Below are 123,403 nucleotides of genomic sequence, written 5' to 3' on the forward strand. Positions count from 1 at the left end.
TTGCTGATGTGTTTACAATTGTTCCCTCTACCGTTGTTAGTTGTTCTTGTTTTGAGCCAATGGTCAGTGTTATTATCATTATACCCATGAGGGCAACTGTTATTATTATCTGGAGCCATATTGGAATAACTAGAGGAAATGCTGGTTCGTTATAGTTTCCGTACTTTCACCTGTCCCACCCCCTTTTTCCGTACCAAGCAAGCCATTATTAAACCATAAATGTGTTTTCCCTCTAAGTTTCCCAGTATTTAATAAACTTGTTATCTTACAGCCTTATATGTGTAAGTGTTAAAGTTACAGAGTGTATATATATATTTTTTTTTTACAATTTCTTTTTTGCAAGAGTCCAAAGCAACCTGCAAAGAAAAGCAATGTTCAGGACAACCTGTAAGGGAAAAATAATGTGTTCCCCCCCCTAATTTAGCAAATCACAGTTTATACCCCTATATGTGTAAATGTTAAAGTTGCAATGCGTGTAGTTCTTTTCTTCTTTCTTCTTGCTTCAGGATTCTGAAGGTACACTACCTCAGCCCCACGCACGAAGAGCTTTATTCTGGCTCTTGATGTCTGCAATATCAGTGAATGAAAAGTATGAGCTGGTGTGTGATAAGACTATGTGTGTTTTTTAATGAGATGTGTTTAAGAGTTTCTGTATGTAGTGTACTTTGACGCAATCGAAACGTTGCTGAATGAGTCACTCCCTCACTTCCGCTCCTCAGTCACAGCCATGCTGTGTGCTGTCTGCTGCTGTGCTCTGAGAAATCTTTTCTCTGCTGTGGCCAGGCCAGGCCCGTGCTGCGGGGGTTCTGCTACCCCTCCTTCCTGCTGCGGCCGCTGCTGCAGGGTCAGACTTCTCAGACTTCTCAGCTGTCTCGTCTCCTCCTGCTGCTCTGTGAGCGATCTCTGTTGCTGCACAGCTGTAGAACCCTCGCCTATCAGTTGATCTGCGTACGTTGTTCTCTCAGTCACCTGGAAAGGCTCAATCCAGCCATGCTCGTTCCCCTTTCGTGCGTAGTGGTGGAGGAGCCCTGACTTTGTGTCTGGACTGGTCCACCTTTGCACCACGTTCTCCTTCTCCCCCTGTGTAAACAGATCTGAAACGAAACTTTTGTATTCGTTATAATCATGTTTAAGGTTCACTATTCATTTTGGAAGTCTTTTAAGACGTCCTCCGTGTCTCCTTCCTGTAAGTTAAAGTACATGGTTAAAATACATTTATCACACTTAACTTGAGCTCTAATTTCCCCTTGGAAGTTAATTATTTCATATTTAAATTTTGTCTGTGCACAGATTTAAGCCCAATTTTGTTTTCTTACCTTCTTCAGTTGTCTTTCAGTTATATTCAATCATGATCTTTACTGTCAAATGTGCGTTCAATCCCTAATATTTAGTCATTTTCAATTGTAAATTGCAACATTTAATTATCATCACCATTAATTACTTGCTTTTACCTTCATTTTGTTCACATCCCTCTCCCTTTTAGTGTAACTGCTTCCCTGTCACACCAACCAATCTCTTATATCCAAATTAGATCTTACAAACACTTCCAATTTGCACGCCCAAGTTTATCACCAGACACACACTATGTCTCATGCATGCACACACACAAACTCAAACACGTCCACTCTCACAAACACTAACCAAGCTAAAGATCACACACCTCAACTCTGCAGCATCATTGTACAGACCATATTTTACTGCTTCACAGCACAAAACTGCTGCTTTAAACGCACCTGCTGTTAAGCCTCCCACTTAAAGCTTCCTGTAGATCTTCTCATATTGTATTGGTAATACCTTATAGATAATAAATAAGAAACAAACACCTGGAAATACATCTAAATCATGTTTTTTATATAGATCGTAATGATCAGCTGCTCTATTTTCCCCTCCATATCCACACTGATTAATAGAATATCAGGGCCCAAAGTTTTAAATTCTGCACAAACTACACATAATGTGGCTTCTGTCTCAGGAATGGTTCCATATTGATGTATTGGGCTTTCTTGGGTTACTTTTGCTTGGACTTTAGAATCACCGCTTGTGGCTATATTATTTTACCTGCCACTTTAATTTTCTGCGGTGTGCTATTTTACTAAGAAATTATGTTTCTGACTTTTTCAATTCCCAAGATTTTATAAAGACTTGATTTCTATATTTAGTTGATTTTATTTAGTGCTTTAAGAATTGGGAGAAGTGGAACGTGATTATTTTTCTCTGTATCAATCGTTCCATTACAGACAATAATATTAGCAATATCAATAAACAATTTTATGCTTTGCTTCGTTCTTGTTATTATAGCAAATAAAATCCGAACAATGCTTTTCATTTCCTGATAAATATTTTCAATATGTATTTATGCATATACAATTCCAAGCAGATTGCTTTTCACAATTATCAACAATACATCTATTTCCTTAAACAATTTATCAAGCCTCACACATTGTTTTTCTTGTTAAAAAAAAAATGGCTTACATGTTGAATAGTGAAAGTTCAATTTTGTGATTTCTAAGTTTCTTATTTCTTCTTTTTAAATTAGGATTGAGTGTGTCTTAGAGTTAAGACTGTTACAATATTGCTGAAAGTAATTGCTCATCCGCATAGTGGTTGTTTTAAAACCATACTTTAAAAAGATAAACAAGCTAAAAGTTTTAAAAAAAAAATGATCTATATCTATAAAATAATGATTGGTCAAAAAAATTTTAGTAATAGTGGTGAGGGATGAAAAAGGTAATAGGTTTAAAAAAAAGATAAAAAGTATGAAATAATTATTGGGCAAATAATGGTGGTAATAATGATTATCTATTTACATCTCCCCCTTTTTCTGAAACAGAATTTCTGTTTCAGAGAACTTAACGCAAAATTGCTTCACCCTTTTACTGTCCATTGGGCTGGTCTGTCCCGCCCAGGCCTCCACTGTCCCACACCCCATCACTTCATTCATCCACTCACTCTCCCCCTGGGCTGCGCTTCCCTTCCACGATGTTTTCTCCGATTTCTGTTAAAATGCATGTGGTGGTCAGATCGAGACTGTGCCTGCCTTAGGTTGTCCCTTTGTAGTATGTTGGGATCTTACCCGTCTTTGGCTAACCAGCCTATCACACTGAACCACACACAGCGTAGCAGCACTATTTTATCAAGATTCAGTGCTGTAGAGTTCCTGACAGTTAGGGAACGCAACCCCAGGTCTGTCGTACTTTCATAAACTCACACTCTGGTGTTCACCGTGAAAGCCTGTGCAAGGCACCAATTACCCATAGTTTATTATAGATTATTACTGTATACATATTTCATTTATTACCATCATTATCACCTTTTCTCTCCCACTTAATTTAGCTTAAATTATTTGCTTTGATGACACTGCTCCGGAATAGACCCAAAAGAGTGCATGTCAATGAATAATTATTCAGATTTTGCATCTGTACCTTAAAGGTGTACCACAAGGTTAAGTTTTGGTCCAGTTTTATTTAATATATACATAAATTATAGTGCTGGCTCTGCTTCTCAGATTGCAAACTTTACCATTATGCAGATGAAACAATTTTATAGTGCTTAGCCGATTTTGTTCATGCTACAGCCAGAAAATTATGCATTTGTTTCATAGGTGGCATTGTATAAGCATGAAAACTAAATTTATGCTGTTTTCCAGATCTCTTTCCAGTCCAATTTAATACTATACAGAAAGGAAGCAAAGCAAGTTCTTCATTGCAGAAAGTAAGCATATCGAAAACAAAATAGAAAGCTCAATTTTTTTTATTTTTTTTACATTTGATTATGTCCCCTTATCAGAAAGATACCCAATTCCCTGTAGCTTGAAATAGATGCAACACTGCGTTTCCTTTAAAAATAATAATAAAAAAAATAAAAATAAGGTCTTTCCTCACTGGTTTCTGAAATCTACTATCGCTCTTAAGATAATCAAAATATTAGCATAGACGGATATCCATGAGATCATAGAGAAATTAGATATTACATCTATCTTATATAGATCTCATTCAGCCAGGACTGAACTGAGATCAGTCTGAATAAGAAACGAATAGTAAGATAATTGACTAAATCACCTGATAGAAAAAGCTGTGTTTGGAATGGCTCACTTATTAACTCATTCACTATTCACTATGTAGCATTTTCTATTTATTGAACTGATTATTTAAGAATCAAACAAGAAACCATGTTTATTTGTCCTGCTCTGAGGACATCTTATACAGCAGTACTGCATGGCATAGTATATTTTGGAATTTCTAGCATACATCTTCTGTACAATATTATTATAATATAATGTAATTAATAGTGAACTATATGGGGGAAAAAATGTACTGCTAAGTTTCGACAGAGCATTGTAAAAATGGCCAATCCAAATTGCTTAGTATTTCTGCAATAGGAAACGATTCCGACACAGCCACACACCTTCATTATTTTCATTATTAGCTTCGCTTATAGAATATAGAGTTAGACATATGTCCCTGTTAGGTTAGGGCCCCCAAGATATAGTCCAATACTCAAAATTAAGCTAATTATTTTCCTCAATTCTGACTCCCCCTTTTCTGTGTTTTATTTTTTATTTGTTTTGCTAACCAACCCCATAATCCCTTTATTAAGTTCTCTAAATTCTCTAATTATCTATCCAGTCACACACCATTATTCAACAACTTAATTATTAATATTAACCTTCCCCAACCTTGCTTACATTAAAGTACACTGTACTCATGATTGGGTATTCACAGTTTCATATTTTCATTTTAGAACTGTCCTATAACGTATGCATATATTATATTATATTATAGTTATATGTAACATCAGTCACTTTCGTAATCGATGTCATCACACTTTACTCTTTTATTTATTGAATTATTTATGACCATTAGTAATATCTACTGCAGTGCTCCGTTTACAGATAGATCTTTACCTTGTATAGTTAGGTCTTTTATATCCTTATATTGTCTTATATATATATATCTATCCATCTACCCATACAAAAGCCTTTTCCCCCTGTTCACCTCTGTCCCCCATTTTCACTGTGTATTACTCTATTTCCCTACTTCATCTTGGACTCCTCCCCTGCAGTGGGACTCATCCATTCCAGATTTCGTTGACACACAAGAGTTCGTACACTCAACCAATCACATCGCTCGCAGGAGCCCCGCTCTGTCTCACACACACTCTTTAATTCGCTGCCACACAAGATACACATTTTCTGTTTCTCTCACAGGAAAACTGGACACGCACACTTTTAATCCCTGTAACAGACACTCGTAGACCCTTTTCTTTTTCTCTCTGTCAGTCGCACATACACAATCACAAAGTCAGACACACTCAGTCCCTGGAATAAGCACACATACACACGCATACTCTCTCACACTTATTGGCCACAGACTCACTTCCCTCAAACTTATAGTTTATACTGCTATGTATACCCCTTTTTATTTGTTTTCTTTTACCCCAGACAAGACACGAATAAGCCATGCACACAAGCAGTGGGTCGCTGCCCACCCGCGAGATACCGCTCCCGGTCCGCCTTCGACTATACCTAAGGACCCCCGTTCACACTGTTAAGCTACTCATTTATTTTAAACTAACACTCACGCGCTAATGAAGGTTTGCCATATGGTCCCAGTCACGCTTCTTAAAGCCCGCAACTTTCAACATGAGACGCCCAATATATTAACCCGATCTTTTGTCAATTATTTCTATCTGTATTAATAACAAATCATTAATCTATGGGAATACAGCCCCCTGCCTGGCAAGGCACACCTGTTATCCAATGCTAGAATTGTCATCATTTACATCTGCATTAAGAACAAATCCTTACAACCACCGTATCATACCAGAACTATTATTTATACAACTAGTAGAAGTTCATAATAGTTACAGCGCCTACTAATAATACCAAATGTCTAGAGCAGCAACAGTATCTGCTTATATTATTATTATTATTATATATTTTTATTTATTAATTTATTGACTTTGTATTATATTTTATTTTATATGTTTTTTATTCGTTTTTGTTATTTTCTGAACCAATTCACGAGCGGATCAATCTCGAGGTAGGCTTACACCTAGCAGTTATCCGAACATCTCGTCAGAAGCCGGGGGGACACGCCAGCGTCCAATCCTTAAAACCTGAGGAGGCCCAGCCTCGACTCTAAAACCCGAGGAGGCCCAGCCTCTACCCGAGGAGGCCCAGCCTCTACTCTAAAACCCAAGGAGGCCCAGCCTCTACCTGAGGAGGCCCAGCCTCTACTCTAAACCCAAGGAGGCCCAGCCTCTACCCTAAAACCCGAGGAGGCCCAGCCTCTACTCTTTTTTAAAATACCTTGGTATGCTTCCTGCTCTCCTCCAGACAGCAGCCCCGCCGCCGATCCACTCAAATTTGAAATAGCCAATATGCAGAATTTGATTAAACCGGCTCTGCTTACCTGTGTTTTTTTGTTCGGCCGTGAGTGGATCAGTGCCGGATGCCGTCCTCTGCCAGACTCGTTCAGAGGTCGGGGTCACCAATTGTTGTAGAAATGAAAAATGAAAGGTGGGCTAGCCCCCACCTCTCGTCCGGGGTACAACTCCCCTACGTGTTCGTCTGATTGAGAGTCGAAGGCAAGTAGAGTGAAGTTGAAAGCAAACCAAGTATTTATTACTGAATTCAGGAGAACGTTACAAACAGACAGTTAACAACAGCCGTCTCAGTAAAAGTTCTGACCCCCCTTCTGATCTGACTCCACGTTTATACCCCAAAATGACGTAAAGCCTGTTGATGAGGCGTTGTTAAAATCATCTCATGTTAGCATGCACGTGTTAGCACTGAAGTTTCCCAGGTTTGATCACACCACCAGTGTTTGACCTTGACTGTCTCCAATCGGACAGTGTGGCATTGTCTTCAGGACTGGACCGAGTCCGGTAAAAACAGTGTGGTATTGTTTTAATAATTACAAAGTGTCGTCCTCCCCATGTGCGTGCTCCCATCCCGCTTTGGGAGATGAAAAACAACGCACACACAGAGTGTAAGGCTGCACTGTTCGTACCCAAGTCTCTTTTGTATCAATTCAGTTCGTACAAAGTGCACTTGGCTGATGATTGATTGTCAGTCAGAAACATGCAGTAAACTAAATGCTTCAGGCATAAGCTGTATGTGCCCAACAATTGGTTCTATATGTTATTTGTTACTGTGTTAGCAGCGTGTGGTTAGTCCGCCATATAATAGATCCTATGTGTTAATATACGCCTTATATATCATGTTGGTTAATTTGTCATAATAAGGTCTGTGTTAGTCACATGCCTGATCAAACAATGTTTTACTATATGTGTAAAGGATATATTGTGATTATTGATTAATCTTTTATATAAATGCGTGTAAAATATACTGTGAGTGATAAAATGATCAAATATGGTGTAAGTATTGGTTAATGCATATAAAATACAAGGTTTCACACGATGATTATGTAATTTTAGATACCAAGATAAGTAATCATGATTGTGAGATGTTTGTCAATACATTCAAGGTAAAACAGGGTTTCTTCATAAGATTTCCCACAATGCCATGTTGCCAATTCATTATACAGTATAAAATCAGCTCGGGCCAGGCTAATTCCAAGTTTTCCTTAAGTAGAAAACTAGCACTCTTCAGCTCATGTGTATTTGGTCTGGCACAAGAAGAAAAAGTCCTTCAAAATCACACTAGAACATCAGCTTTATATTCCTTTTTTTTGTGCAAAATGGCCCTTATGCCATGTTGCCAATTAATTTTACAGGATAAAATCAGCTCGGGCCAGGCTTATTCTAGGTTTTCCTTAAAGTAGGAGACTAGAGCTTTTCATCTAATGTGTATTTGTTGTGGCCCAAGATGAAAAAATCCTTTACAATCATACTGGAACATCTGCCTCATGTTTTTTTTTGTGTGCAATGGCTTTTAAAATACGTTTTTAACTAAAAAATTATTAATTATATATTAAATTATTAATTATATATTAAATTATTTAAATAAATATTATGAAGTATAAAATTAGCTCTGGCCAGGCTAATGCCAGGTTTTCCTTAGAGTAGGAGGCTAGTTCTCTATTTAAGATATTTCCTACTTAGGAAATGAAGGAATTACAATAAAACAACAATTTATGTTGTAAGTAAAACTGGAGAAAATAAGTGATGCAACATTGTGTCTAAATAACATTACATTTAATGAAATATTGTATACTTACATTGTTATTAAACAGCTGTACTGCGTTCCTTTATTTTACCTCATAGACTAATATTTATAGTATTAGTCTATGAGGTGTTTAATATAATCTAAGCAGCTGCGGGTGTTTGTGAACGCTCCATTTAGTTCACATTGGTTCAGTGAAGCGGAAGCTGCCAATATCAAACCAACTTCAGCCTCGTCTGAAACTCTCCATCAGTCCACACACAGTCCTGTGCTGTGTATCCTCACCCTCACACTTCTCACAGAGGCTGATAAGGCCTGCCTGCTTTTCACTATAGTTTTTCACTATGACACCTCCTGTGGGGTAGTGAAGGAAGAGACAATGTGCTAACCCAAAACAATGCTTTTTATTGAGTAAAGGTGCACGGATCACAGCTTGGTGTATTATTTCACTGTTGGACAATAATATACGATACAGTAACTCGCTGTAATGTTTATTGCGCATAAATGTCCGTTGATAAATGTCCACCGCTTGCAAATATCAGCCAGTTACTTTATTAAACATGGCATGCCACTGTTTCCGTAGCTCGGCTACACCAGTCTGGTGCAGGTTCTTCTCTATAGGTGTTGTACTCAGGATTTGTTTCAGCACAATATTGATACACAGTCATGATTGATTGGTAGACACTGAAAAATGTGCCACGGCAGGATTGTCCTACTTAAGTGCATCTGTTGGAGGTGCATCGTTTAAAAAAAAAAAAACACACCCAGGTGACCAGAATATCAGTCCATTAAAATGTACACATTTATTCCTGTTGGACTGGTTCAGTACATAAGAGAAGAGCCAGTGTAATAAACAGGTATTTCACATCCATACCACTCACTACTTCTTTAATACTTTTATACATTTATAAGTTGTCAGTTCTTTATTTACTGATGTAAAATGAAAACTCTGGTACTCTAGTTCTCTCCAGTTTAGAAATGGTACAGTAGCTAATCTCAGTTTGGGACAAATGGCTTAACTAGTTAACTATGCGGCTTTTTGAAATGTCATCTCGTCTCTTATTAAGCAATGTTCACATTAGGGCTGCATGGTCCTGGAAAATTATATATATCGCGATATTAAATAATTCAGGGCCCATGACCTCACCAGCCCCACCCCCACTCATGCGCTGTCTCACATCCGGACTGATCAACAGCGCCCGGCACTCAAAACCCGAGGAAAAAAACAGTAATTGGCCCTTTAATCAGGCATTTAAATGGCTTTTAAAATGTAAATACAAGCGTTTTTATGGGATTAAAAGTGTGAATTCAGCTGTAACTGGAAATATTTGTGCAAAAATGTGCTGGACTGAGGTGCACAGCTATCGACACGTGCGTTTACAAGCACATGACATGAGGTAACCGCATGGTAACCGAGGTAACCTCTGTTTAAAAGCACTTGCCCAACCATGCTTCTGGAGCAGGCAGCAGGAGCCTGTCACTTGCACAGACACAGAGACAGAGCTGTGCATCTACTTCGTGTGTCAAGAATCAAAACACTGCAACATGACGTGTTTGGTTCAATTGCCTTAAGTGACATCGCACCTCCTGCAATGTGACTATTGCGCATGCGAACATCGCGATGACGATGCTTAAACGATATATCGTGCAGTCCTAGTTCACATGGTGTCCGGACAGGTATGTGAGTCTATGGTGGTCCTGGGAAGCTTATGTTCATCACAGTTGGGTGATTAGTACGATCAAGTTAATTTAATTATGAGAATCACCAACTGGTGTTCATCACTCATTACAGATCAATAGAAAAAACTAATAAAGCAGTTTAGTGCACACTCTTAGAAATAAAGATGAAGTCAACTTTCAGTACCTAAATGAATATAAAATAAATCATAAAACCTTGATATCATCTAATACAAAAAAAGGAATCAAGAGAATAATTATTAATGTTTATATTATTTAGGTAACCAATAGTGGTCTTGCTCCAAAGAACCCTTTATTTTATTATTATTATTATACTGCATTACTTTTAGGATTGATTTGAAAAGAGGAAGTTAACTAAGTACTATTTTGTGGCGATTTCACGATCTCTGTTATCTCATAAAAAATCATCAAAATTCTATTTTCCTCACCTTATTACTTTCATGGATATTATCTTCAAGAGTAACAAGCTTTAGCAGCAACTTAAAGTCTACAGTCTGTGGGTAAAGGGACTAAATAGAACATTTTGAACAAGGAAACTACAAATGACAAAATCAAAAACTTTATATCTCCAAAACAACGACTTTACAGGAGAAAAAAAGAGGACAGTTTAAAAACGCTTTATCCTAAGACGTTTTGGTTTATTTATCATGATTTGTGTCACAATGGTAACAACAAAGACAGCAAAAATGGAGATATTAAGTTTTGCGTAATATTGGTGAAATATGTATTGCACCAGGTATTGTTTGGTTTTGCAGAGTGCAGTGGAAATCTGTATGCAAAAGTTTGGTGCTTAACTTCGTTATTAGAACATCAGTACTTTGTATTTTATTTTTAGCAGATATCAAAGCTTACAGACATTTTCTTGTTTTTCTGTTAAATTCAGATTTTTTTTTAGCGGCTCTTACACTAGTTCTGCAGTAGTTATAAGACGTGTTGCACAAAATGATTAATATCCAGCCACAAATTTTCAGGAATGATGTAGTCAGTGGACTGTGGAGCAGAGGGCCAACCCAAGCTTTTTTAACAAGTTCTGCTCAATTGTCAGGTATATTTTGAATCATTGTGCTATTGTAGAATTATGTTTTGAAATATGCATTGTCTGATTGATTTGCTTTCAGTTTTTCTGATATTTGTTTGAATTTATTTCTAACTGTGTAACATTTCCTGTGCCACTGCCTGACAGTATAATATACATATAGATTAATAAGCGTGTTAATAAGCAGCGTTGCTCAGTAGAAAGGAGCAGCTCTACTGCATATTAGCCAAAACCTCCTGCTGATTCAAACTTTCCTTTTCCTGATAAAAGGTGGAGACTGGAATTTTCCCATTGCTTTGTTTCCATTAGTTAATTTTAATCTTAGCAAAAGCTTCACAGATTTGAACAGTTATATTGTTGTAATGATGTAATACTTCCTAATGATAGTTCTTGTCTAATCAGTGCTAAAGTCAGGCCTAATGAGTTAAATTAGATTTTAATGAAACAGGTGCCAAAATGTTTCCACACACCACAAATGTTTTAGTATTACTCAGTTAACCGAATACTATTTACTGTGCTCTGCAATTTCCAATTTAAACAGCAGAGGTTGTCTTTTCTCCTGTTCACAACAAAAGTTTGTTTGGCATATATTTTTATTTTAAAGGAATGAGCAATTTTGCCTGGTGAAATGATAAAAAAAAACCACTTCAAAAATGATCAGTTTTTCTGATTTTACTATTTATAGTTCTAAGTTTGAGTAAATTAAATTTTGTTTTATATTATAAACTACTGTCAACATGTATCTAAAATTCCTTATGTAAATAAATGCTTTAAATGACTATTTTCATAAGGGATTTTAGATACCTCCTGGAGCAGAAGCCAATCCTGGAGCTTTGTTTGTTGGCTTGTGACAATCTATTTTCCTCTTAAATACATTTGAGGGGTTTTCAATGAAGTTCAGGTCTGGAAATTGTTCTGGCCATGACTTTTATCTCATTAATTAAAGGATTTTTTCTAGCTTTACATGACTGTTTTTTCTGTGCGCTTCACCCCAGCTGCCATTTATTACTCTTTTTGTAGGTCACCCAAAAGCAGTGGGAAAGAGTGGTGGAGAGCATGCCAAGATGAATCAAAGCTGTGATTAAAAATCAGGGTTATTCCTCCAAATACTGATACATATATATATATATATATATATATATATATATATATATATATATATATATATATATATATATATATATATATATATATTTTGCATTATTTGAGGCCTGAATGCTCTGCATCTTTTTCGTTATTTGGATTATTTCTCATTTTCTGCAAATAAATGCTCTAAATGACAATAATTCTATTTGGAATTTGGAGTGAAATGTTTATAGTAGTTTATAGAATAAAACAACAATATTCATCTTACTCAACCATATACCTGCAAATAGTCAAATAAGAGAAACTGATCGTTTTGAATTGGTATTTTACCTGTACATGGCTTGTGAGTTGCTTCAGTTTTTAATAGAATATTAATAACAATATTAGTTGTTTTTTTTTACTAAAAATTTAAATGTTTATGTGAAAAATAATTATTTGAAATTCATGCAAACAGTTTTTTTTTTACATTAATCAACAATGAAAATAAAATATAAAAAATAAAACATGGTCACTTTAACTTCAGTACTGATAGCAGCTAAGAAATCTACTGATTAGATCTTCTTTACAGAACCAACAAAGATGAGAGTTAAGAGCCAGTAGCCTTAATCAAAAATCTTATTAATAAGCTGAATGTCCAGCTTTCAAAGGAAGACACATGATAATAAATCAGTCCAATAAACAAACAAAAACAAGCAAAAAAACAAGCAAGCAAGAACTACACAAATTGTGTAAATGTTTAACATTAAAATGGAATTTCAGCTCATGCTTTTCTAAAGTGCTGCCCTCTTGCTACTTCTTCACATCTGTTATATGTATTATACAAAAATAAAATACAAACCAATATTCACATTGTGACTTTAAACTGAACTGAACTCATCCACAGAGGGATCCAAAAGTATAAGACTACATAAAAATGTTAATTCAAATAAACAGAACATAACAGAAAGTCAGTACTAGTGTAAAAACGCAATGTTAATGCAAAATGCAGAAATACCAAAAAATAAAGTAAAAAAAAAAAAGTAAATGTAAATATTTAGCACACTCCACTTCTCATTTTATTTATGCTGACTACCCTCGGTTATTAAACAAAATGTATTAAATTATAAAAAATAATGTACAAAAAAAACCCCAACATTTTTAGTAGCAATCTCAGACTTTTGGGTCGCACTGTATATACAGATGTATGTCATTTCTGCAAAAGTAATTATGTAGAAAAAATAAACACAGTAAACATAGATTTTCAAAAATTCAAGTAAAAGTAAACAATTAGTTAAAATTCACTTTAACCTTTACAAACTCCAAACGCCAACTCAACCGTTAAAAACACTCTGTGGTTTGTAATGTGATCGGGGATAAAGGACAAACAGCCTAGAGTTTCTCTCTCCCTGTCCATCTAACTCTCCCTCTCTCTCATTCTCTCTCTCCCCTCTCTCTCTCTCCTTCTCTCTCACATCTCATATATATTTGTCTTCTTCTTTCAGCACTTAAAGAAGGCAGAGCTGTTCTCCTGTACTAAGATGATTATTATTAATGTTTGTTATTTTACAAAGAAAAAGTATTACAAAATATGTATATATGTTCACCGTTCAATAAATAGTTTTATTCACATGATCTTAATCAGCAGTGCCAATCAGTCTCTGCTCTAACTGATTAGAAGTGGGAGAAAATATCGATATTGCGATATATTTTTAGATTTCAGTCTGCGATACATTATTATCGATACGTGGCGTCAAATAGGGATATTGTTATTAAAACATAGCCCCTCCCCAAATCTGACAACACACTTATATTGCGAGATCATGGTCATCGTGCCCGACGTATCGTGATGGTATTGTATCGTGAGATGGCTTGTGACTTCCACCCCTTATATTTACACACTTACTCTCCATATGAACTCTAACCTGCATCTGTGTGAACGGTGAACTAGTGGAAAGTCGGGAACTAAACTGACATTTTAGTGGCGTGTAATGAAGTTTTTTTTTTAATTATTATTGCCTAAAAAAATTATTTGCAATGTAATAATAATAATTATAATTATTGCAAAACAACAAAGCTAGCACAGGTTTGAGAGACAATATTATTATGATGTCTATTAGCTAGTATCTATGGCTTCAGTCTGGACTATGAAGGAGTCCATCTCCTGATTTGCATTTCTTCAGGAGACTACATTGTCCAAAATCCTTGGCTACGCTATTTGATCATGCAGAACCTTTATTCTACAGCAATGAAGGAAAAGATGATTCTGTTCCACAAATCAGTCACATGGTACAGCTGAGGACTGGACCGGATTAGAGGGAGAATCTACAGCTTGTGTTTCAATATCATCACTTTCATCTAATGAGCACAACAATACTCTAATTCCCAAACTGCTCAGGACACTCAGCACTGTAATACCTTTACTCATCCCGAAGCACATGCTAGTGTCCACGTTTGCACAGTTAGTGTGTGCTCAAGAGTGAGAAGTGCTGTGTTTATCATCCAGTTCACACTACAAAAATAACATAGTTCTTTACCAGAGAAATCAGCGGCACTTTCTTTCGGTTCCAGTCCTCCGAGGTCAGCCGTTAGTTCTGTAATATTTACTGAATACAGCCTGAGCTTAACTTCCATAAGGTGCCAAAGGTTTGTTCATAGCAGTGTGTGTGTGTGTGTGTGTGTGTGTGTGACAAAGAGAGACATGTGTCAGGGATGTTTAGAGGATTACTGCAAAAATTAAAAGGCAATATCTGAACATACACTAAAAAAAATAAGTTCTATATGACAAATGATGTCACTAATTCAATCAATTCAATCAAAAGACCTTTCATGAACTGTTACCTGTTACCTCGGCATAATATTAAACTGGTGATGGAACAAAACAGAAATATTTCAATGCATTTTTTTGCTTTCATTAAAATGGAATATTCTTTGGATCTAACAGATTTAATAATTTTAATGCTGAGATATTTTGCTCCGTATATCAACACCACGGTATATTTTTTTGAGTGTGCATTACTGTGCAGTACAAAGAGACCACCATTTTATTTATTTCATTTCCATCCAAAATGGCCTAGTTGTTTATATTTCAGGATCAGAAAAAAGACACTTTACTGAGTACCACAGAGAAGCCTCAACATTTTTACGCATATCAAACGTTTCAATATTTAGTATGAGTTTACTCTTTACTACATCCTTATATATTTTTTCTTCCGTTCCTTTCTTTTATTCACAGACAGTTTTGCTAATAATTCTAAAACATAATTAATTTTCATGACTTTTTCATGACTTTTCCATGTCTTTGTGGACAATTTTACTGACCATATATTTTTTAGTACAGACATGGCAAGAAACAAAAAACTAAAAATCCAAGTAGGCATAAAATGAATTGAAAGCTGTTTGAAATGTCACGTTTTACTAGCTGAATAACATTTCTGCATATTTTGCATAGCATTAAAACAGCATTTTCTCTTACTGAGTGAATTTACAGCTATAGTCAAGGCTGAAGAGGACCCATATAGACAGATAGCTAAAGCGAAGGGATGTGACAGATTTACCCAAACAATTCATTATTTTTAAAAACCAAAACGGCCAATAAACTGAAACAATTTCCATGACTTTTTCAAAACTTTCTGGGTATTTTTCTTTTTTCCAAAACATATCCAGGCCTGGCAATTGTTATTTTTAAACTCCATGACTTTTCCATGTTTTTCATGACCGTACGACCCCTGTTAAAGGACATTTCCCTCACTTCCACAATTTAGATACACTGATCGATGCTGAGATCTGGACTCTCGCCTGTGAGAACAGCAGCAGCTCCACATCCTGTCAGACTCACATAGTTATCTTTAAAGAAAGCAAATGTTAAATACTGTTTAAATACTGTTTACAGTTCTAGCAGGAGCCTTATTTCTCTCTGTCTCTATCTAACCTTCTCACAAATCGCTCATAAAAACATCAAATTATAAGCGTTTTCACTAAAAAGGATATAAATAATAGGTGGTCTCTGACTTCTGCCCAGTAATCTAATACAAATATACAGACAATACACTCCCACACACACACACAGACACATTCCTGCACACACACACACACACACACACACACACACACCAGGACAGTCACAGGGGGAGGAATGTTGGAGGTCTGGGCAGGAATGAGGTATACTGTATGTATACTGAGGCTGGCGTGTGCAGGTAAGGGGCGTGGCTTGTGAAATAACACAAAATATGAAAAGCAGCTTAGCCTCTCATCTCATAAAAACAAAGGCAAATAAAAGAAAAGGATGCCCTCCCTGTAGAGTCTTCCAAGATGCCGCCTGGTTGACCGTGTTTGAGTGTCCTCTTCCTCTACAGAAGAACAGCAGCAGAACCTTGTATCTCCCAGCTGCAGATACCCCTCTTCTACCATCAGGAGGTCGTGTTGTGATATTCCTCTCAACTGAAGTTTCTAATTCGGATTGTAGATTGTGTGGAGTAGTGTAGAATTGTCTCAGCAGACGAACTCCTTCCCATCCGTCTATCGGTGCAAAGATTCAGCTTCTTCTTCCTCCGTCGTTTTTCCTAGACTCTTTAGCTTCTTTAGATGGGGTGAAGTATTCTGTTTGTGCATTACGTGCGTTATCATCAGCCTTCTTCTTAAAACAAAACACTCTGTCTGCGGGACTTCCCCTGGGCTGAGAGAGAGAGAGAGAGAGAGAGAGAGAGAGAGAGAGAGAGAGAGAGAGAGAGAGAGAGAGAGAGAGAGAGAGAGAGAGAGAGAGAGAGAGAGAGAGAGAGAGAGAGAGAGAGAGAGAGAAGCATATAAATAAATATTATTAATAGAGTTCAATTTACTTTTGTTTAATGAAATGTTTTTCATGCTTTAAATTTCAGTTCTCAAAGCTTTTTTCTTTCATTTTTAAGTAGCAAAAATGCATCCAGACATTCACTCTGGAACACCTCAATCTGAATATTTAATAATTTACAGTAATATCAAACAAGAATGCATTCCAGGACCCCAGGTACCACCACTATACCTGCTAACTATCTTGAAGGGATGTGAATTAGTGTAAAATTACAGTGGTGCAAAATTAGTATTTGATAGACTGTCAATTTTGCAAGTTTTCCCACCTACAAAAAAGGAGAGGTCTGTAATTTATATTGTACGTACACTTCAACAGTGAGACAGAATCCAGAAAAATCACACTGTATGATTTTTAAATAATTAATTAGCATTTTACTGATAAAGTAAGTATTTGATCACCTACCAATCAGCAAGATTTCTGGCTCTCACTGACTTGTTAGTTTTTTTCTTTAAGAAGCATTTCTGTTCTGCACTCATTACCTGTATTAACTGCACCAGTTTGTACTTGTTAACAGTATAAAAGACACATGTCCCCACACACTTAATTACATCACACTCCAGCCTGCTGTCTAAGAACACCAGGGACAAAACCGTGCATCTGCAAAAGGCTGGAATGAGCTACATGACAAAAGGCAAGCAGCTTGATGAGAAAGCAACAACTGTTGGTGCAATTATTAAAAAATGAAGAAAACACAAGATGACTTTCAATCTTCCTTGGTCTGGAGCTTCCATGCAAGACCTGGCCTTGTTAGGTAAGGATGATTCTAAGAAAGGTCAGGAATCAGCCCAGAACTACACGGGAGCACCTGGTCAATGACTTGAAGAGAGCTGGGACCACAATCTCAAAGACTGCTGTTATTAACACACTACATCGTCATTAATTAAAATACTACAGCGCATACAAGGTCCCCCGGCTTACGCCAACACACGTCCAGGCCTGTTTGAAGATCGCCATTTGCCATCTGAATGATCCAGAGGAGGTATGGGAGAAGATCATGTGATCAGATGAGACCACATGTTTACAGTGTAACCCTAAGAACACAGTTCCAACCGTGAAGCATAAGGGTGTAAACATCATACTTCGGGGGTGTTTTTCTGCAAAGGGGACAGGATGACTGCAGCGTATTAAAAAGGAGGATCGATGGGGTCATGTATCGCAAGATTTTGGCCAACAACCTCCTTTCCTCAGTAAGAGCATTAGAAATGGGTCATGGTTGGGTCTTCCTGCATGACAATGACCTGAAACAGCCAGGGCAAATAAGAAGTGGCCTAGCATGGCCTAGCCAGTCTCCAGACCTAAACCCAATTGAAAATCTTTGGAGGGAGCTAAAACTCAACGTTGACCAGCGACAGTTGAAGTGTACCAACAATAAAAATGAAAGACCTTTCTTCATTCTTTAAAGGTGGGAATCAAAGGATCATATACCTATTTTCCACACATTTTTTGCGTGTTACATAGAACTGCTGTTCAGCCATTAGGACAGCCCATTAAAATATTTAGTCCTTTTCATTTGCATTCATAATGAATGTATGTACAAATGTATCTTCATTTTTTTATTGGTGTTGATTTTGATATTTGGACAGGCAGAATGGTTGACAGCTTCATTGGTAAACAAATGTCTTTAAGGTATTGTTGTATTCTGAATTTTGCATGTTTGATGCTCATGGCGGACCTGAGGCTAGTCTCTTCAGTGTTATTCTTACAAGATACACCCAGCACATGTGCACAAAGACAGAAGCACGTCAGCATATGTCCGTAAACTGAATGTACAACAGAATTCATTTTATTAGTTAGAGTGTCTTTTTTTTAAACAAAATTCAGGGACTTTTGTTTTGTGTTTTCTGACCCAAGGTAAGAAGCCTCTGACTCGAGAAACGAAACTGAAGGCTGTACCAAACTATATTTTCTAAAAAAACAAAAAATTTAGCTAAGGTTTGGAGCCATTTCAAGAATGCAACTGATGTATCGTTCATGGCCGCCAGTTATCCGCAATTCACTACACATCACAACACAAAGGGCAGTTTTAGCCCCTTTCCTGGAAACATCTGTGTGTGGAGGACATGGCTTCTGACCTCATGAAGCGTGTTTGTTTTCTGAACAAGTGTGAAAGAATAATTCAGCAGAATAATTTACTGCTGATTTCACAACCTATGATTGTGTTTTTTATGTTAAATGTTTTATTGGGTGCCTTAATGCTTTCACTTGACTAAAGCTGCAAAAGACTCCAGGTAATCTAAAACAGATTTAAAAATGAGAAAATACTAAAGATCACAATACATTTAATACAAAACAGCACATTTTACTGTATATATCTTAATAACATATTTAAAGAGATGACTTATGTGAATGAAGTGTCACCAGCTTTTACCAGTTTTATAAATTTAAAATGATAATCTGATGCCACCTAGTGGCTTAGCCAGGTTTGATTTTAGTCATAGACTGCCTAAATTTTAAGCATATGTACATGTTTGATCAGGTCATCTGTTATATTATGTCTTAAGACAAAGTATTTAAAAAAAGTGTTTAATATTCTTTTGAGCATGTCCTCACTCAGTATCACTGTCTGTTAATTATTATTACCATCAAAATTCTATTATTTAATCTTTAAAAAAAAACTCACCCTTTACTATGTACAGGGTTCATACACTTTTTAACCAATACATTTCCATGTTCTTTTCATGACTTTTCCATCTAAAACATTAGACATGGACAATAAAACCAAAAATTATAATTTCTATAATTATAAAAACTATAATTAAAATTGATTATAGCAGGTCTAAAATGAATCAGTTAAAATGACACACAATCTTTATTAATAACGTGCGTCAGATTCTGAAAGCTCCATTGTGTCGGGATAAATTACTGATTTAACTCTTAGCTGACGTATTTGTAGCTCAAAATAGATTTTCTCCGTTGATAAACAGAAACACAAATATTTATAGAGCAAATTTCCATGGCTTTTCCAAAACTTTCTGGGTATTTTTATTTTTCCCACACTTATCCAGGGGTGGAAATTGCTATTTTCAAATTTCATTACTTTTCCAGGTTTTTCCAAGACATTTTTAGTCAACTGTTCAAACTCACTGTTTATTCGTTAGTTGTAATAAATGTGCTCACTTTGCTCTCTGAAACAGACTGGAGAGTAATGCATAGAGAAGAGGCACAGTCAAAGAAAACTGAAGGCGAAGACATTATAAAAAGCTAACATTAAAAAGACACTAAACAAAGAAGACAGAGACAAAAAGCTGGACAGGAAAAAGGGACAGAAGAAAAGTGTATTTATTTACCAGAGCGCTATAATGAGTCAGCCAGTAGAGGGGGAGGAGGGGGCAGGAGGCAGCGTGGGCTTTGCTCCTTCTCTCTGGGAATATTCCATATGTGTGGGACCCGTCTTATGGGGCATCACTTTAAAGGACACGTTGGGCAGGGCGGTAGGAAAGGGCAGACAGAAGATGGAAAGGATTGTGCAGAAAAGTATAAGAAACATGTTTATGAAAGATAGAGAGAAAGAGAAAGAGACTGACAGAAAGGCAGGAAAACATTGAGACACTTTTCTACAGAGGATGACAGATGCATGAGCAGCACGCACTGTAAGATGAAGCATGGCGTTCTGAAAGCGCTCAGTGTAAGCATGATGTAGACACAGATGACTAAAGCAGAGCAGAGATAAAGCACGGCGCAACATTAAGGCCGACACACAGTAGGCCTACTGTTTTTTTTTTAACTCTTTTTTTTTCTGCCCTGTTTTTCTCTTATTTCTGTGTGCTCTCTCCACTGTGGCATGTCAGCACCACTAATCTGGGACACATATCTCCAGATTCCATCCCAAGCTCTACCAGCCAGTCAGCATTGTAAAAAGCATGAACACGCTCAGAATTCAGCGGGAGCTGGACTTACCCGACTCTGAGTACGCTACAGAACGCTTTCCTGGATCCTTCTGAAGTTGGATCTCCTTCACCGAGAAGATAGATGCAGCTAGAAAAGAGTTAAGGGCAGAATATAGTAAGGACAAAATATCAGAAACACCAGAAAAATAAAATCTTCAACAAAACTAATGAACACTTCACAATGAAAAACAATGAAAAACTACATATCAGCCCTTTCTCACTTTTCCTTACGATTGTAAGCAATTCTATTTTAAGTGCCTTTTATGAATGAAGATAAAAGTCTACATTAAACATATTATATATATTTTTTAAGTCCAAATGAAAAAAAAGGAACAGTAAGGATTATATTTTTTGTATTAAATCATAAAATTATCAGGGTGTAGCATCAGATTTTGAGGAAACATGTTGCATTGTTAAGCACAGTTAGCTCTTCTGTCAGTATGTGTAGTATAGAACGGTTATCTTTGTGAATTTTAGTTTCTGAAACCTGGTTTCTTTGTTACAGAGATCAGGCAATGCCCCTTTACGGGGCAAGAAGGAGGAAAAGGTTTCTAAAACATTTAGCCAGGGTTAAACTAACTGTGATCTGTGAACTGTGCTCAGAACTCCCAGTCCTGCCTGTAAGTATCTTGGACCAATCAGTGTCGAGTTACATTCCCCACAGTACCGCCTCTTTTGGGGGCGATTCCTGACGATCTCATCTCATTTGCTCTCATTGACTAGTCATTCTTTCGTGAAAACAAATATGCAAATGAGGGACAATGAATGAATATGAATAATTGTATTTTTTTTTTTTCATTTTGCCACATTTTATGTGTCTAAAATCTTACTCTCAATTTTCCCCAAACTGGTTGGTTCTATTGATTATATGAATAATTTTAGACATAAATAATGCACATATGGTGTCAGTAAAGATAATGTATTACAAGGATAATGTGTTTAATAATATTCATGCTAAAAGGGAATGCACCTGAAGGGTGTGATTGGAGATAACCACACCTTCACACTCTTATTCTTAAATGTTTTATACATTTATATATACAGTTATTATTTTTACTGTTCACTTTATAATTCACTTAATAACCTTATGATCTCTGCTCTCTTTTTAACTGTCACTATGACAAGGCTTTGGAGGTTGTTTTTACTTTTTCAGGAATCAGGAAGGTCAGAGTGTTTTCATCAACAATGAGAGCTGTGAGGAGAATGTGACCCTGAGTGGCAGAGAAGCTTCACTGCTGTTCTGGGACCAGTGCATATGAACTAGGAGACAACAAGCTATCTGAGTGAAGTGCTGGGAACCTCTCCTCAGATAGCCAGCGCTTGCCTGTTCTACACGCCGTAAAGTCACACACAGGCCAGAAGATCTTTGCATCCACTCTTTTCCTCTGTTTCATCTTCTCACAGACTTTAGGACACTTAAGGACTGTCTGCTGTGTTCATGAAGGACACAGTGCTGAACAACATCATGATAAGAACTTGTTGCTCAGACAGGCTGGAGCGGATCACGTCATTAAAACTGGACAACATGCTGTTAACTGGACTCTGCTGACACAATCATAGTGATAAGTTCTGTCCAATCACATGTCATTTGCAAAATGTTTAACTGCTTGGATGAAGTCTGAGGAGTTCTCTCTGTCCCTCGACTGGCTTTAGTTTCTTTCTCTTTCTTTCTCTCTCTCTCTCTCTTTCTCTCTCTCTCTCTTTCTTTCTCTCTCTCTTTCTTTCTCTCTCTCTCTTTCTCTCTCTGGGTTGCGAATGTGTTGATCTATTGAGATTGTATTCGTTGATGTACTTTTACTCTTTTCTAATATATATCGTTTAATTTTTGTTCCTTTTATATATCTGTAATGCTGAAACTATTTTTCAAGTAAACTTTAATATATTTTAAATTCTAAGCTCTGACTCATTGGTCATCATTTCATGTTCTGAGATTTCTCACATCCGAGTTTTATCTAAGTCATGCTGTGGTAAATTACCCTACACACCTCTGCTGGAAAACACTGAGATAAAGAAGGGATTAGTGAGGTGAAATTGTAAAGCAGGAATTACTGAAATATTTTGTATTTATCCCTCATTTTTTTCGGATATTTTTTTTGTTGCATTAACAATTAATTTATTAATCAAACTTTATGTTTTGTAATATTGAACAAGCTCGATTTATATGTACTATTTTATATATAGCTTATATTTGAGTAAATTATGATTCATTTTAAATATTGTTCAAAGTCAATGCTTATTAAATACGCCTGGTTGAGCTTTTATTTATTAAATAAGAGCTGATGAGGGAGGGTATATTAATGAAATTAGTTTGGGTAAAAGCTCTGTAAATGTTGGAGCTAGTAATAAGAGGTCAGAGGTGACAGAGAGAGTCAGGGGATGATGGGGGATATAGTCCGAGGCTGCTCGGACTTTAAATACTTACTGTCAGCCAGTCCCTGCACCTGCTCTCCCAGACTCCTGAAGTACGGGTGTCTGAGGGCTTCTTCTGCAGAGACACGCCGCTTCGCCTCAAACTACACACACACACACACACACACACACACACACACACACGCACACACACGCACACACACGCACACACACGCACACACACGCACACACACGCACACACACGCACATTGAGAACTCCTTTGCTGCTCTATAGGCACCCTTAAACCCAAGATTGTTATAGAAAATTCTACACAAATTAATGGGATTAATACAGTTGTACAGAAAACAGAAACACACTGACCTGTAATAACTGATTAATTAAATCATGGCCATCACTGTCTATCCTGTGAACAAAGGAACAAATTTAGTCAAACATTTAATGAGCATATCTGCCTTCACATCCGCTTATATAAAACCATTTTTATTATTTTATTAATATTATTACTAGTAGTATAATTATCATATAACATTCTTAACTTTTAACAAAAGATGCAAGAATTTATATGCCATTAATCCAGTTTATATGCCATTAATCCATATATTCTAATAATCCAGTTTTCAAATAACAGCTGGTATTAATAGCAATATAAAATATAGTAAAACTAAAAACACAGGCAGCAACACAGACCTGGGTGCGTGATTGACGAGAGGTTCGGTCCGATATCGCGGAAAGTTATAGGTTCTAAACTCTTCACTGGTGCTGACGCCTGGCCAGGACTCTTCAGTCGGAGTGCCTGGAGACATACACACAAGTACACACACGCAAAAACAGTAAATCGTTATTATTATTATCTGATGTCCAGTATCATTGTTGGTCTTCGTTTTTGCTTGTACTTCAAAAGAACTTTAAGCAAAATAAAAGAACAAAATGTAACATTATAGCAGTAAATACATTTAGCCTTATAAAACCATACAAACAAAATACTGTGCATTCACCAAAATCGTCCTAAATATCTCAGATACCAGATAAGAGAACATTGACGAATGCCTGAATTTTCATGAAAACTTCAGAAGTGCTAAACTGCTGTGTTTTTAAAGAGTACCGTTTTAGTGCTAATGTTTGAGATGGCACATTTTATTTTACTTGCCTCATACACAGTCTCCTATTTTTTTTTTTACATTTCATTCGTTTATTTTTTGTGTTATACTAGAAAACATTGCTATTTGCATACCAGGACGGGAAAAAGTTGAATTTCACGTCAGTGACGTGTAGTGAATTATTTTAGCCTAACATTCCTCAGCTGATAGAGGCGGCACAATCAGGCTAAAATCAGTTTAGAGTTTAGATTCTCAACATGAGCCGATGCTCAACCTGAACTCTGTCCGGGTCGCGATAAAATCAAAGAGCCGCATCACAGTCAATCGCCATGCACCTTAGGGTGCATGGATGTGGGCATATGTGGGGTGTGGTGCGGGGGAACAGATGACAGACTCTAATCATTCAAACCACCCAGAACTGTAGTTAAAAAGTTTTGTTTTAAAGCTCCACTAGGTAGGATTGAGATTTTGTGCTCGTGGGCTCCCCCCTACACTCCCCCTACAGTTGTAGAGTGTAATAAATGTTTCAGGCGGATTAGTTTCTCTTTCTCGTTTTCTGGCTTTTACATACATATTCAGTCTCTTTCCAGCTTCTGCCAGAGTGTCTGTATGTTAGTTTGTAAAGAATGAACCAGTAGTCCTTGTAGAACTGTTAGAACTAAAGGTCGGAAAGCAGGTCGCAATTCTCGCGAGCGTTGGTCGCAGCCACCTCGGAAAACTTACAGAGTCTGGTTTGAGCTCAGAGGAGCTCCGGCACAGACAGGAGAGCCCCTCTATTCCTCCTATTACACCTCAATGGAGTGCTGCAGTGAAAAAGTTCAAAAATCAAGGAAATCCTACCTAGTGCTGCTTTAACGATCTACTTATTTATAATGTTGGGTTTAAATCAGGCTTAGGCTCATAATGACAGTTTATGGGGCAGATTGGAGTGGACTCGGGTAGGATTGGGTTGGAGTTGAACGTCTTTTTACTTAGATACTGTGATATAAAATGTGTTCTACCAAAAACATTTAGCAGAACAATAAAGGCTTTAGAATGTTTGGGGAATAAGGCCTATATGTTCAGTAATAAGTATTAATTAACTTTTATCAGCTATAATGGAAGGCTATTCCTCTATCTGTAGAAAAACAGACCATGTGTTATCTCTACTGCACACAATGAACTCATTAACATACAAGTTCTCACCCAAAATACGAAATATAAGATGAAGTTCATCCTCCACTGTAGATCCAGGAAAAAGAGGTCTTCCTGTAATCATCTCATAGAATATACAACCGACCCCCCTACAAACACACAGAGAGAAATTTGAAAGAAAGTCAAACTACATAGAATGTACTTTTATTTATAGAAGGTTTTATAAAATTCTGAATACAACTGAAAAGTCTATTATAAAAGATTTAGTTTAGTTTTCATTGAAAAAAGAGAAAACCCCTATATATTGTGGTACAGGTTGATTTAATTCAATCTATGACAAATTAATTAATTAATTTATTATTTTATTTAAATTAAAGTCTGGTGAACAGTATATAAAAGCTGAAAGAACCATATTGAATCTGACATGCACTGCAGAGAAACTGTCAAAATTACTGCCCTTTTAAATCTAAACGCTCGTCAATATAATTTATGCATTATCCTTTTGGTTGATGACTATATGGAAAATTGCATTTGTTGAATTTATATTGAGAATATTTTTTAACTTGGGACATGAAACTTAAATGCTACATTTATTTGTGTAAACGATTTCATAACAGTGCTACAAAAAGTCAGAATGTTTGTTCGAGACTCACCACATGTCGATAGGTGTGGAGTATTCTGTTGATCCTAGAAGCACATCGGGTGGTCTGTACCAGAGTGTGACCACCTCATTAGAGTAAGTCTTAGTGGGCACAGACTTTGCTCGAGCCAGACCTACAAAATTGCAGGATATGTAAATATATGACAGATATGTAGACAGATGACACAGGTATAAGTAATGTTTGTGTTGGAAACTGATCCTAGGAAAACGGATGAAAGGGCTGCGACTCTACCGGAGTGCATAATTATACTCCTCTTCAGACTATATAATCATCTGGCCTTGTACAGAGTGGGTGTGTATGTTTTCATACAGCTCTGTCAGAACAATGTTGTGTATAATCACCGAAGTCCGCCAGCTTGAGCTCTCCCTTGTCGTTAATGAGGAGGTTCTGTGGTTTCAAGTCTCTGTGAAGAACTTTGCGGCGATGGCAATATGCTAGTCCTCGCAACAGCTGGAAGAGGAAGATCTACAGAGCAGAAACATTACAAAATAAACTCGTAACACGAACATACCGGCACAGAAAGTGAGATAATGTAAAGGCAGTTTAGGTCAGAAGTACAATAAACTCTAGTCAACACTTAGTGAGAAACCAGAAGAAGAAAGGACTAATGAAAACTGGTTATTAATATAGAGAAATATGTGAACTCATCATTAGATAGAGGTATTTAAACAAGACGTTCAGTAAGCTGTGATGTGTCTCATTTACCAGTATTAGCAAGATATCCTATCAAGGCTAGGAAGTTACACATGCACTTTAATGGACTTTAAATGGCTTTTTGCACACTTCACGTGCTTCATCACGTGTGTAACATTCAAAAAATAAATTAAAAACAAATACAAATTCAAAAATGTAACAACAGGTTTAAGGCTAATTGGAATTGGAATTGGAACCATTGGAATTTAACCAATTATCATACAAAATCCACATTTTCTAAACTATAAACATCTGGTCAATGATCAAAACTGGCCAACTGAAAATCAATTTTTATTTTCAGTTACAGAAAAGAAAAATATGCCCAGACTTACTTTCACATTGTGAACACTCATGATGTTCCCGCAGTCATCCATGTACTGCTTCAGGTCCTTCTCCTGAATGTTCATCATAAAACGACATGTGAGAAAAGCACTCATATTTATCATATTTTAGACACAGAGCTTGTATTTCCACTCTCATATACGGACCAGGTATTCGAAGACCAGGGTGAGGCACTTGTCCGTGTGGATGATGTCGTGAAGAGTGACGATGTTAGCGTGTTTTAAATCCTTCAGGAGGGACACTAAATTAAACAGAAAAGGAAACACAGAAAAATACAGGGATTGACACACAGAACAACATTTATAAAATACATGACAGCACAGATCCCAAAAATTGTATATATTTATTAATCCATTAAGCGTTGTTATTATTATTGTTGGTGCATGAAGAGTTACTGCACAGTTACCTTCCCGTATCGCAGTACAGGGTGCTCCTTCTTCGTGTTCCAGCCTGATCTCCTTCAGAGCCACCAGGCTATCAGTCAGTTTACTGCGTCCCTTAAACACAGTCGCGTACGTGCCCTACAGAGGAAACAGGGGGAAATCCTGAGCGACTGAAGTCAGGTTACCAGCTGATACTTACCATTATGTGGGAATAAGCAGAGATGATAAAACGCTTGCAGCTAGGCTGAAAAAAAAATTGCTATGGTGTGACTTAAATTGTCTGCTACAGTTATTAACTGTTAACTCCTACCCATGAAGACTAAGTGGAGTTTTTTCCAGGTTGTCTTTTTAGCTATTAGTTTGCTATTAGTTTGTATTTATTTACAGAGCTAAAGCCGGGCTGCAGCAGAGCAGACACTGTCGTCAAAGCTCTGTTTACACAGCTAGTTAACGTTAGCGCTCTTGTGTAAGTAACTGTACACTTAAATCGGATCTCCGACTGATTCCGCTGCAGGCAGGTAGCGTTCTCTGCTACAGTGCTGTTAGCCAATCAGAGGTGATATATTTGCATGTATGAATATTCATGAGCAAGAGCCAAATTCTGTATTTTTTCAGAGACCTCTAATTCAGTGATCTAAAGCAGAGCTATACAGAAACACTGGAACGAATGAATAAAAAAACAATATAATGAGACTTTTAAGATACATAATAAGCACTATGAAATTTTGCATTGGAACATACATTACTCCCACTTAAAATGTGTGCTCGCGTACAAAAATGGATTGTGAGGATTTTCAGCACTGCAATAATGTGTACCAAATGTGATAACAAGTAAACCAGTCAGTTACTATAGTTTATTTGGCTTGTTACTTACCTCTCCAAGTTTGTCCAGTTTGATGTATGTCTCCAGTTTTCCAAAGCCAATTTCAGACTGTGAGAGATACAAAGCAGGTCATTTTCAGCATATGTGTGCATGTACTATAAGCACAGATACATCAAACAGTAACAAAACACAATAAAAGAACCATGACAGTGAAGTATACATTACACCAAAGACATTGCCTGTTTTCATGCTTAATGAAAGCAGTATTATAGACTTTAACTATAACTATGTTTAGATACTGCACTGTGCAAAAGTCTTAGGAAGTCATGAACACTTTAAAACTATGGGTGTGGTGATTATGTTATTTCACCTCTGAATTGCAGGGTGAGCTCATGTCTATGTTACCTTCTGGCTCTTTCACTTTTAGGGAGGTTGTTTTAGTCAGATCTGACTCAGATGTTTGCCACACAAGAATTTCCAGAATTCCATTTCTTTACTTTAACTGAGTAAAAGATTGCCCACCTGTCTGTACTACCACCGAACGAAAGATTCATAATTGGGCTCTATAGCTACAGGCCTCAGACCAGCTGCTCACCCACTAGTTACTGCTACCTGCCTCGGACTAGTGCCCCACCCTTTATTATCGACTGGGTTAAAGTTACCTTGGACTTTAACTATTAATACCTAAATGTTGCTACAATTAGTACTATAATTAACCATCATCAATACTATTAACTGATGAGTCTCAGTAATTCTAAAGTTTTTTTTTTCCTACAGATTTGAGGGGTTTCCTTGGCACGGTTGCTTTTGGCTCACTCATTGGCGGTTTTATGTTTTATGTGCTGTTGGTCTTTTTAAACAAAATGTAATCAAATTTATTTATATTGACAAACAGAGAATTGTCTGAAATGGTTATCCACCTAAAACACAAACATATGTACATATGTTTATGTGTATATATGTCTAAGGATCTACAGTATCTACAGATATATTGCAAAATAAAAACAAAATGAAAGTAGTATATTGCAAAATGCTACATCACTGATTTATAAATTGTATATTGTGATTCTGAGTGAGACTTGAATCTTAAATATACACTGACCATTCAGGACTTAAACACATGGAAAAAGGTCAGGAATAAAAACAAGCAAGAGAAACTGAACAGTGCTTCGAGTGAAAACCAAAGTCCTGAAATAGCTCCTCTGATTCATCCAACACAAGTAGTGAAGTCAGACTACAGCATTTAAACATTGCTGCTTTTCGAGGCCCTTTCTCCAGCATTTCTCTCTCTCTTTTTCATTAGGCCTGTGGCACAGAAATGCTTTGGTCACTGAAGTGACAAAAACTGGGCTAAGAGAGACCCAGAAGCACAATGCGTGTGTACTGTACAGCACTGAGCATTCATTTCTACAGCTGAGCTTTGACTAGAGGCCAAATGTCCTCTCTCTATCCCTCTATTCCATGTGTCCTCTATCATCAGCATCTCCGCTGACCAACTTAACAAATGAAGCATGTGATCTACTTCACTTTCCCTTTCTGTTTCTCTCTCATCCTTATTCCCTCTGCCTCTCGCTCACAAACACAAACAGTGCACTGTGAGAGTTCTGAGACCATGCCAATGCAGAGGACAGGACAATATCAAATCACACTGAGACTATGGAGCTTTTGTTTATCCCCAAATGTATAGTCTAATTTAGTGTTCATAAAAGCTGCACTACATTTTGTTTTGTTACAATTTAATAGCAATAATGTTGTCAGATCCAGAGCCAACCTGCATAGTTAACTTATTCTTATAGTAAAAGCTTTTAAATTCAGAAGGAGAATTAATCATATTACACTTGAAATTTAATGTTAAATGGAGATAGATAGATATACTAGATAGATATACTCATCTCTAGATTCTGGGAGAGGGGCACACCATTCCCCTTACCGCCCAGTATAACAGCTTACCATCACTAAAGGGTGTAAGAGCTAGTGCTGGGGTTAGCGGGTAATTCTACAGACTCCCCTATAAAACTGTACTCGTACATGAGTTTCACTGGACTATAAGGTGCACTGTTGATTCTAGGGGAAATTAATGGGTTTTAGGTGCGCCTTATAGTCAGACAAATACAGTACATAAACCTCACTATAACTTATTATACCCCACTGTACCTCACTGTTCACTTAAACAATAATAATAACATTTAAAGTAAAAATTACTCCTGTCCTTTATTTTACTTTTTTACTTTACATTACTGTTGTCATTGTGTTTTTATCACTGTCATGATAATAAGGCTTCTGTGAATGTTTAATCTTTAGAGAGCTACAGATAGAGAGAGAGATAGAGAGAGAGAGGAGGAGATAATGTTACCAGCGAAGCGCGCCGTAACCTCCGACTCAGGGGTTTGTCAAAGGGTGGACTGTTCATAGCAAACTTCTCCAGGTATCCCTCTGGCAATCGAATATCCACTGGCAGTGATAGGCGTTTATTAATGTCCTTCAGAGATAAAACAGAATAAGGAAAACTGAGACAGAGGAGCGACAGAAGCAATAACTCACGATTATCCACAGTATCCACTTCTACAGACCTGAATGTGTTTTACTGTGCCTACTGTGTGAGTTTGTATGATGGTAGAATGACAGGCAGCAGTACGACTACAGAGTTGTTTGAGGGGTGGTTCTGCATTACCTCGTTGGAGATACGGCGAGAATGGTTGTTGCGCATGCGGACCCGGACAGGGCTCTGCACCTCATCAGATGAAGTGCCTGAAGCCTGATCACTCTCTCCATCCGATCCCATCTTCACATTCTCATGCACTATACCTGCACACACAAACACACCTGCATTAGCATGAGGCTGAACGGAGACAGCCCTCTAAAGCTTGTCTATACACCTCAGATCAATAACAAATAATCTGCAAAACGTTCCGGGCTGGTTAAAAGTTCATTTCAAGGTGTCAAACTATGATTTCTGTGTAGTCTCAAGTATAAATATGATGAATATGTAAAAGAATTCAAAATCTTTATTATTTAAATGCACATTATTCTGATACTAAACCTATTTGAACAACATCACTAGCCTTTTCTCCCAAACTCTGGAGGCTTTATACCCCTCTCGCCTACGTCTGGCATGGTTTAAGGGGAGTCCACAAACATTTGGACATATAATAAAATGTAAGAACTGTTCTATTATGCTATATTTATATAGTCTATATTAATTTATTTTCTTGTAAAAAGAAATCTATAAAATATTTCTGTTTTTAGTTTTTATCTTCACATTTCAGATTTTTAAGTTTTTAATAGTGCTGTCAGGCTAATTACATACACTGTGATTAATTAATCCAAATGAATAACATTCATCATCAAAGCATTTTAAACTGTACAATTCATACATTTTAGCTGAGGAGTAAATGAATGAACAGAATTAAAAAGTCCACAAAGTATTTTCCCAAAAGTCTTCTGGAACAAAAAGATGCTTTCTGGCATCTGGCAAGCCTTAATGTTTTTTTTTTTGCTCAGCAGTGGGTTTTTGTCTTGGCACTCTGCCATGCAGGCCATCTCTGAACTTAACTGAGGCAAGTTATGCCTGCAGTTCTTTAGATGTTGTTGTGGGTTTTTTTTGGACCTCTTGGATAAATCATGCTGCGCTCTTGGGGTAATATTGACCGGCCGGCCACTCTTGAGGATAATGGCTCTCACTGTGGTTCGTTGTTGACCTTTTCCAGACTGATAGATCTCAATAAATTTCTTTCTCAATTGTTCCTGAACTTCTTTGGATATTGGGATGATGTCTAGATTTTTAGTATATTTTGGTCTACTTTGCTTTGTCAGGCAGGTCAGATTTAAGTGATTTATTGATTGAGACCAAGTGTGGCGGTAATTAGGCCTGCGTATGGCTAGAGAAATTAAACTCAGGTTATGTTTTATTGGGAGGACAATCGCTTTTTTTTTACAGTGCAATATAGGTTTGGATTTTTTTCTCCTTTAATAATAAAAAAACTGGCATTTTGTGTTTATATGTGTTGTCTTGCACTTATACATTTAAGAGTGACAAACATGCAAAGAAAAAGAAATCATGAAGGGGGCAAACACTGTGTACACCACTATAAGTAGTCAGTGTACAGTTGGTAAACATGTCCAAATTGTCAATATTTATTATCTTGCACTGCATTAACTCTCCTGGTCATGGAATTGACCTGCACAGTTTGATACTGGAATCCCCTCCAACCTTACATCACGGAGCTGGTGGATGTTAGACACCTTGCAGTCGGGGCTCAGCTTTTTTTAAGAGCAACAATTCTGTTTCTTACATCCTAAGAGAGTTCTTTGCCAAGAGGTGCTATGTTGAATATCCAGTGGCCAGTATGAGAGATTTGAACCCAAAACACCAAATTTACCAGCCCTGCTTCCCATTCACATCTGAGACTTGTAACACTAGCAAGTCACATTGCACCGGGGAGGGAAAACGTTATAATTTGGGCATGTTCACTGTGAGGTGTACTCACTTGCGTTGCAGATACTTAGACATTAATAGCTGTGTGCAAGTTTAATTTCTATAGTGTTGTCCTGTAAAAAATGTGAGGGATGTACTCAATTTTGTTGGATATTATATAACAGGGTGAATACTTTTTAGGCGCAATATTTGTGAGCTAAAATGCAATATTTAATTTGGGCAATTCAGAAACTCAGAAAGAGTCCGAAAGACGAGCAAAAAGAAATAAGGAGTTAGAGAAAATAACTGGGGTAGAGAATCACCGAGAGAGCCAGTCCGGTGAAGGGAGAGGTACGGTCGGTCCAGGCCGTCTCTACGGATCGCGCCCCGACCCAAACCCCCTGCATACTGTCTCAAGAAGGAAGGGGCACTGTGGGATGCAGGAGGGGGCACGGGGCAAACCATGGGCTCTGAGAGAGAGAGAGAGAGAGAGAGAGAGAGAGAAGGAGAGACGGGGAGGGAGGAGAAGGAGAGGGAGGACAGAGAAAAAGAGCAAAAGAGAGAATTAGAGGGGGAAACAGTGAGAGTGAGAGAGAGAAGGGGAGAGAAAGAGAGAGTGGGGGAGAGAGGGAGAGAGAAAGAGAGGGAGAGAGAAATAAAAAAGTAGGAGCTGTAAGTCACACTGGGAGGCATGCAAAGGAAAGTCAGACAGAAAAAATCTTAAGGTAAAGGAAGCAGTTTGTCAGAGAGATTCGGGAAAATATTCACACAACCCCTATTATGAGCAATCGACTAAAGGAATTATTCAATTAAAACCCACAAAATTCAGATACTCACTAAATCAGTTTATTGACAAGTTAATACGTGTAAGGTTGGGAATCTATTTTGATGTGGTTAAGTAAACCAATTCAGTGATTGAGATATACATAAATTAATAGTGCATTTTGTATGATTATCTAGATTTTGTAATAGTCTACATTATGTCTCGTACTGTTTTGTATAATCTTAATCTTAATCTTAATGCAAAGTGTAATAAGTCTGAGGAACATTTTGGTAGTATTGGGTTCAGGTTGCATTTTGATTTTTAGTGTAAGACAAAAACAATCATTCTTAAATTAAACATACGTCAGCTCTGTGCACAAAAATACATTAAAACTGCAAATGTTATTTCAGCTATTAGCCAGCAAATTGTAGCATGGGAGTATTTACAGTGATTAATTAGTCATGAATCAGCAGGACCATGTGTCGCTGATCCACAGATTAATTTCCGCCAGTCATGTTCTGCACTTGATGCTGTCTGTCCAGAGAAAATACCGATATTGTGATATATTGTATAATTTACCATTTATTATCGATATAATGAATCAAATATTGTTATTGAAACATTGCCACTCTATAGGCACTCTTGCTTTATTATAGCGCTATAATTATGATGCTGTGATGTATCACAGATAATTTTCTTGTGATATATTAAGTATAGCATATTCACAGTATTGTGATATCACTGTTAGGCTAAATCAGTTAACAACTACAGTAGCATATTTTGTTATCTTTTTCTGGTACAAAATCAACTCAAACAGAGGAACTTTACAGGACTTTTGATTAATATAACTGGTGTTACACAGAATTATACAGTTCTCGTGCACTTGTCCTGTCTGCTTTGCCACAGACACATGACGCAGTTAGCCAGAGCCGAGCTCGGAACAGGAACGATGAAGACAGTTCATTAGGTCAGTGGATCATCACCATGATTATAAAGCTTTCATTACAAGGCCAAAGTACTACATAATGCTGCTTTACCCACTGACTGAATGAAATACAGATTTTAAATACTGGATAATTATACACTCTATGGACATGAAGCTAAAAAAATATCTGCTATGTTTTCAAATTTGCAACCAGGTTCTGCACAATAGTGACCAGAGCCGGAGCCACACTCAGCTTATTTGGTAGGTCCCGCCCCTTCTCCCAGAACTCAGCATCTCAGACCACCTTCCCTGAGTATTTTAGCCTGACTAAAATTTACTGCAACATTTTTCAAAAATGTGCTATATTACACCAACCAGAGAATACAGTTATGAAATCTGTAACTTATACACACATAATAAAACTATTTTGTGTAATATAATCTGGTTTAAATGTACACTCTTCTAAAGGAGTCTTAATAAATATATTTTAATCAATGTTAAAATTAATAGATGATGTAGCTATAAAAAAATGCAAAAAGATGACCAAGAAATGCTGTATTTTGTGAATTTTGTAAAAAAAATCAGCTTTTAAGATGCCAGCCATGGTCTAGAAATATCCTAATAGACCACCTTACCAATGACCTGCTGGGGAATTTAAATAAGTCATTTTCCCTTTCGCTTCGTTTTTTAAGGGGTTTGAAAGGGTTTCCTGTTACTTTTGACTCATCCTGTAAATTTCAAGACACAATATGACAGAACAGGGTGTTTCCTGCTCTATTCCGTGGCTGAATAAACTGAATATACTGCAAACGTTTTTAGTGAATACTAAGCTATTTACATGAAAACTGTGAGCTTTCTCACCATTTTCCCGTGACGTCGGTGGCTCATCTGTGGCTGTGTGTTCTGTGAGCTCTGATAGATTTTCGTCCACCGGTCGAGCACTGCGGAGGCTCATCGACAAACGCCTCTTAATAATTTTCATTCGGTCCATCAGAGCTCACTTCATTGAGGTCCTGCAAGTACAATCATAGTGAAGTCAGTTCCTACTAGTACAATCTCCATTTTCATTATAAAATACACATAAAATATAGCTGCACCCAAAATGAAGTGTGGGATGGTAATGCAATTCAGAAGGAATATAAAAGTTACCAGGATCAATAAAATCACTATAAATTTAGATTGATCTACACATACAGAAGTAGTGAGCAATGCTACGAAGACAAAATCTATAGTAACGAGTCCTGCTTTAGTCTTGGTGGAGACCACAATCCGTGTATAGAGTCACGTGTTCAGCACCAAGATCAACGGTTTATCATATATCACACGTCCACAAGACCTGGTGTCATGGTCTGGGGTGTAATTTGGTACGACGCTTTTGGCCTTTATTCCAGATTATCAAGGGACTCAATTAGGAACCTCTACAATGTCATGCTGAGGCGTCTGGTATATTGCAGCATTACATATGCGTTACATTTCTTATATGTTTTTTTTGTCCTGGTAACTATTATCCTTCTTTGGAATTGCAGCCTGACACTTTTGTTGATAAGCTCATATACAAAACAGAATCTGTCAATTTGAAGGTAACATCATTGTATGCAAAGGTCGGAAATATGCCAAAAGGTTTACTCCACAATATTTTAAGTACCTTTTGTACAATTACAAATGCAAATATAGCCGCAAGCGGCAATCATCGGGTTCAAGCACCAACTTGCACAATGGTGCCTACTGGAGCATTGAATGGTGATGTGTAAGAAGGTCTAATATGATTGGAGATGCCCTGTCACATTTAGAAATTATCAAGTTTTTCACCTGTTATTAATGTTGAGCAGAGGCCTTTCAACCTGATCAGTGCTTAAATTCACATGTAAATCTAGTGAACTTTGTAGGATATTCATTAAGTGAGTTAGAACTAGTCAAAAGGTGTCTACATGTTATTGGTATTGATCAGGTGGCTTCAACCAGAATGTTCACAAAGTGGTATTCAGATTGACCTTTGAACCTTTGCAGAACAAGCTGAAATGTTTGACCAAACAAGTTTGAATTAACACAAAGGAGTGAATGTTCTGATATGACATGTCATTACGAAGTTATTATAAATCTAGTTCTGAATTAAATGGCGCTTCATCAAGCACCAACTAGCACAATGGTGCCTACTAGAGCATAGGATGGTGATGTGTAAGAAGGTCTAACACAATTGGAGACAATCTGTCACATTTAAAATGATCAAAAGTCTTTCACCTGTTATTAATGTTGAGAAGAGGCACAAAGGAGTGAATGGTCTGATATGACATGTAATGTCAAGTTATTCTTAATCTAGTTCTGTATTAAATGGCGCTTCATACAGAGGTCTTTAACATTGTGAGATTACAGCAAATACTGCAGAGTTACAGCAATTTAGGTTAGAAATTCCAAGGACGCACAGATTGCTTGATGCCTGGAGAGTATTGTATGTGAAATTTTCACAAATGTTTTTAATGAACATTTACCTAGAGACTCTACAGTGTGCAGCAAGACTGAAATGGAGGTGATAGGCCAAATATCCAGAGAGTAGTTTCAATATAGCTATTTTCAAACAATTAGCAATTATGAATGAACAAAGCACTTTTTAAACATAGTTGTATTGAGAAATTTGTCAGAGCCACTGTACTAAATATGGCAAAAACAATTAGATGTCAAAATAGTACAGCATGATTGACATATACTCGTTTTTTTGGAACAGCGCCCCCCAGTGGGCGGATTGTTTCAGCACTTTGCAGGTCACTACAGTGTCTCCACCTGAACATAACTGCCAAATATCATCCAGATTGGGCAACATTCAGCCTGCCAAAATGTCTGCTGAATGCTGATTGGCTGATGGTGTTCAGCCATGTTGATTGATTAAGTTGCCCTTTGAACATCCTTTAGAGGCTGTATGATAGATTCTGCATGCAAAGTTTCAACTTGCTAGGTTGCACGGTTGCTGAGAAACAGTGCTCCAAATTTACCTCTTGAAGTGAATGGGGCATATATCCGGAAGGACTAATTTGCATATGGCGGCCATATTGTTTACATATTTCAACTTTTTCTTAATGCATATTGAAGCGCATGCTCTCACAAGTGTTTTGATACCAAACATGCCAGGATTGGTCAAAATTCCTAGGACTAGTTTGCAAAAGTAGGTTTTGCATATTATGCAAATTAGCACAAAATCTATATAGACGGAAGTGCATGGTCCAAATTGGAATTGGAATTGGTTGTTGGTATTGACCCAAGGAATCCATCAAAAAAAGAATTTTGAATGTAGGTCTTATGGTTTTTGAGTTATTGAGAAAATTGTGAAAAATGAATTTCCTTGTTTATAGCGCCACCACTTGACCAATCGGTGCCATTTTTGTTGTCCACCGAGATGCACTGATCCTACATCTACCTACCAAGTTTTATTTCTCTATGACTTACGGTTTAGGCTGCACAACTGTTTTTACAGGAGAAAAAGAATAATAATAATAATAACGAGTTGTCCCCCTGTCACAGGGGGACGTAGGGCCCTCGCACAACAGCGCAAATCGTACCGGGCCAAACCGAGAAACCGGTAAAAGTAATTTTGAGGTCTTATTGAGTGTGCCAATTTTCAAGAGTTTTCTATCCTGTTAAACATGTGAAATATCCATTTAAAATACAGGTAGCGCTATAGCGCTGTTAAAATACATGTATTTGAAATTCTAATTCTACATCAAACAACAGCCTCAGATAAGCAGGCCGGTCAAATTTTGTGAGTTTTTCTCCGTTATAACCTCCTCAAAACACCTGGCATTACCTAGGTTTTGACCTCCTGTTTTGATGTGGCATCTCACAAATTCAACCATCTGCCATTTCGTCCTCGTTTGAGATATCGACTATTCCTTCACAATTTATCATCAGATATGTTTATTGTTTATTTTTACCAAATACCAAGAGAATTCAAGAAAATTTCTAGGAGTAGTTTGACAATATACACAACAAATGTATGTAAAATTCAGATATTTCAAAATGGCTGACTTCCTGTTGGGCGGAGTCAGTCCTACCAATACTGAAAACGTGTCTAATGATGTCTCTTGTGTTTTTGCCAAGTTTCATGAATTTTTAATCATCTGTGTTCTGACTGTGTCATGGTTTCACTTTGGTTTAGTGTTGCGTCTCTAGTCAATCAATTGCCCGCCATTACGTCACCGTTTTAGCGATCAATTATTCCTTTGGCAATTTTCATCAACTGTGTCTGATGTTCATTCTCAGCTAATTTAGAGGTAATCTGACAAAGACTTTAGGAGCAGTTTAAATGAGTTTGTTAAAAATTTGTAAAAATTACACAAATTTCAAAATGGCCGACTTCCTGTTGGGCGGAGCTAATACAAACCAATTGCAAATATGTGCAAAGTCATAGTATCTACGCTCCTACCAAAATTTGAGAAGATTAGACAAATTTTGACACATCCAAAGCTAATTTATTAACCGTACGAATTAGGGGGCGCTGTAGAGTCCGCTAGCTACACATGAAAAAATTATCACAATATTTGTAAAGTGTTTTTTAGATCTTATGGAATCTGACAATTTTCAAGAGTTTTTGAGCATTTACGTAATGTCAAATATGCATTGAAACCTAGGTGGCGCTATAGAGCCAATGAAATATGTATATATGAAATTTCAATTTTTAATCAAAGTACTGCTTAAATCAAGCAGGCCTGAAAAGTTTTGTGAGTGCTCAACCTGTTTAACCTCCTCAAACACCTACCAACACCAGAATGTATTTACTTCCTATTTTAATGGGGTATCTCAAGCAATTCAACTGTCCGCCATTTCGTCCTCGTTTAAGATATCGACTATTCCTTCACAATTTATCATCACGGATGGTAGTAGTTTATTGTTGACAAATATCAAGAGTATTCAACAAATTCCCTAGGAGGAGTTCGACAAAGTATGCAAAAAATGTGTGTAAAATGCACGTTTTTCAAAATGGCCGACTTCCTGTTGGGCGGAGTCAATCATATCAACACTGAAAACGTGTGTAATGATGTCTTTTATATTTTTGCCAAGTTTCATGAATTTCCAAGCAGCTGTATTCTGACCATGCTAATGTTTCTATTTGGTTTAGTGTTGTGTCTCCATTAAATCAATTGCCCGCCATTACGTCATCGTTTCAGCTATCGACTATTCCTTCGCAATTTAGCACCACGTATGTCTGGAAACTATCCACAGACAATTTAGTTGTAATCTGACAAAGACTCTAGGAGGAGTTCGAATGAGTTCGTGAAAAATGTGTAAAAATTTAACATTTTTCTAAATGGCCGACTTCCTGTTGGGCGGAGCTAATACATGCCAATGGGTATTATGTGTGGCATCGTAATATCTATTTTTCTACCAAAAATCTTGAACATTGGGGAAAATTTGAGACAGCTACCGCTAATTTATTAGCCTAAACCAAATAGGGGGCGCTGTAGAGTCATTTAGCTCCACATTAGAAAAACGATTACATTTCTCGAAATCATTTAAAGGCATTATTGGGTCTGCTTATTTAGAAGAGGCTAAGAGCTTTCTATAAATGTCATATAAAATAGGTGGCGCTAGAGAGCTGATAAATTATGAATATGAAAAATTCCAATTTTACATCAAAGTACAGCCTATGCCCAATATGCCTGTGAAATTTTATGAGTTTTCGAACATCGTCACCAACCCAAAACACCACGGGAAACTTTTTATTTTGCGACTTCCTGCCAAAATGGCAGACTTCCTGTTAGGCAGAGTCAAATAAATCCAAGTGATTCTTGATCGGTATAATGAGGTCAATGAGCGTACCAAAGTTGGTGCACATTGGACAAACTTTATCCCGGCCACTAGCAACGTTTGGGGGCGCTATAGAGCTCCTGATCAACGACCAAGCCCAGGAACTGTGAAATTTCAAATTTTTCACCGGCTTTGATGTCTGTGCCAAAATTCAAGAGTTTTCGAGTATCAGAAAGGCCTCAAAAATGGGCGCGAAGTTTAAAAATAAAAATAATAATAATAATAATAAACGGACCAAAAACAATAGGGCTTTGCACCTCCGGTGCAGGCTTCGCCTGCGCCTTCGGTGCTCGGGCCCTAATAATAATAATAATAATAATAATAATAACGAGTTGTCCCCCTGTCACAGGGGGACGTAGGGCCCTCGCACACCAGCGCAAATCGTACCGGGCCAAACCGAGAAACCGGTGAAAGTTATTTTGAGGTCTCATTGAGTGTGCCAATTTTCAAGAGTTTTCTATTCTGCCAAAAATGTCAAATATTCATTTAAAATATAGGTGGCGCTATAGAGCTGTGAAAACAGATGTATTTGAATTTTTAATTCTAGATCAAAGAACCGCCTCAGATAAGCAGGCCGGTCAAATTTTGTGAGTTTTCCTCAGTTATAACCTTCTCAAAACACCTTGCATTACCTAGGTGTCAACTTCCTGTTTTGAGGTGGCATCTCAAAAATTCAACCGTCCGTCATTTCGTCCTCGTTTAAGATATCGACTATTCCTTCACAATTTGTCATCAGATATGTTCAGTGTTTATTTTTACCAAATACCAAGAGAATTCAACAAAATTTCTAGGAGTAGTTTGACAACATACGCAAAAAATTTATGTAAAAGGCAGATATTTCAAAATGGCAGACTTCCTGTTGGGCGGAGTCAGTCCTACCAATACTGAAAACGTGTGTAATGATGTCTCTTGTGTTTTTGCCAAGTTTCATGAATTTTCAATCATCTGTGTTCTGACCGTGTCATGGTTTCACTTTGGTTTAGTGTTGCGTCTCTAGTCAATCAATTGCCCGCCATTACGTCACTGTTTTAGCGATCAACTAATCCTTTGGCAGTTTTCATCAAATATGTCTGTTGTTCATTTACAGTGAAATAAGAGGTAATCTGACAAAGACTTTAGGAGCAGTTTAAATGAGTTTGTGAAAAAAGTGTAAAAATCTTACAAATTCCAATATGGCTGACTTCCTGTTGGGCGGAGCTAATACAAGCCAATTGCAAATATGTGCAGGGTCACAGTATCTACATTCCTACCAAAATTGGAGAACATTAGACCAATTTTGACACATCCAGAGCTAATTTATTAACTGAACAAATTAGGGGGCGCTGTAGAGTCAGCTAGCTACACATGAAAAAATGATCACAATATTTGTAATGTGTTTTTAGGTCCTATGCAATCTGACAATTTTCAAGAGTTTTTGATTATTCCCGTAATGTCAAATATTCATTTGAAACCTAGGTGGCGCTATAGAGCCAATGAAATGCGTATATATGAAATTTCAATTTCAGACCAAAGGACCACGTAAAACAAGCAGGCCTGTAAAGTTTTGTGAGTTTTCATCCATTTTAACCTCCTCAAACACCTACCAACACAAGAATGTATTCACTTCCTGTTTAAATGGGGTATCTGAAGCAATTCAACTGTCTGCCATTTCGTCCCCGTTTAAGATATCGACTATTCCTTCGCAATTTATCATCAGGTGTGTTAGTAGTTTATTGTTGACAAATATCAAGAGTATTCAACAAATTCCCTAGGAGGAGTTCGACAAAGTATGCAAAAAATGTGTGTAAAATGCACATATTTCAAAATGGCCGACTTCCTGTTGGGTGGAGTCAGTCCTACCAATACGGCAAACGTGTCTAATGATGTCTCTTGTGTTTTCGCCAAATTTCAGGAATTTCCAATCATCTGTGTTCTGACCGTGTCATGGTTTCACTTTGGTTTAGTGTTGCGTCTCTAGTTAATCAATTGCCCGCCATTACGACACCGTTTCAGCTATTGACTATTCCTTCGCAATTTATCTCCACTTATGTCTGGAGCCTATCCACGCCCAATTTTGAGGTAATCTGACAAAGACTCTAGGAGGAGTTCGAATGAGTATGTGAAAAATGTGTAAAAATGTCACAAATTCCAATATGGCCGACTTCCTGTTGGGCGGAGCAAATGCATGCCTATTGTTAATATGTGCGGGATCATGTTGTCTATGTTTCTACCAAATATCATGAATATTGGAGAATTTTTGAGAAGGCCACAGTTAATTAATTAGCTAAAATAAATAGGGGGCGCTGTAGAGTCATTTAGCTACACACAAAAAAAATGACAAAACGTTTCTAAATAATTTTGAGGCCTTATTGAATCTGCCAATTATCAAGAGGCTGAGTGCTTTCCATAAATGTGATGTAAAAAAGGTGGCGCTAGAGAGCTGGTTAAAGATGAATTTACAAAATTCGAATTAATTCTCAAAGTACGGCCTAAGCCAGATAGGCCTGTCAAGTTTTATGAGTTTTCGAACATCATAACCCCTCCAAACCAGCACGGGAAACTTTTTATTTTGCGACTTCCTGTCAAAATGGCAGACTTCCTGTTGAGCGGAGTCTGATAAAACCGAGTGATTATTGTTCTGCATGAGGAGGTCAATGAGTGTACCAAAGTTGGTGCATATTGGACAAACTTCATCCCGGCCACTGGCAACGTTTGGTGGCGCTATAGAGTTCCTGAACCACGCCCAAACCCATGAACCATGGAATTTCAAATTTTTCACGGGTTTTGATGTCTGTGCCAAAATGCATGAGTTTTCGAGTATCGGAAAGGCCTCAAAAATGGGCGCGAAGTTTGTAAATAAAAATAATAATAATAATAATAATAATAATAAACATTCCAAAAACAATAGGGCTTTGCACCTCCGGTGCAGGCTTCGCCTGCGCCTTCGGTGCTCGGGCCCTAATAATAATAATAAGAAGAAAAATCTTAGCAAAAACAATAGGGTTCTACGCACCTTCGGTGCTTGAACCCTAATAAAATAAAAATTGTACTCTAGCTCCTCACACATCTTAGCTTCCCCACTGCTACATTAGCTCAGAAGTCTTCTCACTCAGCAGCTCCATCTTTTAGCTAGCTTTAGCTCAGTAGTCTTCTCACACAGCAGCTACATGTTTAAGCTAGCTTTGGCTCAGTAGTCTTCTCACACAGCAGCTCCATCTTTTAGCTAGCTTTAGCTCAGTAGTCTTCTCACACAGCAGCTACATGTTTAAGCTAGCTTTGGCTCAGTAGTCTTCTCACACAGCAGCTACATGTTTTAGCTAGCTTTAGCTCAGAAGTCTTCTCACACAGCAGCTACATGTTTTAGCTAGCTTTAGCTCAGTAGCCTTCTCACACAGCAGCTCCATGTTTTAGCTAGCTTTAGCTCAGAAGCCTTCTCAAACAGCAGCTACATGTTTTAGCTAGCTTTAGCTCAGTAGTCTTCTCACACAGCAGCTCTATGTTTTAGCTAGCTTTAGCTCAGTAGTCTTCTCACACAGCAGCTATATGTATTAGTTAGCTTTAGCTCAGTAGCCTTTTCACACAGCAGCTACATGTTTTAGCTAGCTTTAGCTCAGTACTCTTCTCACACAGCAGCTACATGTTTTAGCTAGCTTTAGCTCAGTAGTCTTCTCACACAGCAGCTACATGTTTTAATTAGCTTTAGCTCAGTAGTCTTCTCACACAGCAGCTACATGTTTTAGCTAGCTTTAGCTCAGTAGTCTTCTCACACAGCAGCTACATGTTTTAGCTAGCTTTAGCTCAGTAGTCTTTTCACACAGAAGCTACATGTTTTAGCTAGCTTTAGCTCAGTAGTCTTCTCACACAGCAGCTCCATGATTTAGCTAGCTTTAGCTCAGTAGCCTTCTCACACAGCAGCTACATGTTTTAGCTAGCTTTAGCTCAGAAGTCTTCTCACACAGCAGCTACATGTTTTAGCTAGCTTTAGCTCAGTAGCCTTCTCACACAGCAGCTCCATGTTTTAGCTAGCTTTAGCTCAGAAGCCTTCTCAAACAGCAGCTACATGTTTTAGCTAGCTTTAGCTCAGTAGTCTTCTCACACAGCAGCTACATGTTTTAGTTAGCTTTAGCTCAGTAGTCTTCTCACACAGCAGCTACATTTTAGCTAGCTTTAGCTCAGTAGTCTTTTCACACAGAAGCTACATGTTTTAGCTAGCTTTAGCTCAGTAGTCTTCTCACACAGCAGCTCCATGTTTTAGCTAGCTTTAGCTCAGTAGCCTTCTCACACAGCAGCTCCATGTTTTAGCTAGCTTTAGCTCAGAAGTCTTCTCATACAGCAGCTACATGTTTTAGCTAGCTTTAGCTCAGTAGCCTTCTCACACAGCAGCTCCATGTTTTAGCTAGCTTTAGCTCAGACGCCTTCTCAAACAGCAGCTACATGTTTTAGCTAGCTTTAGCTCAGTAGTCTTCTCACACAGCAGCTACATGTTTTAGTTAGCTTTAGCTCAGTAGTCTTCTCACACAGCAGCTACATGTTTAGCTAGCTTTAGCTCAGTAGCCTTCTCACACAGCAGCTACATGTTTTAGCTAGCTTTAGCTCAGTAGCCTTCTCACACAGCAGCTACATGTTTTAGCTAGCTTTAGCTCAGTAGCCTTCTCACACAGCAGCTACATGTTTTAGCTAACTTTAGCTCAGTAGCCTTCTCACACAGCAGCTCCATGTTTTAGCTAGCTTTAGCTCAGTGGTCTTCTCACACAGCAGCTACATTTTTTAGCTAGCTTAGCTTAGTAGCATTCTCACACAGCAGCTACATGTTTTAGCTAGCTTTATCTTAGTAGCCTTCTCACACAGCCAGCTCTGCACTAGCTAACTTAGCTCAGTAGCCTTCTGACACTAAGTGTGTCATGGTGTGAATAGTGTTTAAATAACCCATTTTAAGTCCATGCTGCATGGAAAGATCAGGATTCTGTGGAGTAATATTGTATAGTATTGTAAAATAAACAGTTTTTAGTTATTATTAATTACAACCAGCAAAATCATGTGCAGTGCTGTAATTAGTAAATGCTACATTCTGTACTTTAGGTTAAACATTATAAAGGAATAATTTCTCTCAGTTTGATTGTATTATTTATTATCAGAGATATCAGCCACACTCATCTAGAGTGTGGATGTACTTTTCAGAGGATGTGGGGCAAGCCCTCTTGAATAATAGGTAAACTAGACTGTTTAAAATGGAAATAATTACTTTCCCACAGTCCAGAGGATCCCTTATTACTCTGTAATCTCACTGACTGAGCTAAGATAATATTGTTGTACTTTCTATGTGTCAGTAACCCATATCCTGTGTTCATTTGAAATAAACGGTTAAAGAGATTCTGTTGCCTCTTCTTTTTTTACACTGCACTTTTTCCAAAAGTAAAGGTATCTCAAATATTCAGTGTTTGAGCCATTGGAATTTAAAGTAAGTTCAGAGTACTAAACTATTTTAATAATGTCATCCATAATATCCACAGTGCATGCTAGAAAAAAGTATTTGAATCCTCGACTTTAATAATCTTTACATTCCCCTTTAGCAGCTCCAAAACTATCAATGGTTTCCTGTAAATCCACTGCAAATGAGCAGGAGGAGGAACTTTGGATTAAATTAGTTTCAGCTAGTTGAACCATCTTTTAAAACAATTAATTAACTAACTTGTGTATTTTGAGTTATTGGCTAGCCTAATATATGTTTAGCTTTAGGTCTAGTACTCCTCACCCTGTGTAATGTTCTGTTACATCTTGGAATAAACTGTTGTTTTTGATGACACATTGTCCAAACCCTAACGCAGCAAAGCAACTTCAAACAATAATGTTACATTCACCATGCTTCATAGCTGGAATAAAGTTTTGGTGTTTAATGTTGTGTTATTTTTTTCTTACAAACAGCATTGTGCTTTTGAAATATGGTCTGATCTTTTTTGTCTTGTAAGAGAGGTTTGTGAGTGTAAAACTTTTTTAATGGTTTAAAGCGGGGTCGAAGACTGTGGTTAATGTGTTTTTATAAATCTGACAAATGTGTTTCAGTGGCAAAGAGAGGATGACACAGTATCTTAAGGTGAGTGACAGGTTGAAGAAGCTGATCTGATCAGGCACCAGTTTAAAGTCAGTGTAGTTAAATAAGCTTTAACAGTCCTGCACACAGCATTCCTTCACATCAGCACCTTTAATAATGAAGTCTTAGCCTCCATCCATGATATGACTTTCACTAAAACAGTTCCCAAATAATGTCACACACAATATAACATAATGCAATTCACAATTATACGTTCATATTTTGTTTTTTTTTTTTGTCAAATAATAACTTGTACATTTATTGAGTCACAATAATTCCGATATTGAGTTATGTTTTATTTATTTTGGTTATTTCAAATTCCGATGCAAATGTCTGTATACTCTTAACAATAAAAATTCATCATGCTATTAAAGAGTATAATTGCAATATTATGATATTATTTTATCATTATATATGTGGCATAACCGATAACATTTTTTATAGCAATGTCTGGAACAACTTGTTATCCAAATTTGTTTTTATTGTGACAGGCCGATATACACTGCCTGTATATTTAAATAATTTATCCATATAATAAAATTTAATACACGTTCAGTTAGGGGAAGCATATGGTAATAAAATGTTAGCTGATACTTCATTGATATTGTCAATAAAGTATTTCTTTCTGAGTCAGCCATTATAGAGTTCAAATGCACTAAACACCTTGCTCATGCATTTATTCAGCTACTATTAGTGAGAACCCACTGCTTACTCAGACACACACAGCTTGTCTAGTCCCTGTAGAGAAATACTGCCAATAGAATAGGACTCCCTGGATCATATAAATAAACATGAAGCTGTTGGCATCGTGTCTAATGCTAGTCATGGGCTAGAAGGGTATAAAGCCCCTGGTAATGAGCTGTGGAGCTATGAAACTATGTAACCTTGCTTTTAACCTAACTTTAAACCTAAATTTAAACCCTGCTTTAAACCTAGCTTTAAACACCTGCTTTAAACAGTGTATTAAACCCCGCTATAAACACCTGCTTTAAACCTAGCTTCAAACCCCTGATTTAAACATCTGCTTTACACCTAGCTTTAAACACCTGCTTTAAACCTAGCTATAAACCCCGCCGAATGCTGCAGTACAGTTTTAGCCGCTAACGCTAGCAGGCAGAGCGCTGTTAGCCCGGTTTTGTTGGTAAGCTAAAGGTAGGTAAATGCGGCCCGGTCCGGATCCGGGATTATAAACCCATTCCGCAGTTTTACTTCAGCGCACTGAGCCGAGCGGCACCGGCGCCATCCGGACAAATCCTGGGGTGGATATTTACTTCCCGAACCTGGATCTACCGGATCGGACTGTAGCTAAATAGCTAAGTAAGAGACTGGACACACCACATAACTATCAGAGAGCTATTTCTAATTAATTATTAACTAAACCAGACAATCCAGTGATCTAAACAGCAGCGGACTTTTATTAGTCTGTCGAATTATTCTACATATCGGTGTGCTCTCTTTTGCCGTCCTGCCCATGCGCAGACCACAAATTCTAAACGTTTTCATGACACTGATTTTCTCGGATACATTATAGAATCTTTGTTTGCAAATGTGTAAATAGCTATTATTTTTAAATAATTATCATTAATAATAATATCTATTACTTGTCATAGTTTAACCTTCCCTTTACCCTGATACAGTGTTTCAGGCTATCCAAATATTCTGCCTACATTTTATCTGGGAGCATTTTCTGATCTAGTGTGCTTTTTGCTTATCCTAACATTCTATCTTTTATTTAGGCAGCTTGATCTATGGATGTGCATTACAGTAACATTGTCTCTGATTGTAACTTGCTGAGTAAGACACAAGACACACATGTTAGCAAATTAACATTTCTAAACACTAAACCCACGTTGAACAAACCTAACTTCCTTAGCTAGTTAAGTTCTGCTGGTTCTGAGTTTTATTACTGGTCAGTTCAATAAAGGCAAGTCAGTTCAGTAAAGACTGATGAGTTGAGGCTGATCAATTGAGTAAAGGCTGATCAGTTTAATAGAGGATAATCAGTTCAGTAATGCAAAGGTTGACCAGTTCAGTAATGTCTGATCAGTTCAGTAATGTAAAGATTGATAAATTCAGTGCAGTCTGATCAGTTGAGAAAATGCTGATCAGTTTAATAAAGGCCAATCAGTTCAGTAAAGGCAGATCAGCTGAGTAAAGGCTGGTCATTTCAATAATGTAAAGACTAATCGGTTCAATAAAGGATAATCAGTTCAGTACTGTAAAGGCTGATCAGTTCAGTAATTTGAAGGCTAATCAGTTCAGTAGTTCGAAGGCTGATCAGTTCAGTACTGTAAAGGCTGATCAGTTCAGTGACTTGAAGGCTGATCAGTTCAGTAATGTTAAGGTTGTTCAGTTTAGTAAATGCAGTTCACTGTGAGCTGAGTAGTGTTAGCTAGCTGTTAGCATCTTTGTTGTTGTTAGCTAGTTAGCTCAACGGCTAAAGTTGGTTAGCCCAACAGTTCTGGAGCGCATTAGCCACTGGCGGCCGGGATGAGCGCAGAGAGTGGCAGGGCTGAGAGCGGTGAGCGGCCGGGCTAAGCGCAGAGAGCCGCCGTGCTGAGCTCCGAGCTGCGCTGCCGGCTTGCTTTCCCCGAGTTTGTTTTATAGATATACCTGAGCCTGAACTTAACCGGGGATAAATGCTGCGCTGCGTAATTTAACATTAACTTCTAACCAGGAGATAAAGGGCAGCGTTAGACCCTGCACAGGACATACCGCTACACCGCCACAAAGAAAGGTTACAGTAAGAACTGCCATCCAGGTCAGAGACAAATACAGCAGGACTACCGCTGATCACCCGACTCTTCACCTCCACACACAGATCTGCTAATAGAACAGCCCGAACCTACCTGTCCTGGGATCCGGATACGGGCCGATCTACAGACACTTCAGCTGCAGCGCCCCGAGACTCGGCTCCACTCACTGCGGCAACTTCGCCTTTTAACCGCGGAGAGACGAAGAATTAAAACACAGAGCGGAGCTAAATCTCCCGTAACGCTCCGCCGAACAGCACTCGCTCTGCTTCTGGGCCGATGTCGTCACTCAGACTCCAGCCGGCTCACCCCGCGCGCAGCAGCAGGAGGAGGCATCCCCGTCCGGGACCGGACCGAACAGCCGAGCATAAACGAATACAGCCGAACAAACCCGAATACATCCGAACACAGCAGGACACCGAACCGAACAAATCCGAACACAGCTGGACACCGAACCGAACAAATCCGAACACACCCGGACACAGCTGGACACCGAACCGAACACAGCCGAACAAATCCGAATACAGCCGAACACCGGCGCGAGCAGCGGGACTGAAGAGAAGCGGAGCCTGAAATTACTGTTCATTTACATAAGTGAACATGTAATACGTTCAATATATTGCAGACTCCATACAACACATCTAAAAATCTAAAAACTGAATTTTATTAATGTAATTTAAAAACTAGATGAAGAGAAACTCAATAACCCAATAAATAACTTTATTAGTACTGATTTTATATAAAAAAGACAAATCCCAGAACACTCAGATACACTGTTATAGGTATTCTGTCCCACTGATTTTATGTTAATGTTATGCGTAAGCACAAAAACACATACACACAGAGTGTTAGATTTTCTGTGGGCACTTCATTGAAAGACCAGAATGCCAGTGAATATAAACAACAAAAAAACACAACCCAAATGTAATTGATGCATCCAACATGTTCTGTTCTTGTTTATTTTTAGGGCTTTAGTCAGTGAATTTTTAGCTCTGAATTGGAGGATTTACATGTTTAATGCGTATCATTTTCCCCATCCCCCACCCTATTTAGGTCATTCTTATGATTAAAGCACTCACTTTATCTACAGTCGAATTAAAAAGGAGAGAGTAGGAGACAAACCCATCGGCTAATAATCAATCTGATATTTGAAAGTATTTGCATTTGTATTAAATAAACAGTAACAGACCATTTAGTGGAGTAAACAGTATGTTGTATAGAATTCCCAACGTCCGGGCTGATACTGATACACAAATATATGAATAACTAAAGTAATGGGATAGCTGCTCATTTGCTGTTTCCTCTGAAATTAAGGATATTAAAAATATATATCCTGATTTTGTTTAAGGAACGGCCCCTAACTAAAAATTTTTTTTAGCATTGCATTGTGTGCAATTAGCAACAAGAGGTATAGTGAGGTCAGGATACACCATTACTAATATATGCTGAGTGTATATAGATATAAATATATATATATATATTTCTGTGATTAAATTTAAACATGTTGCTGACAATTACAATAGATTAATAACTAACATTTAATAACTATGTTCCCAAACGCTGAGTGAGGTCTGAATGTTTATCACTGCATCTCATTCACAACTTTCCAGAATCCATCATTCCAGAGAACATTTGCACATCTGACTTAGCAATGAAGGCAAAATAAATCTAAATATATTCATTAGAATAGTTATCTGAAAACAGTTCAACATGACTTACAAAAAATAAAATGTATAAAATATAAAATGCAAAGCAAATGCTTTGTGGGGTGATTTTTGTTAATCTGTTTGTATGAAATATGGGAAAATAACCTGTAAAAATACTGTTCCTTAAAAGACATTTTTTATAAAAAAAAAATGGGAAAAATTATGTAAAAAAGGAAAAAAAAAAAATTAAAATCATACCAAAGACATTGAAATAATTTGTAATCTGACAAATATAGATTTAAGATGATGAAAATTGTAAATTGTGAAATTGTAACTGAATATAAATTAAATGTTGAATGATATTAAAGACATAAGTAAGGCATGTAAAGCACTGTAAGGTAGAAAGTAACCTCTCCAAAGTAACTGGCCCCCCCAGTTAAAATGTTTTAGAACTGCCAATGTGCCCCACAGGCCATTGATGTCAGAGGAAAAGACAACTTTGGCAAGTGGATCAATAAAGAAGCCACAGTTGATCAGTTACCCTTTAACATAAACACCTTCCATCACTAATGCAGTCTCTGCCACAATGTCTCCAAGGATAGTTATTTGTACAATTAATTCGGTGACCATAATATTTTCATGTGACTAAATGTATATAGGGCCTTTTTCACAGTCAAGGTCACTTTCCCTGTCCCACTCTGAGGGACCCCACACTAGACAGATATCTGTGTTGTCCCATCACGAAGCATCATCCACTCTGTTCCAATGCACTGAATAAATCGCAATTCTATAGAAACAAATAAATAAAGTGGCACAGCAACAGAAATGTCAGTCCAGTTTTTGGGAAATCACTGGTTTGTTCCCCGGTGATGCCACAGCCATAGACTGTAAAAAAGTATCTGCATTTTTATTTCATTTATTAAGGGAAAATATTTCCAAACCAAACTGACCCTATGTAAAACAGTAATTATTTTTAAGGCAAAAAAACACTGCTGACCAAAAAGAACACAAAAGCCAACAAACATCCTGATGATCCTCATGACTTTGGGAAAATACTCTGTGGACTGGTATTGCTTTGCTGCATCAGGGCCTGGACAACTTGCTGTAATATATGCAACCATGAATTCTGCTGTTAACCAGACAATCCTGAAGGACAATGTCTGGCCATCAGTTTGTGGCTTTACGCTCAAGTGGACTTGGGTTCTGCAGCAGGACAATGATACAAAGCACACAAACAAAACAAAACAAGACAAACAAGACCTCTGAATGGCTAAAAAACAAAATGAAGGTTTTGGAGTGGTTTTAGTAAAAGTCTGATTGAGAGGCTGTGGCATGACCTTAAACAGGCCATTCATCCTGGAAAACCCTCCAATGTGAATTAAACCAATTCTGCTAAAAATGTGAGATGTGAAAAAGCAATTATTAGGTTTAGGGGCAATTACTTTTTCACATGTTGTTTTGAATAGATTTCTAGAATAGCAATATACCCTTCAGGAATATTTTAAGAACTGATTTATCTTCACACGTTAGCACACACATGATGTTGCAAATCAATGAGGATATCAAAGTTTATTAGTTTGTGCAAACAGTAGTAAACCATAGGCATATGTTGAGATATGGCAAGTAGTAAGTAGAAAGTAGGAAACAACAAATCATTGTTTAGGAAATCTGTTCTGTGTAGAGCGTGTGTGTAGTACTGTAATCTTCTATCTTGCTGGTGATGTGTGGGAGTGGAGGGCTTCCACCAGTGTGTGGTCTCCCCACACTTACAAAATAGAACGGCACATGAGAAATCCGGCCATTGGACCAGCACTGCAAAGAAACACAAACACAATTAAACTTGAAGTCAACCATTTTTTAGGCAAACTTAACTGAATGTAATATTAATATAATTCTCAGTTTAGTTTTTTTGGATGTGAATTACACCTAGTTTAAGAATAAAAATGCACTTGCAATAGCATTTCTTCATTAAATTTATTTAAATTGAATCTATCTTCAACTTAATCTGGGTTTTCCTCATTGGATAAAATAAAAGGTCATGCCATCTTTCGTGCCAAAAATGGCATCAGATATTTTTAACTCTTTTTAATGCTGTGGTGGAATGTCTTATCACAGCTCATGTAAAAAAACAAACAAAAAAAAAAACAATGCTGTTTAACCAGAGTGCAGGCAAAAATAATGATAAATTAATATTGGAGTAGTTATAATACAGCAGCTCAGCGGAGTCACAGAGAGCCGTGCTCAAAGTTCACAGAGAACGTAAATAAATATTAAATTGACAGTCCCTACGTTTTTGGTGAAAATGTGTAACTGCAGTGAGAATGGTAAAAAGATCTTTTAAAACGTGCATAGTGGTGCAGTCTCTTTAAAGCGATTTTCACCAGCTCTCAGTACTAATTCTGTGTTTATCGGGCGTGATAATGAGTAAATGAGCAGATGAAGAGTTTGCTGTTCTGAGCAAACTGAGCAAGTCTAGAAAATACTTGAAAATATCATCTGCTACTTTTGGAATCTTTTACAGCAGCAGCACCTATTTTATTTAATTTCATTATTTTTTCTATGACACTGTTTAACCACAAGTAAGTACACCCTTACCACTGTGAGCAATGCACCATGCTGGAAATGAGGATGAAACTGAATCAGTCTAGGCTCTGCTCCAATCTCCCCACTCACAAAGCCACTAAAATAGAATAGAAATTAAAGATGTAAGCATAACCAGAATACAAAGAAACAAAAAAATAAAGCAGGATTAAATAAATTAAATGTTTGCAATATCGCTTAATTTTATTTTTGTAATATTAAATGGTCAAAATTCAGGTCACATGTACAGCCACATAATGTCTTGCCATGTGTTATGACGGGTCAAAACAAAAGCTAAAAAAGCTTAAGTAGAGACAAGACAACAAACACAGCTTACCCTACACACTGACATCAGTAACATAAAATATAAAAATGAGAGACTGTGTGAAAAAGTTTAAGAGAGTATGTGAGTAAGTTAGTATAGGTGTGAGAGAGTGTAAGAGTGTGAGTGAGAGAGTGTGCGAGTGAGAGTGTGTAAGAGTGTAAGTGTGTGTGAGTTTGTAAGGGTGAGAGTTCAAGAGAGTGTGAGATTGTAAAAGAGTAAGAGTGAGTGTAACAGAGAGTGAGTGTGCAAGTGTGTATAAGTGAGAGTCAGTGTGAGAGTGTGTAAAAAAAAGTGTGAGAGTGAGCGAGTGTGAATGTGTAAGAGTGAGTGTGAGAATGAGAGTGTAACTAGGACTGAGAGTGAGTGAGCAAGAGAGTGAGAGTAAGTATAACAGTGAGAGACTGTGTGAGAGAGAGTGTGTGAGAGAGAGAGTGTGTGTGAGAGTGAATGTGTAAGAATGAGTCTGTAATAAAGTGTTTAAAAAGTAAGTGAGAGTGAGTGAGTGAGTGAGTGAGTGTAAGAGACTGTAGGAGGTAGTGTAAGAGACTGAAAGAGAATAAGAGAGTTCGACTAAGAGAATTGCTCTGATCTATAACTATTCACGTTTTTGTTTTAATAAATGAAATAGGAAATGTTTCTTTTTTGAAAGAGAGGATTAGCATTAGTGTTTGGCTCCAATGATTAAGTGTTTTAGGTGGGCATTTTAATGTTAATCACTGGTCTAACACTTTAAGATGTAAATTTTATTTACATAATGGTCTCTCCTTTATGTAATGTTATTCTACTCACCATGGAAGCAATTCAAAGACTGGGCTGGAGCGTGTTTTAAACACAGCTATAATAGCAGGATGACTGGAGGATCCTGCATTGCCTAAAGAAGAGGATAAATGAAAATGGAAAAATATCTGTTTTTTTACTTCCTCAGGACTCATTAATGGCAGGGAACTTTCTGCTTAAAGGCAAGCACCTTAAATTGCAGTTACTGACTTCAGACTACTAAACATCTGTAAGATGTGCCCTGGATTCAAGTTTAAAGGTTGTTTCCACTCTTATACAATAGAGAACCCTTAAGCCACTTTAAACTGTGACAACTGCAGTCTTATATGGTTAGCAACGTGCTTCAAAAAGAAATGGTGTGTCTGTGACATTTGTTGCAAAAATTGCTATATAAATAAAATTTGACTTAATTCTGCGTCTGACTGTTAAAGGTTCATTGTGTCTGATTGTCCTAAAAGAGAGTTTATAAAACCACTCAATTCCTGTGGTACCATTTTGAACTAGCGTGAAACATTTTGTGATTCCTCATGGTTTTTAGCCTAGGGCACAGAAATCATTCAGTCAGATTTAAGGAGGTAAGTACTGGTATGTGCATTCATACTGAACTGCCACAGTTAGTGGGTCATGGTTTAGTGCACACACCACCAAGAACCCTGATGCTGTAATGATATTGTGGGCACTGTAGTGGTTTAGGAGTATTGCTATGGTAACTGTAGTCTTGTTTGTCCCCCAACCACTCCTCCTCCTCTCTCATCCCACCCCTGCTGTTTGTAGAGAAAGTGAGCCACATGCACATTTATCACTCTTTATTCTTTATCTCTGACTAGAGAAACACATTGAGCATGCTACGTTTACACTTTACAGGCTGTACTAACTGCCTCAGTGGGTTTGTATAGGTGAGCAAACTAACATAACTGTTTGAATTAAGTGGAAAGAGACCTTTGGCAAACATCAGCGCATGTACTTCTCTGTTCTTACATCTTACACCTGCATCCCTTTTTCACATTCACAGAAAAACAATTCAATTCAAAAAAATTATTATTAGTGCCCTATTGCTTTTGCTGCTGCCAAATATTGTTTTGTATTATGTACAAAAAATAATTCCATAAAACAGAAGCAACCACAATAAGTCACAAAATGTAGATGCTATTTTAAACACTACACATGACTTAGCAGCAGAAGAATTTATTTTGGCTTATCATTGATTTCTCATTGTGTCAGTTATCAAATTTAAACCCCATTTGAATGCCAGTGATGAATTAAAATAAATTAATGAGGATTTCAAAAATTCTGTACCTTTCAGAAGCACAGCCAGTCTCTCTCCAGTGGGATCCCAAGCAAGGGACTGAACCTCTCCCCCAACACTGATGAGCACAGGATAAGTGACAGGTTAATAAATCTACAATTTGAAAAAGGGCTAATGTGCATTACAACTAAAGATGTTCACTTATCTCTGAATCATATTTTTATTTTATGCACTCCAGAAAAGCAGAATGTCGTGCTAAAACATCTTTGCTTTGTTTCTGTAGATGATTTCAGTCACATTTCTTTTAACGTCTTTATATTTTAACATTTTTTTATTATTCAGTGCATGAAGAACATGAAATACTAGCATTAGCTACAACTCATATATCAGTACATTTATTACGAACTTGCAAAACTACCGTATTTTTTGCACTATAAGGCGTACATTAAATCATTTAATTTTCCCCAAAATTGTCATGTATGAATTTTACCAACCAGGTATTAAGGGGCAGTAAGGCCACACAGGTGTATACAGGAGTTTCAGTTTAGTTCTCTAGCACTGAGGCTTGAGCAGTATTAGCATTAGCGCTAACTGCACTAAGAGTTAGCTCTTTACCCATTCAGAGGTGAGTTTTATCAGCCTGTAGCCTGCTGCTAGCCCCAGCTAGCACTGCAGGAGCAACACTAGCATTAGCCACTAACCACGGTAAGCGTTAGCTCTTTCGCCGCTCAGAGGTGAGAATTATCGGACTGTAGCCTTTGCGTTTACCATGTTAAAACAAGCTATGTGGGATGAACCACTAGCTAATATCGCCTTGGCTTACCGGAACACTCCGGTAAAGGGTTCCAGAGTGTAACGCTGTCGGGCGGCATTTACAAACGGTTAGCCGCTAATGCTCAGAAGTTTTTTTTTTAGGAGAGAATTCTGTGTAGATTAATATCCAGTGCTCGTTTGACATTAAAAGAAATTTAAGAATTACACTTTCTTAGGTCACCACCCAGCAACAAAACCTGCTGAATAAAAAGGGAAACATGGCGACACCCCTGTTCCTTACAAGTGTTGCATAATGCGCCTTATAATCCGGTGCGTCTTATGTATGAAAACAGACGTTCATTAATGGTGCACCTTATAATTCGCTGCGCCTTGTAGTGTGAAAAATATGGTAATGAACAGAGGTACAATCAGACACACTGCTTACGTGATATCATCAATCCCACTGAAGGTGGTTTCAGAAAGATCAGCCACAACTGCAGCAGATTTCGGTCCTCCTAAAACAAGCCAAAGAATAAGAAAGCAAGTTATAAAATTACACATTACACTGTGAGCCACAATTAAGATAACCCACCAACTTACTTTTCCTTGAGATAATTATCTCCATCTCTGTCTCTAACATTTTAAAATGCTCCTGTTAACAATTAAACCAACAGAGGCATGCTTACATGTATATTTCTCTAAAACTAAACTAGAGACCTACAGAATTCTACAGAATAGTACGTTAAAATCTGTAGACACATAAGAGGCACACATAACTGTGTAGAAAAGTAAGTTTGATATCACTGTGCGGCCTTGAGCAAAGAGCACAGAAGTTTTTGGAGTAAATTTCAAATCAAATGCAACCTACTGCAGCTTTCTGTGGCCCAGTTCTGGTTTTGATTAAAGCAGTAATAAAGTGGATTAGTGTTGGCCAGAATGTCTACTTTCAGTTTTCGGATGCTGTGTAAGATTTAATGTGTCTCAATCAGATGAAAGGGTACCCTTGTCATGTTGTGTTTTACTTGTTTTATATAAAAAATCATTAAGACATCCCATGTTAAAATATAATAAAATGATTTCAATCAAGAAAAAAACGATAAGTTGTGTAGTAATGTTAAGTACCTGTCATGTCTGAGAACGTCAGTGCATAGATCACCATTTCTCCCTGAACACTGAACAACAATCGGCTTCCGTCAGGACTCCAGCATGCAGACTAGGGGTAAAGAGAAAAGATCAAATACATTTAGAAACCAGTACAATAATCTGCATTATTAAAACATTTGTAGTTGGAATATCTGGAATACAAAACATAGGTTTCAAATGATTTAACGATTTTCCTTCCCCTGTGTCATGTGGCTCCTTAGTGTCTCAGGTGTGAATGGGCAGCAGGTCTGTTAAATTTGGTGTTCTGGGTTCAATTCTCTCATACTGACCATGTCAAGCATTCTACATGCCACTTCATTGCAAGAAATCTCTCTGTGACTGAGAGAAACAAAATTGTTGCTCTACATACAGATGGCCTAGGCTATTAGAAGATTGCTAACACCCTAAAACCGAGATGCAGCATGATCAGGATCAATTCAGTGTTCAGTGTAATATCCAGAGGTTGGCTTTAAAAAAAAAATAGACGTATGAGTGCTGCCAGCATTGCTACAAAGCTTAAAGAAGTAGAAAGCCGGCCTGCAGTGCTCAGACCATACACCACACTCTGCATCAACTTGTCATAAAAAGGAGCCTATTTTGAAGCTGATGCACAAACAGTTTGCTGAAGACAAACAGTCCAAGAGCATGGATTACTGGAACCATGTCCTGTGGTCTGACAAGACCAAGATTAACTTGTTTGGCTCAGATGGTGTCCAGCGTGTGTGGTGGTGGCATGGTGAAGAGAACCAAAAAAAACTGTCCCTTGCCTACAGTAGAGCATGGTGGTGGTAGCATCATGGTTTGTCGCTGTATAAGTGCTTCAGAAACTCAGCCAAATGGCAGTTTCAAGATTCAGATTTTTATTGTCACGTCACAGAGTACAGGTGTACATGTGAGTAAAAAACTTGGGTGCAGATTCCCACCAATGTGCAAAGAATAATATTTATAAGAAGAGTAATAAAATAAAATATAATATAAAATAAGACATACAGATAGCTTTACAGTATAAACACTACACACAATACACTTAATATAATCAAGTTTTTCAACTTTGCTTTGCTGAGAAAGCTGAAAATAAAGGTGATTGGCTGGCCAAGTACGCCTCCAGACTTAACCCAAGTAAGCCTTAACACTGCTTTTCTTTTCATATTTGATATAGTTCAATAAACACTACAAATGATATCTATTTACAGTTACAGTTTTTTGTTATTATTAAAGCCAAGGCATTAAATAATTAAAATGGCTCTTTATAGGGCTATATAGAAGTACTTGATGTATTTTTGCTGCGGTGAGGCACACCTTAAAAGCAGTGTTTTGGGGTGTTTTCTCTCTTGACCTGCACCCAGGATCGATTCTGGGCTGGTTAGTTTTCATACACAACTTTTTTGTTTTAACCCTGGCTCGCCTGTTCAACTCCATTAGTCACCTTTCTGCATGGAGATAATGTTTCTCCAGTCAGGCAAGACCAGTGATCTGGGACCAAAAAAGAGGTGGAGTCTTTCCCAGCTTTTGGCTAACAGAATGTTTATGCTAACCCGGCTAACACTAGCTAGCATGCTGTTTGGCTGTGCTGTCCCACGCAATGCTCTGCAGCGTTCTCTCTGCAAACAATATTATACAATTTGCTCCACAGCTGTTTTTTTCAGCTATACTGCGGCTTTTCAGTATATGAAAAATGCATAGCGAAATTAAAAGCGATATATCGCATGAACCGATTGACAACACACGTTACTTCACAACACATTAGCACATGTAAGCAACTAGCAGTCTTACCTGGCATCGCCCTTTCAGACAAGGCCACCGCTCGCATGTCCACATTCTGGTCTCCCAAACCCTGCACACCATCGTTAGAAAACATTAGCATCTGCTCCATCATGCCTGCTGCTAATATACTAAACAGCAGTTTACCATGAGCAAGCCAAATGTGTTTCTGCCTTAGAAGGACTCAGGAAAAAAATATAATACAGTCTTTTGGGGTGGGGGTTAAATATTAACTATTAAAAAATAAATAGTGATGGAATGTCTGAATAAATGTAGTTTAAAGGCATTATGGTTTGTGTGTTCCATGGTAAAGCCTGTTATATGCCTTGAACTATAGCGACCCCTTGAGGCTGACCAGCATATGATTAGTAGAAGATAGCAGTCTCTTCTGATAAAGTTTAGGTCTCTTATCAGGATGTAGTTAGGTCTGCAGAACAGAGCATGCTTAAAACCCTAAATAATAAATAAAAACATGACAATCAATCAATGCATTAATTCAGACATTACTGAGCCATTGTGAACTATTTACAGAATTATCATCAAGTAGTCTGTGTTGAAAGCATAAAATAAATGTTTATTCTCTTGCTCATTGTTAACATCTTTGCTTGTTAATATCCATATGCATGCTGGAAGTGAAATTAATGTGAAATCTTGTAAAATTCAGGTTTAATGGTGGCAGTCTATTTATTCTTTCCTTCATTAAGCTTTCTAAAAATAAAAAAAGTTGTTATAATAATTTTCTGAATAGGCTACTTGCCCAAAATATCCCTAACCTACATTACCTGGTGACGGGTTAATTAGAGAAAGTTTCTAAACTTTCATTTGGATTAATTTATCATTCAAACTGGTAATCAACCACACCATCTGGGGGACAAAAACACTGACCCAATTAATAATGCCTACATTTGACTTAATCAATTCACTTTACTACAGTTCTTCATTTAAAATTCCATTCTAAATGAATGTAGTGGAAACACTGTGTATAGTTCATTGCTCATTAAAAGTCTGGACTCATTCAAAAAAAAAAAAAAAAAAAAAACGATAATATTTTCTATTATAATAGAAGAAAAGTGGACTTGTATGAGAAACCTGTTTGTATGTCAAACACAAATGCACAAATGGCTACATGGAATATCAAAGCCAGTGGCCCTTAACCTGTTCCCAGTTTCACATAACTACAGATTTTAAAATTCATGAAATATTTAGAAAAAAGGAGCAAGAAAAAAAAGATTAATTTGAAATCAGTAACGTTATTTTTTACGCAAATTAATTACGCTACCAAATTTGACCCCAACCTGCCTCAATCTTTTTTTGGCTCAATGACTAAAAAAGCTTCAACATGGACAACACAACGACAGAGGAGACATTCCCCAAAGTGCGGTGTCCGGTGTCCACTAATATGTATATATTTGTATTGCTCAGAGAATGGCTCTGGAATAGTGGTGTCAATCAGTTACAAAATTATTTTTTTTTCTGATTAACTGCGAGTAATAGCACTTGTTCTTCTTAAGATGCAAGATTTTATAGTGGATATTTTTAAATGTAAATAGAAGAATGACCATTTAAATGGCCCGAGGGAAATATCTAACTGCCAGTATTCAGAAATGTGTACACTGTCCCTTCAAGTGCACTGGTACGTGTGTAGCTACCCTGAGAGCGCAGAGAATCCGAGCGTGTGTTGTACCACGGAGATCATTGTATGTAGCTCCTTTTTTTTCATTTTATTTCTGTAACTAATGCCATACATGAATTTTGGTGCTAGTTCATGTATGAACTAATACATAAGCAAGCAGAATACTGCCAGAGCGAGTCCGAGTGTCCTATCTGCTCCATGTGCTTTGTGTTTCACCTGCCCCAAAGCTCACTATCTGGGTTGGAGCTGGAAGTATGAACCAAGACTTGCTACAGGGCAGCACAACAGGACACCGCACATCAGGGGATTTACTCCTCTGTCACTGTATGGAGCTTTTCAGTCCTTCAGTCATAACAAAATCTGCTCTTTGGGCAGGGCAGATTACGACAGAAGTTGGGGTCAAACTTGGTGGCGTAATTAATTTATTAACACGTTACTTATTCCAAATTAATTTGCATACATTAATGTTTTAATGCATTTGGTACCTGAATAGGGCAGAAGGTGTGGCTGCCAACAGCCGACTGCCATCTGGTGACCAAGAGACATTTGTGACTCCTCCACCTCCCACTCGCTGTAGTGGAACACAGTTCTCAGCGGCCACATCCCATACCTAATTAACACACCAGCAAAACACATAAAAAACTGATTTGATCTGGTTACAGGTTTTCCTTATCTAATAATGATCATAATAATAATGTTTACTGTTTATCAGTATATGATGATATCCAGAAAACCTTTTAATTGACTGTAACTAAAGAAAGCAATGATAACCAACCATCATGGCAGTGTCCACAGGAGAGGCAGACACTAATAAAGACCCTGAAGGAGACCAGGCAACAGACGTGACTGGAGAATGACCTGGATGAGACAACACCTGAGCACAACCAGAAGAGGGCCTGTAAGAAAGAACGAAAGAAAGAGAGAGAGTACAGACAGACTGTTAAATGTAATGTTAATAAGTCCTGCATTAGCACCCAAATATAAAAAAAAAGAAAGAAAAACGATACCAGAGTCCACTTTAACCAGCGCTGTTGGGAAAACGCCTAGTCTAGAGTCTAGGCTACGAACTTACTTCCTTATTTTAGCTATTGGTAATTCTTGTTTCCCCTTAGATACCTTCTAACTCTCTCCTTTGGGTTAGGCTACTATATTCTAATCTGCTGGAGTCATTATCCAAACTCTGATAGCGCTTCATATTTTCTGTTCTTCATGAATCCAGTCTATATTAATTTCACCTTTCTGCCCACCTGATGGAAGTCTCTGGAAGTCAGGCTTCCCCATCACCCACCACAGATCAACTGTCACCTCCCTCAGAAGTTGTTCACTCTCCACTACTGATTATACTTAAGTTTATATGAACTCTAACTAGGAATATTCTAACTGCTTTTCCTAATTCACCTGAATATATTAGATATTTGTGGATTTGTAATGACTTAATTTAGATTAATTTATAAGTAGTTTGAAAAGAGGAGGATAGTTTCCCTGTTACAAAATAGCTTTGGCAGTACATATGATAGTACATGGTACATGTAAAAAGCACTAAATAAATAAATAAATTTGATTTGATTCTAGAATCAGGAGTCCAAGATATATAGAATATAGAATATTATATAAAATACACGATTAAATTAAGACTATTAAAGTGCTATGATTTATACTATAATATTATATATACATTGTTGTGTGTGTGAGCCAATACCGTGTAGACAGTGAAGAAGGATCGACATGCCAGACAAGAAGGCAGGTGTGACACGCCACAGCCAGAGCAGATGCACACAGAGGTTTCCACTGCATAGCACTCACGTTCCTCTGCAGCCGGTGCTTTAAAGTTGGGGCTGTTGCACTGTAAAAGCAGCCACAGGTTAAGACTAATAAGGCCTAGATTAATTATGGCGTATTATTAAACGGAAGCACTTGTAGATTTAAAAAGTCACACTTTTACTGCATTAATTAATCAAGTTAAATTGTGATATATTTTATATAAAAAATCAGAATTACCTCCGAGAGTTATAGATCTTGATGGAATCATCCAGAAGGGCTACTGCAAATTTGTCTGTGTGAGGATGCCAAGCAAAGCTTCGGATAGCACTATCAGACCTAAAGGTTAAAAAAAAGCAGTTAAAACTGAAAGATTCACAGTGGTTGAATCTCTAATAGCTGCCTAGTCCCCGTAAATGAATTATGTAAGTCATGAAATATAATTTTTAATGATAAAAGTTGCACAGTTTAGGGAGCAGAGAGCCATCTGAGTTTCAGCCAATGAACCGTCAGATTTATAAGACAGACTTGAATCCTAAAATCTGTTGACTAACAATCGGAGAAATCCTCTTACCAATCCAACACTTGGGAGAATTCAGCAGTCATCTCCTCTCCACTTAACTGTTAAGAAAAACATGTCAAATTAACACCGTGGTTTCTGATACAAACTGTTAAAGAAATTTACAATAACTTCAACGCTGAGGCTAAACATCCCACTGTCATCCCAAAAACTAATCCAAAATTAATAAGAATAACTCAAAACTGCATGCTTATCCTTATAAGGTAAGAAAGCAGAGTGTATGAGTAAATAGGTATGATAATTCTCACAGTTAGATGTGGAAACAGAGAGCCATGGAATGAAGACATCCATCGTATCAGAGCCAAAACACATCCTGAACTCACTGCCAGCCACTTAGGCACTGTAGAAAACATACAAACATTCCATCCAGTGATCAGAAAGCAAATATAAATGAATACATAGTTGATGTTTATTTATCCAAAACTGCATCTACATATTTGCACTGCAACCCAGTATAGTTGTGTGCACACTACAAAAACTCAACTACAGACTGCTTACATTTGAACCGCTGAGTAAGAAACAATGTTTAATTGGCACCCTGGTAGAGGGAGTCAACACTGAACACTGAACCACATCCACAGTTACACATACACACACATCTAAGCAGAAATATAAAGCATTAGCATGCACATTAAAATAAAAGAGAAAATAACATTTACTCACCTTCTTCAGCGCTATTAGTGATTTCATCTAAAAGGCCCGAAAGACCTGCATCACGCCTACACAGGTAAGCCAGAAAACAGTCAGCTGGTCACAAGACTTCTATACATTACTACATTAATGTTTCTGCAATTCCTTAAAAAAGCATATGTAAGTTAACATATACCAAGCTCCAGCGCTCCTCATCCATAGCGTATCCTTGTGATCCAGAAAAGCAGCTTTGCTGCTGCTCTCTGGACGACTATGTGGCTTCAAAGTTTCCCTGGGAAAATTCAGACTAGGAGGGTCCCAGTGCTAAAAAGGGAACATATAGCAATGCAAATGTTAGTGACACAAAAACATAGACGAACAATGCTCTGAGGGAAGGACATTTTTGTCCAAACTCTTTCAATGCATAACCAGCGCTATGTTTCACAGTGAGGAAAATAAGTTTTTGACCACCCTGTGACTTTGCAAGTTCTCCCACTTCATCTTAGGTGGATGCCCACTGTGAGAGACATAATGTATTTAAAAAAAACACGAAAATCACAATGTATGATTTTTAATAATTTTATTTGTGTATTACTGCTGTAAATAAGTATTTGAACACCTGTGAAAATCAATGATAATATTTGGTACAGTAGCCTTTGTTTGCAATTACAGAGGTTAAACATTTCCTGTAGTTTTTCATCAGGTTTGCACACACTGCAGCAGGGATTTTTGCTCATTACTTCAAACAGATCTTCAGATCAGCCATGTTTCTGGGATGGCGCTGAGAGAGTTTGAGCCCTCTCCAATGATTTTTTTTTATAGGGTTCAGGTCTGGAGACTGGCTAGACCACTCCAGAACCTTGATATGCTTCTTACAGAGCCACTCCTTGGTTTTCCTGGCTGTGTGCTTCGGGTCATTGTCATGTTGGAAGACCCAGCAATGCTCTAACGCTCTAAAACTCTAAAGGAGGTCGTTTCCTAAAATCTCGCAATACACGGCCCGGTCATCCTCTCCATAATACAGTGTAGTCGTCCTGTCCCATGTGCAGAAAAACAGCGCTCATTTTTCTAGTTTACAGATACAAATCAATCATTGCCTTCGTCAAAATGTAAATTACACAGCTTAATCTAGAGTTATCCCAGTCACCTGTTTTTCGTAGCAGTCCGGTGAGCTCCCTGCCACAAGCTCATTATTCGCTTCATACAGAGTGATCTGTCCGCCCGAGAGCGGCGGTGGGAACAGCGCAAGCGAACACATAGCCAAAACACCAAACTTCTGTCACCAGCAGTCCTGATAACATACTAGATAACAAAACACACAAGAACATTCATAAGATTCCCTACACTCCAAACTGTCTCTGCTATTAATTCTACACTGTCTCTGTTATTAACTCTACACTGCATGTCACTAACTCTACAATGTCTCTGCTATGAACTCTACACTGCCTCTGTTACTGACTCTACACTGCCTCTGTTATTAACTCTACGCTGCCTGTTACTGACTCTACACTATCTCTGCTATTAACTCTGCAATGCCTCTGCTATTAACTATACGTTGCTTTTGTTACTTACTCTACACTGACTGTCATTAACTCTGAACTGCCTGTTATTAACTCTACACTGCATCTGTTATTAATTATACGCTGCCTGTCATTAACTCTACACTTCCTCTGTCATTAACTCCACCCTGTCTGTTATTAACTTTACACTGTCTCTGTTATTAACTCTACACTGCCTCGGTCATTAACTCCGCACTGTCTGTTATTAACTCTACACTGATACTGTTAGCTAGTTTACTGTTATTAACTCTACACTGCCTCTGTTATTAACTTTACACTTCTTCTCTCTTTAACTCTACACTGCCTCTGCTATTAACTTTACACTGCTTCTCTCTTTAACTCTACACTGCCTCTGCTATTAATTAAACAACGCCTTTGTTATTAACTATATGCTGCCTCTGTAACTGACTATCATTAACACTACAACTTCTCTGTTGTTAACTCTTTACTGCCTCTGTCACTAACTCTACACTACCTCTGTTGTTAACTCTGCACTGCCTGTCACTAACTGTACACTGTTTCGTCTGTTGTTAACTCCACTACCTCTGTTATAAACTCTACACTGCTTTTTGTCACTAACTCTACACTATTACCTCTGTTGTTAACTCTACACTACCTGTTATTAACTATATCTCTACACTACCTATATTAACTCTACACTGTTACTGTCACTAACTCTACACTATTACCTCTGTTGTTAACTCTACACTACCTGTTATTAACTATAACTCTACACTACCTCTGTTATTAACTCTACACTGTTACTGTCAGCTAGGTTAGTGTTACTGACTCTACACTGTTCACTGTATTTTCTCAGTATGGAGTGTTGTGTGTGGGTGTAGCGTTGTGTGTGTGTGAAGCTGCGTATAACCCGATACTGAAGGTGTTTATAGTTAATATTCTGCACTGAAAGGTAATATAAAATGTATTGAAATGTAATTTAAAGGTTATTAAAGAATAAAAGAGCTGGACTGACCGAATCCCCTCGCGCTCAGCTTTCCTCCACAAACCGCGCCAGGTTCTCAAACTACGGCAGCTCTACTGGGACAAACAGCAGTAATGCCAGCAGCAATGGCTCTACACTGACACCCAGAGTACTGAACCTGCCACTACATTAAATCACAGCTCCGCTCTGAAACAGGTCCTCATGTTTGCTAAAAAAAAAAAATAATAATAAAAAATAAAAATAAAATAAATAAATAAAATAAATAATAATAATAATAATAATGATAAACTATAATTTCTAAATGATGATCTGGTTACACCATGGAGGTCGTTAGACCTGTTTTAGGGGGGCTATAAACCTGTATCCGCTGAAAATTTTGTGGGATATTGTTGTTTTATGTTATATTAAATGTATCTAATGTGTGTTACTTTTAATATGCAAAAAATGTTGAGAATATAATGCACAGCCGTTTTAAAACGTTTTGATTTTGACTGGCTAAAGAAAGCTGTCAGTTATTGTTACGCTTGTATTCAACTGTTGATTGGTCCTAGGTGTTTTGGGGGCGGGACGAGTGAGGGGAGCGTGAGGATCTGATTGATGTTGGAATAATATAAGGTAAGAAACACGGGTTGTTGTGAAGTTAGAAGCATCAGAACCTGTACAGTGTACAGATGAGGCTCTTTCACCTGGAGTTATTCTTCCAGTGAACAGAACCAGCAGACTCTGTTTACTAGCACATATCTCCCTCTAACTGCTCCTATTACTGAAGTTACTAAAGGAAGTTATTAAAGGAAAAAGACATTAGTGTAGTGGACTATATTGTTAATCTGGCTCAACTGGCTCAATACTCCTCAACTGATTGCTACCACACATGCTTGAGTCCATCTAAACCAAACTAATTAATCTTGGTCTCATCAGATCAGAGGACATGGTTCCATTAATCCATTTTCTTTGTTGACATGCCTTCAGCAAACTGTTTGTGGGCTTTCTTGTGTACAAACTTCAGAGGAGGCTCCTGCAGGCTTCATGCAGACCAGTTTGATGTAGTGTGTGGTGTATGGTCTGAGCAATGACAGGCTGACTCCCCAACTCTTCAATCTCTGCAGCAATGCTGACAGCACTCCTGCGCCTATTTTTTTTAAAGACAGCATTTGGACGTGACGCTGAGCACGTGCATTTAGCTTCTTTGGATTTGTCATTTAAGATCCTTAGAGAGTTATTTGCCATGAAGTGCCATGTTGGAACTTTCAGTGACCAGTATGACCAGTGTGAGAGCTCTACTACAAAACTGAACACACCTGCTCCCTATGCACACCTGAAATCTAGTAACACTAACAAGTCACATGACATTTTGGAGGGAAAATGACAAGCAGTGCTCAATTTGGACATTTAGAGGTGTAGTCTTTTAGGGGTGTACTCACTTTTGTTGCCGGTGGTTTAGACATTAATGGCTGTATATTGAGTTATTTTGGGGAAAGAATACATTTACACTGTTATATAAGTTGGCCACTAATTTTCATTGTTTCAAAGTGTCATTTTGTCAGTGTTGTCCCATGAAAAGGTATACTTAAATATCTGCATAAACGTGAGGGATGGCAGGGGGGCTGAGGAGGATGTTGCGCCAACAAAACTCACACATAAACTTCTGTGTGTGAGATAGGACCTAAACCACTACCACGGAAGCCCACTAGGTGCTCCAACCGGGAAGTCCACCGGGTCAAATGCTGCAGTTAGATCTAGCAGGACAAGAATCATATAATCACCAGAATCACTGGCCAGGAGGATGTCATTAAAAACATTCTAAACAATGTTAACTCTGTACTTTGTGTGGTTTTAAAACAGGACTGCAAAACATCCAGGACATTATGCTCTTCCAAAAAAACATAAACAACTTTTTTCCAGCTTGTAAATAGGCCTATAATTAGCCAATACAGTGTGGACAAGACCAGGTTTCTTAAGCAGGGGTTGCACTACAGCACGTTTAAAACTCACAGGAACAACACCAGAGGCCAGACTGCTGTTACAGTTTTTTTCAACTGTTTACACACTAAAACTTTGCTTGTCACACAGTTTTCTAAACATGCCCTTCAAACACCATAACCCCACACCAAATCTGCAAAAACATACACTAATTCTCAGTGTGTGACTCAGTTTTCAATTTCCAAACACACATTTTGCAAAACTATACACACAAGTGTCTACCTAACACACAAAGATCAAACAGGAAGTTACTTGATTTCATCTTTTAAACACAACCTATCAAAATGCCACACTAAATCACCAGGGCTTCACTCCAACCCCTCACATGTGTAAGCACCCATTACTTTATTGAACACCAAATAATCATTGGCCAAGTATAGGCCTATAAATAGGTCAAATTTTTAAGATGTCTGTTTTGAACCATGAATGACAACGAAGAGAGAGCCAGGAGAGTTGGTAGAGGCAGAGGACGTCCACAAGGAGTTTGGGTTCGAGGAGGAGGAGTTGGAAGGGGAGGAAGAGGACGAGTTGGACAGGGAAGAGGACAAGGGCAAAGAAGCGAAACAAGGAGAGCTGTCTCAGATGAGATTAGGGCTACATTGGTTGATCATGTGATCAACCATGGGTTGACCATGAGAGAGGCTGGACTGCGGGTTCGATTCACGGTGACAGCCATAATCCGAACATTGATTTGGAAAAAATAAATATTTTGGGTTTGAAAACTGTTTGTGTGTTGTGAGTATTTCACCTTCTCTCTGCACTTTTGTATGGAAATAAACACAGAATCCCATGAATGAAAGAAGAGCTTTAGGTTTTGATCAAAAGTGTGTACACGATGAATCCAAAATGTCATATTATGACAAAGGTGTTGGCAATGTGAGGTCAGTGCTTGCTTTTGAGATGTGTTGATGACATTTTGAATGTTGTGTGTCATTTTGCTGGAGATTTGAGGCATTTTGCATTTTGTGTGTAGAGTTTTGAAAAACAGACACAGAGCTTGGAAAATGTGTGTAAACAGTTGTAAAAAACTATAATGGAGCCACTGAGTCCAGTATGGTTTGGCAGGAGGAGTGAAACCAGCAGCGGGTTAGCAGAGGCTGGGTCAGGAGAGGGGCAACGCTGATTAAAAGCAGTAGAGAACTGACTGGCAGTAAAGGGGTTAAAACGCAGACAGAGGCGTGTAGGGGCACAAGATTTAACCGCAGCACAGGATAAAACAACTTCAAATAAAACAGGCATGTGATCAAAAACCCATTGTCACAGATCTCTAAGTTTAACACAGACAAACCATGAGAAAGAACAAGATCTAATGTATGTCCATGTTAATGTGTGGGACTGAAAACATACCACACTAAATTAAAAGAGTCAATGATGTTTAAAAAGTCCTTCACCAACGGATCTATACAGCACAGATAAATGTTAAAATTCCCAACGATAAAGACTGGAGGTGGAGTAGGGTGGATGTAGTGAACTGAACTGGATGCGTGGAGTAAGGTGCAGGTGTGTATGGCAAGCCAAATGGGTCAGAATTCGCCTGGGTCTGACGGCGCTTAAAGCGTGCGTAATACTTAAAAAACGCCGTCCAAAACGCCGTGCAGGGCTTACTTTTACGCCTTGGAACAAACGCGAGGCGCCGCCAGGCGTTTAAGAGCGTGTGGCGGCGCCAGGCGCTTACATAACGCCACCACGCGTTTTCATAACGCCTCCAGGCGTTCCATATGCAAAAACGGACAGAATATACATATCCCCTCCTTCTCCAAGCAGTTCAGCCCTCTGACTCTGTCAGGGAACTATATCTCCTGTTAAAATAAAAGCCCCCAAGTGCTTCAAATGTCTGCTGTGTTATTAGATGTGCTAGATTCATGTATTTCTGGCTAAACTGGGCTTTGCAAAATGTAGTCCCTGATTAAAACATAACAAAATGTAATCAAATGTACTTATTTTTTATCAACTCTTTCATTGCTGGCCTATTTAGTAATCATGTTTAATTTGTCTGATGCCGCAAGACCTGAGCCAGCAAACACACACACACACACACACACACACACACACACACACACACACACACACACACTCTCTAGAAGGCATTGGGGATTTTAATAAAACGCGCAATACAGAGACCACCACAGCATACAGAATGAATGCATAAATGGAGAAATTAGGAAATCAACCGGACACACAAAATCCAGCAACACATTTAGCAGATCTGTGTAGAGATTCTATACGTTTTAGGGTCACTCTTAAAAAAATAAAAACTGTTCACTATGAGATCGTAATATTCCGAATCATTCAGTATTCAAGGTATTCCTTAATTAAATTGTTTTTGATCATGGTACATCCTTATATTATTTTTTGCTTTCTTACTTTTTAAATAAAAGCCCTTTTTGTATCGCTGCCGCTCAAACGGGCAGCGTGGGTCTAAAATGAGCCACATTCATTTTCTATGCTACTTCAAGTATGGCTGTGTGGTTCTATGATATATTTTAGCAACGCATTAATTCCGTCGTTCAGAATTTAATTGACGAATTTATGAATGAGTGTTTCTTTTGCACAAATCTTCATTTTCATTCTCCTTACACAGGTTTACACACACGGGTCAGACACAACGCACATGAATTTACCATTTCACAGCTCAGCACAGCTCCCTCAGTACTGTTTTAGGATAACATCACCTTAGAAAATATTTGATGCCACTAGTGAAAGATAACTGTATATAATATTTGATTAGGATTACGTTACCATTAGAGTGAGAATATTACCTGTCAGAAAGTTACAAGTACGTATTATTAGATGTTGACATATTCTATTTTAGTTAGCTTAATATACTGTAGTATTTTGTTAGGCCATTTAGCTACAGGGTGTGTTTATAATAATGCTCTTGGTGACAGTAACTGAAATATTTTATTAATTTAAAGAATAAACATTTTTAATAAAATAAATAGTACAGTCTAATATAGGATAATGATAATAATAATAATAATAATAATAATAATAATAATAATAATAATAACAATAATAAACGTTTTATGTAGAACATTCAAACAAAACATCTGTAAATCTTTTGGATTTTGTAAATAATAGTAGTAGTAATAATAATAATAATAATAATAATAATAATAATAATAATAATAATAATAATAATAATAATAATAATAATAACACGCTTTAGCAATTGTGCCCATTTTTACGAGCAGGCGTCCTACAGCGATCATATTTTTCCTGAATCCTAAATAAAAATGCAAAACATATTTATAATGCGTGCAGAGTAGAATATTTTCGCTTTGTTTAAGTGCGCAAACTAAATTTTTCCCGCACTTTATTTACCGCGGTGGTTACGCAAAAAAAAAAAACGGTAAAACATTTAATTCAGGGCCGGAGTGGGCCCTTTTTTCAGCCCGGGAGTTTCGTGCCCAAATCCAGCCCATTTTTTCCATGGAGCAGGAATTTGAATAAATAAAACAGCAGCTAGATCTTACAATGCCTTTTTATTACATATAAGTACAAGTATATGTTGGTAAGTTAACAGAACACCCTTCACCTAAACACGTTTAATTCCAATTTAAATCAAATAAAGATTTAAAAGGTAATTAATTTGACTTAAAAGTAGTGCTGGGCGATATGGGAAAATATTTTATATATATATATATATATATATATATATATATATATATATATATATATATATATATATATATATATATATATATATATATATATCACAATAACGATATATATCATGATATACCACATTTATATAAATCAATTATAAATAAATTAACAAACACGAAACTGAGGGTATTTAATCTGTAATTTCAGTTCGTTTTAGTTTTTTTTCTTTTAATCACCGTTTTTATTCGTTTCAGTTAATGAGAAGTTTCGTTAACAATAAGACTTGGTTACTTAGCTATATGGTGATTATCATGCAATAGCTTTATATAAAATTAAAATAGTATTAAAAAACAGATGACATCACAGACTATTTCCTGGAGCCCGACCAGCTGAGGAAAGTGATGCGCTCATCTGCGCGTTTGAAGCTCCGCAGGTGGATTAATAGGTGCGCGGCTCGCGGGGATCTGGCGCTAATTCTATTGCTTTGGGGCTGCATGACATTCAGTCTCTCAGTCTGCCAGTCAGACTACAGTGTCAGCATATATCAGGTGCGTTTTCGTACAGGACAAACCATTCAAACATGCGAATGAGATCTCAGCACCTGATTAAAAAAATCACACAGTGTCTGTCTGGCTTAAAATTAGATACAGCTATTATATTATATTATAATTAATAAATAAATATTCATTTAAAAGACCAGGGAAACGTTCTGTATGCTAACAAGCTAGAAGCTAATAAGCTAATAACAACATTTAATAAAAACAGAAAAATAGATGTAAAATAGGAAAATAACCAACTAAACTAAGCTCAAAATGCTAAAAGAAATATAATCTAACGAATTCTAAAGGATCAAAATGAAATAGTGAATCCTCAAAGCAGTAGCTTAAAGACAGAATATAAAGCTTTACCAGATTCAAAATCTTAATTCTAATAAACAAGGCATATTTCGCCCTAAATGTTTATTTCCTGAAAGGACATACAGCTAAATAGGCTAGATACTGAAAAGCAGAGATTCTAGGCTTTAAAATTAAAAAAATAATTATTCATAAACACAAAAAGATATTAACTATGACATATTTCTGGCCCGTCGGCGGGCCAGGGCGTGTTAAGAGGTTAATGATGTGTATTGGGCTCTACAAAATAAACTACGCTAAATCGACATTGCAAACGTTGCCCAATAGCTGACGATTCAAGATTATTTCCATATCTCTGTTTACCGGCTGCAGCTGAAGTCTGTCTTCTGGAAAACAAGTTTGTTAATTTTGCACATTTGGCTGCTTCTTCTTCCATCTTCTTTCTTTTTTTAATCTGGCCTTTTCGGCTCCACCTGGCCTCTTTTTACCCTCCATCACAGTCGTCTGACGCTTTGTGCTATTCTGTTGCTGCATTTAATTTGATCGCTTCAGAAAAGACCACTCGTGGACGCAACCAACTCAAACATTTGGGAGAGGAGAATTCCCTCAGATGGTTAAACCCGACGTAGGGGCTGTGTTGTCAGACGAATAGAGAGTGCATACGTAGTTGAATGGCAATGAATGCAAGAATAAGATTAGAGAAGTGAGGGTAAATAATTTTTTTCCGTCCAACCGGCCCAAACTCGCCCCGCCCATCGGGAATCCTCCCGATTAGCCACTCCGGGCTTGTTTAAATAATTTATTAATTCAATATAATAATAATTATATCAATATAATAATAATAATAATAATAATAATAATAATAATAATAATAATAATAATAATAATAATAATAATAATAATAATATCAAATTATATTAATAATAATAATAGTAATAATAAAAGTGTGTGTGTGTGTGTGTGTGCAGTTTTAAAAAAATCTACAAAATATTCAGAATGCTAACTAAAATAGAATATGTCAAAATAATGTCAATATTATTATTATTATTATTATTATTATTATTATTATTATTATTATTATTATTATTATTATTATTATTATTATTATTATTATTATCATTATCATATTAGACTGTACTATTTATTTTATTAAAAATGTTTATTCTTTAAATTAATAAAATATTTCAGTTACTGTCACCAAGAACATTATTATAAACACACCCTGTTGCTAAATGGCCTAACAAAATACTACAGTATATTAAGCTAACTAAAATAGAATATGTCAACATCTAATAATACGTACTTGTAACTTTCTGACAGGTAATATTCTCACTCTAATGGTAACCTAATCCTAATCAAATATTATATACAGTTATCTTTCACTAGTGGCATCAAATATTTTCTAAGGTGATGTTATCGTAAAACAGTACTGAGGGAGCTGTGCTGAGCTGTGAAATGGTAAATTCATGTGCGTTGTGTCTGACCCGTGTGTGTAAACCTGTGTAAGGAGAATGAAAATGAAGATTTGTGCAAAAGAAACACTCATTCATAAATTCGTCAATTAAATTCTGAACGACGGAATTAATGCGTTGCTAAAATATATCATAGAACCACACAGCCATACTTGAAGTAGCATAGAAAATGAATGTGGCTCATTTTAGACCCACGCTGCCCGTTTGAGCGGCAGCGATACAAAAAGGGCTTTTATTTAAAAAGTAAGAAAGCAAAAAATAATATAAGGATGTACCATGATCAAAAACAATTTAATTAAGGAATACCTTGAATACTGAATGATTCGGAATATTACGATCTCATAGTGAACAGTTTTTATTTTTTTAAGTGTGACCCTAAAACGTATAGAATCTCTACACAGATCTGCTAAATGTGTTGCTGGATTTTGTGTGTCCGGTTGATTTCCTAATTTCTCCATTTATGCATTCATTCTGTATGCTGTGGTGGTCTCTGTATTGCGCGTTTTATTAAAATCCCCAATGCCTTCGAGAGAGAGTGTGTGTGTGTGTGTGTTTGCTGGCTCAGGTCTTGCGGCATCAGACAAATTAAACATGATTACTAAATAGGCCAGCAATGAAAGAGTTGATAAAAAATAAGTACATTTGATTACATTTTGTTATGTTTTAATCAGGGACTACATTTTGCAAAGCCCAGTTTAGCCAGAAATACATGAATCTAGCACATCTAATAACACAGCAGACATTTGAAGCACTTGGGGGCTTTTATTTTAACAGGAGATATAGTTCCCTGACAGAGTCAGAGGGCTGAACTGCTTGGAGAAGGAGGGGATATGTATATTCTGTCCGTTTTTGCATATGGAACGCCTGGAGGCGTTATGAAAACGCGTGGTGGCGTTATGTAAGCGCCTGCCGCCGCCGCACGCTCTTAAACGCCTGGCGGCGCCTCGCGTTTGTTCCAAGGCGTAAAAGTAAGCCCTGCACGGCGTTTTGGACGGCGTTTTTTAAGTATTACGCACGCTTTAAGCGCCGTCAGACCCAGGCGAATTCTGACCCATTTGGCTTGCCATAGGTGTGGAGTGAACTGAACTGGAGGTGTGGAGTGAGGTGCAGGTGTGGAGTGAACTGAACTGGAGGTGTGGAGTGAGGTGCAGGTGTGGAGTGAACTGAACTGGAGGTGTAAACTGAGGTGCAGGTGCGTAGTGAACTGGACTGGATGTGTGGAGTGAAGTGCAGGTGTGGAGTGAACTGAACTGGATGTGTGGAGTAAGGTGCAGGTGTGGAGTGAACTGACCTGGATGTGTGGAGTAGGGTGCAGGTGTGGAATGAACTGAACTGGATGTGTGGAGTAGGGTGCAGGTGTGGAGTGAACTGAACTTGAGATGTGGAGTGAGGGGCAGGAGTGGAGTGAACTGAACTGGATGTGTGGAGTAAGGTGGATGTAGTGAACTGAACTGGAGATGAGCAGGTGTGAGATAAGGTGCAGGTGTGGGGTGAGGTGGTGCCGGATTAGGTGGACAGCTTATGTTAAGGTGCAGGTGTGAGGTGAGGTGGAGGTGTGAGGTAAGGTGGAGGTGTGGGGTTAGATGGTGTGGGGTAAGCTGGATGGGTTAGGTTAATTAAAGTGCAGGTGTGAGGTAAGGTGGAGGTGTGGTGTGAGGTGGGGGTGTTGGATGAGCTGCGGGGTAAGGTGGAGGTGTGGGGTGAATTATAGCTCCGTCACTAAGCACCATTTTAGCTCGAGCGGTTTCTCGCGCCCCCTTGTGGGAGTTACTGCGTGACTGTCGCGTGACGTCAGTTCAGCACCGCACGGGGAACAGCTCCCCCTCCTCCTCCTCCATCATCATCATCATCATCACCTCCTCCTCCAGCGATCCGACTCCCCACCGCCGCTCGACGAGGCCGTTCGCCCGATGGTTCTGATTCTGGATCGGAGGAACTCAGCCGGACCCGAGAGGAGAGAGAGCAGGAGCAGCGCGGGCGGAACCGGAGCTCAGAGGGAAGAATCTGGTCCACCCCTCACTGAACAACGCGACACAGCGCGCGCCGCGGAGACACGGTACGGGCTCATTCCGCCTGTCCTCCGGTAGCAGGGGAACCGCGCTCGCGCTGCCGCGTCTGATTAGCTCGCGGCTGCAGAGAAAAAAACACCGCAAGCGATTGATTAAAAGATCAGAGAGAGGCTGTATGAGTGTGTGTAAGAGTGTGTGAGTGTTTGTGTGTGTGTGAGGCGAGCGAGTGCGCGCGCGCGTGTGTGGGTACGCGTGCATCCATCCTCTCACACAGACATTGCGGCACTTTGCTCTGGTGTTCTGTCAATTTGCGCTACCCGTCGATATGTGCTACTTAGCGTCTCTGCGCATGCGCTAAACCAGTGTTCTTAAATGTTTACATGTGTTATTTTATACCAATGTGTTTTTCTCGACCGAAATATATAATCTGAGTTTAGTAGTATTTTTTGCTTTAGTGTAACGAAAGTGTACATGGCGTTTCATGTAGAAAATAATTAAATTATATCACACTAAGATTATCTTTACCCTGATTTACTGCTTAATAAGGACAGTCAGGTAGTCAGATATCCTGCCTGTACTTCAGCTGGAAGCGTTTTCTGATTCGGTTTGTCCACATATCCTGCACGATGTTTTATTTAGGTAGCTTTTCTATGACATACACTGCGGTAGCACGATTTGACGGGTTAGCACACATCGACAGAACACCTGAGGCTGAACGATTTTACTCTGGCCACCGATGCTTGTCGTGATTCATGATGTTCCTTTCCGTTTTCATTCCATTCAGTGGCATCTTCACACACACACACACACACACACGCGCGCGCTCTCACACACAAACACAAACACACACTTAGTGCTTTTATTCTTGTGTTTGTGTTTTCTCGCGCGGGATTAGGCGCCCAGAGATGGTGCAGCGTCGTTGTTAGCTAGGTTAGCTCGCAGCGGGGCATATTTCAACGTGAAAACACACACTCACGCGCACGCACACGCACGCACACACTCACACACGCTGGAAATATGACCCTTGATTGGTGTAGTATTGGTGGACCTGCAGGTAAAGCTACAGATGTACAGAGCGCGCGGGAGGGGGGGTCTATACGGACAGCGCGCGGGACAGTTATGCAATTTAATCGTATTGTGCGGAAACTGAAAATGACGTACGCACGGCCACTACGTAAGCACCGTTTGTTTGGGGCACCGTACGCAAATAGCGTAGTAGTGCAGGGAAGAGCGAAGGATGCGCATAATGTAAACTAGTGTCTCCTGCACTCCTACACATCATTACTGAGTTTTAAAGCTAAAAGCAGATTTCTGTTCCCACACACAGCCAGCGGGTCTAACACACACTACACACAAACATAAACATGATTCCTGACTAAATGTCATCATGGTAAAGCCGTCCATCATTGATTGTCATCTCCACCATATGCATTACTGCTCCTTTTGCTATATAAAGTGTGCTTATCAGACTGTCAGATAGGGGTGCAACTGTGGGACTGACGTCAGAAGGCTATAGTCTAGGCCAGGGTTGTGCAAAGGGGGGTAGAATTAACCAAAATTAAAATACGTCGACTAGTCTTGTTTTTTTAATATATATATATATATATATATATATATATATATATATATATATATATATATATATATATATATATATATATATATATATATATATATACATACAGTACCAGCCAAAAGTTTGAACACACCATCCCCTTAACAGGTCAGGATTTTCTGTTACACCCCTAAATCTTGAGGATTTCTATTCAAGCACTTAAAAAAAAGCTTTCATGTTTTATTAGGAATGTTACTGAAAATCATAATTATAATTGTAATAGAAAGTATAGAAAGTCAAGTAAATCTGCAACTCTTTAAATATCATTAATAAAATCATAAAAATGGCTCTGTCCTGAACTTCATTTTGAAATCAGTACAAATCCTGAATACAAATCAAACAGTTTATGTCCTTCAAACCTTTTGTTTCATTATGATTGTCTAGATTTTAAGTCTATTTTCAAGCATGCAGAATTTGGGTTGATTCCTGTTACTGATCTGAAATTATTAAGTGGAGTAGAGAGAAAACAGGCCGCTTCTCCAAATATCCTGTAGGAGCTTTTAAAGCCCTCAAATTTCCAGAGTGTAAATACGTTATTTTACTGCAGAGAAAAAGGGTTTTGTATCACCTACACCTGTAGCCCGTATATGGGTCAAGGCATGTTAACGATTTTTCATTATATCTAAACAGTTCTGCATTGTAGATTATCACTAATACCATCAAAATTATAAATTAAACATATTGAATTATTTAGTTACCAAAATGTATTAAACAAACCAGAATATGTTTTATATTTTAGATTGTTCAAAGTAGCACCTCTTGCTTAGATGACAGACTTGAACATCTTGGCTGGATTTTCTCAGTCAGCTTTATGAGGTAGAGTCACCTTCAATGGCTTTCAGTTAACAGCTGTGCTGAACTCACCAAGAGTTAATTACTTGAATTTCTTTCCTTCTTAATGTGTTTGAGAGCATCCGTAAAGTTATGAAGAAGTAAAGTTGGTATACAGTGAATAGCCCTAATAGAGTAATGTTCTAATCCATATTATGACAGAAACAACTTAAGTAATTAAAGAAAAAATACTTTAAGAAATGAAGGTCAGTCAATTCGAATTTTTTTCAAGAACTTTGAAAGTATCCTCCAGTGCAGTCACAAAGACCATTATAAAAGTTAAGATGAAACAGGCTCTCATCAGGACTACCCCAGGAAAAAACAGTTAGAGTTTTCTCTGTTGCACAGGATAGGTTACCAGCCTCAGAAACCTCAAGTTAAGCACCCCAGATAAAAAAACACTTAAATGCTTTACATAGTGTTTTGGTTTGTTTAACACTTTACACAGTTACTACATGATTCCTTATGCGTTCATTTATATATTCATTTACAATGTAGGACAGGGCAAGACTTCAGACACCCCTGACCTAGCCCACATATACTTTGGTATGAAAAAGTTTGGGAATTTCTGTTTATTTTGATGGTTTTCCTTTATAAATCATTGGTTGTTCTAGTCAGCAATTTCAGTTAAATATATCATATAGCAGAAGAATACATGTAAAAAATGACTATAGTGTCATAGAGCACCCTCAGGTTAGCATCTGTGATTTAATTTCTAAGAAGAATGTCATTATTTTAAGAAAAACTTTGGTCTTGGTCAAATTTGCCATTGACCCCCCCCCTAAAAAAGAGCAACATTTTACCAGTGCAAAAAGCATAATCCAGTTCATGGTGCTTCAAATAAATATAGATACTTTACCTTTTACTCTGTTTTGCTAGTATTTCCCTCCCCCTTGAACTGGAATGTAAAGATAATGCTATGCTGATAGACACATCAATAATCAAGCAGAAATGAGTTAAGTAATATAAGTAATATAATCAGCTGTAATAAGTCAAAAATTATTAAGGTAAACATACATCATACATCATACATACAAACATACAGCCATCCATCCCTGCTAATCTCTGCATTTGTAATATACATCACTGGGGTGGGAAATGTTATATATAAGCTGTTTCCTCACTTCACAGACTGTCTCACTTCTTGTTCCAGGTGTTCCGGGAAACATCAGGATTTCAGCCTGTCTGTGAAGGTTAAGGACCGCTGATCTCGAGGGGGTTTAGATGAGTGTGGCTGCCCATGGCTTGCGTCCATGAGCAGTGTGCCCCCTCCCCCTCCCTTTCAGGGTTCAACACCCCGATATCTGAGACCCCCTACCGCCGGCCGGACTCTGACGTCAACGCCTGCACCCCCGACACCGAGCTCACCCCCACACAGTGCGTTCTCCGCAATGTACTGTCCATCGACCCTGTTGTGGATGGGAACTGCACCCACACGCAGGGCAACAGCCCCACCCCTAGTGATGAGCCCGCCCAGTTCTCCAATAGTGTGCTAAAGCTGCAGGAGGGCGGAGCAGAAGGAGGGGCTGTACGCAGCCAATCAGACAGCTTTAGACTGCAGGCCGGAGGTGGAGGCTTCCTGGAGGGATTATTTGGTTGTTTAAAGCCAGTGTGGACTATGATAGGCAAAGCCTACTCCACAGAAAACAAACAGAGCCATGAAGGTGAGTAATACACACTGTACAAAACATAACGATGTAAAAGTCGAGTTTCAGGGGTTACGCCAAAGACCATGGCTTCCTAAAAACAATAATAAAAAAATTTATTATTCATTTATTGCTATAGAATATGGGCCAATAGTGAATAGTGAACACATGTTCCAAAATACTTAAATAACTAATATATAATTTATATAATAATAATAATAATAATTCAACTCGAAACACAGTTAACATCACCAGTAAGCCATTGGGGCTTTTGCAGGCTTCATTGTAGGCTTCATAATAAAAGACCTCAAGCCAGATCTTATTAATGAAAAGATGTTTACTAAAACAGTGTTATTTGTTTTAATATTTACATCTCATTTTAAGCTTTTGAAACAGGGATGATATATTGTATATTACAGAACAACATATTTCAGCTATTAATGTAAAAAATGTAGTAGAGTGTATTTACACTTTAAGACATATTTGAGTAGCCTAGAGAGATAGTTCTGAGAATAATCTCTGGCATGTGTGAGCGTCTTCTAAAATAGTTTGTCATTTTTAGGTTGAATAAATCAATCATTAAAAAATGGCTTAGAGTTGTTGGAGATATTCAGTATTTACAGCATCTGTTACTGACTGATGTTCATTACGTGTGGTTAGAAAACCCTTTAAATGAGAAGTGAAGTGGGTAGTGTAAGTTTTGTCCTGGTACCTTTCATCCAAGAAAAGAACCTATCAAGAATCGTTATTTGTAGTTGATGGGTATTGCTTAATTTACTTAGCGTTTAACCATGTAAAATGGGAATTCTGTTTCAGAAATCAATGTAAAAAAAAAGTATTCTGTGAGTGCCATTAAATTCTTCAGAACTTGCTTGCATGAAATGGTTCAGTAACTACTGTTAAATGAAGGTGTAAGCTATGTAGCTGTGTGGAGTGGGTTCTTTAATGGTGAGCCCACATATGGGCCCTCTAGGTTTTAAAGGATTATAGTCTCCAGGCAGCTTAAATCTTTTGGGGGAGGCTATTCCCATTAAAAACCTTGTTAATCTTTAGGTATAGGATTAATATGGGTCAGGACAATAGGACTGTTGCTGTTTTGAGGAAATGAATGAATGAGCATCAAATATCCTGTAGAATGCTGGGAGGTGCCATTTGAGGAGATCTCAGAGTTGCAGTGGGTGGGCAGCGGGGCTCAGGGAGCGGTGTTCCTCGGCAAGTTCCACGGAGAAGAGGTGGCCGTGAAGAAAGTGAGAGACATAAAGGAAACCGAGATCAAGCACCTGCGCAAGCTCAAGCACCCCAACATCATCACCTTCAAGTGAGTAAACACATACAGGCCTTTTGTGATTTACAAATCATTGATTTTTGGTCAATAATTTGCAGGTTATTAAGTTATTGAGCTCAATGAGGCTCAATAAGATTATTCAGATATTTCTTTAGACACAACAACTGTTTTCTTGTAGGTCTTAAGCCAAGATGCACTGTTCACCTTTCACTATGAACAGTTCTTTCTGAAAATTGTACTGACAAAGTGACAAACAGAATAAAACAGTTAAGTGAAACGGACAGTTTTAAAATAAAAAGGTCTTCCATTTAGTATGCCAAAAATATTACATAGAATAAAATCTGCTAATAATTAAAGAGAAAAGGAAAGCACTAGGCAATTGGTAAGTGGAATGGCATAGTAAACAAATGACCATGGTATTAAAATTCCAGTTAAAAATGATTTTATTAGTTGTAACCTGCAGGCAGGCAGGCAGGTGGGTAAATATTTCCTTTGTCTTTTAGTAAAAAAAAATCATACCCGTGACTAATGAAACAAGACATACTGAACATAATTTAGGGAAATCATGCATTTTGATCTTAATTGGAGTATGGAATAAAGGATATCTGACAGTTATTTTGCAACGTAATTATTCTGAACGAAGCAACTTTGGCCAAAACATGTCCTCATGTTTCACATGTGAATTTGATCTTTTCCCCTCAAATTGATCTTGCTTAATTTCAAGAAGGAACCACATAAAATGAATGTTTCTACAGTGTATGTAAGGCCAATAGATGAATCTCTCTTGCTGTCATAAAGTGCATAATCTAGCAAACGACTGACATTAGCAAGCTGTCCTGCAGTTACTATCAGTTTATTAACACTTTATTTAAGGACTTCTGCAGCTCATCTCTGAGTGTAATGTTGCAAATCATTTTGTTTTTTGCTGTTGTTGGGAGGTTTGCATCGTGTGGTATGGCCTTTATATTTCTGCTGTCAGTGTTTTCTTCAAACAGTGGTTAGTGGCACCTCTGAAACTCTCCTATGGAGGTTTTTAGTGATGTCACTGTATTCTTTAGTTATTCTTTACATATTTGTTTCATAATTTTTCAGTCATCATCTGTAGCTGTTCTAGAACAGACTGTTAGTACATCAGAGTTTTCAGGACAGGCCACCAGGTGGAGGCCTTGAGTATTTGAAATTTGAAATAAACTTATAAAAAAAGAGAAAGAGGCCATTTCTCAATCTGGAGTACACCAGGTTGGACTCCTGTACTTGGCCAGAATGGACTTGATAAGTGCGGCTCCTGAGTGCATGCTCCCGAGGATGGGAGGACGCAGGACTTTTATTTTGTAACTGTAGCTGTGTACTTGATGACTTCATCCTCTCAGGGGAGCAGAAAGCGTTGTTCCGAAAATGTAGGATCACATTTTACATAGTCGCTTTTTTTAAACAAATAAACCACATATCTAAAGTTTAAACCACAGAGTTCTTGCCTAAAATAAATTTAAACTTTATTTAATCACACAGCAGTACTGTTTTTAACCCTTGTGTGGTGTTCGGGTCTGTGGGACCCGTTTTCATTTTTCATCAAATGATCCAAAAGTTTTTTTTCTAACTCAAACTTATTGGCATTGGCTCATTTTTTGTGAAAAACATATATCAAAACACATTTTCGATAAACACACACTGTACACCATCCCCCCCCCCCCCCCCCCCCCCACACACACACATTTATATTACACACAGTATGTTTGGACAAGGGCTAATCAATATTGCTTCATTTGTAAATTTGAAGCTAAACAAATTTTCTTCTCATATCTTGAGTTTAATTCATTTTCTTTTACATTTTATTAAAAAAATTATAAAAAAAAGAGTAGCACTTTTTAAAAGAAATGTAACATAAGAAAGGTAAAGGGCAAATATTAATCATGTAAGCTGTTTATATTGCTTGCAATTTAGGTGAAGAAAGCATGTGTAAAGCATTTTAATGTAAAATTGCTTAATTTTGCTGTATTAAATACAAGTAACAAAGTAAACGAGTAACAAAAATATGAACACCACACAAGGGTTAAAAACGTATAGCTTACAGGCATGTACTTTCTCCTCCGCCATCACGCCTATACTGCTGCAAGGTGCATTGTGGGTTATGGGACTGTAAGAAGTTCACATAAGTCACCTTCCATGCATCCTTGATAATGTGGGCAAAGAAAGAGCACATCCTGGTATTTGAAGCTAACTGCAACTTCTAAATGGAAAAGTACTTCAGCTGCGACTCATGACGTTTCCCAAATCTACTAGAATACAATACAGAATACAGTACAGAGAAAAACGCAGATTTCTCAACCTGCGTTCCTGTCTGTAGGTTTTCAGAACAACACTTTCCGCTCCCCTGAGAGGGTGATGTCATCAATACGCAACTGTTCCAAATACAGAATAAAAGTCCAGTGTCCTCCTGTCCTTGGGAGTTTACACTTGTGAGCCGAAATGTACCAAACTTGTGTACTCTGTACTGAGAAACTGCCTTCTTTCCACAAAAGAAACACACAAACAAATCAACCAACAAAAAGAAAACAAACCTCCACAATAAATAGGAAGATATACATTCTTGCTGTTTATTTAGAGAAACCCTATTTGCTTTTATTTTTTCATTTTCCTGACAGTTTCTCCTGTCATACTTTGTTCTTTTCCCACCAAAACTTCTTTTGGCCCCACCTGTTTTCAGGTTACTTCTTTTTAATGATCTAGAATTGGAAAATCGATTCCTTGGAGTTGTAAAATGTTATTGTGTGTGTGAAAACAAACCAGTGATAATGAGATGTTAATGCTTTAATTCTGATCTCTTTCATCCGTTTTTTTATCTTAAACCAAGATTTCATTGTGAATTGAATTGTATAACAAACACGTTTTGCTCTTGCTATTCTAATTTCTCCCTCGTATTCTTGCCAGACTGTTAGGCTGTGGATAAAATTAAGAACAGGTCTCTAAAGTCTGTGTGTGTGTGTGTGTGTGTGTGTGTGTGTGTGTGTGTGTGTGTGTGTGTGTGTGTTTAGGGGTGTTTGCACACAAGCTCCATGTTACTGCATCATCATGGAGTACTGTGCCCAGGGGCAGCTGTACGAGGTTCTGCGGGCAGGGAGGAAAATCACACCGTCGCTGCTGGTCGACTGGGCCATGGGTATTGCAGGCGGCATGAACTACCTACACCTGCATAAGATCATTCACCGAGACCTCAAATCACCCAAGTGAGTTCTTCACAGTAATTAACACTTAGTCCAGACATATAAAATTTATCAAAATATCAATATACAGTTAATAATAATAATATACAGTTTTCCATTTACCACAAATATCATCAGTTAGTTCAGAAAACATTATGTCTGAAGTTTGAAAATAATTATTGTAAGTACAGATACAGTACTGAAAGCTTTCGAGTAAAAACTAAAATAATAATAATCTGCTTTGGTTGATTTAGTGCTTTTAGGCTTGTTTGTGCAAAATATTATAGCACGATAGATTTTGGTCCCCAAAGCTGTCACTAAGTAGTTCCTAAGAATATTTCTCATTTAACAAATGTTTTCTAAAACCTCAGTAATTAAAGTATTATGTGGACCTGCTTAAAAATTAAGGACTAACATGACCTGTTTTTTATTTACTATTTATTGTGTCATTTGTCCAGTAATGTCCATTAACTTTTGTATAAGACTTTATATTAGAATTTAACTAAACACATCCTCTACAGAAAACTTGAGTACAATCACAATATTTTTAGAATTCTAAATTTAATATATAATATAAAGTAATTATATTAATAAGCATTTTTTTTTCAAAAATGCTATAAAATGCTCTTTTTATACCCAATCATGTGAGTTTGTAGAATTTGTTTTCTATTGCAATGTTTGTTATCAGTGTCACTTTGGAATGTGTTTTGGGTCTGAAATTCAGGAATGAATGTTTATTAACAAATTAAATTAAGTTGAAAAGATAGAACATGAAATCTTGGGTCCATACTGTCTGCAATCAAAGTAAATATTAGAAATACTGTATTCGCTATGTTATTTTTTTATTTATCTTTCTGATTTAGGGTTATACATATAAATTCCACAGTTCCATTTTTATTGACAAGTTTGAGATGGGATATTTTCAGTATTCAAAAATGTAAACGATTTGCTACACAGACAAAAAAAACTTGCTTGTAAGAAATGTGTGTTTTGTAACATTCACCCCGACTTCTGATTTGATGTGCCTTTTCTGCTCTCAGTATGCTGATCACCCATGATGACCTGGTCAAGATCTCAGATTTTGGAACGTCGAAGGAGTTGCGGGAAAAGAGCACAAAAATGTCCTTCGCTGGCACTGTTGCGTGGATGGCCCCGGAGGTCATACGGAACGAACCTGTGTCAGAGAAAGTGGATATCTGGTATGAATTCTGACTGAATAAAAGAAACATTGCATAAATGAGAGAGAGAGAGAGAGAAAGAGAGACTCTGCAACCTTACATCATAAATATAGAAGTTCCAAACTTAATAAGACCCCCCTCCCCACTTTACTAAATTTACTAAAGGTACTGCTTCAATACTCCACATGGTGGCACTAATCAAATGAATAGGCTAAACCTGGTAATATTCTGGTATTAACACAGATGTTTTGAAGTAGAGAATTTTCTTGTGATATATCAAGTATAATTTCAGAGATGAGTTCCCTTCTCATGTGTGTATGTCAGGGGGAAAGTGCTGTACCTCAGCAAGTACAAAGTGGGTGGAACTTAGTGGCACTATTAGCTGCTTTTCATTAGGGCTTTTCTGGGGAGCTAAAGGATGAGCTGACCTCTACATCCACAGTCCAGTGGCCAGGCAGAGAGGGTCAACCAGGATCTAAGCCCTTACAGATTCACACAATGTTTTATGCCAATAAATCCATGTGAGTTTATGTGTTTTTTTTTAAATACTGGAGAACTGCTGCAGGAATATAGCTCCTTATCCTGCTCACTTTTGTTGTTGTTCTAAATCCCTGTAAGTGCTTCTCCTATTTCTCTCTCACTGTAGGTCGTTTGGTGTGGTTCTTTGGGAGATGCTCACAGGTGAAATCCCATATAAAGATGTGGACTCCTCTGCTATTATCTGGGGGGTGGGCAACAATAGCCTGCAGCTACCTCTTCCTGAAAGCTGCCCTGATGGCTTCAAGATCCTCCTCAAACAATGCTGGTAAGCATGGATGCACTGTGAAAGCGAAATAAAAGGCAAATTATTGGATAATTACCTATACTTTGCCTTCTGAAATTCTGAAAGTGCAATTGATACCTTTTGAATTTTGTATTTCTAAAATTAATTGAACTTGTTATAAAGTGGATCCCAAATCCCAAATAATATTTCCCAATACCAGTTCATCTCTGTAAAATTGTCTGTGTAACTTTAATTTTACCCATTGAGTCCTCTTGCCTCAGATTTAGCTCAGTGTTTCTTAGTGCTGGTGCTGGCACCACCCTCACCCCCTGCACAGTTGATTAGATCTGGACCAGATTTAAGAATTACTGTTTCAGCTCAAGAAGACGTTGATAATTCTGATAAATCTGACTTAATACACCTATATGTTCAATGTAATCTGCTATTATTCACAAAACTATAAAAAAAAAACTTTCAGTTTAACATTTACTGCAAAGAGGGGCAGTTTCTTAGACAGGGATTAAGCCTAGCTACAGACTAGGCTTAGTGCAAAAAGTCCATTAAAAATGCTGTATAGTTCGAGAGTAGGCTTAATGCCTGTCTGACAGAATGCCCGTAGGGTAGGGTTTCCTGAAATATACAGTGAATGGAGATTAAAATATGAAAAATAAAAAAAAAAACAGATAAAAGTATGTATAACACTTACTGTATCTGTTTTTTTTAATGAGCTCTTCATATTTATTCTAGAACTAAGCTTGTCTTGTCTAAAGAAACAATATATATGCATTTTGTTCCTCAAAATAACAGCTTTAAAATTATGTTGATGCATCTCTGACTTGTAGTGCTGGATGATATATAAGTTCATCCGGTATACTGGAGGGAAAATAATAATCGGTATGCATTTTTCACATACCGCCACACCGCTAGAGGCGCTGCGGAGCGCCATGCAGAACAGCACCACCAAATAAGCAGAAACAGCTCGCTAGATAATTTTATTAATGTTAACTGGTGAAAGAAGGGGATTGTGGCTGGTTTTAATACTGTAATGCCTCTAATGTCTTCAATAACAACACATTGTAAATTGCTAAACTTGTGTCTTACTTTTAAAATAGAGCTTTTAAAAATACTTTTTTTTAAATATTGTGTAATTTTGTGGGACAAAGTAAACCTCAAAAAAAAACTTAGTGTTTTATATTATATATACTTTGAACAGTACAGTAACTAACAACCCTATAAAAAAGCCCATTTTTATTTTTTAATATTAATACTAATAAAAATAAAGTGATATACCATGAAACTCTTGAAATAAAAAAAGAAATACTGTGATATACATTTTTGGCCATGCCAACCAACACTTGTAAAAGGAATAGTGTCTCTATTGTTGCTAGTTTGTACTTTGTAACTTAGTGAAGAAAACAGGACTAACCTGAGTCATGTTTGTGTAAAATATGGTAGTACTACTTTATTATTATTACATATCCTGACTGTAGGGGGAACCCAACAGCAAGAAGCACTAATGCTCATATAGTGCTGTTTTAAACAGAAACTGGAACATACAGTAGCAGTATCCTATTACACTTTTAGTCTAGACAACCAGATCTGATTAGGTTTAAGGTTACACCTACCTACACAGTGTGAGAATGATTTAATGGGTTTTTACCTTCTGTCCATAGCCTACATGAAAACTTTTTTCATTCCTAGACAATAGAAATCTATTATTTGTTCATGTTTTTACACACCTATCCATAAATCATTGACATTACTCAACAAACTCAACTAGATCCCACTTGATAGCTCTGGATATATAAAAAACAACAACTAAAAATAACCTTAGAATATTACGTGCTGGTGATGTGTGTGCAGGAACTGCAAGCCAAGAAATAGGCCATCTTTCAGACAGATTCTGCTGCATCTGGACATAGCATCAGCAGATGTACTATCCACCCCACAGGAGACCTACTTTAAGTCCCAGGTATCACACACACACACACACAAACACAAACACATACACACACTCATACTTCAGTGGATTAGTTCTTAAGTGTAAAAAATATAGGTGTATTTCAGTTTTGTTAGTTGTGATGGGTGAGCTGGACACAGTGTGTAGCAAGTGTGCGGTTGTGTCAGTTTTGTGTTTTGTTTGTTTGTGCGGCTGTCGTAGGCCGAGTGGCGCGAGGAGGTGAAACAGCACTTTGAGAAGATCAAGTCTGAGGGAACATGTCTGCACCGACTGGACGAGGAGCTCATTAACCGTCGTCGTGAAGAGCTCAGGTCAGAACCATAGCAACAGCAGCAAGCAAAGAAAATCCAGCACTTCAAAAACAGTCCCAAAATCCACAGTCGAGCGTTCTATACTGTCAGTGTCACGCACACAAACGTTCTGTTAGAAAAAGCTCATAAAAAGCTAATAAATTAACAACAGCAGTTAGTGTTTTTTTTATAAATATGCAAATTGATAAATACAAGCTTCTACTCATCGATAGAGGTGTTAGCATGTTGTTTAAAACCATTAAATTCTCCTGAGACACGTGAAATTTAAAGCTGTATATTCAATCTTCGTTTTTGGTGGATTCGATCAGAAAAAGAACTAATGGCCTTGTTCTGATCATATTTTATTATTCTATCTATTACAATGTGTATATATATATATTAATAAAGGAGATTATTAAGGACTGTATATTAAATACAAGCATCAGTCTACTGTATTGTGACTGTACTACAAAGGCACCTATGCAGTTTTTGCTTTAAAAAAATATACTAACTAGAAATTATATTGGAATTCTTTAAGTAGAGGTTTGGAAATAGTAAAATTAAATGTTTTTGATGACAAAATAAAAGTATACTGCCCAAATAAAAGGATTTTCAAAGAACCAGTAATTCTAAACCCAATTATGTGCCAAAATATTGTATTTCAGAAACCTTCAAACAAACATAGCTATGATCAAATATACTGAGTTGGCAATACTTCTAATGCCACATTCAGTTGCCTCTGTAACATGATTGAACAGATAAGGGCATAAACATGTATCACAAAGGTTATTGATATAAATATTTATAAAGATGATGTATTATTATTATTTGCTTCAAACAGACATGCCTTGGATATCAGAGAACACTACGAGAGGAAGCTGGAGAGAGCCAACAACCTGTACATGGAGCTGAATGCTGTCATGCTACAGCTAGAGCTGAAGGAGAAAGAACTTCTGAGGTAACACACACACACACACACACACACACACACGTGCACACACACACACATATTTATCAAGTACTGTACATGTACAGGTTTTTGTCTTTCTGGTTTTATATTTTGGACGCGTAATATGTTATGACTGAGCAAAATAAATAAATAAATAAATATAAATAAATTGCTAAATTGAAAATTGATGACTCTGCTTGTTTGTAGGAGGGAACAGTGTCTGGACAAGAAATATCCCGGGCTGTTTAAACACCATCCCTCAAACACAGTGGACAAACTTATTAAGAAGAGGAATGTACCCCAGAAACTGCCTTCTCATGGCAAGAGGTGAGTGCCGTCAGTACCACTGTGGATTTTGAGGGTTGTTGGTACAGATCTGATCTGTTGTTGATCCTAGTAGAGATATTATGAGGGAGGCATTACAGTTCATGCTCAGGAGATATGTATGAGAAATCTTAGGACATGGTATAATGTCCTGCAGTAAATGTGGATGTGATTTCTGCCATAGCAGCTTGTTCAACTGGGTGAACTGACCAATCACAGTAACAGTTTTCTACCCTCAGCATTCACAGTTCAATTTAAGATGCAATCTCAATGTACAAACCCAAATCACACAACATTATGGCAGTGTAAAAAAAAGCAAAACAAGAATGTAAAAAATAATTTACTTTTTTTTTTTTTTTTCGAAAAATCCTTTAATTTTCCCAAAAATTGTTAGTGCGTCTTATAATCCGGTGCGCCTTATGTATGAATTTTACCTGTCAGGTTGTAATGAGCAGCAAAGCCACTCCACTGAAGTACAGCTTTATACAGGAGCACAGAGGCTGGAGCAGTATTAGCATTAGCTGTTAACCTCAGCGTTAGCTCTTTCGCAGTTTAGAGGTAAGTATTATCAGCCTGTTGCCTGCTGCTAAGCCCCGGCTAGCACTGCTGAAGCAGCATTAACATTAGCCACTAACCGCGCTAAGCACTAGCTCTTTTGCTGTTCAGTGGTAAGTATTATCAGACTGTAGCCTGCTGCTTACCTCAGCTAGCACTGTGCTCACCATCCATCTGTGAGAAAGCTGAATTCCTTACAAGCTCCTGTTCACCCCTGTTCCTTACTAGTGTCGCATAATGTGCCTTATAATCCAGTGTGTCTAATGTATGAAAATAGACATTCATTGATAGTGCGCCTTATAGCACAGTGATATGATATGTGGATTATGGTTATAATTCATTTGAGTCTTTAATTATCGAACTGGATCACTGGAATGAAGCTAGATGTTTAATTCTAGCTAACAACCAATCTCAGCATTAAGGATTGGACGGTGTTAGCTTGGGTGCTAACAGTTTGAGATGAATTAATGGCTGATGTTTGATATCAGAATTATATTACTGTGCTGGGTATTTATGGTAAGTTCTGCTGTTTGATATGATATGTGTATGATTACTGTATGTTACTGTGATCTTTAATTATAAAGCATTTTATTCGGCTCTGTAATTTTACAGTGACCAGAACTATAGCGCCAGGTCAAAAATTAATTAATCAAATAAAATCAGCTCTAGTTTATTACCTATTACTTTTTCTATGCAGTACTTATTATGATCTTGGATTGTACTTACCTGGTGCCATGAAGGTGCAAGCCACAGATTTATACAGCCAAAAGAACAATTTGAAACCATTTTCAGTCTGAGGGGTTCTATACAGCACTGTTCTCTAATTTGTGGAAAAATCGATTCCCTTCCTTCTCCCTATAACCAGGCCTGACCTCCTGAGGTCTGAGGTCATTCTCCCTAAAATGGACCCTGGGGTGCTGCAGGTGACGGTCCCGTCCTGCCCTAACCGGAGCTCCACCTCACCGAGCCGCGCCCGCAGGGTTAAAACTCGCCACCGCAGGGGCGGCCGGGGCAGCAGCGGTGACCTCTCAGGACCCAAACACCCCACTGGTGCCTCCAGCCGAGAGCGGGAGACTCCCACCTCCACCACCACAGCTCCCAGTGGGACTCCCACTACTGACCAAGGAGCCGTAGCCACTTCTAGAGGAGGCCAGCTGGACACGCCCCCATTAAAACTGTCCTCTTCCAGTCCGGATCTGCTCTGCTCCACCCACGGGGCAGAGGGTGGAGCCAGTGGAGGAACTGGTAGTCTGAGCGAAGGTCTCGGAGGAGGAGCCAGGGGCACGACTGAAGCCGGGGCGGGTGTGGACGAGACTCCGCCTCGAAGTGACACTGCTAGTGAGGACGCAGCGTCACTCCCTTTCTCCAGCAGCCCTGATTCGCCCTGCGGGAGGGGCGTGGCAGTGGGGCGGGGCGAGGAGAGAGAGGAAGGTGCAGGAGCGGTGAGGTTACCGAGAGGAGCCAGCGGAAGTCACCTTACCCCATCAGCTATACTATATAGAGCAGCTATCACCCGTAAACAGGTACACACACACACACACACACACACTTTCACCAGGAGTGTGAACCTCTAGACTTCTGACAAATAGATTTAATCACAGATTTTTGGAAACTGTTTAGTAAATCCCAATTAATATCTCAAATTTTTACACAATTTATTTTGTTTCCTTATATTGTTCATATTGTATGTGTTAACATGATTAATCATTAACGTAGTAAACATTAACGCATTAACACGCAATTAATCTGAAAGCGTTAATGCATTAACACACGAATATTCTGGAATTTTTGTACACAATTAAACTGAAAACATTAACTCATTAACACACGATTAATCTGGAAATATTTACATCACAAATCTGGAAACGTTAATGCATTAACGTGATTTATATTGAACCATTAACACACTAACATACGCACTTAATCTGAAAACATTAACTCATTAACGCAAGCGATTTACCTGGAAACATTAACATATTAACATGGAATTAATCTGAAAACATTAATTTGTTAATCCACCTGATTAATGTGAGAATATTGACACATTAACACACAATTAATCTGGAAACAATGTGTTAATGCACTTGAATAATCTGGAAACATTAACACCCGATTAATCTGGAAACATTCACTAATTAAAGCATTCAATTAATCTGGAAAAATGTGTTAATGCAGGTAATTAATCTGGAAACATTAACTCATTAACACCTGATTAATTTGGAAACATTCATTACGCAACACACTTGATTAATCTGGAAACATAACGTGTTAACGCACGCAATTCATCTGGAAAAAAGCTATGCATTAATGCATAGTGATTAATCTAGAAATATTAACATGGTTACGCACGCGATTCCTGCCTTTGTTTATAAATGCAGCACCGTGACTCTTTATTTACTATTTATGTTAAAATATAGATTAAATTAAATTAATTAGGGTTTAACAATCTTTACTTCTTCCTTTTTCACATGCATTTTAATGTTACATATGTTGATGTGAAATTCAGCTGGTACCTGAAAATAGTTCAAAAAGGAAGATATGTGAAAGTTAAAAGTAAAAAAAAAAAACATTTAAACAAATAAAAAAAAATAAAATCTTATTGTGATGATCTTACCAGTGGTTTTTATTTTACAGTTTGTATTAAGAAGAAAATGTGATTAACCACAAATAATCACAGCAAATTGTGAATAATTAATTGATGCAATAAACACTTTTTGATTGAAGCATTCATACGTGTTTAATGTGTTTCTCAGCGCCGTGGGGTGTCTTCAGAGGAAGAAGAAGGAGAAGTGGATAGTGAAGTGGAATTACCGAGGAGGCGGTGAGTGAGAATACCTCTCTATACACAGAATTGAATGAATAAATGAATAGAGGAGAGGTTACCATATTTTTCACTCTATAAGGTGCAGTTACAATCCTTTTCATTTTTTCTAAAAATTGCCAATGCTCATGTATATATTTTGCCAGTCAGGTTGTTAGGAGCAATGAAGTCTGAAGTGCAGTGTTATATAGCTGTTGACAACTGTTGAAGCAGCAATATGCAGGGTTGCCATGTCCAACAAAAATATCCAGCCCAAAGTCAGTGTAAAACCTGCCCTTAAGAAGCTTAAACTAGCCCAAAATATATGTCTGTCACACGTTTCAAGAAAATGGCAAAACAACTATGTAAGACTTAATATTTTGTTTATAAGGGATTTAATATCAGTGTTGCTATTTAACTTAGTCATAAATAATACTGTAACAATAGTGATTTATTAGTTATTTTATAACAGTTTATATTCCAGTCAAGAATGTTTAATAGTGACATAATTAGCAAAAAAACTGACTTTTACTTACTTTTTTCTGTTTTGCCCCTCCTGAACTCTGGTTACATGGTGATTTTTCTCTCTCTCTCTTGTAATTGGCGGCTGCTGTAATTTTTAAAAGTAGCCCAAAAAAAAACACACCCTGCCACCCCTGAATTTTCACCCACGACTGGATTTTCAAACAAGCCCAATTTAGCGGGAAAACCACAAACCTGGCAACTCTGGCAGTATACAGGGATTCGCATTTCTTGCTCCCCTATATTTAACCAGATTTTAAGAGACTAAACTATTGTTTAGGCTGTTTAAGGGCCGGGTGGGGAGTGCAGTAGTTGTGTTATTATGGGCTGTTTAGAGGGGAAACCTCTTTTTACCTGCTTTTTATTTCATTCAAAAACGTTTAAACTTTTTTTTTTTATGTTTTACAACTTTATTACTTTTGAAAGATCAACATAAAAAACACAATAGTTTCACATTTTGTTTTAGTTTTTGTTTTTGCAGAGGGTTTTTGCAAATATGTGAGATGAAACATTTTCATATTTTATGTTGATTACACTAATTAAGGCAAGCAGAAGAAGTTTCAAACTAAAAATAAATAAATGTAACAATTTTTTTAACTTAGTTTAAAACAGGTTAATTTGACCCCGTAACATAACAGGAGGGTTAAATATACACTGTCGAATTTTTGCAAAGTTTTCAAAAAAGTGCCAAGTGTGCTTCGGGATGAAAATGTCTAGAGTGTTATCCTTTATAAGAGAAAACTTATAGAGAACAGATTTAAGGCAGTGCTAATATTTATTTGAAGTATTTTTCAAAGCTTTATTCACAGTAAATTTGGGTCGTTTGTTTTATATTATATTTATATTATTAAGGGCAGGTTTATTACTGCTCTAACTGTTATACAGAGCACAGCATAAAAAACAAGCAGCGGATTCTCATCAGAAAGCACCTCGTGTCTTAATTGAGCAGGCTAATGTAATAAATTTGAATGATTTCACTGGTTATTGACTTTTTCTGCATATCTACAGACGGCCGACCAGTATAACCAAGTGCCAGTCGGTGTCTACCTTTAGCTCAGAGAACCTGTCGGTCTCAGACGGAGAAGAGGGACACACCACTGACCACTCGCACAGCGGGACACCAGACGTGGTCAGCACTAATACGGATGAACGGCTAGATGATCGCAGTGATGACCTCATCTCACAGGGTTCTGAAATCCCTGCCGACATCACTGACCCCGCCCTGTCTGAGAAAGAGGCTGCGGCCCTGGAGCAGGAAAGAGCAAACTTTGACCTGGAGCAAAACATCTTAGAGGTAATCTAATGAGGATTTCTTCTAGATTCAGGATGATGAGACTCCCTAATGGAGTTTAGAGACCGATACAGCTTTGTGACTGGTTGATGAGTCAGTGGTCAAATTTTCACTTCACACCTAGTTTGTTTATTATTAATAAGTTCAAAGCCACATTTTGTTCTTTTAACATTTAATATAGGTTTTTATTTTACAACAGTTTTGAATGGGAATTTTAAAGAAAGAACATCTGTAAGGCAGCTGATGTAATTGCATGTGATGATCATTTTATATCTGTTACTAACAATCAAATCAACAATCAAAATGGTGCCAAAGACTGCTTGTGATATCTGGATGCTTTTCCATTCACTTAAATTTCATTCACTCAATATATAATTACCATTAAACACCAGAAGAAGGAGATGGAAAGGACTTAAAAGATTAGCAGTGAGCATTTCAATAATATGCAAAGCTAGTTTCTTTTGGAAGAATTAAGTGGATTGAAAATTGCAATCTCCCAGCGAACCATTTTTGGTTAGTAGAACGATTTCTGAGCAGTAATTAACATTCTAGTAATTAACTATCAATCTGTCAAGTTTTCTGGATGTTTTTATTTATTTTTTATTTAATGTGTTTAAGCTTTCTGGCAACGTCCCTGCAACATCACTTGTGTCAGTGTTTACATTTTTGGTTTTGGGAATGTTACTTTTAACGTTTCCGTAATGTTCATTTTTATCTAGCTGGGAATGTTATGTGAAAAAACGTCCTAACAGCATTGTGATGCAAACCATCATTTTGTCACATTTTCAGAACCTTCCTGAAATGTTATTTCATTTCATTTCAAAACTTTGTTTTAAAACTGTTGTTCTAAAAAACAACGCTGATCCTGACAGCAGCCTCTCAAACATATTTGCAAATGAGAAGTTTGAATTTAATAAGACATGTTTAATCCAGAGTCTTGTATAATCAGTGTTAATTGTTAAATTCACAAGGGCAATAGGATTCATTTTTATAATAGAAGAGTTATGAACAGTTCTACAGTTTAAAAACATCATAAATCTGACATGGACTTGGGTCCAGACCCATTTTTTATTTGTATCCCTACCTCTTGTTTTTAAGTGTCACTCGTCTCTTTTCCTTTCCAGAACCGACACATCATTAAAATAAATAAATCAATACAATACAAAATACAATCTATACGAATGAACACTGCTTCATTACCAAACTTGCAGGTTACTGAGACGTACTGCTGAAGGGTGAAGTGTGACTTGGCTGTACTCTGTAACAGTTAGGAATTAAATTCCACAGTAACACTGCTAGTGAATAAATTCAGTTGTTATATAGACACAAATGGACAACACTACATACTATGTATATGCATAATTTCTCCTACCAGAACCCGAGACAGCAGAGCATGAGTCCAAGTTCCAAACATACTGAACAAAATTCCCAAGTGTTCCCAAAAAAAAAAAAAAAAAAAAAAATCCTTAGCAATGCATATATTAAAAAAACAAAACATATAAAGCGTCTCACCCAGTTTCACATGAACAAGATTGAGAAAAAACAGCTTACAGGAAATATTCCTTATAGGTTGAGAGCCATAAATCAAACTTTTTCCCAAACTTGGCAATATTTTTCCAAAAACAAAATGGTAGACACCACTAATTCCTGTATTTTTTTTTTCCAAAGTTAAAAATGTTGGTGCAAACAGGACACTGAAAGCTTCCAAAGACCAGCTGTCTTAGTCGTGGTTATCCTATTACTTTACATGTAACCTATAATATACACACAATTTACACTTAGTGTTCCCTTTTTAACCATTATGAAATCACTTTTTCCAAAATGTGGCAGAACTGTTAGGACTTGTTTTAAAAAACAGATTTAAGATAAATTGTACATAGGCAGCAATGAGGCCCATAGACACAGCGGGGCTGGGTAAAGGGCTTGATTGGTATGGTTTTGACAGTTTGCTATAGTTACATGTTTTGAGGCAATTTTGTTTCTGTTTGTCTCTAAAATGCAGTATTTTTATTTCTGTAATTTTATGGAGTAAAATGGTATTGAATGATATTGCTCATAAACCTTTCTAACCTTTTCATTTCTGTGTCCACCAGACGCGTGCATTGTGTGAGGATTCAGATTGTGACAGCGCCGAGCTCGACCAATCAGGGAGCGGAGAACCGAGTCGTCCCCCGAGTGCTGGAGGCTGGGGTCAGGGTCCTCAGAACTAACACACACACATACACAAACACACACACACACACACACAGATGCCCCTATACAGCTCTGTGCATTTGTACATACTGTAAATATCTTCACCAAAACACATACAGGATGCCAGCACACTCATTCCTATGTAGTGTCACTGAACACCTGATACACCACAGACACACACACACAATGAAATACCCTACCTTTGGGCCTGTAACACAAACTGGTGATGTAATATCAAACTATTAGCCACTTTAAGAACAACACACCTTCAGTACTTGGTTAATATGTAAATGGAATTCCAAAGACCAGGGCCCCATTCTTTGTAAAAGCCTCCCATAATAACTACATACAAATCTGGCGGTTTGGTTTCTCAAAGCAAGTTTAAGGTTTTATTCTTTATTCTGTTTCTGACCTGCTTTAAAAAAAAAAAGCTCAGGACCTCAGTACTTTCTATTCTAATATATCTATAAACACTTACTTTGGGCTTATATCTGCATTTCGCCACAAATAGAGCTGAGGAGTCCCAAAAATTATTCTTAACGGGGCTCATCAATTCTGTTCGTGTGGTGACATCAGAACAACACCCTCAGCCTCAGACTGAATCTACAGCTGGACCTTTTTAAAAAAAAAAACTGAATAATATATTTTAAACATTTGAAAAATGTTAGTGGTAAATCTGAGACACGCAAGAAATCTTAGTTTTGTTCCTCAGAACCTAGGATTTGAACCTTATGGAACACTTAAGCCACTAAAACATTCTCAAGATGTAATATTTTCAATAGACTAAGACTGCTGAACGTCTTCATTAAACAAATAGCAATCAACTGTGTTGCATTCTATTAAAAAAACAGTTTTCCATAATAAACAGATTGGAATATGTTTAGAACAGTGTGTGTGAAAGGGAATAATATATGTTTGGTATTTATAAGCAATTATAAATAAACATATAAGCATTATTAGCCAGAAACCTTAAATCCCTGTATTGGGATTGGATGTATATACATTACATGAACATCTGGATTAGCTAAACATTTTTTAAAACTTTGATTAAATGTATGAGCAGTACCAGGGGCCCATTTCATATTTTCTATTTGAAAGGTACATACGTATTATTTACTAATATCCTATGTGAACTATTTAATGTCTGAGATTTTAGAAAAAAAATTAAGATAATATCACTATTCATGAAGCCCTGCTCACTGAAATGTTAACAGTTTTTCCAAATCACCACACCAATTTATTTTTCTTGGGATTTTTCTAACACAAACAAATGGACAATTATCACTAAAAACAGGATTAATAAGATTTCTAAGCATTTGTACACTTCTAAACTACTAAAAAAAGAGTTTAAAGAGTGACAGAATATGAGAATGATCTTATCTTGCCTTTGACAAATCAAACATAGACTTTTTAAAATTGGTTACTTAAATGATGTTGATTACACAAAATCTTGACTTATAAAAAGAAACACTACAAAGAACGGGGCCCGGGAAAACGCCACGGAAAAATACAAAGATTTAGAACTTGTACACATTTTTTAAAGAAATATAATTAGGGTAAAATTCTGACCGGTGAGGATTTATCAATACCTATAGAGTGTTGATTTCTCCTCAACTACAAATTCAGAGTGCTGAAAACCTGTGGGGAAATGGAATGCAAGAATGCAAGCATGAATAGGTCAATGTATTTAAACCAACTGAATTGAGGTTTCACTTCGATGTCATTTTAGAATCTTAAGGAAGTAACTTAGAAGCTACATTGAATTAATATTCTAATATTCTCCATCTTCCTCTTGCCTCCTGACTATCTTTAGATTTTTTTTTATAGGGACATGCAATATGTACATTACAAATATTCTGAAAACAACACTTTTATTTTCTGTACTTTCTGTAAAAAAAAGAAAAACATAGCGAGACAAAACGAAACAAAAAACAAAACTAATTTTTTGATGTATCAGAATTTTAACTTGAAAGTTTTGAGTTGAAGAGGTGTAAAGAACAAAATGCATGAAGTATGTTTGTATGCATTTTAATTTTGGATTCATTGTTTTTATAAATCAAAAAAACAAAACAAATGTTTGCACTTTTTTTTACCTTGAATGTGTGTGATGTTGTGTTGCTTGTAGGCACTTTATGATAGGATGTTTATGTCCACTAACTTATCACCTTCTCATGACACTGACATTGTTGTGTTCAGTGAAAAATGGGTTTGGACCAGATACAAGTGATGAGGGGACGTAGAAGGCCGGAATGTGCGCAGCTCTTCACAGAATCATTTTAATACGCTTAGAATCAAAAACAAAACAAGGGGACTGTCACGGCAAGCCATGGAAAATCACAGCAATCTGATATTTTGGAAAATACCTAAATCAGTTCTAAGGCAAATTTAATGTAACAGGTTTGTAAGAGAGGAACACACTGTATGTGTGTTAGATACCGTGATATAGATAGTTTTATATCAGTAGGGGGCAGTGGATCCCAGTCTCTCCCAGGTCCATCTTGCAGAATATTCTAACTTTTTTTAGTCTTTAGTTTCTTAGATCAGGATGAGATTGTATTTTTCTGACCCTCAGAACTTCTAACAGAAATATTTAGTTAAAACAGAGAAATATCATTGCTGTTGGAACAAAATCTTTAATATTATTATTTTTTTTTTAACCTGGAACGTTTATGAAATAAACTGATAAATTCATTAGCTTAAACCGAATGTTAATAAGTTCTGTTGTACTGTCACAATAACAAAAACACATGAAGGTTTTAATCAAACCTGTCCTGCTGAATGTTATTAACTGGATTGTGCAGCGTTGCCTTTAAGCTATAAGCAGTGATTCGTATATGTACTGAAGCCCCACACATTTTCCTATTGGCTGACGAACACTAGAAAAAAAAAGTTTCTTTGATTTTACCAAATTGTAAACCTCTGGAATACAATCAAGAGGAAGTTAAATGACCACAAGCCATCAAACCAAGCTGAACTGCTTGAATTTTTGCACCAGGACTGGCAAAATCACTGTGCAAGACTGGTGGAGGAAAATATTAAAAACCAGGGTAATTCCACCAAATATTGATTTCTGAACTCTTAAATGCTCTAAATGACAATATGTTTGTTTGTCTGTAGTCTACAGGATAAAACAACAATGTTCATTTTACTCAAACATGATAAACTGATTCAGAAACTGATGTGGTCTCTTAAATTTGTCCAGAGCTGTAGGTACATTAGATTAAAGATTAAACAAGGGTTTGCTCTGACAGCAATGATATGTTGACCACTGTGCTATAAATATCCAACTATAGATCTATTAAATCCAGAGTAAACTTCTGAGATTAAATCTTTCTTACTACTCATACTGAACTAAAAAGAACTAGACTTCAGGTAATTCCGTTACTGCTAAGTGGCATTATATATGTAAATGTAAATATATTATTATTTTAGTATTGAGCAGTTTATAGAATTATGATGTTGGAAGCATAATGGGATTATACATTATTTCATAACATTCCAGCATCTTGTGTATTAAAAGGGTGAAAACCTTTTCAGGTAACGACTGCTCACTACCTGAACCTGAACAAATGTTCTAGATTCCAAGTCCTGAGCTGAATTTTTAGAAGAACTGTAGCATAATTATTCTTTAATCCAAAACAGTTAAGGTAAAAAAGTTTAAGAATGGATACTTAATGGACGTTTGACTTTTCTAAAGTAACTGTTCTATATTAATCTCACCCAAAGACGATGTTAACGTTACATTATCTAGTACAAACCCCTAGAAACAAACAGCACAGGAGTGAATATTTATCACACAGAACAAGGGCCTCTTCTTTATTTTAGACGAGTTTTAAACAGGGAATCATAATTTAATCTGGGAGAAAGTAGAGGGAGCACTGCTATTCAGAAACTGAAGCTGCCTGCGGTTCCCTCCTGCTGGTTAGACGGCAGGTATTCAGGTACAGTTCTTTCTTTTCTCGGGTAATATATGAATGTTCATAAATGAAGCAATCTGTTTCCGTTTGATTTCCGTTACTCTGAAAAAAAAGTCGAAAAGCTTAAGGGGTTTCCGACTAACAGACCCTCACGTTTCCCTGCCTGTGTAAATGTAGCCTACGCTACTGGGCTGAAACTGGTTTCGTATGTATTTAGTTGAAGGAAGCTGGTCCTAAATCTACAGACAGACTGACACCCACTGCAGAATATCCAGAGACTCTGGTAAAGCTGTCCTTTAGTGGTAGGGAACAGCATGACATCTTTGTATTACTATGTTTTTTTATTTATATTATTTAATTATTATTTTTAAGTGCTGCTTTGCATTATCGAATGGGGTCTATCAGAGGACATTATATCATTACTGTAACTGAACAGAGTTTAGTTGAGTTCTTTTTCATGCATTAAAATAAATGAAGGTATCGCTAGTTCTATTCTCATGTGCATAGGCTAGTGCATCCATCATCCTTTCATCATCATCATTTTTATGATACATATTACTGTCTATCTAATTTTCACAGTGTCATTTATTTATGAGGTCAAGTGGATCAGTCACCCAGAACGATCTTTGTTTCACGTTTCTGCTCTGGAAATGCAAAGTTATACAAACAGAATACCATCACATAACTGGTTTATTTGGTTGCATAACAATGGAATGTTTTTGAAGATGAAGGGATCATTTTGTCCTCTGATTATCCCTTTATAAATGTAACTGATATACAAAATATATTTAAATAAATTATAATATTGATCAAAAATAAAATCTGTACTAGACCTCACAGAGTTTTGTTTCTCCTTGTGTCATTCTACTTGTTGTTTTCCTCGCTTGTATGGAAAATGACCATGAGATGGGCTGGAGAGGTCAGATGAGACAAGACTCTGGTCCAGGGTCTTGGGGTCTGGTTCTTGCATTGGGGGTTTTGGATAATTTGAGCTGGTACAATTTCACTGTCCAAAAAGGGCTTGAAAAAGAAAAAAAAACAGCAAAACTTGAAGATTTGAGAATTTAAGTGTTTTTGGCTTATGGGTCATCTTTAGGGCTCATTGAACAGTGGAAGCATCTGCATGCCGCTTTCCAGAGATATCTCCAAATCCATGGACCGGTTCTGATGGTAGGCTGTGGCCTGCTCTGTGAGGAACTAAAACAGCATCCTAAATATCCGTCAGTTGGTTTTGGAAAGGGATGACATGTAAAGCTAGACCCAAATCACGCCCCCTAATGCAGTGCAGGAAACTGTTTGCTGGGAAAGTCAGGGTCGAGAAAAGAGGCGGAGCAGTAGCCCCCTGTATGCGTTCGGTGAGTCCCTGCCACTGAGCTAATATTTGCAACACCAACACCTCAGTCTGAACGGGCTCGCTGTACCTGGTTCAGTCTTGCTGCACCATGGATCATCCCAAGGCTGTTTTCGAACTAGCAGTTAGGGGTGGGCGATACAGCCCTAAAATAATATCACAATATTTCATGGTATTTTTGCGATAACGATACTCTTGGCGATACAACAAAACACTCAAATTAAAATGATTTCAAGAATATGCTACTGCAACAAAATGAAAATAAATGTTGTTATTCCATATGAAATGGCACACCCTTAACTGAGATATTAAAAAATACAAGAATTTTATCAGATTTGTAACAGAAGTCAATGATCCAGAATGTCATGATCCTAATAATACACTCTAAATATCTTCATATATCCAGGATTAAAGTAAAATAAATGATACTGGACAGATATAATCTGTCACTAGTAGATATATAATGGGAAATGAGAACAGTGTGATTTTTTCTTTTGCTAAAAACAGCAAAAAGTAGTATCCTGATGTGATAATTAGGGGTGGGTAATATGGCACGATATTTCAGGGTAAAATATTGTTCACGATCTTCAAAAATATTGGTGATATTATCGCATACGATACGATATGGCACACCCCTACTAGCAGTGCACAAATCTTTTACTCAGCACCAGTATCGACCCACTTCTAGCCAAAATCACTGGATCAGATATTGAAAAAACATAGTATCTGCTGCATGATGTCTTAACATTAAAGATGCACACTTTCTTATATGTTGCATTGTACTATTTTCTAATGTAAGAACTTCTGGCAAACGGCTGCAGTTTCTTCCTCCTCACAGGAAACAGTAGGGTGGGAGGTACTCCACTTACATATGTGGGTGGACAACAACCCAACCACTGAAAACAGATCCTGTTCCAAATAACTTTGAGGTTTGAGAAACAGTGTTGGGTTGTTTGAAGGGTGGGGTGAACAAATTAAATAAGGCATCATCTGCACAATAGGGGGCGTGTACATTATAGAAGGGGTGTGGCTAAAACTATAAATATGAATAGATGGAAAAGGCATGTCAGTATGCTTCTGTGATGCAGCATTTATGCAGAAAAGTACATTGAGGTCTTAGAGCAACATATGCTGCTTTCAACATCACATTTTTTACAGGGATGTCCAGGTATTTTTCAACAAGACAATGCTGAACCACATGCTGCACATTATAAAGATATGGCTGTGAAAGAAAAGGGTTCAGATACTGACCTGGCCTGCCTGCAGTCCTGATCTGACCCAGTAGAGAATGTGTGGAGAATTTAGAAATGTGAAATCCTGTGTAACTAAAACACTTCTTTACTTGTTATCCTCACTGCCTAAACATTTTATGTTCTGTGAGAAGGAATGCAATCACAGTGATAAATGTCTTTTTTTAATGTGTTTCCGAACAGAAATGCAGCAATGTGTGTGTATTACATGAAAAAAGTTGACCAGATAAAACAGGACATTGAGTTAATAAACTGTATGGAATCAAATAAAAGTCAAAGAAATATATATATAAAAAAAACTTTTAAATAGGCATTTTCCACAGTGCCTTAACTTTTTCTGATTTGGGGTTGTAAGTAATTTGCTATTACAGTAGCGTAATTATGTCTTGTTAATTACGTATACCCAAAAAGCTTAAATAATTCAATATTTTGGGTAGAAAAAAAAACAACCATGACAACATGGACATAGACAACATTGAATATCTGGCTTCAGTTTTATATTTGGGTTTTGCCTGGGCAGAGAGCTATCTATGAGTGAAAAACAAGAAACTGTAAAGCTAAGAGAAGATGGAAAATCAATCAGAGCCATTGTTCAAATATTGTTCATAGCCAGAACTACTGTAAACAGGTAGACCAAGGAACACCACAGCAGTTGATAACAGAAACATTGTTCATGCTGTAAAGAAAGACCCTAAAACAACTGTTAGTGACATCAGCAACAACCTCCAGAGGGCAGGACTGAAATAAGCACAATCTACTGTTCACAGAAGACTTCAAAGACCTTTTACCAATGTGATGGAAATGCTAGAATTTGGAGAAAGAATGGATGTGCTTATGATCTCATACATACCAGCTCATCTGTGAAACACAGTGCAGGTAGTGTCATGGCTTAAGCCTGCATGGGTTCTTCTGGGATGGGTCGTTAATCTTAATTGATATTAAATGACAGCAGAAGTCTTTAAAAACATTTTGTCTATCAGGTTAAAAAGATTCATCCCCAAAAAATTGGGAGAGCCTTTATCATGCAGCAAGATAATGACCCAAAACCCACGGATTAAAAAAAAAACAGAAGAATGCAGAAGATCAGTGACGTCAGTGGGTCACAGAGATGCTGCAGTTACTGCAAGCGAAAGATTTGCATTTAAAAATCAAGTCTTATTCATTTTAATCTATTATAAGTCTGGTCCAATATTTTTGCTCACAAGAATAATGGGTGTGATCAGATAAAAGCTGCTATCTTCTGAACTGTGTATCAGATCCAGGTGTAAATACCTGGACATAAAAGCAGAAATGTTGATCTTTTCTCATGTTCATCTTTTAATGGCAAACCCAAGTGTTTTCAGTCTACAGCAAACAAAAAAAGAAACAGCCTTTCTGTTCCCATAATTTTGGAGGGGACATTGCATGTGTGCATGTATGTAAAAGTGTATAAGTGTGTGTTTGTACATACAGCCCCTTCCATAATTATTGGCACCCCTATTTAAAATGTGTTAAAAGCCCAGGACTCTGGATTTTCAGCCTTTACAATTTAGAAGGCATAAGATTCCAGTGACTTCCATCAATATAAAGCATTATATTATTTTTTTTAAAAGGGGATTTGTTTGCAGTTACCCAGTGCTAAAGCAAAGACATCTGTATATATTTTCTATATATTCTTTTTATAACCCAGAAACAATGTGGAGAGTGGAAAGGCAAAAGAAAAGCACAGAGATCTCAGTTAGTTGTTTCAGCATTTCACATCATTTTAATTTGCATTTATAATTCTTCATTCCTGTTGCACTTCAAATCTACAATATTCTGAAAACGTGCACAAAAAAGGTTTTAGGTTCTCCTTTACAAAATAAACATTTTAACCAAGCAAATAGAGAAAAGAGGAAACTAGTGTTACTTCTAGAATGATCCTTCTAGTTGATTAAATCAGTCGCACCATATAAACAATGAGTCAGTTTGGAATCCTTTGCAGGCTCCCCACCCCAATAGGTTAAAAAAAATATTCTCTCTGTTTAAAAGAAATATTTTCAACTCATTATTATATCAGTAATATTTATCAATTTATCAGAAACGCCCAAGACACTCTTGCCCGACCCTTTATCAAAATGACCTTCAACTTATGGGGAAATAATTATGTAAAACAAACAGGAATGACAAAATAGTTGACCAACAAAAACTACATCACTGCAGTCTTAAATCCACTGAAACACCCCACAACCTGTGACATAACAAAATGAGGAGGGGGAACAGTCAGGTAACAGGCAATGGGTTTGCTTAAATTCAACCAAACCCAAAATATTTTCTAGATATAAATTAAAATAAATAGACAAATTTGTATGACACAGGGAAAAAGGTTGTGAACTTACCCTCTGTTGCTATTTTTTTATATATTTTTTCTATGTGTTTTGTAAGAAAAATCTGACCAAACAACAACAACAAAAAAAATCTATTTGTCTTCAGATTTTTCCCATTACTCTCAAATCTCAAATGTGTGCAACAGGATATACACTGAAAACAAACAAAAAAAAAAAGTTAAAAACTATAAGCAAAGGGATTTTAAAAACATGTTCATGAAATAAATAAATAAAATACCTATGCATATTTACTTCCAGAAAATATATTCATGAAGCATATATTTATGAAGCACAGCTTGGGTGGGTGAGGACAAAAGCTAGGTTGAGAATACTTGGTTGCTTTTTTTTTTTTGCACAGAAAGTGTGTGCGCACATGTGTGCGTGTGTGTGTGTGTGTAGTTGGGGGTGGGGGGTAACTGGCTAATGGAGATGCGGCGTATGAGATCAGTTTGCAGCCATTCCTGTTGCCTCAGACGAGAGTCTGTAAGAAAAAGAAACAGTAATAAAATAAGCCTTGTGTTTCTCCACATTTAAACATTTAGTATTAAGCAAACCATGACATCCTTTTCTTATTAAAAAATAATATTCAGAAAAACAATTATAGTGCAACTGGCATGATAACATTTCTTACATTAGAATAGTATTAGAAGTTAAACAAATACTAAATGCAAGTCTCTTTTTAACTGCAGCGTTTTGTAGACATACATAATCAAAATAAACATCTTAAATTTCACAGACTTTTGGGGAGGATTATTATTGTAATTTTTTCTTATTGTTTTTTACATTAAAAAGCCCTTTAAATTATAGATGAATTGGCGATTTTTTTTTGGAAATAAACAAATTTAGACCACCAGAGCTCTTGGGACCCTGGGCCTGGTAGGTCTGTTCAGAAAGGAATCCCTGCTATTTTTTTTTAGTTAATTTTTTTTTTTCCTGGCAGTGTGATTTATGATTCCAACCCTGTATGTGTGTGTGTGTATTTTTACCTAGCATTAATGAGGTATTCAGCCAAACTGATGCTTGCAGGGGAGCCGGTAATGGTAACTTGGCGGTCATTGGAGCCCTCAACCGGGTTGGCGATCTTGATCTGTGCTCCAGACATCTGACGGATCTCATTTATCTTGGCACCTTGACGGCCAATGATGCAGCCAATCAACTAAAAAAAAGAAAAGATTTTAACTCAGATATATATATATATATATATATATATATATATATATATATATATATATATATATATATATATATATATATATTTCATTTATTTGCATACTAGTATTTGCTCAGCAGCAAATTCCACAGAACCAGTAAAAAAAATACTTGGTCAGATAACACTACGGCGATCGATCGGCAGTGTATCGGTATCGGCCGATTTTCGGCCAAAATTCCTCTGATTTTGGCCGATCTGATTCAGGAGTTTAGGGTTAATCAGTAAAGCAGAGCTGTGTGTGGAAGGTTTGCCTGGCACCTGTGTGGCATTAATGCGCCATTTGGCCACACACAAGATTGGTATCGGTGATCGGCCGATCGGTCCATCTCTAGCAGAAACAGAGATTAGCTCCTGCACTTAAAACACTAGTTTAATGCTCATTCACACAGTAACTCACGTCATTTGGAATGGTCAGTTCATGAGAGCCAGTCTGTGCGGAAGCATCCATCCCAGCTGTAGAGAAAAAAAAAGGATAATGAACAAATTTGGTCAAAACAGCAAGCAAAGCAAAGAACTCTAGAGTGACTGCACTTACCAGTGAAGCCCTGACTACTTGGGGCCAAAGGAAATGGGCTTTGTTGCATTGCCAACTGGTGAAGTTTAGTGAGCTGTGACAGAAGAGAAACATTGCACCACATTTTCAATTTTCCCTGTTAAAGGATTTATCTCCAAGAATAGAACAGACATCAGTCATGTGCAGAACAGAGAATTGACACTTTTTGAAAGTGAGAACAATGCACAAAAGATCTGCCTTACATCAGGTTGGGGAATGGCATGCTGTCCCTGCACCGCATATGCCTGAAAGCAATTCAGACAAGATCAATTACAATGTTTTCCACAAGCAAAACCGACATATATATATATATATATATATATATATATTCTGGCAACACTTAAATTCACTCCTTAAATCAGACACTCACCTGTCCTCCAGCGAAGATAACAGGCGAACCTGAGGGTTTAGGTCGATACGGGATGGTGACCCCTTTGGGGGGAGACTGGATTAAAGTATAAACAAACACAAAAATTTCATTTATTACAACCTCAATTCCAATGAAGTTGGGTCATTCTGTAGAACAAATAAAAAGAGAATAAATGATTTGCAAAGCCTTATCAACCTATACTACAAAGACAAGATATTTTGTTTAAACTCTATTATACTCTATTATTATTGTTTTTTGCAAATATGCACTCATTTTTTTTATTTGACGTAAAACTCGTTCCAAAGATATTGGGACAGGAGCACGTTCACCACTGTGTTACATCACCTTTCCTTTTAACACTCAATATGCATTTGGGGAATGAGGATAGTAATTTTTGAAGCGTTGTAGGCGAAATTCTTTACCATTCATGCTTAATGTACAACTTCAGTTGCTCAACAGTCCGGGGTCTCCGTTGTCGTATTTTACGCATAGGCCTGTCATAAGAATTTTTTGTGGACAATATCTTCCCAGAAAATATTGCGATTCATGATATTTTTTTGTCATTTTAAAACTATTAAATGCCACTGACATAATTATGACAAACAATAAATATCTTGTCTTTGTTGTGTATCCAATTGAATATAGGAATTTGCAAATCAAGAATTTGGTAATTATCATATTCTGTTATTTTTGTTTTACACATCCCAACTTCATTAAAAATGAAGTCGCAGCAGTAACAAGTATCAATTCTCACAAAAGGCTGCTTGCAATGTGTACTAAAAAGTTACACATCTGTGTTTAAGTAAAGCTGCCATAAATAGCTATGAACGTACCCCAGCACTACATGAAGGTAATACTGAACATTTGAAGTCACTAAACATCATGGTTGTATTTAATTTCCAAAATAATAAATTGTGAAAGTTAAAGGAGAAATATGGTGTTAAATTTGTCTTTTGGTGTAATAAAACATGATAGAGTTCTAACCTTTGTTGAACAGCCCCCCTCCGCTCTCCCGCAGCTTTTTGAGATTTAGTGATTAGATGTAGAGCTTAGATTCTCTGCCCGAACCCGACCTGGGCCGAGATTTCCCACCACATTCCTCGGGCCGGGTCGGGCTCCAGAAAATAGTCTGAGATGTAGGCACCTGTTTTTTAATTATATTTTTAAATAAAGCTCTGGTGTGATTATCACAATGTTGCTAAGTAACCAATTATTATTGTTAACGAAAACTGAAAGTGATACTAAACTAATTTATTTATAAGCGCTGTTTTCACTCCCGCAGTTGTACAGCGGGGGGTGTTGTGCTGATTCTGTCCGCGAATAGGGAGTCAGATTCAGCAGGGAGTTGGATTCGGCACAACAGGGCAGCGCGGCGGCACCTCGCGGTCCGCGGTGTTGTAAGCGCTCGCGCTAGCCGCAAAATACGACAGAAAACACTGAGGGAGAATATGAGCACGAGGAGATAAAAAAGAACCTTTACCTATGAGTTGCTCACACCAGAACACACAAATCTCTCTCTGTCTGTCTCTCTCTCTCTCTCTCTCGCTCTCTCTCTCTCTCTCTCGTACGTGAACTCCTCCGCGTTTGACTTGCAGCACTGTGTGTAGCTGTTCTTAAAAATCATTTTAATTAAATAATAGTTCTATGCTTCTATGTTACAGTGTAAATGAACATAGTTCTGATCATATTTCGCTCATTCAATCAGCCCGAAAACAGCCAGTTTATGGGGCGGGTCGGGCTCATAATAACAGTTTGTGGTTCGGGTTGGGTCGGGCTTGGGCAAAACGTGCACGGGCTCGGGCTGGGTCGGATTTTTTGGGCCCGATCTAACCTCTAATTAGATGCTTTTTGTCCAGCACTCTTTACAACTGCCGCTTCGGGCATATTTTGCCCCTGATAAATCACTTTTTACACCGCTACCATTGTAAAGAGTGCTGAGCAAAAAGCACTAAGTTACTGGATCTCTGAAAGCTACAGGAGAGCAGAGGTGGGCAATTCAACAAAGGTTTTTTTACTACACCCAAAGACAATTTTACGCCGGAGTTCTCCTTTAAAGTCTCAGTTTTCAATTAAAGGCAAAATCAATTAAATGGAACAATACAATTTTGCTTGTTTACCTCCAGCATGACCACACAGATCTGTTTGACACACTCAATGATGGACAGCGGCGTCCCAGCTATGGTAATGGCTCTTTCAGTGGAGTTAGGCAGCATGTCCCCTGCCACCTGTACCTGAGCTCCCGTTGACTTGTGAGAAAGAGAAAGAGATAATAATGAATAATTAATCGATACAAATCACCAACATTTGAAATACTAATCTATTGGTTTTTATTTATTTATTTACTAAACTAATTTTATCAGCAACTGCTTGTACTGGTATGATACTAAAACAAAGCATGCAAGCTACAGAAAACCAAAGATTAGCCTCTTTGCAGCAAAGAGGGACAATGTACTTACCTCCCTGATCTCTTTGATCTTGCAGCCACCTTTGCCAATGAGAGAGCCACACTGACTGGCAGGCACAACAATGCGCAGTGTGACAGGAGGCTTAGAGGTTGCTGTACTATTGGACATAGAGCTGCTGATGTCCTGAAAAACAGCAACAGAAAGAAAACATGAGAAGACAAATCAAATCCATCAAGAAATCTGTCAAACAAGTAATTATTGTAACTTGCCAGGAAACACAGAAGTATCAGTGATCAACATAAAAACTACTGAAAACAAAACAAAGCTAAATTTATAAACAATGAGAATGTGATAAAGAAAACTGGTCATTTTATGGTCATTTTACCATAAAAGGACTGGTTAAAGCATAAATGGACACCTTGGTTTAAGAACCTGCATCTATAGCATATAGTTTGACAGTATAAATTCTCTACTGGAGTCTGAATTAAACACACAACTTGACATTGTTCTGACTAGGGCTTCAAAGATTAGTTGGGGTAATTGACAACATTAATTACAGATCATTGTCAATGTGCCGTTAATGTGTGATGGAGCGAGAGAAAAAGCATTAGCCAATGAGGTTTCAGAGTGGATGGGACTTGCAGCACACGAGAGCGAGAGAGACATACAGTGTAATGTAGCAGAGCTGCATCCATTAAACACATTTAACTCCACAATACTCTACAGTCAGTCTTCGCTAGTTCTGTATAGTTCAAACACTGACTTCTATATTACCTGTGGTGAGTTCAATTACTGCAGAGAGCCACTAGAGTGAGTTTAAACAGACTTCACTCCTTCATTAACATTAGTTAAACTAAAGCTAGCTGGCTAACGTTAGCGTACGTGTTAGGGAGATACTGTACTCTGTCCACACCATTAAAATTAAGTTATATGTTATAGTAACCACAGACTTTAATAATAAAATAATAATAATAATAATACAAAAAAAACCTCTTTATTTTCCTAGACAATAATTTTAGGGAGGAATCGCCTTGGAAAGCCTGTGTAAATGTTTCCCATATTATACATCACAAGGAATCACAGTTACAGTACAATTGTTGAACAGCCCACATGAACAGACGTACATGGTTATTTCAGACTACATAATTAATATCATGCTATAGCGTCTGAGTAGGTAGTTAGACATATACCTCTTCGAGTTTGTCAATGATCATGGAGAAGGCTTTAAAAATGGCAGTTGTGGGCCCTGCCAAAGTGATGATTCTCTCTGGGCAGTTCCCTTCAGAAATGTTGATGCGAGCTCCGCTCTGCATAGAAGGAAAGTAAAAAGAACGAGACTTTCTGGGTCAGAACTTCCGTTTCAATACCAGCAATTTCACTTTTATTACAAATTTTATTAGTGCTGAGTAGAACTCACCTCCTCTCGCATCTTCTTCACAGATTCACCTTTCTGCAAAGACAAAAATAGACCAAGTTAAGTCGTGTCAGAATGCCTGAAATACATAACTTTTAGAGTTTTACATATTTATTTTAGATGCATTTCCATGAACCGTTGTTGTGGTTCAAAATGCTTAATGTTTTCACCCAATATAATATGCATGAACAGGAAACAGTTCAAAACTGCTGCTGATTTATGGTTATAAAATAAACTATGTTTTATAGTTCAAATGACAGTATAAAAAAAATAAAATAAAAAAAGACACTGACCTTCCCGATAATGCTGCCAACTTCTTTGCCATGCATGAGAAGCCTGATGGTGAGAGTGACATTGAGTCCACCTTCAATCACACCAGAGTCCATCCCTGTGCTTTGGAGATCTACCTGGTTCCACAGTATGCTCTTTGGTCACCAATGTTAAACCTGTTACACATAAAATACGCATTTAAAATTTCACAATTAAAAAAAACTAAGGCCCAGTCACATTTCAGCCCTACACCTCTACTTCTACATCTACAGGTTGGGTCCCCTGATTCTAGCCTGGCTGGAGGGGTAGGAGAAGTATTTGGGCTATTTGATCCTTTAAACAGAGTTTTTTTTAGAGGCACACTACAACAGAAGGCTATAATAATCACTGGCAAGATGTCAGCATAAACACCAAAAAACACCACAATTTTTAGTACTTTCCCTGTTAAAAATGACAATAGCCACTATATAACCTTAGTTTAATGTGTAGTTTCAATGTTTTTGGCCATTCTCTTCATAACAAGCTTAAAAGGTTTGCTAGTAGTTCGTATCAGTAGCTAGCCAGCTAGCTAATTATACCATTCTACCTTAAAAAGTGAACAGACAGTAGAGACTGCAGCATTTAAGGTGGAATGGAAAATTTAAAAAAGCTAATTTCAGCTCATTGATACAGAGGAACTAAGAAATGGACAATTATAATTAATTGCTGCACCGCCTGCCCCCTTTTTTTTGAAGACATACGATGACCTAAAGTTAACTTGTTAGCCAGTAGCAAGGTTGCTTAACTTTATTTCTTCACTGCTGTAGCTATATCTGTATCGGGCGAATGAAGGGTTGTTCCATTATTAGGGGGAGGACTTCACCCCTTATCCTTCTAACTCTGTTCCAAGAGGAAGGGTTACACTCGAGAACAAGGTGTAGGGGTACAAAAGAGAACTGGGACTGGGCCTATAGTGTCCCCACCTGATGATACAAAAGTAACCAGCTCTAATATCACACTTCTTAAGAATAAAAATAGATATTTTGCAAAAAAAATATTAATAATAATTAGTGTATAACTCACAATTTAATAAGTCAAGCAGTTAATTAGTATGAGAGAAGTATGAATGGTACTTGACTTGAAATTCAATCTAAAGTGACAAACAGATGTCAACAAAGTAGTGAACTAATAGTGAAATGAATTCCAAACAGAACGAGCAAACAAACCCATCTGATTTGCTTTAGTAACAAGCAGTGCAGCTTCTGTGTGGCAGGTCTACTGTCTAGTTTTCTTTGTGATAGGCAACGCTAACCGACTACTTCAGCTTAGCATTAGTATTTTTTATTACATTATGTGTTTATTATGTAAATACGACGCTACTGGCATGTTCTGAAGGCATACAAGGTTCTGACCGTCTTACTAACTCGGGTGTAAATGATGGAAATATCCCTAAATGTGTGTCGTGGCTGCTAAACTGCGTCAATAGTGTGTATATAACAACTGAGCTAGTGAATAAATGGCAATTTCTGAGGTTAAATACTTACTTGGTAAAAAGTTAAAAAGCATTAAAGAATTATTACTCACAAATTTTATGGTATTATTCATTATTACAGATATGTATTATCACAGTGTTTGTTTTAAATAAACTGTTAAAGAGGTTCCGTTGCCTCTTTTCTTACACTGCACACAAGCATGAAGGTGTCTCAAATATTCAATGTTCAAGTCATCGGAATTGAGTTGAAAATCAGAGTACTAAACTATTTTACGTGTACACTTGTGCTCTCTAGATATCTGCAATAAAAAAACCACATTGATCGATCACTACAACAAACAGCACAGACCACCCTGGCAGTAACTAAAGCCATTCTGAGGCCTAACAAAACCATTATTTATAAAACCACCTCATACAACTCAGCTTCAGTACAACTCCTTGTTGGCCATTGTGCTTTTGTTTCCAATGTAAATACATCAGATGCAACAGATCTCACAATTTGTTGTTGTTAAACACACCAGAATATGCCAGAAATGAAACGACAGGGAACCAGAAAGTTCAGTCTAACTGAAGCACAATGTCATCTTGTGAAGCTAGCAATGCACGGCACAAGACACCTCTGTGTTTCCACAGCACACCTCAGTTTGACAGGGATACATCAGTGGTCACCACTTCCTTACATAACTGAAAAGCACCCAGCTGAATGCTGGCCACTAGAAAGGTTCATTGTCTCCAGGGGCAGTGCACTGCTGTACAACTGCAATAAATAGTGTTTTCTGAACTACGTAGTGAGCTCTTTGTGCAGCTAAGGCCAGATGTAGTGATGGGTTCCATAAGTACAGCAATGCTGACTTCCATGCAAGTCAAACTAAACACAAGCACAGGCCAGCCACACAAAATAAGAAACAAGTCTTCCAGTGAAAGGCAGGACACAGCTCTCAGTATTAAATTCAGTGTTTATGTCCCTGTCTGGCCTAATGCTGAGCAAACGAAGACATTTCAATTGCATCACAGCATAAGACAGGATGCAGTCTGTCTGTTCAGGCTTAAAATGCAGTGATTCTAATACTGAAACACAGCCAAAAGTAAAGGTAGTGTAAGCATTGTACCACACTATAGTGCCGACATTCAAATCCAGAACCATATACAATTGAATCATACTAGACAAACAAGAAAATGTAGATTTAGGCATCTTGCCCAAGGACTTTGATTGATTTAGTTGCAGCATGGTGTGCCTGCCCAATGCCACACCAACTGTATTAAAGTACTAGAACTCCCATCAGAGTCGATTTTGCCAGTTGCCAGTGCAATCTATTCACATCCACATCTACATAGCAAATTAGCATCACTAGAAACTTGAACAGCCAAGGAAGGTCAGAATTGTTGCATTGACCTTCCAACGAAAGAAAAAACAAAAACAAAAGCTTAAATCGGATTAACATTTTTGGATCCGGCCTACCAAACCAGGTACAAAGAAGAAGTGAATAAACTATGCATTGGTTATAGGAGAATAATATGTAACTAGATAGCTGATAACAGTCATTTGGCTTTTTAGCCTTCTAGCCCACACCTGTTCTTTTGGCAATGCTTTTCTACAGACCAGCTGTGTAGCACATCTGTGTCAGCAATGGGTGCTATTTAAAAAAATAAAATGCATTCATTATAGATTGAGTACAAATTCAACAACATAACAGTACACATATGTTAATTTACTGTGCTTCTGTGTAAATTTCAGAAACTAAATTTTAAGTAATCACAAAAACATGTTTATCCAAAGTGCAAGAAAAAGATAAACAACAAAGAACTCAACTATACTTTTTGTAAAGTTTAGACCAGAGTTAGGAACACTGTGTTTTGGTACCTAGGGGAACAAATTGTGACTGGGGTTTGAACATTAGTTAGCTATCTGGGAAATGAAAAAATGTAATTAATGCCAGATAGGCTACATTTAGCCAGCTAACTAATGCCCACAGTCCAGCAGTACAAGTCCTAACACATTTTTTACTACTAAAAAAACTTTGAATGCTGTTTTTACAAATAAAAACTATTTACTATTAAAAGAAGAAAATTGTATTCAGCTCTACACATCAATAAAAACACTGATAAGTCGTATCAGGGCAATATAGCCGTAGTGTAACATGGACCCAGCGTAGCGTTACCCAGAGTTACCTTACGGTAACTTTACCCAGTTACCCTCAGTAGCTTTACCAAGAGTTACCCACAGTAGTGTTGCCCAGCATAGCTTTAACCAGAGTTACCCACAGTATCTTTACTTAGTTAAGTCACCCAGGGTAGCGTTACATAGTTACCCACAGTAGCTTTATCCAGAGTTACCCACAGCGTTACCCAGTTACCCAAAGTAGTTATACGCAGCGTAGCTCTACGCAGTATTCTCCACGATAGGTTTAGTCAAGTACCGTTACAGAGAGTTACCCACCGTAGCGTTACCCAGCGCGGCATTACCCAGAGTTACTCAGCGAGGTCAATAAGAGGTTAGATTACATAAAGCCGATATTTAGCTAAAGCGTGTACACAGTAAATTACTCGCAAAGAACAGTTCAGGACCATAATATCGGTAGTGTGTACCGGAGTGTAGCTAATGCGACTAACGGGTCAGGCTGGACAGTTAGCTTAGCTCAGCTACCACCATTCACCCTGACTGTAAACTCAATCACTCGCGCGCCTTAGCCTAGCCTAGCCTAGCTGTTAGCTTAGCTATTAGCCTAGCTACCGTTTGTAAAGTAAATGACTCACATTCTCTGTATAAATACACCTCGCACGCTGAATGGGTAAATCCTCCGCAGTTAAAGCGGTTGGAGTGAATCTTGGCGGATATCGGTGAGAATAGATCAGTATTAGCGGGTTTGTTGTTAACGGGCTGGTATAGTAGCAGTGGCGCAGCTAATCCGGGGCCTGGTCCGCGCAGAGCGCGCTCCGCCCGCTGATCTCCCCGCTCTGATCTCCACCGCGAGAAAATAAACCGGGTTAAAAAGCGCTTTAAAGCGGCGCAGTGTGAAGGCGCTTACCTGTGCGAGCTGCGGGGAGGGGTAGGGTTTAGAGGGTGGAAGGGTGGAGGGTTCGGGAGGGAGTTTAGAGAGGATTCGGGGGAAGAGGGAACACAATCTCTCCTCTACAGCACGATCTGCGCTCACTCTACCCCGCCCCTCTCCTTCCTTCTACCCGGAGCCGCGGGACAGGAGCAGTACTGCCCCCTGCGGGACAGGAGGATCACTGCCCCCTGCGGGACAGGAGGAGCACTGCCCCCTGAGGGACAGGAGCAGTACTGCCCCCTGCGGGACAGGAGCGTCACTGCCCCCTGCGGGACAGGAGGAGCACTGCCCCCTGCGGGACAGGAGGATCACTGCCCCCTGCGGGACAGGATCGTCACTGCCCCCTGCGGGACAGGAGGAGCACTGCCCACTGTGGGACAGGAAGAGCACTGCCCTCTGCGGGACACAAGGAGCACTGCCCCCTGTGGGACAGGAAGAGCACTGCCCCCTGTGGGACACGAGGAGCACTGCCCCCTGCAGGACAGGAGCACCACTCCCCCTGCGGGACAGGAGCATCACTGCCCCCAGAGAGACAGGCGCATCACTGCCCCATGCAGGACAGGAGAAGCACTGCCCCCTGCGGGACAGGAGCATCACTGCCCCCTGAGGGACAGGAGCATCACTGCCCCCTGCGGGACAGGAGGAGCACTGCCCCCTGCGGGACAGGAGCGTTACTGCCCCCTGCCGCACAGGAGGAGCACTGCCCCCTGTGGGACAGGAGCATGACTACCCCTGCTGGACAGGAGCATCACTGCCACCTGAGGGACAGGAGCATCACTGCCCCCTGCGGGACAGGAGCATCACTGACCCCTGCGGGACAGGAGAAGCACTGCCCCCTGTGGGACAGGAGCATCACTGCCCCCTGCAGGACAGGAGGAGCACTGTCCCCATGCGGAACAGGAGCAGCACTGCCCCCTGTGGGACAGGAGAATCACTGCCCCCTGTGGGACAGGAGCATCACTGCCCCCTGAGGGACAGGAGCATCACTGCCCCCTGCGGGACAGAAGCATTACTACCCCCTGCGGGACAGAAGCATCACTGACCCCTGCGGGACAGGAGGAGCACTGCCACCTGTGGGACAGGAGGAGCACTGCCCCCTGCGGGACAGGAGCATCACTGCCCCCTGCGGGACAGGAGGAGCACTGTCCCCATGCGGAACAGGAGCAGCACTGCCCCCTGCGGGACAGGAGAATCACTGCCCCCTGCGGGACAGGGGTATCACTGCCCCCTGCGGAACAGGAGCGGCACATGAGGAGCACTGCCCCCTGGGAGACAGGAGGAGCACTGCCCCCTGTGGGACAGGACCACTTGTTGCAGAACCACCAGGGGGTGTGGCTGGATTTGATCCGACTCCTCCCATAAATCCATGAGTTAGGGTTAAGGAGGGTCAATCTGCTTCAGACCAATGAAAACTTGACAAAGGAGGTGTTGGATTAGATCCAGCCACACCCTCTTGTGGTTCTGCAGTGATGACTAATCCCTCGCCACAGACTACAGGAAGGCGCAGTTGGACATCCAACTTCGACCACATCCAAGGCCATGGGTGTGACCGAAATAGATTCCTATTTATGCTCTAATCATCCATCAGACATTTTTAACGAGTGTCCGAGTTAAAGTGGGATTATGACATAATTTTGAGGCAATAAAAACGCAATGCATCATAATGCATCATAATTTATAGTAAAAATCGTTGCTTGAGTTACATTAGCTGTGAGCTACCTTAGTCTAATTATGACAAGTTCACACTACATGATTTTAGCCCAGTCACAGACTGTCACAAACTGTTTTTCATTGATCGCCAACAAAAACTCTTCTCAGTCGTTGCCGATTGATCACCAACCAGTCATAGAAACCTGGGAAATATTTGGCATGCTAGATATCTGACCCAGTCGGCGACTGGAGTCAGGAGCAGTGGCTACCCACAGCCAATGGAATTACGGGGAAAAAGAGGACCACGGGTCCAAAACACAGCCCCACATTACCAGAGCCGGTTATGGAAAGTCTGACCACTCTCTGCTTTCACTATTATATCAGTAAATGACTGTTAAACTCTAGAGGGAGCCAGCATGTCTTTTTCTGAATGTTTCTTTAATTAAAATAAAATAGAAAAAGGTATTTAGTAAAAAGCAAATAAAGGTTGCCCATATTTTTCAGATTATTTACAGTTTATTTACTGAAACATTTGATATTATTCTGTGTTGAGGACATAAGTACATATTTCCATTGGTGTAGGAACCGGGGGGGGGGATGGTAGGGACATCCAGGTGGATTTGTCCCCCCCAAAAATGATATTGTTCTGTGTTGAGGACATAAGTACATATTTCCATTGGTGTAGGTTTGTCCCCCCCAAAAATGATATTTTTTTGCTCAGCTTAGCTGTACTATTAATGAGGAGTCAGCATCACCACCTGCTACGGGAACTGTTCTGCTGTTGAGAGGAAATCTCTGCAGAAGGTAGTGCGTATTTTACACCTTCCTCAGTGTAAATTAATGCACTGGGGGCGCGTGCAACAGACGGCGCTAGTCAATGCAGTGTGTATGTATATATGTCTATGTTGGACTGCTGGAGTTCAGCCTCAAGGAGACGTAAATTTAACGTAACAACGTGCTTCTCTAAAAGGTTAAAAGCTATTATATGCATGTTTTAATTACCATACGGTGCTTTAAACGAAAAAGAACACAGGACAGGGTGGGGTTGAATATGAGGTGAAGTTGGATGTCCAAACCTGCCTTCGTACAGGCTGCAGTACAGGAGCATCACTATATTTCCCCACATAGGAGGGGACGTTCTGGGGATCTTGGTAACGTTGCCTAAAAGTTGTTTAAAGGTCACAAACATCCCAAACCTTTACAGAACATTCCTAAAATATCCTCTTTTGGTTATAAAAATACTGCAGTTGACTCTATTGGAATTTTACTAATAAAAGTGTAATTATAGCTTATAAAAGGTGAGATTTCTTGTAAATCAGTGGTAACATATTAGAATTATATTAAGGATATATCATCCTGGTAACAAAATAGCGATATAGATCTTTAAATTTAATATGTAAAACACTAGTATTACAGCTAATTTACCTTATATCCTGCTCTGTGTTTATGTCACTGTCCAACTCCATACCAAATTTAGTCAGGAATTCTATTTTTTTTATTTAAATCGATTAAAGACTGTTTGGGTGCTACTATCTTCCCTGGTTTACAAATTCCAATTATGTTTTTGAAAAAAATATGCTGAACTGAAATTTTCATGTACCTGGGATTTTAAGTGTAATACACCTCCTCTCAGCTGAGCAAACGTCCACCAGTGAGCGCCAGAGGCACAGAAACCGGTCTTTAAACACGACTGAACACCTCTATAGGGCTACACTATTATAGGGGATACAAAAAATCTGCATTTAAACATATTTCTTCTGTTGAAATAGGACTTAATACATAGAGTATAATACTGTTTGTGAAAGCCTGTCTAAATTATGCCATGTCTTTATGCCTTAGTGTAAATGTATTTAATTACTCGTGAAATTTCTAAAAAATGTTAGGATTTATAGGATTAGTCTGGCTGTAATCAGGCCTGGTTGTGGCTAGTAAAATTAAGGAGGGGTAGTTTCTTTTCCACATAGTGCCTTTTTTAATCCATTGTTTAGATTAATTTTTCCTAAGAATTAAAAAAACTGATTCTTGTAATTACTTAATTTTTACTAAGAATATCCAGAAAACTTGACAGATTGAACATTTTAAGAATGTTAACTGTAACATTCAGAAAACTTTCTACCAACCAAAAATTGCTAGCTGGGTACGAACACACACAAACGAGGGGAGTGGGGGATATAGAGAGAGCAGGAGAGGAAAGCTTAGATCCACAGTAATATTTACTATATAAATAACATTTTTCATGTTTCTGCCTGCCTGACAAAATCCAATGACAAAACACTTGCACTTGCATTAAACGTGGATGTCTCTGAAAAACTCTGAATATGGTTTGAGCCGATTGTAATCTGATGACATTTGCATTTTAAGGATGTTCAAACTTGGCTGTTAAGGTAAACAAATGCAATCAGAAAATGATCTGATCACCAAAAATCTGTTAAAGCTATGTTTAATTAGGTTTCAGAGTGGAAAGACAGCAAGAACATATTGTAAAGTTACACAACAAGCTGTCACATGATCAGACAGTTTATTAGAAGTACAAAGTTCATATTCCTTGGTGGTGTTATCACAGGCATTGCTGTATAATCTAATTAACACACTTCAGTGAACTGTTATAAAGCATTTTCTCCAATGGTTTATTATAAAACAATACAGTATATTCCAGTATAGGAACTGCCTAGTCATGTTTTCTCTTGCTAGCTCGACAAATCACCCAAGTTAAAAAAAGATCCCTGGAATAAATAAAAAAAAACAGTTTTCTCTGAATATAGTGGAAATCTCTATTTCAGAACACCAGCTCTTTTGGAAGGCAGCCTAATATTGCTGTTTAGGAATCGCTTAATGTGGGTCACACTTGGAAGGGAAAAGTGAAGTCAAGCCAGATTTTGATGTTCTTCATTAAACTTCTTTTACTCTTTAATTATTTGCTTTTTGTTTTAGATGTTTTTAGATGATTGTTCATAAAAATGATGTTGGCAGTATGTGAATGGTCGAGTTAACCCACAGAGGGGCGGCACACCAAGCAACTGCAACTGGGATGATTATGGACGGAAGCAAAGAAAAGATAAGATGAGGTAAAGTACAACTGCTTGAGAACAGAGTGCCAGGTGTAACATATATCACAGAACCAGGACCAGAACTAAAAGACAAAAGAGAAAAACACATATGCACCACTTAGTTCATCATGGAAGGATTTTATTTTTTTGCTCAGCTTAGCTGTACTATTAATGAGGAGTCAGCATCACCACCTGCTACGGGAACTGTTCTGCTGTTGAGAGGAAATCTCTGCAGAAGGTAGTGCGTATTTTACACCTTCCTCAGTGTAAATTAATGCACTGGGGGCGCGTGCAACAGACGGCGCTAGTCAATGCAGTGTGTATGTATATATGTCTATGTTGGACTGCTGGAGTTCAGACTCAAGGAGACGTAAATTTAACGTAACAACGTGCTTCTCTAAAAGGTTAAAAGCTATTATATGCATGTTTTAATTACCATACGGTGCTTTAAACGAAAAAGAACACAGGACAGGGTGGGGTTGAATATGAGGTGAAGTTGGATGTCCAAACCTGCCTTCGTACAGGCTGCAGTACAGGAGCATCACTATATTTGGAAGTGGTTGACAGCTACAGGTACTTGGGTGTGCACCTGACCAGCAACCTCACCTGGAGCAACAACACTTCCACTCTGGTCAGGAAGGCACATCAGCGGCTCTACTTCCTCAGGAGGCTGAGACGAGCTGGACTCGGGAGCGTAGTCCTCACCTCCTTCTACAGATGTGTGGTGGAGAGCGTCGTGTGCTCCAGCATCGATGTGTGGCATGGAAGCTGCTCTGCTGCAGACAGGAAAGCACTGCAGAGGGTGGTGAAGGCTGCACAGAGGATTGTTGGAGTTAGCTTCCCCAGCACCACAGACATTTACACCTCCAGGTGCAGGAAAAGGGCCACCTGCATCAGGAAGGATCCCACCCACCCAGCACACGCACTTTTTGTCCCACTCCCCTCAGGCCGGAGGCTGCGGAGCATTAAGTGCAAAACAACAAGACTCAGAAACAGCTTCATTCCGGAAGCTGTAAGACTCTTAAACTCCACTTAACAACACACTGCACTGACACCAAGGACAAATTACTGTTTACTGTTTACCAACATGGTCACTTTACTTGCACTGAGACACTTTATCTCCACTGCTCTAATTCACATTATCATGCTGCTATAGCACACTTGCACTCTGGACTTCATGTTGCTGAACCTTCTACTCTCTATTTATATTTTTTTATTCTTGGGATATTTATCTATCTATTTTGTATATTCTATTTCTTTTATTGTATTCTTTTTTTTATCTATATATCTATTAATAACAGCTCTTTGGGTGTAAAACTGGATCGTGAGATCACAATTTCGTTCCACCTCATGTACCACATGTGATGCGAATGACAATAAAATCTCCTTGAATCCTTGAATCCTTGAATATTTCCCCACATAGGAGGGGACGTTCTGGGGATCTTGGTAACGTTGCCTAAAAGTTGTCTAAAGGTCACAAACATCCCAAACCTTTACAGAACATTCCTAAAATATCCTCTTTTGGTTATAAAAATACTGCAGTTGACTCTATTGGAATTT

General features: G+C 37.9%; 4 protein-coding genes across 10 annotated transcripts; 1 reads left to right on the plus strand and 3 right to left on the minus strand.

Annotated features, from left to right (window-relative positions):
* Positions 1 to 12,331: 12,331 nt before the first annotated feature.
* On the minus strand, positions 12,332 to 49,422 carry LOC103047068 (cyclin-dependent kinase 17). 5 transcript variants are annotated; one of them, XM_049485839.1, is made up of 18 exons: positions 48,974 to 49,422; positions 35,126 to 35,277; positions 32,900 to 33,046; positions 30,834 to 30,967; positions 30,516 to 30,641; positions 28,214 to 28,270; positions 27,363 to 27,477; positions 27,103 to 27,197; positions 26,947 to 27,009; positions 26,263 to 26,386; positions 25,913 to 26,033; positions 25,311 to 25,408; positions 23,716 to 23,821; positions 23,389 to 23,431; positions 23,080 to 23,170; positions 20,668 to 20,745; positions 20,058 to 20,131; positions 12,332 to 16,599 (listed from the first exon to the last, which is right to left on the minus strand). In XM_049485839.1, the coding sequence occupies exons 2-18, from the start codon at positions 35,253 to 35,255 to the stop codon at positions 16,459 to 16,461; spliced, it is 1,743 nt and encodes a 580-aa protein (XP_049341796.1). In that variant the 5' UTR covers positions 35,256 to 35,277; positions 48,974 to 49,422; the 3' UTR covers positions 12,332 to 16,458. The 5 variants fall into 5 exon arrangements, with proteins under 5 accessions (XP_049341796.1, XP_007248035.1, XP_007248037.1 ...); XM_007247972.4 differs by having other exon boundaries at positions 16,510 to 16,599; positions 20,058 to 20,175; XM_007247973.4 differs by lacking the exon at positions 20,058 to 20,131 and having other exon boundaries at positions 48,974 to 49,420.
* Positions 49,423 to 52,073: 2,651 nt separating this feature from the next.
* On the minus strand, positions 52,074 to 66,341 carry aaas (achalasia, adrenocortical insufficiency, alacrimia). Its single transcript, XM_007247970.4, has 17 exons — positions 66,245 to 66,341; positions 64,857 to 65,011; positions 63,906 to 64,033; positions 63,743 to 63,798; positions 63,328 to 63,419; positions 63,074 to 63,120; positions 62,740 to 62,838; positions 62,441 to 62,584; positions 61,517 to 61,637; positions 61,227 to 61,351; positions 59,121 to 59,181; positions 57,327 to 57,417; positions 56,650 to 56,719; positions 55,502 to 55,569; positions 54,218 to 54,299; positions 53,119 to 53,203; positions 52,074 to 52,335 (listed from the first exon to the last, which is right to left on the minus strand). Exons 2-17 carry the CDS (start codon positions 64,965 to 64,967, stop codon positions 52,183 to 52,185), a joined length of 1,533 nt encoding a protein of 510 aa, XP_007248032.3. The 5' UTR covers positions 64,968 to 65,011; positions 66,245 to 66,341; the 3' UTR covers positions 52,074 to 52,182.
* Positions 66,342 to 75,946: 9,605 nt separating this feature from the next.
* On the plus strand, positions 75,947 to 102,294 carry map3k12 (mitogen-activated protein kinase kinase kinase 12). 2 transcript variants are annotated; one of them, XM_007247971.4, is made up of 14 exons: positions 75,947 to 76,185; positions 79,738 to 80,248; positions 81,365 to 81,548; positions 84,548 to 84,739; positions 85,756 to 85,914; positions 86,540 to 86,698; positions 88,520 to 88,628; positions 88,818 to 88,927; positions 89,748 to 89,864; positions 90,063 to 90,182; positions 91,600 to 92,257; positions 93,488 to 93,555; positions 95,065 to 95,350; positions 97,441 to 102,294. In XM_007247971.4, the coding sequence occupies exons 2-14, from the start codon at positions 79,825 to 79,827 to the stop codon at positions 97,555 to 97,557; spliced, it is 2,703 nt and encodes a 900-aa protein (XP_007248033.2). In that variant the 5' UTR covers positions 75,947 to 76,185; positions 79,738 to 79,824; the 3' UTR covers positions 97,558 to 102,294. The 2 variants fall into 2 exon arrangements, with proteins under 2 accessions (XP_007248033.2, XP_015460999.2); XM_015605513.3 differs by having other exon boundaries at positions 95,110 to 95,350.
* Positions 102,295 to 105,775: 3,481 nt separating this feature from the next.
* On the minus strand, positions 105,776 to 117,280 carry pcbp2 (poly(rC) binding protein 2). 2 transcript variants are annotated; one of them, XM_007247968.4, is made up of 12 exons: positions 117,123 to 117,280; positions 112,649 to 112,801; positions 112,359 to 112,391; positions 112,132 to 112,248; positions 110,993 to 111,124; positions 110,654 to 110,782; positions 108,537 to 108,611; positions 108,370 to 108,411; positions 108,149 to 108,221; positions 108,011 to 108,066; positions 107,390 to 107,559; positions 105,776 to 106,884 (listed from the first exon to the last, which is right to left on the minus strand). In XM_007247968.4, the coding sequence occupies exons 2-12, from the start codon at positions 112,739 to 112,741 to the stop codon at positions 106,848 to 106,850; spliced, it is 957 nt and encodes a 318-aa protein (XP_007248030.1). In that variant the 5' UTR covers positions 112,742 to 112,801; positions 117,123 to 117,280; the 3' UTR covers positions 105,776 to 106,847. The 2 variants fall into 2 exon arrangements, with proteins under 2 accessions (XP_007248030.1, XP_007248031.1); XM_007247969.4 differs by lacking the exon at positions 117,123 to 117,280 and adding an exon at positions 116,851 to 116,985.
* Between the last annotated feature and the right edge of the window lie 6,123 nt (positions 117,281 to 123,403).

Source organism: Astyanax mexicanus, chromosome 12 (genome assembly GCF_023375975.1).
Source record: "Astyanax mexicanus isolate ESR-SI-001 chromosome 12, AstMex3_surface, whole genome shotgun sequence".
Classification (NCBI taxonomy): domain Eukaryota; kingdom Metazoa; phylum Chordata; class Actinopteri; order Characiformes; family Acestrorhamphidae; genus Astyanax; species Astyanax mexicanus.

What these genes read in the sequence shown, in the direction of transcription:
- LOC103047068 (XM_049485839.1), bottom strand. Translation starts at nt 35,255, where the DNA reads ATGGACCGAATGAAAATTATTAAGAGGCGTTTGTCGATGAGCCTCCGC. An exon ending in CTCGCCGTATCTCCAACGAG is followed by an intron (nt 30,642 to 30,833) that starts GTAATGCAGAAC and finishes TTATCTCTGAAG; the next exon opens with GACATTAATAAACGCCTATC. An exon ending in GCTCAAGCTGGCGGACTTCG is followed by an intron (nt 26,034 to 26,262) that starts GTGATTATACAC and finishes GCAATTTTGTAG; the next exon opens with GTCTGGCTCGAGCAAAGTCT.
- aaas (XM_007247970.4), bottom strand. Translation starts at nt 64,967, where the DNA reads ATGTGTTCGCTTGCGCTGTTCCCACCGCCGCTCTCGGGCGGACAGATC. An exon ending in CGGACTGCTACGAAAAACAG is followed by an intron (nt 64,034 to 64,856) that starts GTGACTGGGATA and finishes TTCCCTTTTTAG; the next exon opens with CACTGGGACCCTCCTAGTCT. An exon ending in ATGAGGAGCGCTGGAGCTTG is followed by an intron (nt 63,799 to 63,905) that starts GTATATGTTAAC and finishes TTACCTGTGTAG; the next exon opens with GCGTGATGCAGGTCTTTCGG.
- map3k12 (XM_007247971.4), top strand. Translation starts at nt 79,825, where the DNA reads ATGGCTTGCGTCCATGAGCAGTGTGCCCCCTCCCCCTCCCTTTCAGGG. An exon ending in CAGCTATCACCCGTAAACAG is followed by an intron (nt 92,258 to 93,487) that starts GTACACACACAC and finishes TGTGTTTCTCAG; the next exon opens with CGCCGTGGGGTGTCTTCAGA. An exon ending in TGGAGCAAAACATCTTAGAG is followed by an intron (nt 95,351 to 97,440) that starts GTAATCTAATGA and finishes TGTGTCCACCAG; the next exon opens with ACGCGTGCATTGTGTGAGGA.
- pcbp2 (XM_007247968.4), bottom strand. Translation starts at nt 112,741, where the DNA reads ATGGACTCTGGTGTGATTGAAGGTGGACTCAATGTCACTCTCACCATC. An exon ending in TGAAGAAGATGCGAGAGGAG is followed by an intron (nt 112,249 to 112,358) that starts GTGAGTTCTACT and finishes CCTTCTATGCAG; the next exon opens with AGCGGAGCTCGCATCAACAT. An exon ending in TTATCTTCGCTGGAGGACAG is followed by an intron (nt 108,412 to 108,536) that starts GTGAGTGTCTGA and finishes AATTGCTTTCAG; the next exon opens with GCATATGCGGTGCAGGGACA.